The sequence below is a fragment of the Phacochoerus africanus genome, chromosome 8 (genome assembly GCF_016906955.1).
Source record: "Phacochoerus africanus isolate WHEZ1 chromosome 8, ROS_Pafr_v1, whole genome shotgun sequence".
Lineage (NCBI taxonomy): Eukaryota > Metazoa > Chordata > Mammalia > Artiodactyla > Suidae > Phacochoerus > Phacochoerus africanus.
The window spans coordinates 53,907,287-54,013,365 of NC_062551.1; the positions used below are offsets into that span (position 1 = coordinate 53,907,287).

The window sequence follows — 106,079 nt, forward strand, 5'->3', positions numbered from 1 at the left end:
ATCTCTGACCCTCCATGTCTCTCTCACTCCCTGGGTCTCTCTGTCTCTCCTGCTGTCTCTGACCGTCTCTCAGTCTCCCTCTCCTGGGCTGCCTCTCTTCTGTCACTGCGTCTGTTTCCACATGTGCTTCTTGCCAGTTTCTGTCTGTCCGGTTCCCAGTGTCTCGGTCCTTAAAACAGCGCCCGGCAGACAGGAGGCGCTCAATAAATATTTCTTGAATGAATAAAGGCGTGAATGAATGAAGAAATGAACGAACTTTCTGAGACGAGACTAGCTCCCAAGTCAGATGAGCCAACCGAGGCTCCAGGTGGGCACAGACCTGGTCTCAGCCGTCAGCCTGGAAGGTTCCCCTGTGGGATTGGCCCTAACCCCCTGAACTCTGTCCCTAGACACTGGCGAGATGCCCAGGAGGTGCCCATCACCCCTCTCCCCACCCTCCGAGAAGGGTGGCCCTTGGCCTCTCCCCGCTGTTGGAGGCGTGGGTAGCAGCTGGGAGAACCGGCTGGAAGCGGCCCCTCCCCTTGGGCGTGGAGGTAGACACCTGGCCCGCTCCCCCAGGTGGCAGACGCCACTGCTGCTCATACCTGGTCCCAGCACCGCCGGCTCCCAGCACCTTCTCCTCTCCCCACCTTCGCCCTCCTGCCATGGATGGGCCTGCCGAGCCCGGGAACCAGGCCGAATGGGATCCCTACGAGAAAAACATCTCGGAAATCAGGTGAGGTCCAGACACCGGCATGGGTCTGAGCCCCCTCGGGGTGGGGGAGGTGGCCTGGGGAAAGAGCCCGGGGCCTCTGGCTCGTCTCCCACCCCTGGGCTGCAGATCCCTCCAGCGAAGGGATTTGTGGACCCGGGCTGTGCTAAGTCACCAGTCTGGATGCCTGGTGTCCCTGTCCTTCAGGGCCTTGGTTTCTCTGTCTGTCCAAGGGGCCCAGAAGCAGTTGGCCTCCCTGCCACGGGACTGGATGAGAGCAAGGGCTTGGTGCATGCTTGTTGTTTGGGAAACAGGGGGGCCTGTTGCCCCCCCTTCCTCCTAGACCTCCCCCAAAGCCCTTCAAATGGGGGTGCCTTCTCACAAGGGAGATCTGAGTGTGCCACCTGCTGTGGGGGGAGGATGGGAGAGGTGGGCGGGGTCTGGGATGCAGCTGAGTCCGAGTCAGAGGTTGCGTCCATGGGGTGGGGGGACTTGGGGACCGGGAGGATGGGCCTCAGACTCCCCCATCCTCACAGGAGTGGTTAGGACAGCCTTCTCCCCAGCTCCGAAGTGCGACTCTTTATTCCTAGGAACGAGTCAGCCACTTATAGCACCGGCTTTCCAGATGGGGATACTGAGGTTGAGAGGGAAAGTGATGGGTCCGTGATTACGCAGCCAGAAGCAAACCCAAACCCCATCTGTCTGACCCCAGAGTCTGTGGTTTCTCCTCTCTGTGAGAGCCTCGGGGAAGCCACCTCCCCACAGCCCCATTTTTCAGAGGAGCAATCGGAGGCTCAGAGAGAGCAGGCAGCCTGCCCAAGGCCACATAGCAAGCTATTTAGGGGATCTCTAACCCCTAGTATCTTGCAGTCTGCCAGGCGAGTCTCTCCTGGCTGTACTATCTCAGGCTCTCCCCTCCCCTCCCTCACCCTCATGCTCTGGACTCCAGAGACTGGAGCAGTTGAATTCTGATTGCTATGTGACATAGACAAGACTCATAGCGTCTCTGGGCCTCCCAGGCTAATCCCAGGTCGGCTTGAGGAAGCTCCCAGCATGCTCGCTCTCCTCCACGTTCTTTTCTCCGGGGTCTCTGAGTTCCCCAATCTCTCCCTCCAGAGATAAACTAGTTTCCTTCCTGGGTGCCCATCTCTAGGAAGCCTCCTCCTGCCAGTCCCCAGGAGTCTTCTCGCTGCTCCTGTACAGGCAGCTGGCCATACAATCCCCAGCCCTTGCTCCCTGAGTGAATTGGAACCAGTCATTTGTCCTCTCCTGGCCTCAGTTTCCTCATCTGAGAAATGGGGATTAATACCCCTCACCTGGGAGTTCCCGCTGGGGCGCAGTGGGTTAAGACCCCAACAGCAGCAGCTCAGGTCGCGGCGGAGACACAGGTTCGATCCCCAGCCAGGGAAATTCCATAGGCCGTGGGTGTGGCCATTAAAATACATAAATGAACCCTCACCTGTGAGACATTTCTGGACCTGAATTCTGCAGTCCCTGGGGAAGTGCCCTTGGGATTTAAAATCCTCTTTTCCATGAGCTTCTGGAATCCCCCGGGTCCCTAGGGATGCCTCTCATGAGGGCCTTTAACCTCAGGTCCCCTCTGACACACGACATCCCCAGCATTGTTGGGGACCTCAGTGGCTCCCCCAGAATCACTCTTCCACCCAGGCTGCTGTCAGTCACCAGGTCAGACCCTCCACCCCCGGCCATCGCCCTTGTCTCTCCCTTTCTCTTCCTCCCATGACCTGTCACTCCCCAACCCCACTCTCCTGTCCTCTGATGCTCTCTGTCCCCAGGGCCCCAGCTCAGACCTCATCTTGGCCCCTGGAGCCTTGCCCCAGCCTCCCGCCCCCTGCTCCCAGTCCCTAGGCCCTCCAGGCCCTGGCACCCGGGCCTCTCCAGGTCAGCCTCCTGCCTCACCTGCATTCTATCCAGCCCATCACTTCAAACTCCCTGCCCACGCCTCACTGTCCCTCCCCCAGCGCCCTTGCCTGTAGAAATTTTCTCTGCAGGAATTCCCAGAGAGTGCTTTTCTAATCTCTAAATGTACCCCTGGAGTTCCCGTTGTGGCTCAGCAATAATGAACCCACCTCGTATCTATGAGGACGCCAGTTCAATCCCTGGCCTTGCTCAGTGGGTTAAGGATCCAGCGTTGCCATAAGCTGTGTTGTAGGTTGCAGGTGTGGCTTGGATCTCGCGTTGCTGTGGCTGGCATAGCCCAGCAGCTATAGCTCCAATTCAACTCCTAGCCTGGGAACTTCCATATGCTGCAGGTGCGGCCCAAAAAAAAGCAAAAATAGGAATTCCCATTGTGGCACAGCAGGAACGAATCTGACTAGGAATCACGAGGTTTTGGGTTCGATCCCTGGCCTCGCTCAGTGGGTTAAGGATCCGGTGTTGCCATGAGCTGTGGTGTAGATCACAGACCCGGCTCTGATTCAACCCCTAGCCTGGGAATCTCCATATGCTTCGGGTGGGGCAAAAAAAAAAGGCAAAAATAAATAAATAAATAAAAATAAAAACATAAATAAATCTACCCCTGGCCAGCCCCCGCTCAAGTCCCTTCCATGACTTCCCAGCACCCACAGCCATGGTTTCCAAAACGCTTTTAAGACACAGATTCCTTTGGCCAAGAGAAATCTTACATCCAAGGAGAAATACATACTAGAGATCCAAAGGGAGATGGGAGTTCCCTGGTGGCTCAGGGGGTTACGGATCTGGCATTGTCACTACCGTGGCTCAGGTTCGATCCCTGGCCCAGGAACTTTCACATGCCAGCTCTCATTGAAAATGGGGCAGCAGGGCTGGGGTCCTGCCACTGGCCCTGCTCCCTCTGTGGGAGCATCTCTCTGCTCTCCGACCCCACCCTCCCCACCTTCCTTGCTGCCTGGGCCCCACCTGGCTGCTTCCACTGCTCCCCACCCCCACCCCCGGATCTCACACCTTCAGTCCTTTGCACCAGAAGTTTCCTGGCCTGGGGTGTCCTCTCCCCTCCACATGGCAAACTCCTCGCACAGTTTAAGACTCTTGGCCATGACCGGTAGTAGGTCCTTGATCAGACTTCTGGCTTCAAACCGCTGCTTTGGCACCAAAAGGCGGACCTGTTCACAGACAGGGTCAGAGTCGGGCCCTGAGATTGTCGGCAAAGGCCCTGAGATTGTCGGCAAGGGATGCATGGAGGGAGATTAGGCAGGCTTTGAGCTGGCCCTTGCAGGATGAGCCAGGGTTAGAAGACACTTGAGGAGAGGCTGAGGGGGATGAGACTTTGGAGGAAAAGGACAGCTGCTTGTTGGAAGTGATGTGCCCTTCACGTCAAGGGCAAGCCGCTGTTTCCAGGACACTATCCGCAGTTTGATTTCTTTTCTTTTCTTTTTTTTAATGGCCAAACCCACAGCATATGGAAGTGCCCTGGCAGGGTACTGAATCTGAGCCGCAGCTGCAAGCTACGCTGCAAGCTACCGGCTCCTTTAACCCACTGCGCCAGGCTGTGGATCGATTCCCAGCGTCTGCAGGGAACCGAGCTGTCGAATGGGAGTCTTAACTCAGTGTGCCAGAACGGGAACTCCTGATTCCATTTTTTAAAAAACACCACCCCCAACCAAACGAGAAAAGCAAAGCACTATATCGTTTTTTGAATAGAGGCATATATGATAAAACCGTCTTAAAAAAACAAAACAAGGGAATTCCCACAGCAGCTTACAAGCCCGACGAGGATCCATTCGGGTTTGATCCCTGGCCTCGCTCAGTGGGTTCAGGATCTGGTGTTGCCGTGAGCTGTGGTGTAGGCCAACAGCTGCAGCTGCAATTTGACCCCTAGCCTGGGAACTTCCTTATGCCACAGGTGCGGCCCTGAAAAGCGAAGCAAACCAAACCAAAACAAAACAGAAGACTGTCAGGAATTTAATTCAGGTTAGTGAATGAGGGGGAGGAGGCCCACAGGCCATGGAGGAGCCCAGAGATACCGCAGGATTTGTTGCTTGGAAGGTTCTAGTTCACGGGGTTTGTTACAAATTATGGTTTTGAAATTTGATGTATGTTTCATGTAGGTCTGTATGTATCCAACAGATTAAAAATTGATCGTCAGGGCAAAACCAAAACTTTCAGAGGAAAAAGAAGCAGGAAGAATGCAGGACCCAGGCAGTTACGATCAGTTTACAGGTGGCAGAGCCAAGGCAGAGCCAAGCCCAGAGCACGTTAATCCCTGCGGAATTTTTAAAGTGCTCCCCTTGCAGAGAACCTTCTGAGTATTGCCTCATTTAATCCTCACGACAACCATTTGAGATTAAGCCAATGAATGAGTAACTATTATCAGCCTATTTATGATGAAAGCAATTGAGGCCCAGAGAGGTTGAGTGACTTGTCCAAGGTCACACAGCTGTCAAGGGAGATGTAGTCAGGATGTGACCCAGGACAGCCTGACTCTATCACACCCTGGAAGGGATGGGCAGGTGTGAAAGGAATTTGGGGATGAGCAATACGAGGAAAAGAGATGTCAGGAGTGTCCAGCATGGCTCAGCCGGTTAAGAATCTGCCTAGTATCCATGAGGATGCGGCTCTATCCTGAGTCACCATGAGCTGTGGTGTAGGTCTGTGGCTCGGAGCTGGCATTGCTATGGCTGTGGCATAGGCCGGCAGCTGCAGCTTGGACTTGACCCCTAGCCCAGGAACTTCCATATGCTACAGGTGTGGCCTCCCTGCCAAAAAGAGAGAGAGACCTCCGATAGGAGGCTTCAGTATGTACTCTGTGCTCTGCTGTATTTCCCGGAATAGCCTGTGTACTGGGCTGCACTTTGACCAGCTCCTTCTCAAGAAAGTCAAGGCCAGGAGGAGCCTAGTAGGCATTTGTACCTGCAGGTGCTGCTCCCCCCCAAGCAAGGTCCTTTCCGATCTTCCCTCCTTTATGGTCGAGGCGGCCAATCTGTTTCACAGCCCCGTCCCTCCTTTTCCTTGGGGAGAGCGGAGCCACTCAGATGATGTTACGGCTACCGTCTCACCAATCAGAGAGCTGCTTTTCCCAAGAGGAAGGGGGGTGCTAATCAAAAGGCAATTATTTGCAGTATAATTAGACATTGGACCTCCTTGCCTGGGTGGAATTTGGGCAGGTGGAATTTGGGCAGGAAGAGAGGAGTGAGGATTCTGGAGTCCATTAATAAATAAAACACGTTGGTGGGAGTTCCCGTCGTGGCGCAGTGCTTAACGAATCCAACTAGGAACCATGAGGTTGCGGGTTTGATCCCTAGCCTTGCTCAGTGGGTTAAGGATCCGGCGATGCGGTGAGCTGCAGTGTAGGTTGAAGACGCGGCTCAGATCCCACGTTGCTGTGGCTGTGGTGTAAGCTGGAGGCTACAGCTCCAATTAGACCACTTAGCCTGGGAACCGCCATGTGCTGCAGGTGCGGCCCTAGAAAAGGCAAAAAATAAAAGATAAAAAACCACGTTGGTGAGAATTAGAAAAATGTGTGGGAGTTCCCTGGTGGTCTAGTGGATAGGATTCAGTGCTTTCACCACTGCAGCCTATATTCAGGCCCTGGTCTAGGAAACAGATACCACATCAAGATGCTGCACTGCTGCCAAAAAATAAAAAATAAATAAATAAAGAGGAGTTCCCATTGTGGCACCGTGGAAACAAATCTGACTAGTATCCATGAGGTTGCAGGTTCGATCCCTGGCCTTGTTCAGTGGGTTAAGGATCCAGTGTTGCTGTGAACTGCGGTATAGGTTGCAGGCGTGGCTTGGATTTGGCGTGACTGGCTATGACAAAGGCCAGTGGCTACAGCTCAGGCTCAACCCCTAGGGAACCTCCATATACCACCAGTGCAGCCCTAAAAAGCAAAAAAAAAAAAAAAAAGATGCTCACAGCCCCCACCTTCCCCTCTCCCCACACCCCCTGCAAGGGACCCAGGCTTGGAGGGCAAAGGGAAGGAAGTCTTTCTGCTCCCATTTGTTCTCTAGAGGCCTGCAGGGTGGGAGGTGGGACTCGTACCTGTGAATCCTGCGTAAGGAGGGAAGGTGGGAACGCTCAGGACCCACTTGGAAAGAACCAGAGCAGCCCAGCTGACTGAAGGTAGGCTCTGGGGGAAGCAGAGTGGGACTCTGTGGCACCAAGTGCCAAGCCAAGAAGAGAGACCCTGGTTTCGCTGGGAGGGCTGAATCAGAGGTCCCAAGAGAGGTGTGTTGGGCTACTCGCATGGGAGCCTAGACCAGGGCCCCAGAGGCCTCTGCCACTGCAGACAATACCCGCCTGCAGGAAGACCTCCGGAGTTCAAAGCCTGCTCACCTCGCCTGCCAGCATGGACCTGCCGCCGGGCAGACAGGGTCGCGCTGGGAGCCGAGCATCCGTGAGATGGGCGTGGCAGGTGATGATGCTGAGTCAGGCCTCGCGGTTTTCCTCCCCACTGTGACCACTCTTGAGCCAGGAAGGGCGGGGATGGGCTGAAACGAGGATAATTAAGGCCCTCGCGAGCGTTGGCCACACACCAGGCGTGTGCGCGGAGCCGTGTGGGCGAATCCTTTCCATATTCACGGAAGCCCAGTGGCGACGAGGTTGTGGTTCCCACTTGACAGATGGGGAAACTGAGGCCGGAAGAGGCCTACAGCTGGGATTTTGCTCCAGAGACCTCGCTCTTTACCCTCATGCGGGAGAACAGGATCAGACAGGGACTTCGAGCTGCAGGAAGGGTTTGCCTCTCAATGGCCGTAACTTTCACAGAGGGTGGGGAGCAGGGTGCTAGTCGCCCCAAATGGCATCTGTGAGACTGTGGTCTGTCTACCTTCCAGACCAACACTGCCCCATACATGCATGACTCTAGCCCCCTAGACAAACATTTTCTTAACTCCATTAAAAAAAAAAAAAAAAAAGTAAGAGTTTCCATAGAGGCTCAGTAGCAACAAACCCAACTAGTATCCATGAGGTTGCTGGTTCAATCCCTGGCCTCACTCCATGGGTTAAGAATCCGCGTTGCTGTGAGCTGTGGTGTAGGTCACAGACGTGGCTTGGATCTGTGGTTGTGGTGTAGGCTGGTGGCTGTAGCTCTGATTCGACCCCTATGCTGGGACCCTCCATATGCCACAGGTGCAGCCCTAAAAAGAAAGAAAGAGAGAGAAAGAGAGAGAAAGAAAGGAAGAAAGAAAAGTGAAATGAATTTTAATTACATATTTAACTTAACCCAATAGATCTGAAACATTATTATTTCAACCTACAACTGACAGAAAAAATTATCAGTAAGATATTTTAGGAGATCCCTTCGCAGGCTCGGCTCGACTCCTGAGGTGCTGTGGCTGTGGTGTAAGCTGGCAGCTACAGCTCCAATTCGACCCCTAGCCTGGGAACCTCCATATGCCATGGGTGTGGCCCTAAAAAGACAAAAGACAAAAAAAAAAGATATTTTACACTCTTCTTTTCATACTAAGCCTCTGAACCCAGAGTGCTCAGTTTATCAGACCAGACACTAACCTTTCATCAGAAAGATTTGATTTGCATTCAGATCCCATCACCTGTTACAGCTTGAAAATTTGATTCCTAGGCCTGAGCTGTTCCAAACCTGCATTTAAAAAATATTCCAGGAGTTCCCGTCGTGGCTCAGTGGTTAACGAATCTGACTAGGAACCATGAGGTTGCGGGTTCGGTCCCTGCCCTTGCTCAGTGGGTTAACGATCCGGCGTTGCCATGAGCTGTGGTGCAGGTTGCAGATGCGGCTCAGATCACATGTTGCTGTGGCTCTGGTGTAGGCTGGTGGCTACGGCTCCGATTCGACCCCTAGCCTGGGAATCTCCATATGCCGCGGGAGTGGCCCAAGAAATAGCAAAAAGACAAAAAAAAAAAAACCATATTCCAGGAGTTCCCTTTGGGGCTCAGCGGTTAACAAACCCAACTAGGATCCATGAGGATGCAGGTTTGATCCCTGGCTCAGTGGGTTAAGGATCCAGCATTGCCATGAGCTGTGGTGTAGATGGAAGACGTGGCTCGGATCCCACGTGGCTGTGGCTGTGGTGTAGGCCGGCAGCTGCAGCTCTGATTCCACCCCTAGCCTGGGAACCTCCATATACCGCAGGTGCAGCCCTAAAAAGCAAAACTAAAATAAAATCAAATCAACATAAAAAGTATTCCAGTAATTGAATTGTCAGGGTTTCAGTTGACATCAATAATAATTAAATAAAATTAAAAGATGAGACCCTCGGTTGCAAGGGCCACATTTCAAGGGCTCCATAGCTACATGCGGCCAGCAGCTGCCACGATACAGCCATTCCCATCATTCAGTTCTGTTGGCTGGCATGGCTCTAGGCTGCCTGGGCACCAAGGGCAGGAGAGGCATATGGTAGGAGCTTAATAAACATATGTTGGGAGGGAGAGAAAGAAAGAGTTAGAGAGACAGGAAAGTTAGAAAATTCGAGAAGAGCCTTCAGGCTAGAGGCACAGAACATGCCGAGATCCAGCCGTGTAGCGGAGCATGGAGTGTGTGGGGAACAAGTTGAACTTGACAGTGGGAACAGAACAACACTGGCTGCGCTGGTGTCGGGACCCAGGGGAGGTGAGGCAGTGCAGGCCGACATGCCCACAAAGAATCGGCCGGGCTTTGAGAAACAGAGCCAGGGATGCAAGACAAAGAACCCTGATAATTTGAAGAGAGTGAGTAATTTCTTTAGCTAGATTTTTTCTCTATTGATACTGTAAAAGTAATAAGTCAAGGTTATAGATTTCAGCTGTTTTCAAAAATATTATCTTTGCCATGCTTATCCCTTTATTTATTTAGGCCACCAAGGAACTCCTTTATTTTATTTTTTATTCAAGTATAGTTGATTTGCATCGACTGTTAAATATATATATTTTATATATATATATAATATGTGTATAGATTTTAGGAGTCCCCTGGTGGCTTGGTGGGATAAAGATCCAGTGTTATCACCGCTATGGCTCAGGTCACTGCTGAGGCACAGGTTCAATGCTGGCCCAGGAACTTCTTCATGCCACAGGCACGGTCAAAAAACAAAATAAAATAAAAATCTCAGAAGCCTCAAATTGTATGTGGGGAGGGAGGGTAACTGATTGAGAAGAGGCACCAGGGAATTTTCTGGGGCAATGGACTGCTCTGTATTGTGACAGGGGTCTAGATTGTATGGGGCTTTTAAGCATTTGTCAAAATTCACTTGAAATTAGGAGGTTTCAAAAGACGCAAAGTTCTGTCTAGTTATCCATCTATCTGTCTATCATGGTCATTTCTAAGTGGGAGAATTGCAGGTGATATTTATTTTATCCTCTGTTATTTTTCATATCTTGCAAATGGTCTATACATCGGGAGTTCCCTTTGTGGCACAGCAAAATGAATCCTACTAGTATCCATGACGACACAGGTTTGATCCCTGGCCTCACTCAGTGGGTTAAGGATCCAGTGTTGCTGTGAGCTGTGGTGTAGGTCACAGATGGAGCTCGGATCCCTATTTGCTGTGGCTGTGGCATAGGCCAGCAGCTGTAGCTCCAATTCGACCCCTAGCCTGGAAGCTTCAATGTGCCTCGGGGGGGGGGGGGGGTCCTAAAAAGCGAAAAACAAAAACCAAAAAACAAAAAAACCAAATGGTCTATGTATAATTTTTTGTAAGCAGAAAAAATAATGATTCTAAAACTTTAGGTAGTAATAATTTCCATCTGTCATTAAAATAATCAAAAATGTGAAAAAAAAAAACATTAGGAATTTTCCTCAACAGGAAAATAATTTTTAAAAGATTAGCTATTTTTTAATGATTTAAAGATTAGATATATCTTTCAGCTATTTTTTTCCAAAGTTGAATAGAATTTTATTATTTTTCTAATTTATTTTTCATTAAATGAATGATTCCTTAAATTATGTAGTGCTTTACAATTTTCAAAAGTTTCAGAGTTCCATCATGGCTTGGAGTTCCCAGCATGGCTCAGCAGAAACAAATCTGACTAGTATCATGGGGATGCACGTTCGATCTCTGGCTTCGCTCAGTGGATTAAGGATCCGGCGTTGCCGTGAGCTGTGGTGTAGGTCACAGATGCGGCTCGGATCTGGTGTGGCTTTGGTGTAGGCCAGCAGCTATAGCTCTGATTGTACCTCTAGCCTGGGAACCTCCATATGCTGCAGGTGCGGCCCTAAAAAGACAAAAAAAAAAAATTTCATATACATGATTTCGTATAATCTCATAATAACCCTTTTTTAACCCCCTCCTCCTGTGTTGCCCTCCCCACTTCCTTCTCCTCCCTGGTAACTGCTGGTTTGTTCTCTGTATCTGTGAGTCCACTTTTTTTTTTGTTTTATTCACTAGTTTATTGTAGAGTTTTTTGGGTTTTTTTTCCTTCTTTCTTAATGGCTGAACTTGTCTCATATGGAAGTTCCTGGACCAGGGATTGAATCCAAGCTGCAGCCGTGACCTATGCCCAAGCTGCAGAAACACTAGATCATTTGATCCACTGTGCCAGGCTGGGGAATCAATCCTCACCTCTGCAGTGACCTGAGCCACTGCAGGTGGTTTCTTTTTATTGTTATTATTAATGATTTATATTGGCAGTTGGATTCTCAACCCACTGCACCTACAGCAGGAACTCCTGTAGTTTATAGATTCCACATATAAGTGATACCATTTGTCTTTCTCTGTATTTGTCTTTCCCTCTCTGACTCATATCACTTAGCACAATACCTTCTAGGTCCATCCATGTTGCTGCAAATGGCAACAGTTCATTCTTTTTTTCTGACTGCATAATATTCCATTGCATATATATATGTTCCACCGCTTGTTTACCCATTCATCTATTGATGGACACATAGGTTGTTTCCATACTTTGGCAATTGTAAATAATGCTCTTGGAACTATTTTTTTAAAAAATGATGACTGCAGATTTGAAAAGACTGTCATAATAGAGTAACTAAAGAAAAGCAAGATGCAGAGTAAATTGTAAGTTCTGGTATTAGTATTGTTTAGAAGAACTTGGAGGAGCAGAGAAGGAATCTGAATGTTCTTGCTATGGCTATGCTCGCATGTATTTCCATAAGTGCAGTTAAGTTACGAGCCAAACTCGTTGTATGGGGATCCCCAGAGGCTGGCATAGCAGTGTTGGGGGACCATTAAGTTTTTTTTTCATTCTTGGCCACCCCAAGTCATATGGAGCTCCTGGGCCAGATCAGAGCTGAAGTCGCAACCTTAGCCACAGCTGTGGCTGTGCTGGATGCCCAACCCACTGTGCTGGGCCCAGGATGCAGCCTGTGTCCCAGCGGTCCCGAGACATAGCCAATCCTGTTGAGCCACACCGGGAGCTTGGGGGTGGGGGAGGGGAACCATTAACTTATTAACAAACCCAGATGGGAGTCCCTGTTGTGGTACAGTGGAAAGGAATCCTAATAGTATCCAAGAGGATTGGGGTTCAATCCCTGGACTTACTCAGTGGGTCAAGGATCCAGCATTACCAGGAGCTGTGGTATAGGCTACAGATGCAGCTCAGATCTGGTGTTGCTGTGGCTATGGTGTAGGCCAGCAGCTGCAGCTTGGATTCAACCCCCAGCCTGGGAACTTCCATAAGCCGCGGTACAGCCCTAAAAAGTGAGAAAAAAAAAAAAAAAAAGATCAATAGATACCAGGATTTGTTATTTTCCTAATTAGATTCTCTAAAAAGAAAATATGCATGTGTCGTCTCAAGGCAGTTCTAGCCGATGTAACAAACATCCCCACACTTCTGGAGCTTAAGGTGGTAGAAAGTCATTTCAGAGTCACATTCCAGCCCCAGGTGGTGGTGGGGGGGGGGAATCCTCCTGGTCACATGACACCTAGAGGCCCAGCCTCTGCCATCTTCCACCCTCCACTCCCCCAGCTCTCTGGTACCGCCAGCCAAGGGGGCAGAGGGCAAGGACGTGGCAGTCACTGCCTTTACTCTGTGTTCACAATTGAGAATTCAAGAGGTGCAGAAAAGCCTGAAATGGAAAATTCTTGTTCTCACAACCATCCCAGATCCATTCCTTGAGTAACCACTTCTGATGCTTCCCTGCCAGAAAATTTCTCTTTTTTAAGTTTTTTGGCTGTGCCTGTGGCAAGTGGAAGTTTCTGGGCCGGGGATGGAACCCTCACCACAGCAGTAATCAGAGCCTCAGTGGTAACAATGCTGGATCCTTAACACACTGAGCCACCAGGGAACTCCCAGAAAATGTCCCTTGATGTGCATATCTTGTCTTTATTTACTCTGTTTTTTTGGAGGTGGGGTCTTTTTAGGGCCCCACCTGCAGCATATGGAGGTTCCAAGGCTAGGGGGCAAATTGGAGCTACAGCTGCCTGCCCACACCCCAGCTACAGCAACACAGGATCTAAGCCGTGTCTATAACCCACACCACAGCTCACCGCCACGCTGGATCCTTAACCCATTGAGTGAGGCCAGGGATCAAACCTGCATCCTCATGGATACTAGTCAGGTTCATTACCTCTGAGCCACAATGGGAACTCCCTACTTGTTATTATTTATTTATTTTGTTTGTTTTTTAGGGCTGCACCTGAGGTATATGGAAGTTCCCAGGCTAGAGGTCAAATCAGAGCTACACCACAGCCACAGCAATGCAGGATCCAAGCTTCGCCTGTCACCTACACCACAGCTCACGGCAACTCTGGATCCTTAACCCACAGAGCCAGGCCAGGGATCAAACCCGAAACCTCATGGATCCTAGTCACGTTCATTAGTGCTGAGCCGCAACGGGAATGCCCCTACTTATTTTTTAAACATAATTAAGATACTACTTTATATCTGTCGCTTGTCAAACATTACACTTTTTGTAATATCTCAGTCATCTTCCCAAATAAATGCCACTTCTTCACTCCAACATTTTATTATGAGATTTTCAAAACTTATAAAAATGTGGATGGGAATTCTCTTCGTGGCTCAGTGGTTAACGAACCTGACTAGGATCCATGAGGATGTGGGTTCAATCCCTGGCCTCGCTCAGTGGGTTAAGGACCCGATGTTGCCATGAGCTGTGGTGTAGGTCGTAGACGCAGCTCGGATCTGGCGTTGCTGTGGCTGTGGCTAGACTGGCAGCTACAGCTCTGATTCTGCCTCTAGCCTAGGAACTTCCTATGCCATGGGTGAGGCCCTAAAAAGCAAAAAAAAAGAAAAAAAAGAAAAAGTTGGTGGAATGATTTAATGAACTGCTCTCTATACCTGCTATCCCTAACATTTTATTATACTTGCTTTATCTTATGTCTGTGCGTCCTTCTCTCCATCCAGCCATCCTTATTTGTGGTGAGTTTCAAAGCAGTAAGCCACAGACCTCAGAACATTCACCTTAAACTTGCCAGGCTGCGTATACACAGACTTTGATATTGGCTTATGGCTTTTTCCAAATGGAAGCTGTTTCTGTGCGGTACATTGCACGCATGTGAAATGCGCCAGTTTGAGACATATATGCATAACCCAAATCCACAGAAACGCCTCCTTTTGAATGGATGGATTTCAGTGTTTTCCAGCTTTGATTTGTTCATCCAGTTCTGATGTATCTAACCAGTTCTCTGTTGTTCAGTTTCATCTTATAAACGATGCTGCAAGTAGCCTCGCGGTACCTATATCCTGGGCACTTCCTCAAGGGCACCCACCCAGGAAACGCCTGGGGGTCAAGTTCATTGGTGCATCTAACAGATGTAATGGACTGTTGCCTGCCTGTCTGATGCTGGTTCTTGGAGGCAGGAGACGCGAGACGCAGAATTTCGGCTCCGTTGTAACTGCATTACTAGTGGGGAAGATGGATTGAAAGAAGTCACTAGACAAAGAAAATAGTTGCTAAGTATTAAGAGGACTAGTGAAAGAAACAAACAGGATGGATGCTGCGATAGGTAAAAATACACCCTGGACGCGCGCACCCTCTGCTTTGGGGGAGGTGGCCTGTATAATTTACAAGCTGCCAAGTGACCTCGCAGAGAGGTTCCTCTAATCATTCCCCACCCCACCCCCTGGGCCGCCTGCCACCGCAGCCGGGAGTAGGAGGGCGAAAGAACCTGATTCTCCGCGCTGTGGCCAAGGCATGAGTCATTCCGCTGAGGTGGAGGTGGCCGGAGGTGGGGACGCTTGCCCAGATGGGCTCCAAGCACAATTTCGGGAGGCGAGGCAAGACATTCCTGCAAGGGAGACCAGCCCGGGCGAAAGCAGGGCAGCTGACGCCGGGCGTTCTGGCAACGAGGCGCAGTGAACCCAGCCCGGGCTCCAGGAACCTTGGCGCTGCGCTGCCTGCCGAGAAAGTCAAGTGGCCCGCTGTGAGTCATCAAAGTCCTGCTGCAGCTGAATCGCATTCCTGGAGGGCGGGGCCGCTCACAAGGTGGGGGGGGGAGGGGCGGTTCCCGTCCCTACCAGAGCCCTGAACCCTCATGGCCTCTCCCCTCTTTTGCACTCATGGTCCCCTCTGGTCCCCACACAACACTGGTCCCTCCGCTCCTTCAGGTCGGCTCGACCTCCACCGATCTCAGCGATCCCTCGCCTGACTCCATCCGTCTCAAACTGCAAACCCTCCCGACCCCAGACGCACCCCATCCCGCACCGCTTCAGGTTTTCCCACCCCCTTCCGAGGCGCTACATGTAAAACATCCTGCTTTAACGTTATTGTTCATTTAAATGTAAACCGCATTAGGTTTGGTTTTGTTTGGGGGGCGTTTTTTGGCTTTGTTTTGTTTTTTGTTTGTTTTTGGGTTTTGTGGGTCGGTCGCCCTGACTTTTGTATCCCTCCGCTCCTGGCACATAGTAGGCGCTTAGTAAAAATGTGGGGGCTGAGGAGTGCCTGCTGTGGCGCCATGGAATGGCCAGTGTCTCTGCAGCACCAGGATGCAGGCCGGATCCTCTGCCCAGCACAGTGGGTTAGGATCCTGCATTGCCTCAGATGTAGCTTAGGAGGCAACTACCTCTTGAATCTTAATCCCTGGCCAGAGGTTTAAGATCCATATGTCATGGGGCGCCCCCCACCCCTCAAAATATCTCTGGGCTGAATTAATGAATCTGCCTCCCCTCAGGCTAAACGGCCTAAAGGTCCGAGATGGGGAGCTCTCTTTGGACATCAGACTGGATGTCCCCCATCACTGCTCATTCTTCAAATGAGACCAGAGAGGGCTTGAGAGTGATCTCAGGTCACACAGCACATCCAAGCCAGGCCTGGAATGTAGGCAGGAGTTGCTTCTCTGCACAACCTGGGTAGCCAAGAGGGATGCTGTCCAGCGGGATGTCTTGTTATACTAATGGCTAATGGGCATTAAGTATTTATAGGAAGGAGGTTTTTTTAAAAAAATCAATCAGTGAAATTGATTTGTGTGTGAGCGAGTGTATCACTTTATGAATTTTAACACATGTATAGATTTGTGTAACCATCACCACAGTCAGGATACAAAACTGCACCATCCACCCTTCGAGGGCCCACCCTACCCCAGTCCTAGCTGCCCCACCCCCACCGCAGCCCCATTTCTCCCCGCCCCGCTACTGATTTATTTCCTGTTCTTATACTTCTGTGGGTGTGTGTGGGTGTGTGTGGTGTTTCATTGACTGCACCTGCAGCATTTGGAAGTTCATAGGCCAGGGATTGAGCCCATGCCACAGCAGTGACAACGCCAAAATCTTTAACCACTAGGCCACCGAGGAACTTCCTTGTATTTTCAAAAGTGACCTATGCCTTTCCTATTGCTGCTGCAGCAAATGACCACCAACGGAGTGGCTTAAAGCCATACAGATGTACGCACCTGCATTTCTGGAGGTCAGAAGGCCAACGCCAGCATGGCTGGACTCACATCAAAGCATCAGCAGATTGGTGTTCCTCCAGGGTCCTTCTGTGCCTTTTCCAGCTCCTGGAGGTCACCTGCATCCCTTGGCTTGGGGCCCCTTCCTCTATTTTCAAAGCCAGCCACATGGAATTCCCTGGTGGTGCAGCAGGTTAAGGATCCAGTGTTGTCACTGCTGGGGCTTGGGTTCGATCCCTGGCCCAGGAACTTCCCTAGGCTGCAGGAGCAGCCAAAAAGAAAAAGAAAAAAGAGTCAGTTGTATAGGATCTCGCAAACTCCCTTCTCTCTAACCTCTGCTTGTCTTTACATCTTTTCGATCTGATTCTGTGGTTACATTCAGGACTCACCGGCCTCTCTCCCAAGCTCAAAACCCCTAACATAACCACAGCTGCAAAATCCCTTTTATGGTGCAATGGAACGTATTCGCAGGTTCTGGAGATGGGGCCACGGATGTCTGGAGGCCATCATTCTGGCCACTGCAGTCCCATAAATGGAAATAGGCAGGTTGTGACTCCCTGAATCGGCTTCCTTCCTCCACAATGCCTTTGAGACTCATTCATATGGTTGTGGGTATCAGAGTTTTGTTATTAGGAGTTCCCCAGGGGCCTAGCAGTTAAGAATCCAGCACTGTCACTACTGTGGCTCAGGTCACTGCTGTGGTGCAGTTTCGATCCCTGGCCCAGGGAACTTCTGCACGCTGTGAGGGCAGCCAAAAAAAAAAAAAAAAAAAAAGTTTCTTGTCTTTGCTGAGTAGTAATTGCGTGGTATACCTGTACTTCCGTTTATCCACTCACCTGTTGACGAATATTTGGGTCGTTCTCAGTTTTCAGAATTCTAAACAGGGCAGCTATATAGATGTTGGTGAGAATACGAGTTTTTGTTTCTCTCGGGTGGAGCCCAAGGAGGGGGAGAAACTTTGCTTTAAAATCTGTGCGTATATTAAGATGTTTCATTGAGGTCTATGAATAGGAGTTCCCGTTGTGGCTCAGTGGGTAAAGAACTTGACATAGTGTCCACGAGGATGCGGGTTCAATCCCTGGCCTTGCTCAGTGGGTTAAGGATCCAGCGTGGCTGTGGTGGCAGTGTAGGCTGGCAGCTGCAGCTCTGATTCGAACCCTAGCCCAGGAACTTCTATATGCCGTAGGTGCAGCCCTAAAAAGAAAATAATAATAATAATAATAATAATATACCCTTAGGCGTTAAATATTCCTGTGACCAAGGGAAGGGAGGTGGACACAAAGAGTGGTTATGTGAGTTGACTGAGATCAAGTCTGTCTATCCGACTACCCCCCCAGCCCCGAGCCCCCATAACCCTGGCCCAGAATGAACACACCTGGGGAGAACTGTATGAGGATGTAGGAGGGGCTACCCCATGGCTCTGGTAGTTGGGGGTGCAAGGTTGGGGCCTTGCTGCCTGGGTTCAAATCCCAGTTCTGCCCTCTGCAGCTGTGTGATATCCGCCAAGTGCCTTTGCCTCTCTGTGCCTCCGCCTCCTCATTTGTCATGTGGGGATGGTAATATTCCAGCAAGTGGTCTCTAAGGGCTGTTGCCGGAATAAATGAATTAAGGCCCGTAATGTCGTGAGGCATGTGGGGTCAGGGAGCACCGTGAGCATTGCTTTTATTTCTTCAAACCAATATTGACGGAGGGTCTTTGTGTTTGGAAACACTGGCAATCAAGACAGAAACCGCTCCCCCCCCCCAAAAAAAAAAATCCCTGGTCTCATGCAGCTTACAGGCAAGTGGAGAAGAAAGGCAATAAACAAGACATGTAGGAGTTCTCGGCATGGCTCAGCGGTTAACGAATCCGACTAGGAACCATGAGGTTTCAGGTTCGAAACCTCACTCAATGGGTTAAGGATCCAGCGTTGCCATGAGCTGTGGTGTAGGTCACAGGCGCGGCTCGGATCCCGCGTTGCTGTGGCTCTGGTGTAGACAGCTACTGCTCTGATTGGACCACTATTCTGGGAACCTCCATATGCCGTGGGTGTGGCCCTAGAAAAGGCAAACACACACACACACACAGAGGCATGTAAAGCATATGTAAACCGTAACAGTTGGTCTTGGTCAGTGTGATGGGAAAACAGGGCAGGATGAGGGGGTGCAGTGGGTTCGATTGTAAACAGCGTGTCAGGGGAGGCCTGGTCGATAAACAGTGATGTTGGAGCAAAGACCTGCAGGAGGTGAGGGTGCCAGTTATAGGGCTGAATGGAAGATAGAACAGCCAGTGCAAAGGCCCTGAGGCAGGACTCAGCCTGAAGAGTTGAAGGAAGAGCTAAGAGACCTGTGTGGCTGCAGCCCAGTGAGCAAAGGAGAGAGGATGAAGATAAAGGCAGAGGGAGATCAGGGCAGATCTTGAGGGCCCTTGCAATCCCGGTGAGACTTTGGTGTTGCTTGGAATGACACAGAGTGAGGCAAGGTTTTGAGCAGAGGAGGGACAGGAGCTGACTCAGATTCGAATCAGATCCTGCTGGCTGCCAGGTGGGGAGAGTGGACTTTATGGGGAAAGGGTGGAAGCAAGGAGACCAATAAGGAGGTGACTGCAACAGTCCAGGGGAGAGGGGGCAGGGGACAGCAGATTTTAATCTTAGCAAGTTCCCCCAAGGGAAGCCTTCCTATCCGCCTTCTCCAGATGAGGAATCTGAGGCACAGAGGGGTCAAGCTGTGTATTCAAGGTGTCAAATTTAATCATGGAAAGTGAGTTTCTGCAGGAACAGCCAGAAGAAATGCAACCAGAGAAACGCAAGCTTCGGCAGTCTACTAGCAAATCCAGAGAACGAAGGAGGGGAACTTGCTTTTATAGGGAAAAGAGGAGTGGGGTGGGGCTGTGACAACTGAAGAGTCCATTGGAGGAGTCCACAGTAAGAAGGTTTCTCATTGGTTGGGCCGCTACAGTCTCTAATTGGCTGGACCATTGTGGGCGGAGTGAAGCGTTCTTCCTTCTGCTGGACCATAAAGCAGAGGCACCTTCCTGTTGGAGATGGCCTCTAGACTCTCCCAATTTGAGCAAATGAGTGCACGACAGGGCGTGAGTGCCCCCCGCTATAGGCCTGTCCCCACTCCGATTTTATTTGCTTTTTTGGGGGGAGGTTGTTTTTTATTTTTGATTTTTAAAAATGCACCGGTGGCATATGGAAATTCCCAGGCTAGGGGTGGAATCGGAACTGCAGCTTCAGGCCTACACCACAGCCACAGCAACTCGGGATCGAGCCTAGGCTGCAACCTACACCAGAGCTCATGGCAGCGCTGGATCCTTAACCCACTGAATGAGGCCAGGGATGGAACCCACGTCCTCAAGGATACTAGTCAGGTTCCCTACCGCTGAGTCATGACGGGAACTCCCGATCCAATTTTAGATGCGGTTTCTTTTGCTCATTCCACAGAGGTCACACAGCTGGTTAGCCATGGAGCCTGGGTTCAAATCCGAGACTGTCCAACCTCAGCCCATCTCCTTTTGCACCATGGAGGTGGTGACTGAGCTTCCACCACCAGGGAATCCGGACTGGAGATGGGATTGTTTATTGTGCACCTGTTTTCTGCCGGGCACAGGGGATAAAACACAGGAGACAGACACACTGTGTCCTAGTGGCAGAGGAAGGGTGGAGGCTCATTGACAGGTATTTACTGAGAACTCCTATGATGACTACTGTGTGACTTTGAGAAAATATATTAACCTCTCTGGGCCACTATTGCTTCTGGCATGAAGTGGTGCCCTCAATACCCACTTCACGGCGTTCTGGGGAAAGTCTGAGATAATGCATTCCCTTGGTATAGAATTTGCACAAGGGAGGTTCCCCTACCCATTCTCTCAAGCTGGGGCCAGAAGGAAGCCAAACAAGACCTTTGGGGGAGGAGGCCAGAGAAGTGAGCAGGCCCAGGCTATGTAGGGCCTTGAGCTCCAGGCCATGTTGGAAATGGACAGGAAGGAGAGATTGGGGAGCAGACTGGGTTGAGGCTCCAGGGGACAAAGAGGAGACCTGAGCTGGACTGGAACAGTGGGGACCAAGAGGAAGAACCAGGACCTGGAGGACAGAGGGTCGAGGGGCAGGAGGGTCGCCATGTGGGGCCATTCTTAGAGTCTCATGTCCTGGGGTCTCCTTAGCAGGCCAGGCCTCTTCCATGAGGCTAAATGCATCATTGGTCCATTACCCATCCTGTGGGCCATCATCTCTCTGCTGCTCCTCCCGCTGCTGGTCTCCGCCACAGCTCAGTTGTCATCTTCATTCCTCTGCTCCATCCGAGCGATAGCTGCATGCCAGGCCCTGGATGTGGCATGGGAACAAAATAGGCTCAGAACCCAGGGAGAGGAAAGGTCACACCGGGGCCAGATTTAATTATGAGGTGGGGAGAGAGGACGCATAGCACCTGTTTGGGGACATGCAGTAAGATTCGGCTGAGGAGGAATCCAGGTGGGGGCCTCCACGCTCAAGCCCAGAGAATGGCAGGGGTCAGCATTCCTGGCAGAACAAACAGCAGATACAGAGGCCAGAGGTTGGAATAGTGCTCGATGCACTGGGGGGCTTGGGCTGGTGTCGGGGTATGGGGGAAGGAAGGCCTGGAACAGAGCTGCAGGACTTGAGGTTCAAGTCTCAGTTCTGATTGGTACTTGCCACGTGACCTTGGCCATATGACTTCCCCTCCCGCCCCCTCCATCTTCTCATCTGTAGCCTCGTAACATGCAAGGCGGTCTCAGCTCTCCAGCATTCATCCCTTGATTATTTATCAAATACTGATGCCCAGTCATTTACTGAGCATCTGGTTGTTCTGGGCTCAGAAGAAGCCATAGTAAGGTGTGGACACTGTTGACCAGGAATGAGGCTGGGTTTGGGGAGTTTCTAACATGCCCACAGGGGATTCTAACGTGCCGGGGGCTGAGAACCAGGGAGGCAGGTGAAAGGAGATGACAAGCCTCTTTGACTTTCCCTAACTTTTTTACTGGTAACCCCCTTCCTTCATTCACTCATTTGTTAATAACACATTCATTCATCCACACATTCATTCATTCACCCATTTATTTGTTCATCCACATATGCATTCATTCCGGCAAATACCCGCTGAGCCCCAGATGCTAAGTGCTGATGGAGATGGCAGGGCATCCTTGCATTCAGTGAGTATTTCAGGGACTCCTGAAGGGCACAGGATCTTTTCCTTGTTGGCAACTCCGTTTCCCTTTCCTGTAAGCTGGCGGGAGCGGGGGGTGTTTCTCCCTCAAGGAGCTGTTGGTAAAGATCAAAGACTAAAATAGTGCGGGATGCTAACGGGAGCTTCAGTGTCCTGAGCATTTATCAGGAGCCAGGTGTTTAATATATACTATCCTTTTTAATCTTTAGGTAGGATTAAAACCCTGAGGTAGAGATTACTGTTATCTTCATGCGACAAATGAGGAAACTGAAGCACAAAGAGGCCAGATCTGCTGCCCAGGGCACCAGAGAGCGCGTGTGACCCATCAGAGCTAAGGCCCAGGCACTTAGCAGTTAATCTGCCTGGTAACTGGTGACCTCACAGCTCCGCTCCCTGGACTAAATCTGCCTGGCAACTAGTGACATCACGAATTCCCTGCCCATGCTCAGTCTATGGGCTAACCAATGACATCACGGAACAATAAAGTAACGCCTGTGTGCTGAGGGCCTACTATGTGCCAAAGGCTGTGCGGAGCAGCCCCACCTCTTGGCTCGCACAATGCCCGGTGTTGCTTCTGTTACTGGGTATAATAACAACAGTAATTTTAGTCCAGATGTATTGAATTTGTACTACAAGCCAAACTCTATTTTAAACATTTTTATTTCTAATGGTGCATTAAACCTTCCCACTAGCTCTATTTTTAAAAAATCAACAAATATTTATATAGTGCAAACTCCTGTGCCAGACCCAGTTCTCAGCACTTTTGACAGGCTCACAACAACCCTATAAGGTAATGTTTATAATCTCCCTTGTATGAATGGAAGAACTGAGGCACAGAGAGGTTGAACGACTTGTCCACAGCCACACAGCTGGTGGGAGGTAGAATTCAAACTCTTGTATTCTGGCTCCAGGGTTTATGCTGTTAACCAAGACACGAAGCTATTTATATCCTTGTTTTTAGAGTTAAGGAAACGGGAGTTCCCGTCATGGCGCAGTGGTTAACGAATCCGACTAGGAACCATGAGGTTGCAGGTTCGATCCCTGCCCTTGCTCAGTGGGTTAACGATCCGGTGTTGCCGTGAGCTGTGGTGGTGGAGGTCGCAGACTTGGCTTGGATCCTGCGTTGCTGTGGCTCTGGCGTAGGCTGGTGGCTACAGCTCCGATTCGACGCCTAGCCTGGGAACCTCCATATGCCGTGGGAGCGGCCCAGGAAATGGCAAAAAGACCAAAAAAAAAAAAAATTAGAGTTAAGGAAACGGAGGCCAAGAAGGATTAAGCAGATGAGGAAGAATTAACAGAAAAAGCCTATTTGTGCAAGCCATCTGGGGTTTCAACCTCATGGGGCCCAACACCTCGCCTCCTTTTTATTAAAAACAATTGATTTTTGTTTTCGTTTTTTTTTTTTTTTTTTTTTTTTTTTGCTTTTCAGGGCCGCACCCATGGCCTCCGTTAGGATGCGTGTCGAATCCCTGGCCTTGCTCAGTGGGTTAAAGATCTGGCCTTGCCACATGAGTCGCAGGTGCAGCTTGGATCCCGTGTTGCCATGGCTGTGGTTTAGGCCTGTAGCTGCTGCTCCAATTCGACCCCTAGCTCTATTCAACCCCTAGCCTGGGACCCTCCATGTGCCACAGATGCAGCCATAAAAACAGAAAAAAACATTAAGTTTCTGAGCTTCATCTATGTGGTCAGACCCAAGCCCTCATTTTTTTTTCCTTTTTTTTTTTTTTTGCCTTGCCTGCAGCATTCAGAAGTTCCCAGGCTAGGGATGGAACCCATCATGCCACAGCAGTGACTTGAGCCACTGCAGGGATAACGCCAGATCCTTAACTCAGGGAACTCCCTAGCCTTTTTTTTTTTTTTTTTTAAGTTTTATTGAAGTATAATTAATTTACAAGGTTGTGGGTTTTTTGCCTTTTTTTTTTTTTTTTTTTTAGGGCCACACCCACAGCATATGGAAGTTCCTAGGCTCAGGGTTGAATCAGAGCTGTAGCTGCCGGCCTCCACCACAGCCACAGCCACAGCCACACCAGGTCTAAGCCATGTCTGGGACATACAACACAGCTCACAGCAACACTGGATCCTTAATGCACTGAGCGAGGCCAGGGATCTAACCCACATCCTCGTGGATACTCATTGGGTTCATTAACTGCTGAGCCAAGATGGGAACGCCTAATTTTTTATTTAAAAAAAAATATTTTTAAAGGAGGTGTTTCATTTTTTTAACCTGGCCCGCTTTATATAACAGAATATTTGTAAATCCTCTTCACTACCCTGAAATGAAATCCACAAACATGCATAACCCATTTACATACACAATCCCCCCCCCCCAGTTCAATGTATACTAGAAATGACCACAGATGGAAAGCAGCAGCTATAACTAGGCAGATACAGGCTTCATGGTGCCTGAAGCTTATACTATTTTGAGGGGATTCTCCTTAAGAAAAAAAAAATCGGGGAGTTTCTGTTGTGGCTCAGAGATAAAGAACCCAAGTAGTATACATGAGGACGAGGGTTCGATTCCTGGCCCTGGTCAGTGGGTTAATGATCCGGTGTTGCCTTGAGCTGTGGTGTAGGTCACAGACATGGCTCTGATCTGGCATTGCTACGGCTATGGCCAGCAGCTGCAGCTCTGATTTGACCCCCAGCCTGGGAACCTCCATATGCTGAAGGTGTAGTCCTAAAAAAAAATAACTAAATACATAAAATAAAACAAAATCAGTACATGTGTGTGCAACATTAGGCAAAAAGAATATTTGCTGAGAAGAAGAAAAGAAATGACAATGAGTTGTTTCATCTTGAAAGCTGGCACATACACCTCGGACATTCTAGAAAAGTAACACACCAACTTGTGGCTTCAAACCTGAGTCTTCTCTTCCATCCCGTGCTTTCGGTGCCAAGCACCCTTGGACATGTGGTGTCTTGATCTCACTTCGGTCCCCAGCCTTCCTGTCGTTATGTCCAGCAGGTGTTCTGGAAGCAGTTCCTGCACCAGCCAACTTGCCACCCTGTGATGGTACAGAGATGTGACGGCAAACCTTGTAAATATCCCACCAACGTCCAGTGCAAGTCAACCTCACTTTAGCCAGGTCCCCAAAATACCTACCCCTCTCCCACACCAGGGATAGGAGGCGCCGGGGACGTTACAAGAGTCATTGGATTAAATGCATTGCTCCTCAAACAGGTCACTTTGGAAATTCTAACCTCCGCTCTGCAAATATATTGCAGGATTTTCGGAAAAACAGCTTGAGTGAGGGGCTTAAAGCTTAAGATGTTTCTAGCTTCCTGGCGACTCCACATCTGGGTTTCACGGGTGGTCTCTGCCACTCTGTGGCCACCTAGGAGTGGGCAGGGGGCCTGGCCCCTTTGGCCGCTGTTTGTACAATGAGGTGTGACTTGGCGTCTTCCTCGAGGGCTGGAGCGAAGAGGAAATGTGTGGAAAGCGCTTCAGCCCACTTGGCAGGTGTGAAGTGATGCATGTCCCGCCAGCTGTGTGGCTTGGGGCAAGTCCCTCAACCTCTCTGTGCCTCTTCAAAGCGGGAGAGTAATTGCTGTCGCCTCATAGGATCATGATGGGGGGGGGGGTCGGTGAATTAGCCTCACTTTGCCGATGAGGGTACGAGACCCAGAGAAGATTCCTTGCCTCCCTCAGCCCCTTGCTTGACCTCCCCCACCTGGCCTGAGAGTCCGCGGCCACTTTCTGCTGCCGAGTGTCCTGGAGGCCTCAGCCGTGAAGCTGGACCCCTGTGCAGGCTCCTAGGACCTTGAAGGATGCTCAAAGGCAGGCCCCCGCCCCCCCCCCGGGGAGGTTGACCCCCGCCTGGCCTCCTCCGCAGTCCTCCGCGTTCCTCACGGTGTCTCCCCCACCCTCCTACAGCCAGAATTTGTCAGGCGAATACTTCCGGTACAAAGGCATCCCCTTCCCCGTGGGCGTCTACTCCCCAGAAAGCATCAGCATCGCAGAGAACGCCAAGGTGCAGGATGACGACATCTTCATCATCACCTACCCCAAGTCAGGTATCTGCTGGGCGGATGCGGGGGTGGGGTGGGGGCGGGGCCAGGGAGAAGGGGCGGGGCCAGGAGGGGCGGGCGGGGCCAGGGAGAGGGTTGGGGGCGGGGCCAGGGAGAGGGCTGGGGCGGGGCCAGGGAGAGGGATGGGGGCGGGGCCAGGGAGAGGGTTGGGGGCGGGCAGAAGATGAGAAGGGCAGACGGGGAGTCAGAGTCGCATCGTGGCTCAGAGGTAATGAACCTGACTAGTATCCATGAAGGCATGGGTTCTGTCTTTTCTAGAAAGTCGCGGAAATGGAGTCAGACCCTATGTAGCTTTAGAGACTGACTTCTCTCATTCAGCTTCATTCAAGATGTATTTTTTATTGCTGAGGAATATTCCATCAGCTGGATGGACCATGGTGGGTCTATCCATTCATCTGTGGAAGGACACTGGGTGTTTAGTTTTATTTTGTTTCCAGTTCGGAGTGAGTATGGATAAGTTGCTATGAAGCTTTGCATGGGAGTCTCTGCATGGAAATATGTTTTCATTTATCTTGGATAATTACTTAGAGGATGGCTGAGTTTATGGGACGTCTGTACGCTTCACTATATGAGAAACTGCCAAACTGGTTTCCTAAGTGGGAACCATCTTGGAGTTTCTGTTGTTGCTCAGCGAGTTAAGAACCCTACAAGTGTCTGTGAGGACAAGGGTTCGACTCCTGGTCTCACTTGGGGGGTTAAGGATTTGGTGTTGCTGTGGCTGTGATATAAGCTGGCAGCTGCAGCTCCAATTCAGCCCCTAGCCTGGGAACTTCCAGATGCCGCGGGTACAGCCCTAAAAAGACAGAAAAATATATATATAGTGGGAACCATCTTGAATTATCTGGGCAAGCTAGTTTACCATCGTGCATTCTCGCCGGCAACGTAGGTGGGTTCCAGTTGCTACACTTCCTTGTTAGCACTTGATATTGTCAGGGTTTTTTTTTAAGCCATTCTAACAGATGTGTTCTGGTATCGCAATTGTCATTTGAATTTGTGTGTCTCTAGTGGCTAATGAAGTTGAGCATGTTTTCATGGGCTTATTAGCCATTGTATATCTTCTTCAGTGATGTGTTCAAATTTTTTTTGCCCTTTTTAATTGGATTGTTTTCTAATTACTGAGTTTGGAGAGTTCTGTATATAATCCGAGTATACATCCTTAATCAGATATGCCTCTTGCGAATATTTTCTCTGAGTCCATGGCTTGTCTTTTCACTTTCTTTTCAGTGTCTTCTTAAAGAAAAAGTTTACTTTTTTTTTTTTTTTTTGCTTTTTAGGGCCACACCCATGGCATATGGAGGTTCCCAGGCTAAGGGTCTAATAGGAGCTACAGCTGCTGGCCTGCACCACAGCTGCAGCAACACAAGATCCGAGCCATGCCTGTGACCTACACCACAGCTCACGGCAACGGTGGACCCTTAACCCACTGAGCGAGGCCAGGGATTGAACCCTCAACCTCCAGGCACCTAGTCGTATTCTTTTCCTCTGCACCACAACGGGAACTCCCAAAACTGTACTCTTAAAAATGGTTAAATTGGTCAATTTTATGTTAAGTATCTTTTACCACACACCCGGAAAAAAAAAAAAAATATATATATATATATATAGACTGGTAACGGAATTACCAAAGGGTATAGAGGACCTAACGGATACAGAAAGAGCTGATACAAGGAGCCTCCCTTCCCTTTAAGGCTGAAGCAGGTCACCTAAGGAAATTTTCTGGGGCGTCTGCTGGGGGCGAGGGGTATCACTAGTGTCAAGCCATTGCACCGCTGGTCGCTGTCCATCACTAGAGCCTGCGGAGAAGCAGAACGAGGAAGCGAAACCTCATCGTTCTGCAGGGTTCCTCCAGCGCCCTCTACTGACAGATTTTAGCATTGCGCTAGCTGGCAAAGGGTATGTTCATAGGGTCCTGCTCCGGTGTCATAAACCAGGGCAACCAAGCGGGGATTTGGGGCTGAGAGGCAGTACGTTGGGATGTGGCACAGAGTCGTTGTCAGAATTCAAGACAATATAATACTAATGCCAAGTGATTGTTAGCATAATTATTATTATTTCTCATCTGACCTGCCTGTAGTCTCCTGGATTCCAGACCTATGAACTGAGTCATTGATGAGATTCCAACTGATGTTTGTGGCTCCCCAAAGAAATCAAGGGCTTATCCCCAAGAAGGGGCAGTGAGAAGAGCTGAGGGTTTTTAGTTTGTTTGTTTGTTTGTTGTCTTTTTAGGGCCGCACCCGCGGCATATAGAGGTTCCCAGGCTAGGGGTCTAATCAGAGCTGTAGCCACCGGCCTACACCATAGCCACAGCAACTCAGAATCCAAGCCGCGTCTGGGACCTACACCACAGCTCACAGGGAGGCCTGATCCTTAACCCACTAAGTGAGGCCGAGGGATCAAACCCTTGTCTTCATTGATGCTAGTCGGGTTTGCTAACCGCTGAGCCATGATGGAAACTCCCAAAAGCTGAGATTTTAAGACTAGACACCTGGCTTCAATTCCAGCTTCCTCTGTATTAGCAGAGTCCTTCATAAGCCTCAGAATCTCAGAAGCTGAACTCAATGGAAGTTTATTTCTCATTTCTATAAACTCTCACTGGTGCGTGAGGGAGGGGGGACGTGGGGGGACTCCAGCATCCCAGCTCCTTCCGTCTTATGGCTCTGCCCTCCCCGGGGCCCCCAGTTTCCACTGGCATCCATGGCTCGAGCCAGCAGAGAGAGGAGGGGGATGTCACATGGCAGGTGTTTACAGGACAGGCCTGGAAATGTCTGCAGATGGCTGCCACCTGCACTTCCTTGGCTGGAACTCAGTCACATGGCCCCACACGTAGCTGCAGGGGAGGCTAGAAAAATGTAGTCCTGTCATGTTCATGGCAGGGAATTGAAATGGGGTTAGGTGGACACTAGCCAGTCCCAGCCACATGCCACTGCCTAGCCTTATCACCTTGGCTAGCAACTTAGTTTCTTTGAGCTTCAGCTTCCTGCTTTAAAAATAAAGATAACCAGTGTTCCCATTGTGGCTCAGCAGGTTAAGAACATACCCATGAATTTGCAGGTTTGAACCCTGGCCTCGCTCAGTGGGTTAAGGATCCAGGTGTGGCCCTGAGCTGTGGTGTAGGTCTCAGATATGGCTCAGATCCCGCACTGCCATGGCTGTGGCATAGGCCGGCAGCTGCAGCTCTGAAGCTCCGATTCAACCCCAGCCAGGGAACTTCCATATGTCGCAGGTTTAGCCCTAAAAAGCAAAAAAAAAAAAAAAAAAAATCAACTTTAACCTCTTTCCTGGTTGTGAGGGATCTGAAATAAAACATGTAGCAAATTGTGCCATAAAGGCAGCCATTATGAATTTGATCATATCCCCCCTTCACCCCTCCCCACCTCTAATCAACTCACCCAATTTCTCCCGACAGGCACCAACTGGATGATCGAGATCATCAGCTTAATCCTCAAGGACGGGGACCCCTCCTGGATCCAATCGGTGCCCATCTGGAAGCGGTCGCCCTGGTGCGAGGCCATCATGGGTGCCTTCAGCCTCCCCGACCAGCCCAGCCCCCGCCTCATGAGTTCCCACCTCCCCATCCAGCTCTTCACCAAGGCCTTCTTCAACTCCAAGGCCAAGGTGCGGGAGGAGGGAGGGGAGTGTGTGTTGGGGAGGAGTGCCAAGCCAGTCGATGATTTATTGTGCTCCTACTCTGTGCCTGGCCCTGATCTAGAACAGCAGCAAATCCAGCAGCGCAACACCTGCCCTGTGAACCCACGCTCTAAAGGGGAACAGGCAGAGAAGAGATGGGGTAAATGAGGACCATACTGAACGCAGCCAAGGAGATCAATTTCTGTTCTGGAGGAGAGGGGCGGGGTTAGAGTCAAACAAGGAAGAGGGGGCGTGGTTAGAGTTAAGCAAGGAGGAGGGGGCGTGGTTAGAGTTAAGCTAGGAGGAGGGGGCGTGGTTAGAGTTAGGCAAGGAGGAGAGGGGCGGGGTTAGAGTTAGGGATGCGGTTGCAGTTGTAAACAGGGTGGTCAAGGGAGGGCTCAGTAAGAAGGTGCCATTTGAGCAAAGACCTGGGAGGTGAGGAAGAAGCCAATGGGGAGTCTGGGGGAAGAACATTCCAGGCAGAGGCAAGAGCAGGTGCAAAATAACTGACCCTGGAGTTCCAGGAATTCCCGTCGTGGAGCAGTGGAAAACGAATCCATGGGGTGGCGGATTCGATCCTTGGCCCGGTTCAATGCGTTAAGGATCCTGTGTGGCTGTGGCTGTGGTATAGGCCGGCAGCTGTAGCTCCAATTCGACCCCTAGCCTGGGAACTTTATATGCCGCCAGTTGGCCCTAAAAAGCCAAAACAAAAACAAAAACAAAAACAAAAACAAACCAACCAACAAACAACTGTTCCTGCACTTGGTCTGGAAACAGCCCCTCCCTCTTCCTAGAATGTGGTTGGAGAGGAGAGCTCACCCTCCTGTGGATTGAAGTGACCGGGTCTGAGCTCCCGTTAGCTAGGAAGTCCCCTGAGACGTCTACCCTGAGTCCTTCCTGCTGCAGGATCAGAAGGCTGGAGGGGACGCAGCCTCAGAGGCTGACACCTTCTCCCAACACTCGTGCACAGGTCATCTACTTGGGCCGAAACCCCCGGGATGTGCTGGTTTCGCTCTATCATTACTCCAAGATCGCCAGGCAGCTGAAGGACCCGGGCACGCCTGACCAGTTCCTGCAGAACTTTCTCAAAGGCGAAGGTGAGGACTGGGGAGGCGCCCCTAGTGGACCCGATGGGAAGGACAGGGGAGGGAAAAGAACGAGTGGGGGGAGGCCTCCAGCTCTGAGGGGCCAAGCCTGGGGCCATGTGGGGCTAGCGGGGGCCCCCTCTGAGCCCCCCAGTGGGCGTGGCCCGGCTGCCCACCCACCCCTCACCCCCCTTCCCCTCTGTCCGCAGTGCAGTTTGGCTCCTGGTTCGACCACATTAAGGGCTGGATTCGGATGCGGGGCAAAGAGAACTTCCTGTTTATCACCTACGAGGAGCTGCAGCAGGTGACTCCCCCTCCCCCACCTCAGCCCACCCCGCCCCCGCCGCGCACCTGCCAGCCTCCCTTCCCGGAAGGCAAAGAGCTCAGGAAAAGAGGCCAGCGGGGAAGGAAGGTCTGGAGTGGGTGTGGGCACGATTTTCAGAAAGGTGGTTGGGGGATGGAGTTCCCGCTGTGGTGCAGGGGGTGAATGATCCCGCTTGTCTCGGTGGCATTGCTGGTTCGATCCCCAGCCGGGCTTAGGGGTTAAGAATCCGGTGTTGTCGAAGGTCCGGTGTAGGTCCCAGATGCGCCTGGGATTTGATCCCCGGCCCAGGAACATTCATATGCCACAGGTGTGGCCGAAAAAGAAAAAAAGGGATGATCGGGGAGAGCCATGGCACTATCTGGGGAAAAGTGTCCTGGGCCCAGGGAACAGCCATTGCCAAGGCCGTGGGTGACAGTGTCCAGGCAACCAAAGAGGCTTGTCGTGGCCAAAACCAAGAGAGGGAGTAGGGCGGGACAGAGAGGGGGCAGGACTCTAGTGAGGCTCGGGCTTTTCTTGGAGCAGGTGGGAGCCACAGGGGGGGCTCTGAGCAGGGGAGGTGACAGGTTGAATGGAGATCATGCAAAACTGTGACACAGGGGGAAGTGAGGACAGTTTCCTGATGGTTGGGACCTGAAGGGCAGAAGGAAGCAGGGAAGGAAACCGCCTTTGAAGGGAGATGGGAGCCCGTCTGGACCCCTTCGCACATCCCTGGGGCAGACACCTGGGAGAGAGAGGCCTTCTAGCTGGGGCAGTCAGGGAGGGCTGCCTGGAAGACGGGGCCACGAAGAATGTCGCAGCTTTGCCCCGCTGCAGGGAGGCTGTCGGGCTTCTAGATGGACCACTCGGCAGTGAACAGGTCAGCTGTTCTAAGTTCTTAACAAAGATCTACCCTGAGAGGCTGGGAAACTAAGATGCTCCCAGTCATGTGCCTTCATCAACAGCCCCAAACACGTTGTCTTCCTGTTTGTGCAGTTCATGTATTTTTTGTATCTCCTTTCTGTCCGTACTTGGTGTGGCAGAAAGAGCCCGGATCTGGGTGTTCCCAAAGCTGTTAAAATCTTCTTCAAAATCTCGCAGAGCCTCGGAAGTCTATCCTGAAAACGGGTGACAAACTAGAGATGCACAAGGACCTCAATACCTGGCAGTGGCATGTTATAAGCATCTGACAGCAAAAGTACAGCAAAGTGTTAGTACAGTGTGCAAAGGCAGAGGGATTGGGTTCTGAGCGAGGGCCCCTCTGAATAGTAAGAACCATAATAACAGATGCTTCAGCCTCCTGAGGGCTGACAACTGCCAGCCACCGAATACTGCCCACGGATGATCCCATCCAACCCTCACAAGAAGCAGACAGGGGAGGTACAGACAAGATCAAACCACAAGAAATTGCTGACATTTAACCCATTTTGAGCTGCAAAAAAAAAAAAAAAAATGGTCCTGTTTAATGGTTCATCCCCAAATCGTCATTGCCCCCATTTTTTTTTTTCCCTTTTCTGGGGCCGCTCCCGCGGCATATGGAGGTTCCCAGGCTACGGGTCTAATTGGAGCTGTAGCTGCCGGCCTACACCACAGCCACAGCAACTCGGGATCCCAGCCGTGTCTGTGACCTACATCACAGCTCATGGCAACGCTGGATCTGTAACCCACTGAGCAAGGCCAGGGATCAAACCCGCAACCTCATGGTTCCTAGTTGGATTCGCTAACCGCAGAGCCATGGCAGGAACTCCTGCCCCCATTTTATAGAGGAGGAAACTGAGGGTTTATAACCCAAAGAGGGCTGAGGACTTGTCTGAGGCAAGCACCTCTTCACTGCAGACCCCATGGGTTTGATTTTTTTTTTTTCCTACCTTGGTAAATCTCTTTTGATGGAAAGATCCAGAAAAGATTTTGGCATTACCCCTCCTCTCTCTTTTCCATCAAGCTTTATTCTCCAAACCCAAAACTGGGCCACATAGCCTGACAGAGTTTCTGGGCCGCCCCTGGGTGTGAGGAGCTGCCAACATGTTAGAATTTCTAGGCCACATCAGTGATTCAAGAGGATAAAGGGATGGAGGCTTATGAAACCAAGAATGACCTGGAAAATTGGGGCCGTGGGGTCAGCAGAGCTGACCAGAAGGCTGGCTATGCCAGGCGCTGCAAATCACAGAGGGCAGGGAGATAGAACGGAAGACAGGGGCTTTGGGGACTCAGTTGTGAGCTCTTCCTTGGCTGTGTGACCCTGGACAGGTGTCCTCCCCTCTCTGGGCCTCCATTTACCTATTGGGACAATGACACCTCTGTGCCAGGCTATTGAGAGAATCGGCACAAATACACATGAGAGGCTTGGTCCAGAGATTGGTACACAGTAGGCACTCAAGGGGAGTTCCCTGGTGGCTCAGCGGGTTAAGGATCTGGCACTGTCACTGCTGTGGCTCAGATGCGATCCCTGACTCAGGAACTTCTGCATGACGTGATGGCGGCCAAAAAAATAAAGAAGTGGCGGCCTATGTTGTGTGTCACAGGAGATGCTCAATTCATAGTGACTTTTTAATATGAAGGGGATCCTGCATAAGATGCTGGATGGACATCTGTCCCCTACTGTGACCTCTGACCTTGCCCCTTCCCTCCCTCCCACAAAACTCTCCAAAACCCCAAACTGAAAAAACCCTCAGAGGCCACAGCCCAACCCCTTGGCTGGGAGGTGGGGAAACTGAGGCAAAGATTCCAGGTCTGGGCTGGGATTCAGGCATCCAAATACTGGGTTTGGTGTCCCTTTCTCACCCGCAGTCCCCTCTCTCTGCCAACCCATCCCCTGAACCCTGTCCCCTGCCCCCAGGATCTCCACAGCTCCGTGCAGCGCGTCTGCCAGTTCCTGGGCCGGCCACTGGGCAAGGAGGCGCTGGACTCCGTTGTGGCTCACTCGGCCTTCAATGCCATGAAGGCCAACGCCATGTCTAACTTCACGCTGCTGCCCACCAGCCTGCTGGACCAGCGCCGTGGTGCCTTCCTCCGGAAAGGTGAGGGGATTCTGGGGTTCCAAGCCCCCTGAGGCCACTGCTTGGCTGTGTGGCTTGGGCAAGTTACTTAACCTCTCTGGGCCTGTTTCGCCAGCTGTTACATGGGAGTGCTCCGAAGAGAACTGCCTTCGTGGGGTCACTGTGGACCCAGGACTGACACCCTCCTGCAACAGGGCTTAGTATGGGGCCTGGCACACAGCAGGTGCTGAGGCCCTGTCTGCCGTTCCCGGCCCAGCACACTCCCAGAGAGTTCCAGATGGGAAGAAAAGGCTGGCCAAAGCCAGCCCTGAACCACAGTGAGGCTACTGAGAATCTTTGTGAACGCTTCTTAGTTTTAATGTTCACCCAGAAATATTCAAGTGTTGGGTTTCGGGGTGAGGGTAGGAGTGTCAGTTTTCTAGTCCTGCTGTAACCAAATACCCCAAACTTAGTGGATTAAAACAACACACATGCAGAGTTCCCCTTGTGGCTCAGCAGTGACTAACCCGACTACTATCCCTGAGGATGTGGATTCGATCCCTGGCCTCACTCAGTGGGTTAAAGATTTGGCGTTGCCGTGAGCTGTGGTGTGGGTCGCAGAAGCGGCTTGGATCTGGCATTGCTGTGGCTGTGGTATAGGCCAGCAGAGGTAGCTCCGATTTGACCCCCAGCCTGAGAACCTCCATATGCTGCAGGTGTGGCCCTAAAAAAACAACACACACACAAGCAATGCCAAGGTCAGAAGTCCAAAATCAGTCTCACTGGGCAAAATTAAAGTGTCAACCAAAATTAATACGTGCATAACCTAAAGAAATAAATAACCTAGGGAAGGAAGAAGGAAAGAAAGAAAAGGAAAGAGAAGGAAAGAAAGGCAGGAAGGAAGGAGGGAGGAAGGAGTTCCCTGGTGGCCAAACAGTTAAGGATTTGATACTGTCACCACCGTGGTTCAGTTCACTGCTGTAGCACTGGTTCAATCCCTGGCCCAGGAACTTCTGCACATGGTGGGCGTGGCCAAAAAATAAATGAAGCGGCAGGGCCGAGTTCTTCCCCGGGGCTCCAGGGGAGCCCCATGTGCATCTCTTGGTTTACCACGCCTTCCTCCATCTTCAGAGCATCTTCTGCTCTCTGACTCTGACCCTCCGGACCCTCTTAGAAGGATGTTTGCAATTAAATGGGGTCCACCCAAATAATCCGGGCTCTCCTCCCCATCGCACGATCTTTAACTTAATCACATTTTCAGCGCGATGCCTGGCACCCACCCACCGAGGGCAGGGAAAACACTGATTCCCAGTCTCAGAGCAATCGTGGAGGTAGCGCGGGCGGGGGTGGGGGGGGGGCGTTGCAGGAGCAGTAGAGGGAGGAAACGCTGGTGCAGCCGGGGAAGTGAGGGACAGGTCACAGAGGAGGTGACACAGGGGCTGGGAAGGGTGTGAAGGATGCTAGATGGGGCGGCGGATGTTCTTGGTAGGATTTAAGAGGCCGGTGGAGGGAGGTCAGAGGTCGTCTGGAGGGGTAAGGAGGGCGGTGGGAGCTGAGGGAGGGAGGGACGGAGCGGGAGAGTAAAGTGCCCAGGGGTCTGGCCAGTGTGTCACCCATCATCGTAGGAGGTTAAGGGGCAAAGTGGAGACGGAGGGGGTGGCAGGGGAAGATCTGTGCGCTGGCACAGGGAACACCACGGGCAAAGGCGGCCACGTGGGAGCCAGAGTGTTGCGGGCGGGGAACGAGGTTCCGAATGCTCCTCACCTCTGCTGTCCCTCCCTGCCCTGCAGGGGTCTGCGGTGACTGGAAGAACCACTTCACGGTGGCGCAGAGCGAAGCCTTCGACCGCGTCTACCGCGAGCAGATGCGGGGGCTGCCGACCTTCCCCTGGGACAAGACCCCCGAGGACGCCCGCCCGGACCCCGACCCCAGCCCCGATCCTAACCCCAGCCCGGGCCAGGCCTCCGAGGTCCCCCACCCGTGACCCTAGGAATAAAATTATTCGTGCCCCGGCTCCTCGATGCGCTGTGGAGGTGGCGTGCCGCAGGAGGGCGGCAGGGGGCGCGCGAGGGCGGGCGGGGCGCCACTGAGAACCACGGAGGCGGGGGTGGGGACCCGCGCGGGGCACCCAAGACCTGGGCAGGGCAAGGTCCTCTAACCCACCTGGCACGCCAGTGGGGTCAGTGACTCAGAAGCCTCACCCAGAGGCAAAGGCGGAGCAGGGAGGCCAGCGCTGGGCACCTGACTCCGCCTGGACGAGAGTGCTGTGGCCAGGACTCCTGCGTCCTTCGGAAGAAGGGTGATGAGACCAGGACTCCTGGCTTCTTGGTGAGGAGCCCGCTGGGGGCCCAGACTCCTGCATCTGAGGGAGGAGGGGCCAGGTCTGGATTCCCCGGTCTCCCATGATGTTCTGGAAATGCAATTTTCTGGCAAGAAGCATCTTTATTCTGAGCAGAGGTAAAAGGCAGCTCCCCAAAGCTCACCTGTGAGCACCTGCTGGGTCCCCGTCCACGGCCCTGACCTGTTCCCCAGAGTGTGTCCTCACCAGTTTCCTGTCCCTCAGGATTCAGGTCCGCTCCCCTGGTGGGGTTCTCTCCGCCCAGCTCAGGTTACCCTCGGCTCCTGAGCTCAGCGGCTGCGGGACGTTTCCCCTTTGCTTCACCCCACACAGTTCCAGCCTGGGGGCCGCTCAGCCAGGCCTCTCCTCAAGAAAGGTTCTGACCCCGCGGGGACAGGGTGCGTGCTCTTCTAGGATCCCCGCTAATGGAGACTTGCTGCCCATTTTCTAGGCTGTGACACTGAGGTCTAGAGTCGGCTTGTCCAGTTCTAGAACAAGGCAGTGGGGGAGGGGGCCTTCCACTTCCTAGACTCTGAGGCCGGAAGCTTTGTGCAAGGCACGACAGCAAGGCAAGGGGCTGGGAGGTGACAGTTTTCCGACTGTCCTGGGACAGGCCGGCCCCATGTGGCTTCTGTCAAGGCTGCCCCTGGAGTCCTGGCTGGGCGGCCCAGTCTGGCTGCCGGACGCCTCTGGGTTCTGGGAGTTTGGATGCAGCATCTTTGCCAAACCTCTTCCGGGTCGGGGACAGATAGCGGAGGCAGCGGGCATGGGTGAGGGGCAGGGGGCCGCCCCGGGGCTGGGACCGGGCCAGCGGACGGGAGTCCGCCTCACCCCAGGGGGCCCCTCCCGTGCCCCGCTGCCTCATCAGGGCCTTGGCTGGGGTGTCCTTGGTGCCCCAGGACTTCTTGAGCTGCGGAGGGAAAGAGAAGGAGGTGAGAGGAGGCTGGGAGAGAGGAGGGCAAAGGAGGATGGAGAGAGAGCTCAGGAAGGAAGGATGAGAGAGGAGGGAGGCGAGGGGGGGTGAGAGGCCCCTGTGTCTCCAGAACCAGGAGGGAGGTGAGCAGTGAGGCTGGGGACCCCCAGACCTAGAGATGGGGCGAGGAGCTCTGTCCCCACGTGCCACTTTGCAGCTGCGGAGGAACAGGAAGCAGCCAGCAGCTGCATGGGGGAGCAAATATTTGCCAAGGGAGGGATGCCCATTGAGGGTGGCTCAGGACCAGGTAGGGTGAGGACCTTGCCCCTGCCCATCCCTCTTCTCCCCTTGACGCTGGAGGAGGTGATTCCTGAGACTCCGGAGAGGCCCCGAGCTCTCGCTTAGCAGATGGAGAAACTAAGGCCAAGAAGGGGCCCAGCTCAGAGACCCCAGGTCAGCCTGCATCCCTGCAGAATCCACCCATCTCTCCCACGTGGCTCCACTTTTCTCCTCTCAACAGCCCACTTCAGAGGTGGGGATGCTGAGGCCCTGCCCAGGGTCCCCCGGAGAACTGGGGCAGGCTCTGCTGGACCCCAGTCTCCAAGCAGCTATGAGAAGGAAGGGGGGACCCCCTCAGCTCTCCTAATCCCCTCCCCAACACCCCCCCAGGACACTTAAAAGCCCTGCCTGGGAGTTCTCCTGTGGCGCAGTGGGTTAAGGACCTGGCGTTGTCACTGCAGAGGCTCTGGGTGCTATGGTGGCATGGGTTCGATCCCTGGCCCAGGAACTTCTGCATGCTGTGGGGAGTGGCCAAAAAATTAAAAATAAATAAATACATACATACATACATACTCTGCATGGGAGGAAACCAGGGCTAAGATCTGATTCCTCCCTGGTGCCTCAGTTTCCCCATCTGTGAAAGGGGCAGGCGGAGAGCCGTAATCCCATCCACCACATAGCATTGTGGCAAAGGTTACACTGAACTGCCTCTGCGAAAGCACCTGGCAGGGGGCCTGGCATGTGCCAGGGTGCCCGCCCAAGATGGTTGCTTTGACCTTGGGCTCAACCTTCGGCGTTGAGCCTCGGCGTTCCCATCCGGAAAACTGAGCATAATAAGAGCGTTGCCTCACTGCCCTTGGGATGAGGAGGGCATGAAATCACAATAAATTCCATTTGGGGGATTTATGGTAACGACAGTGATTTCATTTCATTCGATCTCATTGACTCCTCCTGCCCACCCCACCCCCCCCGCAAGCAAACTGAGGATGGGGATGGTGGCTCAGCCCATTACCCTGATAAGAACACTGAGGGTCAGAGAAGGCAAGTCTCTGCCCCTACCCCCACCCCCAGCTCTCACGGTTGGGATTATCATGCTGGGTTTCACACCCAGGGTTCTGGGGGTCTCTGCACCATGTCACATGGCGCCCCCCTGCCCAGCACACAGTAGGGATACAGGAAGTGGGTGATGCAGTTATTACCGCGGGGGAGCAGTTTTGCTTTCCTCACCCCCCACCCCCAGCCCAGGGCCAGGCACGCGGACGCTTTCACATGCTTCCATCCTCCTCCGGCCATTCTCTCTCAGACCAGCCACCAGGTCTCACCTCATTGTCACCGTCACTAGAGCCTGACAGCTGGGACAGGTGGCTCAGGTCCCACAGGGAGCGGCTGGGCCGGGCCAGGGGGCCACTGGGGGTCAGGGTGCACTGTACACTCCTCAGGATGTCGCTATGAGCTGGCCCTGGCATGGCTGGGGTCTCCTGCTTGTCCCCTTGGAAGACTTGGCAGGCGGCCAGGCGCTGGGCCAACGAGCCATCAGGCGATGGTGCTGGTGGTGGCAGTGGTGACACGGGGACCACAGAGCAGCGGCCGGCCACACGGTGTGGGCTGTGAGCCAGCTGAAGCCCCCCCGGGGCTCTGACATAGGGCCCCAGGGTGGGGGCGGGCAGGAGTGGCCAGGAGGCTGCGTACAGGGTCCGGAACTCTCGGCTGAAGGCGTCGGCAATCTCACCGGTCAGCAGAGTCACCAGGCCACGGTGAAGGCGTGAGTCACTCCATGTGAAGCTGGGGGGGTGGGGAGAGCATGGAGGCGGGGGGTCAGGATCTCCCAGCCTAGTCCCAGAACAGGCCGTGTGACCTCCGGCAAGTCCTGCCACCCCTCCAGCCTCAACATGAACCTACCCTTCATGGGTTGGTTGTGAGGGCAACAGAAGTTAACACACTTAAATGATCATCTGGGAGTTCCCGTTGTCACTTGGCGAAAACAAATCTGACTAGGAACCATGAGGCTGCGGGTTTGACCCCTGGCCTCGCTCAGTGGTGTAAGAATCCAGCGTTGCCGTGAGCTGCGGTGTAGGTCGCAGACGCGGCTCGGATCTGGTGTTGCTGTGGCCGTGGCGTAGCCAGTGGCTGTAGCTCTGATTCAACCCCTACTCTGGGAACGTCCATATGCCGCAGGTGCCACCCTAAAAAGCAAAAAAAAAAAGATCATCTGGAGTCAGATGCAGGTTTAAACCTGAGCACTGCCTCCCTTTTCCCTTCTGGAAAGAGAAAGAATTCTGACACCCTCGGGGACTGTTTTAAGACCCAGATGCTTCTTGTAATGATTGCCATTTATTAAGTGCTGGCTGTGTGCCAGGCTCTGGGTGCACCTGCTCCCTGCCTCAGTTTGCTCATCTGTGATATGGAGCTAAAACACAGGAAGATTAGAATCAGAGAACCAACATGGGTCGAGCCGCCAGCCCAGTGGCCATTCGGTACCGAGCACTAACATCCTGCGAACCCTGCGAGCGGGGCCCTCGCCTTGCTACCCCCGTGATCACATTGGCTGTGACCTAAAGCCTCTAGGACAGGTCTTGACACACAGTCGTTTCTCAGTAAATGCCGTCTTTGTTGTTTGGGGGGGGGGCCCTTTTTGCTTTTTAGGGCTGTACCTGTGGCATATGGAAGTTCCCAGGCTAGGCCTAAGCCACAGCCACAGCCACGTGGGATCTGAGCCGAGTCTGCAACCTACACCACAGCTCACAGCAACGCCAGATCCTTAACCCACTCAGTGAGGCCAGGGATCGAACCCGCATCCTCCATAGATACTCGTTGCGTTCTTAGCCACTGAGCCACAACAGGAACTCCAAAATGCCCTCTTTGGAACTAAATGAACCTGGGCTCTCGTCCTGCCTCAGAGGACCTTGGACATGTGACTTTCCCTTCCTGAGCTTCAGTCTGTCCATCAGAAAAATGGGCTCACCCAGGGCCATGTATCTTGCACCTCGGCAGGCACAGCACCCAGCTCAGCAGAGCAGACAAGTTCAGGGCCGGGATGGTGAAAGCTGGTCTGAGCATCATTACCTTAGCAGGGTGGCAGTGTCCTTGCTCTCTGGCAAGTCATGCGGGCCAGCCTGCCCCTGAGATTGTGACACCCCTCCCCCGCCGATGACCTCACCCCGGAGCGGCCAGTGGGAACCCTGGGACAGGTCTGTGAGGTCACCCCATTCCACTCCACAAAGACTCTTGTTGGGCAGCAGCCACTGGCTTGTCTCCATCCCTGGGGGAGTTTCTGGGACTCAAGGATTCAAGAGCTCTGGAGAGCGACGTGGGGCGTTGGGGACTGAGGACCCGCCAGGTGCTGACCCTGGGAGACCAGGAGCAGGGGTACAGGTCTTGTGGGTGGGAGCAGTGTCACCCAGCAGTTCCGGGAGGCCCAGGAAGCCCACGGCCTGGCTCGGGCACCGTCACCGCCGCCAGGCCACCATGGTCCTCGGCTGGCTGCTGCTTCTGATGATGGCTCTGCCCCCGGGCACGACGGGCGTCAAGGACTGCGTCTTCTGTGAGCTGACCGACTCTGCGACCTGCCCCAGTATCCCCATGCGCTGTGGCGATGACGAGGACTGCTTCACGGGCCATGGTGTGGCCCCAGACATTGGTCCCATCATCAACAAGGGCTGTGTGCAGAGCACTTTGTGTGGCCGCGAGGAGCCCGTCAGCTACAAGGGCGTCACCTACAGCCTCATCACCACCTGCTGCACGGGCCACCTGTGTAACGGGGCCCTTGACCCCCCAGGTGGCCGGATGGCCGGGGCCACCACCGGCCTGGCGCTGGGTGTGCTGCTGTTGCTCCAACACGTGCTGTGACCACCCTGGAGGGCGGGGCCCGGGACTGGTCTCTGAGCTCCGCTGCTCCCCGTGCCCCCTGCCTCTACCCCCTTCCCGTATTAAATGGCCAGAGGCCCTGGACAACCTCTTGTGGCCCTGGCCTCATCCATTCTAGGGCTGTCCAGCAGAGCCCAGGGCTCAGGGAAGCATTCTCAGGCCTGATTTAGTGGTGGGGAGCCACGCCCGATGGGTTTGACGGTACGACTGTATTTCATTGGTTCTAAGACGCGTATCTTTGCACATTTTGATCTGCATGCTTCTTTTCTTTGGTGGCACCTTAGAGTCGATGAAATATGGTAAAAATGGAATAAGAATCATAATAAACGAGAGCTGATGCTTATGGAGCACTTCTTATGTTACCTGCCAGGCACCCTGATCTCCGCGAATCCCTGAGGAACCGTGCTTCTTTTCAGAACCTCCCAGTCTCATGCTAGTGGTTCTCAAAGTGTGTCCCCTGGGGCCCGCTGCCTCGGTATCAACCGGGAGCTTGCAAGAAATCCCAGTTCTCGGGCCCCCGTCCCAGGGCCAGCTGAATAGGGCTGGGCCCAGAAATCTGGGTTTTAATACATGTCATCTGGGTTTTAACATGTCGTCCGGGTGATTCTGAGGCCCACTCAAGGTTCAAAGCCATGAGGCTAGGAGTTCTCGTTGTGACTCAGTGGTAATGAACCAGATGAGTATGCATGAGGACACGGGTTCGACCCCTGGCCTCACTTAATGGGTTAAGGATCCGGTGTTGCCAAGAGCTGCAGCGTGGGTCACAGACAAGGCTCAGATCCCATGTTGCTGTGGCTGTGGTGTAGGCTAGCAGCTACAGTTCCAATTAGACCCCTAGCCTGGGAACCTCCATATGCTGTGGGTGCAGCCCTAAAAAGACAAAAAAAAAAAAAAAAGCTAGAACAATGGTACTCAATGGGGGCACTTGGGATTGTCTGTTTTTGGTTTTGGGTTTTTTTTTTTTTTTTTTGTCTTTTTAGGGCTGCACCTGAGGCATATGGAGGTTCCCAGGCTAGGGGTCCAATCGGAGTTGTAGCTGCCAGCCTTCGCCACAGCCACAGCAACGTGGGATCCAAGCCACGTCTGCGACCTACACCACAGCTCACAGCAATGCCAGATCCTGAACCCACGGAGCGAGGCCAGGGATCTGAACTCATGTCCTCATGCATACCAGTCGGTTTGTTAACACTGAGCAACCACGGGAACTCCCAGGTCCCCCTGTTTTTTAAAACTCCCACACACCAACTGTGGGTCTAGTTTTCCGGATAAGAAAACAGAGGGTTAAGGAGATGAAAACTTAGCCTTAAGCCACTAAACAGCCCAGCGGCTGGGCCAGTGCCAGCCTGTTCTGCCACATGATGCCGCTTCTCCTGGGCAGGGGGTTAGATCCATTTTACAGACAAGGAAAGCGCCTGCTGCAGGAGAGGTGGGGATGGGTGAGCAGGGGTGTGGGGGCAGCCGCACCTGTAGGATCCTGTGATGACCCTCTCACCGTCCAGCAGCACAAACTTTTCCCGCACGTTGCCGATCACCTGCCGACGCCAGCGGCTCTGGAAACTGCAGCCTCTCACCACTCGGATGTCCAGGTTCTGGGGTGGGAGAGGTGCACCCCTGCTCAGGCCGACCCCATAGACCCCCCACCCACTGCTACAGGCTCAGGATCCCTCCAGGCTTGTGCTGCCTGGGGGACCCGTGACTCTCTGGAAGGCTCTGTCCCAGCTTCCCCGGAGCCAGTATCCAGCCCCAGGGGTCTCTTGGAAATATCCCTAACTCAGAGGGACCCCATGGAAAGGCTCCCCCGCTTCCGCCTACGCCTTGGGCATCACGGCTCGGGGGACCCTCCAAGCTGACCCAGGACTGCATGGGAGGGTCTGCCCCAGCTGCCCCCAGTGCCAGGCAATTAGGGACTCAGGGGTCCCTCCGGCGAGGCCCCTACCTCAGTGGCCCCAGGGTTCACCCCCAGCTGCTGGGCCAGCGTCAGGAAGGCAGGCAGCTGCTGATGATCCAGGAGAAGGTAGACGGGCACCCAGCGGCGTGTGGCAGCGTCCACCAGGTCCAAAAGCAGGTCTGGGTCAGTGAAGATGTCCATGACGACAGCCACGAGCTGAGGGGTGGGGAGAGGGGCTGTGGGTGGAGCCTGGGGTTGGGGGGACATTTGGAGGGTGAGGGGCTCTGGGTGGGGGGTGGGAGTTTAAGGGCCCAGCCTCCCTGGGATGTTCAAGATGCCTGAGGGGAGACACGGCCCCCAGATAGGCACCGCTGTTCATGCAAAACCTATGTGTGAATGAAAAGAAAAAAGCCCTTCCTGGAACCCTCCCCTCGCTCCCGCCACCTCTAACTGCTGGAAACTGTCATCATACATCACATGTCTGGAGTTCCCTGTGGCTCAGCAGGTTAAGAGCCCAACTAGTATCCATAAGGATGTGGGTTTGATCCCTGGCCTGGCTCAGTGGGCTAAGGATCTGGCCTCACTGTGAGCTGTGGTGTAGGCTGCAGATGCAGCTCGGCTCTGCTGGTGCTGTGGCTGTGGTGTAGGCCAGTGGCTAGAGTGTTGATTCAGCCCCTAGCCTGGGAACCTCCATATACCGAGGGTTGAGCCCTCAAAAGACCAAAAAAAAAAAAAAAAGACTGGTGGCCTAGTAGTTAAGGATCTGGCATTGTCACTGCTATGTCTTGGGTCACTGCTGTGATGGCTCGGATTCGATTCCTGGCCTGGGAATTTCTGCATGCTGTGAGTGTGGCCCCCCAAAAGAGATGTTAAAAAAAAAAATTAACAGGCCTGCAGGGGGCTGCAGGGCAGACATCTGGGAAGAGGGTGGAGCATGTGTCTGAGACCGGGGGGTCCTAATTAGGGGTCAGGGGCATGAATGCCTATGGCACCCTGGCCTTGGGGAGAGGGTAGGAACCCCCTTATCTAAGAGGGTGAGGGTGAGATCTTGGGGGGTGGTGAGGATGCCCCGATCCTGGGGGCTTGGAGGCATGGACTCCTGGGTTCCCGGGACGTGGACGCACAAGTTCCAGGAGGGCCTGGCTCAGGATGCCCGGGTCCCAGGGGATGTGTACACAGTCCCAGGTCTGGGGAAGGAATGCCAGACCCTCCCAGCGCCCCACCTTGTGAGCGGCCTGGATTTCCTGGCGCACGAGCTCCTTGAGGGATGGCTGGCCCTCGCCAGGTGGCTGGGTGTAAAGCTGCGCCCGGGTGATCCCCTTCCAGGCTGAGTCCTCTGGCCAGCCCAGCCGCAGCACGGGCACCTGCTCCTCCGACTGCCCAGGCCAGTAGGTCAGGCTACCTGAGTCCCCGTCGGCGGTGGTGGCTCCCTCTGCGGCCCTGCCGGGTTTCTGCTTCACCGCTGTCCAGTCTTCAGCGGCCGCTGCCAGGCCCCGGAGCTCATCTCCACTCAGGAAGGGCCGCAGGCCCTCGCGCTGCACGCAGGCCTCAAAGGCCTCTGCGCCTTTGCTCAGCAGAGCCTCCAGCGCCAGCCGCTGGCCCTCAGAGTACAGAAAGCTAGGGCTGGCCTCGGTCAGGGGCAGCCCCCCGGTCCCCCATTCCATCCCTTCCAGCGCATCCAGCTGGGAGGCCGCCATCGGGCTGTTCAGGTGGGACGACGGTGAGGCTGCATGTCCAGGGTCTGAGCATCTGCGGGGATCTCCTGACAGGCAGATTCTGCGCGGCTGTGCAAGGCTTCCAGGACAGTCCCGAGAAAGTCCAAAGGGTTCACAGTTCCGACAATCAGGCTGCCCAAGTGACTGACCGCTGGATGCACGGCGCGGCTCAGACCAAGAGCCCACGAGCCGTCTGAGCTCCCTGCCGGCCTCTAATGGTCTGACCCTGCATGGCAGTCAGCTGCCCATTTCTGCTCCACGGCATGACAATCTCCAGCCTCACGGAGGGTTCAACAGGGCCCCTCATGGACCCTTCAGCCAGCTCAGGGTGACTCTGCCACCACGTTCAGGCCACAGGCTGCCTGCCCGTCTCTGAGCACCCAAACGTCCCTCGCTAAAGGCAGAGCCGGCTGCCTGTTTGCCCCTGCCCCCCTCCCGGGGACAGCACCTCCAGCTGACAATTTCAATACCCGAGGGCCCAGTGGAGCACCTAGCTGGCTCCCTTGGAATGTTCCTCCCGACACCCAGCTGGCTGGCTCACCAGCTCTCACTGGCTGACCATCCCGGAAGCCTTCTGTCTGGGTCTCCTCTCTGAGCCTTGGAGGAAGGCACCCCGGCCCTAAATCTGGGCATCACCCCCTCCCCACCTGGGAGCTAGGCCAGGCTGCCCTGTGGGTTGAGGGCTCTGCTCCCTGAGCCTTCACACCTGCTCAGGCTGCAGCAGTGTCCGATGCCCTCCGCAAGGGGTTTTCTCACTATTGAGCAGGTCTAGGTTGAGCCACACGCGGTTCCTCAGACCGCTGGCCCTGCCTGTCCTCTGGGCTGCCCGGTGGTCTCCGGCTGCCCTCTGAGCAGTGCTGATTCCAGCCTGGATTTCTGCCTTAATCCCACTATGCCATGCAGTCAGATCACGCACTGATTCCTGGGCAACGACCACTTGCATAACCTCCCAAGCTGCCCCTTTGAGGCTTTCCACCCAACCTCTGTCTGGCCTGTAGACCCCTGATCCCTGCAAACCAGCAGCCCCTCCTAACTCCAGCACCCCTCCTCCAGACCACAGCGACCAGCCCTGCAAAGAGAAGGAAGAGGAATAAAGCCAGGCTACCCTTTCTCCCTCCTTCCCAGCCCCTTCAGCACGTCCAGGTCTCCACACCCTCTCCTCCTCTTGCCTTTGCCGGGAACAGTCAGATCAGGGGGCTGGAGACCTCCTGCTTTTATTTCTGCGGTTCTTCCGGGCGACCGGCCTTATTCATCAGGTTTCTGCCTGGGATCCGGGGAACCCAGCCCCTTGTGCAAACACAGGGGGAGGGCTGATCCCTTGCGATCTGGGGTTGGGAGACCCGAGGGAAGGGAGGTCCCAGCTCCAGGAACACACTCACCGGGCCAGCGGCCCGCCAGACTGGAGCTTTGGAGGGGGAGCACCTCACCTGTTCCCACGCATTCCCTCCCCCAGAGGCCTGCCCCACCCGTACTTCCCGGTGCGCGCCCCGCCTGCCACCCCTAGCTGACCCAGATCCCAGCCAAGGAAGGCCGCGGGTCCTTTAAGAGTAGGTGTGGCTAACCATAAAAGGGAGCAGGTGCGCTAAAGCCCCACACCTGGCTCTTGGGAAGGAGGTGGGGCTCCGAGGGCCAAAGGCCCGCGGGAGGGCGCGGGGCAGGATTAGGGCGCACCCTGGGGGAAGACACCGGAGACCCGCAGACTCCACCCTCAGCACAGCGGAAGGGGCTCATCCCAGATGCAGGACTGCAGAAAGGGGCGTGCCCCCCCCCCACAAAGACTTCCCACCCAAGGCTCAGAGCCTCCCCCACTCTCCCCAACCCATGTTGCCAAAAACCACACGAAGGACCACCAGCATCCAAAATCTTTTTAATAACAAGACAGGCTCTGGGGTTAGTTTTTGTAGCCGCGGCTGGCACGTCGGCCTCTGGCGCGTTCGAACTTCCGGCCCTTGGAGCGAACATAGGGTCTGCAGGGAGAGAAAGGAGGGTGAGAGCCGGCCCACATCAGGGATGGTTGGGCTGGCCTGTGAGCTGGTGGCTTAGAGCAGTGATGCTTGTTCTATCAGAGCAGAACAGGGACACCAGGAGGCCCCATTCAACCCAAGGAGGACCAACCAGCAATGCAGAAAGCCAAGATGCCAGGAGGGGCTGCTGAAGCTCCCTCACTAGGCATCAACCTGGGTGCCCTAGAGCTGGACAAAACACAGGCCCCACCTGAACCTAAAAGAACCTGTGCATCTGTGATGCTGCCTGCGGAGGGAGCTCAAAGCCCAGGAGCAGGCTAGGTTTACAGCCTCAAGCCAAGTCTTGAAGAAAAAGCGGGTAAAATGGGGTGGGGGACTCCAGAGCGGCCTGAGGCTGGACCAGTGGGAGGAAAAGCAGCTGGAAGCATGGCAAAGCCTAGAGCTGCAGCGTGGGGTCCAGGGGAGAGGCAGAACTAGGTATACTCACTTGGTGTGGCTGTGCGGGGTCCCTGGGGCCTTGCCGAAATGCCTGTACACCTCGCGGCCCTTGCGAGGCCCTGGGGAAGGGAAGCAAGGGGTGGCTCAGGCTGATCTGGGGTGAGGGCGTCCCTGACCTCCCAGGCCAGGGAAGGTAAAGGCTGCCAGCAGTCACACAGCTCCCATCAGACCACTCCCACCCCCGGGCCCCCTGCCAGCCACTCAGCACCACTCACCAGAGAGGAGAACAGTGCCACAGCCTTTGGGGGAGTCCAAGGCCAACTGATCGAAGGTGAGGATTTTGCCCCCGGCCTTGAGAATGCGGCTCCGGGCACGGCTGCTCACGCGCAGAGCGCACACCTGGAGGACATAGGACAGGTGTGGTCAGAGCCCCCTGGACAGTGACAGGGCCTGCTGGGATGGACTACCAACTGCCCAGACCCAGCACAAGAGTCTCGGCTGCTTCCTCAGCCCGAGAGCCAACGCCAACTACTCAGAGAGAGCTTCCTGAGTTGACAACAGCCATTCTTCTATTTTTGCGTCTAGAAATGGCTTTAACACCATAACCCTAAACTGTTACAGAAGGAAATTGTGGTTCTTTAACACTGTGGTTTAGTGATACTGAACCGAACCAGTATCCATGAGGACACGGGTTTGATTCCTGGCCTCGCTTACTGGGTTGAGTGTCTGGCGTTGCTGCGACTGTGGTGTAGGCCGGCAGCTGTAGCTCCCATTGGACCCCTGGGAACCTCCATATGCCATTGGTGCGGCCCTAAAAAGCAAAAAAGAAGGAAACTGAGGCACAAAGAGATCCAGGGCTGTCCAAAGATGATAAAGTGGCAGACACATCTAGATCTGAACCCTGGCTGTCTGGATCAAGAGCCAGCATCGTCAGCAAGGCCCCAAAAGGGGTTTGCCCAGGGATGCCACCAGCAATGCTCAGGACGCCCCCCTTCAATCCAGGCCTCGTCCAGAGAAGGAAGACTGAGGATGAGCCTGATGGCATGACAGTAGGACAAGGACTTGAGGTGCGTCTGTGGGACCTCACCTTGACCCTTGCACCGCGCTGTGCCCCATTCCCACACACCTTCAGTTTGGGCACCTCCTGGACACGCACGTCATCGGTTATAGTCCCTACGACCACAGCGGTCTTGCCTTCCCGGCCAGGAAGCTTCATCTTCCGGATCTGGAGGTGGGGGTGTTACGCACATTCAGCACATCCCTTCTGACAGTTAAATCCAACCCCACTGCTTCAAGCACCCCAAGAACCAACAGTCATGCCCACCCACACCACAGCTCTCAAACCAGCACAATCCTAATCTCAGGTTCAGCCTGAGAAAAACATCTCCAAAGGAAATGCAAAGACAGGAGTTTCCATCATGGTGCAGCAGAAACGAATCCGACTAGGAACCATGAGATTTTGGGTTCGATCCCTGGCCTCGATCAGCAGGTTAAGGATCTGGTGTTGCCATGACCTGTGGGGAGGCTGGCAGCTACAGCTCCGATTCAACCCCTAGCCTGGGAACCTCCTTATGCTGCAGGTGCGGCCCCAAAAACCCAAAAACAAAAACCAGACCCGTTCAAGAGATGTCACCTACAGAGAGCTCTTGACACACGGGGCTTGCTCTATGACTTGGCCTCAGGAAGGCCTCCTAAGGTCGCTGTAACCAGCACCCAGCACCAACCAATGAGAAAGAAAATGAGACCAAGCCAGTCCAAAGCCCCTGCTGTTTAGCTACAACCAGAGGTTTAGAGCTCTGTGCCCACCACCAGAGCTGCAAGCCCGCCCTTCCCCCTGAAGTCCAGCAGACACCATCCAGCTGCCCCCCAGGTTGAGGATGCTCCCAGCATCAGTCCCTCACCATCCGGGAAAGCGACAGGGGTGGCCGGTTGGTGCGACTCATGAACAACCTCTTCAGCACAACTTGATTGAAGGTGGAGTTGGTTCGTCTGGCCAGAAACCTGTACAGCTGGAGAAGGAAAGAGGAAGAATGAGGCCCCAGGGCAGCCGACTCCCCCATGGCTTTCTAACAAAGGGGCAAATGACTGAGGGCTTCCCCCATCCTGCTGAGCCCAAGGGAGGAGCTGGCCCAGATCCCTCCTGGCTGGAGACCCAGAAAACCTCCCTCCCCATCCAAGGCCAGAGGATGAAAAACACTGGACTCCCGAAAAGCTTGGAGAAAGAACCAGTGATTCGAGCATGGACCAGTACTGGCACAGAGGCTCTGGAATCTATAGTTCGGGGTGGCCTTGTCTAAGGGTCTCAGGCCCAACCTCACCTTGACCAGCAGCCTCAGGTAGATGTCCTGGCTCTTGGGCTCCTTGCGTCGAACCTTTCGGTCCTTGTTGTGGCGGATGTCAACTCCCTGCAGGGGTGAAGGGAAGACCATGATCCCAGCCCTGACTCGATCCTCACCTCACAAACATTCTCAATGAGCCCTTACCTCTGAGCAAGAACTAATGCAGTCTCTGGAGACAACGAACCCCAACCTGACACTCGGAGAGCTCTGGGAAAAACCACTTAACCCCCTACCCAATGACCCCTTTGTAGAAAAAAACTAATTCAACAGAAGCCTTCAGCACATGACACACAGCACACACCCTGAAAGACCTTAACAAATTTTTAGTTCCAAAGAACTAAACTGTGTTTTCAGGGATGTATTATTTAAGCACCCCAAACTCACTCCGAAAGAGCAGAACCAAAATCATTTAAACCAAAGGCAGACTTAAAAAGGTATTACGATATCAATGAACTTTTTTTTTTCAGTAATCCGTACAAAACCACTTCTAGGACTTTTCTTACACTATCTCCTTGAATCCAACAATCTTTTATGAAATTAGTTTCCCACTTTAGCGCTAAAAAAAACCTGAAAACAGCCTACGATTTCCACTACAGCCCCTGCCTACTTGCCCGAAAGAGGTTTTTTTTTTACTATGTTATTAACTGGAAAGAGCTATTTGACCACTGATACCTCCAGCACTTAATATACGCAAAAGCCTGCAGCGAGCACACTTCCCGGGACTTATTTCTTCCCAAACTCACATCTGTGAGACCTAATTACTGGGCCCCCAATAATTAAGTCAAAATGCTTTTCCCGCACAGAAATGACACGGTGGGCAGGGAATTGAGATTCGAATCGAAATCTGCCTGGCCCCCACACCCAAGCACCAGACACTCAGCAACCCCCCAGAACCCAGCTTTCCAGGCCGGGGAGTGACAGGTCCGAGGGCAGCACAGGCAAGAGTGGCTGTGGGATCAGCACCTGGGTCCGAATTCTGACTCCGCTCTTTACTGGCATTATGATACCGGTCATATTTAACTCCCTTGCCCCTCAAGTTGGTCACGTACTCAATGGGAACCATAAAAAAATACGGGAGAGCGAGAAATTGATGACTCCCATTTCTGCTCTTCAAGCCCCCAAAATAGCCCCCCAGCGCGGGAGTCGCCTCCTTCGGACACCCTGGGACCCCTGCCTCCCTCTGGAACATCCTCGGTCCCAGACCGCAGCGGATGGCAACGGATGATCAATGCCCAAACTTCGCAAAGCGCACTCACCATGATGGCGCCTCCTCCTCAGCCAGGTCCGGAAAGAGAGACACGGAGCTAGGGTGGGCGGGGAAAGCCTTCAGTGAATGGCTCGTACGTGACGTCACATGGACGCGACGCGGCACTCTACCGCGACGCCTGCCCTCTCTATGGTGATCGGAGGACCGGCTAGATAGACGACTCCGGAATTGGGCGTCGGTTCCCTGGTCCCTAGGAGGGAAGGGTCTGTACGTCGGGGCCTCTCTGGCCATATCCAGTCTCTGTTCTCGATAGTCTTCCGGAAGAAAGGGCGCTGGGAACGAGGGAGATGTCACGCAGAGGTAGGAAGACGCGTCGTGCGTTGACGCTCTGGCCCGACGCCGACGGCCTCTCGGTGGCTCCCGGAGGACCCAGCGGGCCGAGTCTTGGAGGTGAGGAGGCGGGGCTGGCGGGACCAGTCCGGACGTAGGGAATCGTCTGACCCCAATCTTTGAGCGTTTCCTTATCGGGTTCACCTCTGCCTTGTCTCGTGCCGCGCTTGCCAGGCGCGGCCGCAGCTTGAGAAGTCTTGCTTGAGGTCTAACCCGAGATCTTCTTGCTGCAGTCCTGTCTGTGGCATCCGGTGTTTCCACCTTTTAGGTTCAGCTTCACCCTCTTCTCCCAGATGGCCCTTCCTTAACCCCTCCTCAGCCTCTGCCACCCGGAGGCTGCTTCTCCCAGCCAGACAGTTTCAAGTGGCCCAGCGGGTTCGGTATGAGGGATGTGCACGGTACTGGAGCGCAGAGGAGGCAAGCTGAGGCTGCGGGCTGGGGCGACGCGGTGGAGAGAAAAAAAATTCCTGAAAAAGAGAAGTGGAGAGAATTAGAGAGAGGGAGACCGAGATTCAGAGGAGGGGAGGAATGGAGACCCAGAGGGGAGTGGACAGAGACGGAGGGTGGGGGAAATAATGACGGGAGGTGGGAGGATGTTAGAAAGAGAGGGAAGATGGAGGCCTAGGGAGAAGCAGAGACAAATTCAGTTCCTTACTAAGCATAAGACCTTGGGCAAAACCTTTTTTTGTGTATTACTTTCCTTATTTGCAAGAAGGGGATGATAATAGGCCTGGCACATGGAGTGTTTTCTAGCATTATATAAGTTAGTTTAAATGCTTGGGACAATGCTTTGTACTTCTAAGCGCTGAGTTAACAATTAGCCTCTAATCCTGTTGGCTCTCACTGGGGAGGTGGAGAGGACCAGATGGACTGGTTGGGGCAATGAGGAAGCTGACTTGTCCATTCTTGTCTTCCTCTTCTGGGAAGCCCTGCCCCTTGGGCCCCCAGCACTTGGGGCTTGGCCTCCTCTACTCTGCCCTTAATACTCCTACTTATTCATCTCTCCTCCCCAGAGCCACAGGCCAAGCCTGGACCATGATGCCTGACTCCTTGCCCATACCACCCTCCCATGGCCTCCCATCCAGGGCCACGTTGATGTTGTAACACAGCAGGGGGCCTGCAGATGAATGGATTCCTTAAAGCAGAAGAGGAGCATGATCAGGTAAGGGTCTATCTGCAAGTCAAGATCACCATACCTTGGGACAGTTTTCTTCTCCCCATCCTTGTCCCTGTTCCCTGGTCTCTGAGTCCCAACCTCTTCGATCAATGCATCTGTCTTTGTTTCCCCTGGAGCCCTAAGCTCACACACTGTTTCCCTGTCTCTCCATCTTACTGGGTTTCTCTTCCCCATCTCTCTCTGGGTCACTCTTTGGTACATATTGTCTGGTGCTGGTGCTGCTCTGGATTGAACACTAGGTACATTGGCAATAAATCAACTTCTTCCTCTATTTATCTCTTTCTAGCAAGCTCAGTCGCTGTCTCCTTCAGCCTGTGTCTTTCTTCCTTCAATTGTCTCCTTCTAGGTCACCTGATGCTATTCTTGCCTTGGTTTCTTTCAGTCTCACCATGTCTTTGCCTCTCTATGTCAACATCTTTGCTTCCTGGCTCTTAGTCTCAGTTCTCCTCAGCCTCTGTGCCTCCAACATTCTCTCCCTCCCTCACCCCTGATCTAGAGGTCTTTCTCAGATACTTTCTCTCCTGATCTCTCTCCTGCACCTGTCTTGCCATGTAACTGGGTCATTCACTTGGCAAATATTTATGTTGTGCTGCCTCCCGTATGGTTTGGGCCCAAAGTAAATACTTTGTGAATTAATAAGCCTCTCTTCCCTGGTTTTCGTTCCAAAAGTGTTTGTCCCCATCTGTCTCTGTCCGTTGTTTTCTGGGTTTTCTTGAGTCCTTACCTTGCACGTTCTTAATTCTACTGTCTCTCTCTCTCCTTGTTTATATCTCTGCTTTTCTTCTATATCTGTCTCTCTGACACCCGTAGCTCTGAAAAAGAGAGGACACTCCCTTTCCAGGTCTCTTATTGCCTCAGACTCTGCTTCTCTGGATCTCTTTTATTAACTGTTTTTGCCTATCTCTGAGTCTTCGTTAGCCTGTGTTAGGGTCATTCTTTATCTGCAGTTCAAGACTTCCTCCACCATATCCTTTTTTTTCCTATGAACTCAAATGATGGGTCAGGCTCACTTGCCCTCAGTAAAGATGGCGACAGAGGAGCTGGCTCTGGGACCATGAAACCACCTCTGCTGCGCGTGTGCCCTCACCTACGATGGCGGCTGATCTCTCGAGGTGCGATACTCCGCCCAGGTCTCTGGCTCTCTAGCCGCCGACTCCTGCACCAAGCTCGCGATTCGGCTGGCTCCGCCCTCACACGCTCTCATTGGTGCGACTCAGGCCGGCGGTGCGGCCATTGGCTGAGCGGATGCACACCCTCCCCCCACCCCTGGGTCTGATGGGGGCGGTTGGTGCTGACTCGAGGGGCCACGGGGAGGAGGACCCGGCGGCTTGAGAGGAGGGTCGGGGGATCTGGGAAGGGATTCGAGTCAGGAGACTGAGAGACTAAGAGGGACGGATACGCAGGCCCGGGACCAGGGGTGTGGGATGGTGATGACGAACCAGAACCAGGACTGAGGGAATCCAGGAATGAAAACCCAGGTCTGGAACTGGGTTCTGGAAATGGGGTGGGGATGGAGGCCCGGGATCAGCTAAACCGGAGACACGGAGACTCAGACCTCTGGGACCTCTGGATGGAGACCCAGGCCCTCGTCTGAGGGATCTAGAGGCTGGAGAGGATGGAGACTGGTCCAGAGATCTGAGGACCTAGGGACAGAGACTCAGGCCCAGGACTGGGGGAGATTAGGGGCTCTGTGCCTAAGGGGCGGAGGTCAACGCAAGTTTAAAGGGGCCCGAGGAGCTGCTCAGGGCAGGGGGCAGAGATGACTCCTGAGTGAGTCCACAGATGGGGGTGTGTCTGGGGCGGTTCAGAGCCTTGGGAAGCTGAGGGGCAGGACTGATAGGAGACAGGCGGGTGGAGCAGTGAGGAACAAAGGTGAGCAGGAAGGAGAAGGCAGAAACTGGGCAGAGGGCAGGGGGAGGGGACCTCGGGGCCAGCTCCCAATCTCTCCCTGGAGAGCAGGCGGCTAGACACCCAGGTCAGTGCTTGGGGTCCAGCTCTTGGCCCTTGTTCCTTGCAGGTGCTTGCATGTGGCTCCCCTCCCTCTGACCCCTTAGTCCCTCTGTGTCACACCCCTTTCTTAGTCTCTCCAGCGACCGCATCCCCTACCTCCTGCCTCTCCTGTCTGCTCTTTCTCTACCTCTGTTGTCTCTCTGACCCTCAGAGTGCCTCCTGGGGCCCCTAAACTCATACTCTGCTCCCCAAGTAACTCTCATCAGACTAGGTTTTTTGTCTCACTGAAGCTGTTTGTCTCCTCTCAGTGTTTTTCTGGCTCTCAGACCTTCATGTGTCTGAGTGTCTCTTGTTACTTTTCTCCATCTGGAGTTGACTGTGTGTGTGTATGTGTGGTGTTTTTCTGTCATTACATGTCTGTTCGTATCTATCCACCTTCCTGATCTCCTCTGCATTATTTTTCCCCGAAGCCATTAGCATCATCCAGCATGATAGGTATTTTCTTTATCTTGTTTGTCTGTCTTTGGATTAGAATATAAACCCCACGAAAGCAGGGGGTTTTGTCTGTTTTATTCCCTGCTGTCTTTGCTGGGTGTGGCACCATGACTGATACATAGAGGGTACTGAATAATTGGTGGGGAATAAATGAACGAAAGTTTGCATGGCTGAGTGTGGGCCCTCCAGGGTGCTGGCCTTCTCCTCCAGCTGACCTCTGCCCCGCAGCCTTGGCGTCTTCCCACACTTGCCCAGGCCGGTCTGTCTCTGGTGCGCCCATCTTGCCTGTGAGCACCCCTCTATCTCCTGCCCACAGGCCCTGCCCCTGCTTCCCTCTGCCCACCGTGAGGGTCCTGGACTCTGACTCCTGCTCGCCTTCCTCCCCACAGAGGCCAGACCAGGAGCTGACCTGGAGCTGGGGCCACAGGCCTAGGAGCACCCTGGACAGAGCCAAGGCCATGGCCCCCCCACCGCCACCGCCCCTGACCGCCAGCACCCCACTCCTGCATGGCGAATTTGGTTCCTACCCAGCCCGAGGCCCACGCTTTGCCCTCACTCTCACACCACAAGCCCTGCACATCCAGCGGCTGCGCCCGAAGCCTGAAGCCCGGCCACGGGGTGGCCTGGTCCTGCTGGCTGAGGTCTCAGGCTGCTGCACCCTGCGGAGCCGGAGCCCCTCGGACTCGGCAGCCTACTTCTGCATCTATACCTACCCGAGGGGCCGGCGCGGGGGCCGGCGCAGAGCTGCACGTACCTTCCGAGCCGACGAGGCAGCCACCTATGAGGAGAACCGTGCTGAGGCCCAGCGCTGGGCCACTGCCCTCACGTGTCTGCTCCGCGGGCTGCCGCTGCCTGGGGACGGGGGTGAGGCCCTGGGCAGCCTTACTGTCCTAAGGCCCTTGGTGTCTCTGCAGATCTCCCTCTGTGGGCATCTCTGTCTCTACTTTTCCATGTGTCTGGTTGTGTGATGTCTCTCTCTGGGTTCGTATTTCAAGAGCGACACACAGACAGGGATGGGCTACAGAAGGAACAGAATCACAGGCAGAGAAAAAGGGTTCCTGTCTGCTGCACCTTCTGTCTCTGTGCCCTGCTCCCTGCCATGGGTCCTGACCATGATGAGTCAGAGGCTCCCGGGCTGGTGAGAATAGCCGACTGAGACATGCTTGGTCACCACCCAGTGACAGGCACAGAGGTCCCCTGGGGAATCTCAGGAGCCCAGAGATGGCATCTGATCCATCTGTAGGGGATCAGAGACACAGGGACCCCCAGTCAGGTATGCAGTTGGAACAAGGTAAAGGTTTGAGGGTCCCCACCTGGTGGGCCTTCCTTGGTCCCAGCTGCCTGGGGGCCTAAGGGCTGGTGACAGGGAGTCAACCCGATCCTGGGTTCCAGGTGTTTGGCGGTGAGGAAAGTGGAAACCTCAGCTCTCCTGCCTCCTCCCAAAAGTGCATCCAAAGCGCAGTGGGATTAGGCACCCAAGCGCTGCCTTTGTCTTAGCACCTGGGAGAAGGGGCGGGGCTGCACACCTGGGCCTAAGCGGGTAAGCCGGAGAGAAGAAATCCTCTAACTCCCAGCAGGTTCTGATGCCAGCCCTCCCCCAGTTCTCCTGGGGGCTGTTCGCAGTTACTGTTGCCAGGGTGGGGTGCCTGGGTCCCTGACCCCTTAGACCCCTTTTCTTCTCTCTGCAGACATCACCCCTGACCTTCTGCCACGGCCGCCCCGATTGCTCCTACTGGTCAATCCCTTTGGGGGGCGGGGCCTGGCCTGGCAGTGGTGTAAGAACCACGTGCTGCCCATGATCTCTGAAGCTGGGCTGTCCTTCAACCTCATCCAGACAGGTGAGGGTGGTGGGAGGATGGAGGCGGGAGCTGGGGGCTAGGAGTCCCCAGCCCTGGGGAGGGGTGGTGGCCTAGGGGTGGGACAGCCTGCCTCACTTCCTGGTTCCCCACGTTAGAACGACAGAACCACGCCCGGGAGCTGGTCCAGGGGCTGAGCCTGAGCGAGTGGGACGGCATCGTCACAGTCTCGGGAGATGGGCTGCTGTACGAGGTAGGGCAGGAGCACCCTGCTTCAAGCCCGAGCCCCGGGGGACTGCAGAGGCCAGGACCAACACCTAGGTGCCCCGTCTCCCGCCCTCCAGGTGCTGAATGGACTGCTAGATCGCCCCGACTGGAAAGAGGCTGTGAAGACCCCAGTGGGCATCCTGCCCTGTGGCTCTGGCAACGCACTGGCAGGAGCTGTGAACCAGCATGGGGGGTAGGTGGGAGGGGCCCTCCGGGGACAACAGGGGCCACCTCCCATCTTCCCCTCAGCCAGTCCAGTCAAGTCCATCACGCTGGCTGGGTGCTCCCCACATCCCTCCCCGACATTTTGACCTGTCTTGTTCCCAGCTGTCTCTCTAATGCCTAGAACTGTGCCTGGCACACAGGAGGCACTCAGTGGATGCTTAGGGAATGAAAGAACTGACAGGGAACCTGGCCCAGTAAGAAGAGTCTGCCCAGAGTGGGCCAGAGGGCTGTGGGTGGGCGGGCCCTGGAACTCAGCCTCCTGATGTCTCCCCCCAGTGTCTGCTGCCCCGCCGATCTCTGTTTCTCCTCCACCTGGCACTGTGTCTCACCCAGACCCTTTGACTCTTTCCCACTGTGTCTGTCCATGTCTGACTGTGAAGGTTTGAGCCGGCCCTGGGCATTGACCTGCTGCTCAACTGCTCTTTGCTGCTCTGCCGGGGTGGCGGCCGCCCACTGGACCTGCTCTCGGTGACGCTGGCCTCTGGCTCCCGCTGTTTCTCCTTCCTGTCTGTGGCATGGGGCTTCGTATCAGACGTGGATATCCAGAGCGAGCGCTTCAGAGCCCTGGGCAGTGCTCGCTTCACACTGGGCACAGTGCTGGGCCTGGCTACACTGCACACCTACCGCGGCCGCCTCTCCTACCTCCCTGCCACCGTGGAACCTGCCTCACCCACTCCTGCCCATGGTCTGCCACGTGCCAAGTCAGAGTTGACCCTGGCCCCAGCCCCAGCCCCACCCGTGGCCCACTCACCCCTGCATCGCTCTGTGTCTGACCTGCCCCTGCCCCTGCCTACCCTAACCTCTCCTGGCTCACCTGAACCCCTACCTGTCCTGTCCCTCAATGGTGGGTGCCCAGAGCAGGTTGGTGACTGGGGTGGGGCTGGTGATGCCCCACTATCCCCAGATCCACTGCTGCCCTCGCCCCCTGGCTCCCCCAAGGCAGCTCAACTCTCACCCATCACCGAGGGGGCCCCAGAAATGCCAGCATCCTCTGAGCTCCTGCCTCCCACCCCTGATATCCCAGTAGCCATCTCCACTGGGGGCCCACCCGACCACCTGCTCCCTCCTCTGGGCACTCCACTACCCCCAGACTGGGTGACATTGGAGGGGGACTTTGTGCTTATGTTGGCCATCTCACCCAGTCACCTAGGGGCTGACCTGGTGGCAGCCCCCCACGCACGCTTTGACGACGGCTTGGTGCACCTGTGTTGGGTGCGCAGCGGCATCTCGCGGGCAGCACTGCTGCGCCTTTTTCTGGCCATGGAGCACGGCAGCCACTTCAGCCTGGGCTGTCCGCAGCTGGGCTATGCCGCGGCTCGTGCCTTCCGCCTCGAGCCTCTCACGCCCCGCGGCGTGCTGACAGTGGACGGGGAGCAGGTGGAGTATGGGCCATTGCAGGCGCAGATGCATCCGGGCCTTGGTACACTGCTCACTGGTCCTCCGGGGTGCCTTGGGCGGGAGCCCTGAACCCAACCAAGCCTGGAGTCCGCCAGGGGCGGGGCCTGAGTTGGGGGTGCGGCGTGGCTGCTACAGTCAGGGCGGAGGCCGAACGGGTCCTGGCCCAGTCTCAGGATTGCGCCCTCCCCTAGGTGATAGTGGAGGGTGTCCCGAATTCCTGGGGGAGAGGATCCTAAAAAATAGGCTCGCCCCAAGGGTAGTGCCTGATCGAGGGCGGAGCTCCTCGCGCGCTCTTAGGAGGCTAGGTCGGCTGAGGGCGGAGCCTGTCCTAAAAGTCGTCCAATGACGCGACCTGGAATGTATGGGCGGGAGGGTCTCGCCCTATCCACTGCGGTGCCTCCACTAAGCTGGCCAATCAGCCGAGGAGGGGCAGGTTCCCCGGGGCCGGCGCACCGACTTGCACTTATGTTCCTCTCCCCGCGGGTGGGGCGGGGAAGTTCGTGTCCCCCGTCTTCTGTCTCTTGTGCGTCCCCTGCTCCCAGTTGTCAAAGCAATTGAAAAGGTCTATGCAATAAAGGCAGTGGCTTCATCACTCTCAGGCCCTCGGCCTTTCCTCAATCTGGCAGCCCGTGGGATGGTTCAGACTCAGGGCACTTCCAGCAGCTCCTGCCTTTTATGGACAGAAGCCCAGACCTGCCCATGAACTGCAGCCAGTGTGACCTGCTGGCCTTGAACTGAGGCCAGGGAGTTGCCTCCTCCCCCACGACAGCTGGCTCTAGGGTTCTCAAGATTTATTCAGGATCGTGTTAACGGAGGCGGTGGGAGGATGGGGTCCCCAACGTGCCAGGAGCACACACAGAGGACCCTCCCCGCCCCCGCGAGGGAGGGGGGAGGCTCGCTTTTTCTTAAAAATATAAATGTATTTATCTGCATCATTACGTCCCTGGGGCACCCAGCTGGCCAGCCCGTGGGCCACAGGGCGGGGAGGGAAGAGGGCGTCAGGGCGCAAGTCTGAGCAACAGGGAGGAGAGCTCCACCTGGTGGGAGTGGAGGCGGCCTCACAGGGCTCCGTGCTGGGCCTGGTAGCGGGACAGCACGGCGCGGTAGTGGGACAGCTCCTGGCGCACGGCCACCACCTCCTGCCGCAGCAGGGCATTCTCCTTTTCCAGGAAGGCCGCCCGCACAGATATCTGGTTCTCCTTGAGCCTCCGGGCATCGCGAGACCGCTTGGCTGCCTCGTTGTTCTTGTACCGCCGGCTCCAATATTTCTCATCCTGGGAGGGTGGGAAAGCACTGAGGTCCGGAGGGGGGCCCAGCCCCGGCGGGGGAAATGAAGAACAGCTTTGCTCGTTTCTCCAAAGACCCGAACGCATCCAAGAGACCCCTGGGGCTGCTTCTCACCCAGCAATGGGCCTAAAGGATACCAGGTCTCCCCAAGATGGTACCCAAGGGTCTGGTCTTTTAGGGCCTTGTTGCAAAGGAGAGCAGGAGGCCCCCTAGCAATAGCTAAGGCATGAGATGGCCTCTCACCCCAGGCAACTGAGCTTCCGGTGCCCACGGAGCAAAGCAGTCCTAAGCTCTGTTCACTTGACAAATGGCCTGCAATTAGCTCCTGGTTTGCTAAGGGTGCTTGTTCCCTAGCAACAAGGCCTTCAGGGTCTGCGGGCTTCCCCCAACAAAAAGCACTGCCCTATACACCACCTTTCCAGATCCTGGTTGCTAAGGAAAGCCTAGGCTTCCTAGTGATGGGGTCCGGTGTCCCCAAAAATCCTTCCAGGGCTGGGACTCTTTGACCGAGTTGCCACGGCAACCTCATCCTTCCTCAGCACACAAAAGTGAGGTCTAAGTGGTCCCAACCGTCACAGCCAGTCTCTGACTTTGAAGAGAGGCCAGGCAGCTGCCCAACAGTCCCTGGCTGCAAAGGGGTCTATCCTGAGAGCTCCCCACATCATTCTGTAGAGAGTTCTCCAGTCCTTCAATAACAAGGCCCATCTAGAGCTCCAAAAGATGCCCGTCCAACCCCGTTTCATTAAAGCCTAGTCCCCGCTCACTAAGGTAAATCCAGTCCCTAGCAACAGGGCCCCGTGGCAGGAGAAGCTGCTAGTCTAGATTTGGTTTATAGGCCAGTACTCACTGCTTCAAGTAGTTGTCTTACATAAAAACATGGCAAAGTCTATGAAACAAGCCCAGGCACCTCTTGTTAGAGAAGAGAAGATCCCAGAAGTGGCAAAGGCAGAATGCTAGAGAGATATGGCCACTGAGAATGTGGCCCTGGCTGCTACTGAGAACCTGAGGCCTCTGACCAGTGAGTATTTCAGGCCCAGGAAACTAGCCCTAGAAGGCTGACAAAGTCTTCATCCTAGGCAGATGTAATTGCCCTGAAGGATGTCCCGAATCACAGATTAAACCCACAGGTCAATTCCAGCCTGCGCAGAAGACGGCTCAGAAGAAACAGGCCGACTGCTCAGAGGAAACAGGCCGATACCAGACTCCTAAAGGATGCTGTCCTTAGTAACTGACGCTGGTAGACTCTGAAGCCTGCCCCACTGACAGTTTTTGGTCCATCTGATAGGGGAAGCTCCAAGCCTGTACAGTCCTTACTCCAAGCAGGGCTGGCTGCATCTGGGTCCTACACAAATACATTTTCACAAATCTCAAGCCCAAACCTCTGCCCTTGTGCAGCCTATGGCCAAAGAGGACTGGTCCTTGGCTGTAGGTTAGAAGAACATGAGACCTAACCCCAGTGAGAAATCCAGGTCTGACTGCAAGGAAGTTGCCATCCCTGGCTGTTGGGCTCACCCTTGCCAAGCCTGGGTCCCACACCCAACCCAGCTCACCTTCTGCTCCTCTGGTACCTGGATCTTCCGTGCCTTCTTCATGATTGGCTGGGGCTTAAGTTCCTCCTCTGAGAAGCGATGTCTCCGAGGGTCAAAGGTCTCATGGCCGGGAATGCTTGACAGGGCTAAATCAGCTGGGTCGGGTTCAAAGGTCATCAGCACCTCCACGGTGTCTGGATCCACAGGGCTGGGTGTGTCCCGAGAGGTCAGGCCTTGGAGAAATAGAATGTGCCAACTGAGTGGGTGCATATTCACTACAAGGAAGGCTAGCATATTCACTACAAGGAAGGCTCTTGTGAGGTCCAACAAAAAAGCCTGCCAGAGATCAACCTTCCCTAAGCCATGAAGATGCTCATAAATCAGGGAACCGGTGTTGTCTTCGTGGCTCAACAGTTAATGAAACCGACCAGGACCCTTGAAGATGCGGGTTCGATCCCCGGACCCCTCAGGGGGTTAAGGATCCCGCGTTGCTGTGGCTGTGGTGTAGCCCAGGAGCTACAGCTCCCATTTGACCCCTAGCCTGGGAACTTCCAATATGCCATGGGTGTGGCCCTAAAAAGCAAAAAAAAAGAAAAACGAAAAAAATAAATCAGGGAACCAACTCCACTTTTACACACAGAAACAGGCACAATCATGCATGGCTTGGCCTAAGTGACGCGGGAACCTGAACTATTGCTTCTAAAACTTCAGGGTCACAGTGGTAGATTCCTATAGGTTAACCCCTTTTAACTGAATATCCAACCAAAGCCTAGATCCCAGGCTGTTCAGGGAAAGGAAATTAAATGCACCGACAAGTTCAAGGTAGCTTCTTAAGAGCTATAGCTGCAAAGTTAGGGACGAGCAGGATAAACTGCTCTAAAGTGCCAGGACGGTGCTTTAAACAGAAGGGCGGTCTGTACCTTTAAGAGCGAGCCAGCCGGGGACAACTGAGGACACGGGTTCAGGGCCCAGTCACGTGCCAGCGCCTGCTTTCCCGCCCCGCCCCCCTTCCGTCCCCCCCCAACCCCGCCTCCACTAGCGCCCTCACGTTCCCCAGTCCCCGCCCCCTCCTGCGTGACCGCGCGTGCGCGAAGCGCGAAGCAAGCAGGCGGGAGGAAAGGACTCACGTGGAGCGGGAATGTGCGGCTGGGAAAGGGAGGGCCCTGGTTGTGCCTGGAGGTCTAGCCAAGAGCAGGTGTGTCCAGGAACCCCCGACCCGAAGTCCGCCCCCGGCAACCCCTTGGTGCCCGAGGGATCACACTTTTCCTTTTGCTCCCTGGGGTCTCTCAGCTCGAACTTCTCAACCTCCAACGATCCAGACCCCTTTGCTCGCCAGGAACACTCGAGAATCGGCTCCCTAGATCTGCTCAGGCACCCAAAGCCTTTGCCACTAGGGTACAGACCCCAAGCCCTTCCTTTCCCAGGAATATAGAAAGCTCGGTCCTTGCCCCAATGGGAGTCTTAGAATGAAGATCTCTTCTGAAGGATTCCGGGAACCGGGGCGCGAGCCCTTCTCCACAGGGGGGAACCAGGAGCCAGGGCGGCCAGTCCCTTGCGCCCAGCCCTCACCCTCTCCCTCTCCATGGTAGGGAGCCTAGGAGTTCCGGTCCTACTCCAGCTCCGACGTTTCCGGGCCCAGATTCTGGGGCGCAGTCCACTCCCCAATAAATAACTCCAGTGTTCCGGGGTCCCAGTCTCGACTCCTCGAGTGTCCAGACCCTTTGTCCTTACGTCCCGCGTAAAAGTCTACACACAACCTCACCACTGGGCAGACTTTCTGGAATTTGGGATCCTAAGTCCCTCACCTCCTAGGGGTTCAGGAGACCCATTCCCTGATCTATGAGGGAACACAGGATCCGGACTCCTCTCTCGGCATCCCCCGAATAGGGGACCCCAGCAATGGGGCGTGCAACCTCAGTCCCACCTTCCCGACCCCCAGTGTAGCACAGCCCCGCCCCCTGGAGTCCAAGCCCCGCCCAACTAGGGCCCCGCCCCGTCCCCGACGTCGCACCTGCGCGGTGGCCGCCGGCGGCCCCGAGGGCAGCCCGGGCGGGGGCGTGCCCCGGCGAGGAGCGAGGGGAAGCCGACCCGCAGGAACCGGGCCCCGGGGAGGGTGTGGGCGTGCGCACGGGCGAGGGCGCTGGCGACGGGCCGCCGGGGGGCGGCGGGCTGGGAGGGAGCCCGTGCTCCAGCAGGAAGGCGTCCAGGTCCACGTACTCCACGTCGCCGAACGGCAGCGTCCGCTCCCATAGTAGCGGCGCCAACAGACCCGGGCCGGGCACAGCCCCCGGGCGTCCCCGCGGGGACCCGCCGCCCACCACCGCCCCAGCTGAGGCATCCGCCGGACCCGCGGGCTCCAGGCCCGGCCCCGGGACCGTGGCCGCCGGAGGGGCCGCTTTGCGCTCCTTTTCCTTCAGGAGACCTTCGGGGCCAGGGAAAGAGTGGGCAGGGTGGGCAGGAAGAGGGAGATGGAGATGAAGAAGAGTCTCCGAGTGGAGAAAGACAGGAGAAACGAGGGGATAGAGAGCCACACCGCCGAGGTGAAGAGAAAGAGGGGACAGAAGAGAAGTGGAGGAGAGATCAGAGAGGGAGGGCAAGGGCCCAGAGATAGGAGGGGACAGAGGCTCAGAGAGGGAGAGAGACCCAGAGAGAAAAGACAAGAGACGGGGCGACAGACAGAGAGAGGGACAGAGAGCCAGAAAGAGGGGAGGACATGGATGCAAAGAGAGAGATGGGGACAGAGACCCAAGAAGAGATAGGGACATAGAAGGGGGACAGAAGTTCAAAGAGAGGTAGGTGGAGGGTTGGGCAGGTAAGAGAAAAAATGACAGCTCTGTAATTCTTCTGTAATTACCCCCCTACGCCCCGCGCACTGTACCCCTTTCTCCTCGATCTCCCCCCCCCCGTAAGGGTCAGGAAGGGTTCTATTTCTGGGGCACATTCCTCGTCCCTAGACTCCATGTGACCCCAGGAGGCTCCGCCCAAGCCCGTGTAACTACCGTGTGAGCATCCGACACACCCCCCTCCCTTCTCCCTCGACCCCAAGAGTCCAAGACTCTCGGAACCACAAGAAACAGGGGGCTGGGGCCTAGAGTCTCGAGTCCTCGGGGTGGACGGGCTTGAAAGCCGGTACTTTTGGGTCCTGGGTGCTGAGGGATCTAGGGGCTTAAACACCTAAGTATTGGGGTAGATAAAGGTTGGAAGGGTGGACTCTGGGCACGTAGGAGGTATCTGTGGACCCTCCCGGCACTGGAGTCCCTAAGAGCTGGGGAGGTGGGGGCTAGAACTCACAGCTGGTTGGCTCTTTGGGCTTGCTGGTCCCCTGCAGAAGGCTCCGCAACCCAAGCAGCGCTCCCCCGCCAGGGGGGGCCCCGGCCGGGCCGCCCAGCAGCAGGGGGGCCGGGGTCCTGTCGCTCACGGGCCGCGCCATCGCCCGGCACCTGCCCGCAGGCTCACGGGCTCATGGAGAGGCGAAGAGCTGGCTTGCCAGTCAGCGGCACACTCCTGTGGTTCAGGCGGGTGTCTGCCCAGGGGCGGGCGAAAGTAGCTTGCAAGCCTCCAGTCTCCAGTCTCCAGAACACTGCAAGTCCTAGGAGCGATGGGGATTTGCAGTCCTCGGTGCAGAAATGTGCAACTCAAGAGGGTCCCAGGAGACCATACAGTCTGGGTGAGGGGGTGATCAAATCAGGCGGCCAGCTCTTTGCAACCGAGGGCTCAAGGGGACACAAGGCGCTCCTACAAGGTGGGCGAGCCTGGCTCTTGCAAAATCTGCAGCTCTCTCTAAGGAAGGAGCTTTGCAATCTGCACCAAGAGGTGTGCGCGGAGGGGCGGGGGAGAGGGCAGGAGGAGGCGGCTGCCTTGAGGCGTGGCCAAAGCAAACTTCTTTCGCGGAAAAAAAAAAAAAGCCAAACCAAAACACCCGACGCCACAGCGCGCATCCCCCCTCTTGGCCCCGCCGGACTCTCAGGCCTTGCACCCCAGCCGCGTGCCTCCCTCCCGCTGAAAGCGCAGGCCAATCGCGTCTCGACCACTCGAGACCCACAGCCAATGGGACTCCTGGATCTGCTGAGGCCTGGAGTGCGCGAGCAAGGGGCTCAGTGAGTGAAGTTACCTTGCCATTTGGAGGGAGGCGGGACCCTGACCTACATTTGCCCAATGGGAAACGGCGCTGGGGGCGGGACCGTGACCCAGTTCAGGCCAATGAGGCAGGCGGGAGGGGGAAGCACATGGCTCTGCGCGTGCTGCCTGACTGGGAGGGTGGGTGAGAGGGTGGGGGGCGCGGGAGAAGAGCCACTTAAAGGAGCCACAAATCCGAATGATTGTTTTGGAAAAAGGAAGCCAAAAACCCTAGTAGTGGGGTTTAGGAAGTGGGAGATTGGTTTCTAGAAGAAGGCTGCTATTCTTTAATATCCAAATGCTTCCCCGCCACGCCTAGAATCAGACCACTGAGATACAGGAAGTATTCTGTCCCTTTAATAGCTTTGTTTTGGGGTGACTTCCCTCCCTCTGTGGGGAGGCTTGGGCAAGGCAGGCGCAATCCTCGATGGGGAGTCTCAGCGACCGTGGGGGGCACCATCCACTGTAAGACGAAACCGGTGGGGGGCGTTAGTTTAGGGCCTGATAGGAGGCACCGTGCAGGGGGCGTGCAGGGGCGTGCAGGAGGCGGGGTAGCGGTGCCGGGCTGCGCCGGGCCATACCACAGGCAGGCTGCGAAGGGGAAACTGGAATGTACCAGCTTGAGAAGCTAGGGGAAAAGGACAGATTGCGAACTGGCAGTGGGCTGAACCATAGGGAGGCAGCAGGAGGGTGGCACAGGGACATCCAGTTTCAGCATCAGGCTGAACTACGCGACGGTATTCACGGGGAGGCCTAGGCTATACCATGTTGGGAAGCCAGAGAGGTGGATGTCAGATCACTGGACTGAACCAAGAGGAGGAAGTAGAAGGGGAAGGGGATTGTACCATGTTGTTTTTCAGTGAAGGGGGTGTCAGACTTTGGACCAGCGTAGGGTTGTACCACATGGAAAGAGCGGAAAGGATTCGGGCGATACCATTTCGGAAAGCCTTAACAGGAGCCACGGTCCAGTAGTTGATCGTACCCCCATGGAAGCCAGGGGGTTCGGGTTATACACCAAGTTGCAAGTCGCAAGCAGTGAGGAGGAAAGACAAATCATGGACCAGCAATGGTCTATGACGGAGAGGTGGGCTGTACCACGTTGACACAAATGGAGAAGGGAGAAAGAGCGAGTGAGAGCTCAGGAGGCTGGATCACACGAAGCAGCAAAGAAGGGTAGGACTGTATCATATTGAGACACCAAGGGGAGACAGACACATAGGCGGGTTAGACCAAGACGTGGAGGGGGTGCATACTGGATCATACCATGCAGGCGGTAGTTGGGGCCTCGGCAGCGCCTCTCGGGGTGCCTGGGGTCCCTGTTGCCCCTCAAGGCCCTGTGGGCCAAGGGCTGCAGGGGCCGGCCGTTCCCACTGAGGCTCTGGAAGATCTGGGACGGAGGATTCTGGCTCAGGAGTCTCAGGGAGTGCATCTGCCGAGGAGGGCGAGGGGGGGTGGGAACCTGGAAGTGACTAATGAATGGCCCTGCTGGCATCACAGAAAACCCCCGCTCCTGGGAGCAGGTGGGCAGGGTCTTGCTCAGCCCCACCCCACCCCCCACCAAGGATTGCCAGACCCTCAGTCCCCTCCAGTTCTCTGTCCCCGAGGGGAGGTGAAGCGAGGGGACACCCAGGCCAAGGAAGGGGCTGGGGGTGGCAGGGAGGGGGAATGAGCTGACAGGGTCACCTGGAGGGAGGTGATATTGAGGGCCCTGTCAATGAGGATCCAGGTAACAGTCTCAGAGCAGGGAGGGGTGCTGAGAGAGCCCTGATAGGTGATGAAGCCAAAGGATTCGGGGAATAGGAGCTCCAGGCTCAGGTCTTGAAGAAAGTAGGCATCATCTGCAGGAATATGAGGCGGGTGTGAAGAGCGGTGCCCCTGGAGAACGGCCCCATGTGCACCCCCGCCCGCACCCCCCACCCCCCAGTGCCCAGGGACTTACTCTTGTAGGAGATGCGGGTGATGGTGTCACGGTTAAGGAGGCGGCTGAGGAATGGGTTTGAGTTACCAGCCACCTGTGCGGAGGTAAGAGGTGAAGCGACAGGCACCCAGAATCCCTTCCTCCCCCAGGGACCCCAGCTCCCCTCTTCAGAGACCCCAGGTTCCAGCCCCTCCCTCCCTCCAGAGTCTTGCCTGGGCTCACATTGACAAAGAGGCTGAGAATGGCCAGGCCATTGGGGCCCCGGGAGGCGGCACTGAGGTTCCCGTAGAGCTCTTGGTTGAAGTGGATGAGCTGCACCTGGGAGGGGAGCACAGAGAGTGGGGTCCCCCAGCAGAAGGGGAGGAGAGAGCGGGTACAGCTCTGGTCCTTTGGGGTCCCAAGTCTGGTTCAGGATGAGTGCCCCGGGGGTGGGGGGGAATGCGGGGGGGAATGCTGTGGAGGAGGATGGGGTGAGGCAGGAAGAGGAAGGGGGAGGGGAGAAGAACTGGGTTGACTCAGGGCGAAGGTCGGGGGTCAGAGGTTAGCGGCTACCACCTCAGCAGAGAACCCCTGGTGGTTGATCTGGTGTTCCGAGCCACCTCCGTCACGTGCTCCAAATAGCAGCCGCAGTTCGCTGAGCCGGTGGCTATAAAGGAGGGGCCCCCCTGACACATTGACCACGGGCCGGGGTGCAGGCAGGAAGGAGACGTGTCGACCAGTATTGTACAGGGTGCCCCGGAGCTGTGGGAGAGGTGGAGGCGTCATGGGGCTGCAGAGAGAAGTCCTTTTCCCTACACCTCCTCTCCCCTCTGCCAGCAACCCATTCGTCCTTCAGCATAGTTGGAACACCAGCCACTTTCCAGGCTCGGTGCTGGTCCATGGTAGGTGCCCAATATCAGCGACCTTATTTCATTAACAAATATTTATGGAGCTGCCGTTAGGTACCATGGATGTCAGGAACAGAGCAATGAACAAGAAAACAAAAGTCCTGGGCCTCATGGAACTGTTGCAATGGAGGGAGAGAGACAAAAAATATTGAATCATAGGGAGTTCCCTGGTGGCCTAGCAGGTTAAGCATCTGGGGTTTTCACTGCTATAGCTCTGATTCGATCCCTGGCCTGGGAACTTCCACATGTTGGGGGTGTGGCCAAAAAAATACTGAATCATATGCTTAATTAATTACCTCCCCTGCTCCTGCTGGGGAGAGCATTCTAGATTGGGGTGGGGGTAGGATGTCAGGAAAGATTTCCAAGAGAAAGTGACATTTGAACAGAGACCTGAAGGATAAGGAGGAGTTCATTGCAAGGAGCAGGGAGAAGGGCATTCCAGAGGAGGGAACAGCAAGTGCAAAGGCCCTGAGGTAGCCTATTTTAGAAGCCAGTGGGAGGCGTTCCCGTCATGGCGCAGCAGAAACAAATCCGACTAGGAACCATGAGGTTGCAGGTTCCGTCCCTGGCCTTGCTCAGTGGGTTAAGGATCAGCGTTGCCGTGAGCTGTGGTGTAGGTAATGGATGAGGCTTGGATCTGGTGTTGCTGTGGCTGTGCTGTAGGTTGGCAGCTGTAGCTCCGATTAGACCCCTAGCCTGGCAACCTCCATATGCCGCGAGTGCGGCCCCAAAAAGCCAAAAAAAAAAAGAAGAAGAAGAAGAAGAAGCCAGTGGGACCAGAGCCTAGTGAGCAAAGGAGAGAGTGGTGATGGGAGCCAGATGGTGCAGGGCCTTGTGAGCAACAATGGGGCACTTTGTATTTTTATTTCAATAATTGAATATATATGTAACACATTTGGCACAGTGCGGGGCACACGGTAAATACTGTATAAGTGTTTGCTGTTACGACATCCTAATAGAAGGATTTTGAGCCCGAGAGTGGTATGATCCAGTTTGTGTTTTTAAACATCTCTCTAGCTGTGGGATGGAGAATGGATTGCAGGAGGCAGAGAAGCAGGCCAGCAGGGATTCTATGGCACCAATCCAGGTGCAAGATGATGGCAGTGGAGAGACCAGAAGTGAAATGCTATTTAGCAGGTAGGCTAGAAAGGGCACCGGTAGCAAGAGGGAGTGAGGGAGGAAATGGGAGGGGGAAGAGCTGGAGACTTGGCTGGGGCCACTGAGTGAAGGGTGGTGCCAGCTCTTATAAGAAACAGTATTGCAGTGGAGGGAAGAGCATGGATTCTGGGACCACACTGCCTAGGTCTGAATCCCAGCCCTGGCACTCTCTAGCTGTGTGACCTCAGGCAAGTGACTTCACCTCTCTGTGCCTCAGTTTCTGCATCCCTAAAATAAGGATAACAATAGCATCTATTTCATGGAGTTGTTGTGAAGATGAGACGATTTATCAGGTTCGAAAACAGTGCCTGGCACGGGAGATGGTCTGTTTTACCATTGCTTCCAAGAGATGGAAAGACTAGGAGGCCATGTTTGGAGAGGGAAGAATCAGGGATCCATTTAAGAGTGGACAGCGCCTCCTCTCTGCTCAGTGTAGGGCTCCTTACCCCAGGCTAGCCTCCCAGCTCATGCCCCACCCCCGACCCCAACTCAAGCCCAGTGGGGTTTGGTAACCCCTCCCACCAAGCCACTTACCTTCTCTCCCCCAGTGCTGAGTCTCAGCGGGGGCAGAAAGGGGTCGTAAAGGACCCTCTTCAGCTCCACATCCACAGGGCTCTGCCGCTTCCCCACAGCACACAGACTCCAGGCTGCATTCACCAGGCCCCAGAAGGGAGGCCCTGGGAGCAGAGGTGGGGTAGGGAGGAAAGGGAGTCAGAAGTAGGGACTAGATCTCAGTGCTGGGATCTGCTGGGAAGGCTGTGGTCGGGGAGATGAAGGGCCGGGAATCTGGACTCCTGACTTTGAGGGAGGAGGTGGCTGAAATGCAGAGTCCTGGGTCCTAGAAGACTCTTAGAGGAGTTTCCTAAACCGCCCCCCTACCCCCAACACCTCCAAGCCTCTCTTTGATCAAACCTATCGTCAATTGTCTTTGGGGAAGAAACTACAACTCCCAGCAGTCTGTGGGGGTGGCCAGCCTACCCATCCCCTGCCTGCTTGCCCCAGAGCCCATGGGAGTTGTAGTTCTTCAGTCTCCCTTATCCCACAGCTGGTTGATGAATGTACTGGGGAGAAGGAGTTACAAGAGAGGGCTGGACCAGGCGGAGAACCGGGCCGCCGAACCTCTGGTTCTCAGTATGAGCCAGGACCTACCTGGTCTTTCCCAGCAAGCACACGCACACTCTTCCACCCCCACACTCCCTTGCCTTCCACTCACTCCCACTCCCTACTCGAAATGCGCATGTATAATGTCCCATGCTGAGCCACCCGGGGGTCAGAGGCTGGGCCTCCTGAGGGAGGAAGGAAGGGGCTAGGACTCCTGGGTCCTGGGGACGGGGGCGTGGGGGGGGGGGCGGGCAGGGGAGGAGCGGACTCCGGGGTCTCAGGAGGAAAGCCTGGCTGCCCAGACGCCTGGGTCCCCGCCCTGGCTGCACCTGGCACGAAGTTTCCCTGGAGATTATCCTTGTAGCTCCACCAGTCCTCTGGGTCAGGTGCGGGTCCGATGTGAGCTGGGGAGACAGCGGCTTGAAACCCTCTCCTGGACACCCCACCTCCACCCCTCCCTCAGGGGCTCCTGCCCCGACCCCCCCAGGCCTTACCTGCCGCCCCCAGTACTGCCCAGAGTACCAGCGCTCGAGGGGCGCTCAGACGAGCTGCACCCCCCATCCCGGGGAAGCCTCGGGGCGACCCCTATCCCAATGCCCTGACCCCCCACCCCCCAGCTCCTTCCCTTCTCTGTGGAACCCCGACCCCCCCGAGGACTTGCAGCCTTCCTCTCCTCCACACGGGGAGCCCCAGTTCCTAATTTCTGAGGCAGCCGGGGACTGAGACCCCCCTACCCCACCCACTCCCCTGCTCCTTCTCGGCGGCGTGTCTCCTTCCTCGCCTCTCTTCCCAAGCCCTCGAGTCTCCCTCTGTCTCCCGGTCTTCCTACTCCTCTCCTCTGCCTTCCGCTTTTCCCTCGGGTTACCCCTGGGCTTCTAACCCACACCCCCCTCTTCGCTCTCTTTTCATTAAGCTCTCCCCAGCCTCCTAACTCCATGTCTCCATCCTGCTTCTCTCACCTCCTCCTCCTCCCTCTCTCCCTCCTCTGCTCCTGCCTCTTCCTTCTCCCCTTCTTCTCCTCCTCACTCTCTCCCTCTCGGCCTCCCGCTCCCCTCTCTCTCTCTCCCCCCACCTCCTCCTCTCCTGCCTCTTCTGTTTCTCTGTCTCGCTCTTCTCCCTCCCCCCCTTCTCTCTCTTGCTGTTATTTAATTTTTCTGTTGGGGGGGGCTCTCACAGCAGCGAGCACCCCTCCCTGGGCTGGTGTGTGTGGGTGGTGGTGGAGGGAGTACTCCCGGGGGCAGGTAGAGGGGTCGTTGGGGGGGGGGGGGGGACTCGTCCCCAGATCCCAGCCGCGCTGGGGCCACGGGGGCGGGGGTGGCCCGGACACCTGGGGCCCAAGAGCTGGCAGTTTCCATCCTCCGCAGAAGGGGGAAGGGGGGGGGCCTTAAGGTGGAGCTGGGAGAGTCCTCGGGTGTCTCCACGCTCAGGGCCACTGGCCCTGGAGGATCCGGGATCCCCCAGCTCGCAGGGACCCAGGTGCGAGCCTGCACAGCGCCTGCAGCCCCCCGCCCGATGCATCACCCAAGCCTCCACCAGGGGCTCCCTTAACCCGGCTAGGGGATCCCCTGGGAGACCGGAGTGCGGTGTGGGCCGCTGACCAGGAGGGGGAGGCAGAGACTTGGAGAGAGAGTGGGGGAGCGGGAGGAGGCAGGAGGAGGAGCCGGGGAGGCTGAGGCAAGAGAGCAGAGGTGAGGTCAGGGAGCTGCGGAGGCTTGAGGAGGAAGAGGAGCCTGAGATCGAGAGATTTGGCAGAAGGAGACGCAGGGTAGAAAATAAACAGGCAGGGAGGTGGGTGCAGCCTCGGGAGACCAGAGAGAGGGGGAAAGAGAGAAAGAGAGAGAGAGACCTGGGACATACAGTGAATGCAAGAGATGCAGAAACTGATAAGATACACAGAGACAGAGACCCCCAGAATGACAGGGAGAAAAAAAAATACAGAATGAGACAGATAACAGGTGGAGGCAGAGAAAGAGATACAGACACACACACTTAGAGATAGAAGCAGAGAGATGCACACTGCAGGTTAGAGATGGATGAGCAAGATGCCAGGCCCGAGGTGGGTGGGGAGGGGCAGAAACAGAAAAAGATCTCAAGACAGAGAGACACAGACAGAATTACTGCTGTGACACAGTGGGTTAAAAATCTGACTGCAGGAGTTCTGGTCATGCCTCAGTGGTTAACGCACCCGACTAGTATCCATGAGGACATAGGTTCAATCCCTGGCCTCGCTCCATGGGTTAAGGATCCATTGTTGTCTGAGCTGTGGTGTAGGTTGCACACGTGGCTCAGATCCCGTGTTGCTGTGGCTGTGGTGTAGTCCAGTGGCTATATCTCTGATTAGACCCTTCGCCTGGGAACTTCCAAATGCTGCAGGTGTGGCTGCAAAAAGACAAAAAAAAAAAAAAAAGAAAAAAAAAAGAAAAAAAAGAATCCGTCTGCAGGAGTGCCCTTGCGGCTCATCGGGTTAGGGACCCAGCATTGTCACTGGCAGCTCAGGTCACTGTTGTGGTGCAGTTTCAATCCCTGGCCCAAGAACTTTCATATGTTGCAGATGCAGCTAAAAAAAAAAAAAAAAAAAAAAAAAAGGCAGAAGAAGAATCTGACTACAGTGGCTCGAGTCACCTGCTGTGGAGTTTCAGGTTTGATCCTGGCCCAGCACAGTGGGATAAGGATGTGGCATTGTTGCAGTGGAGACATACATAAGTCACAGCTCCAGCTGAGATTTAATCCCTGGCCTGGAAACTTCCATACACTGTGAGTCAGCCATAAAAAAAGAGAGAGATTGACGCAGAAACACTCACCTAGAGCAAGAGGCAGAGAGAGTGAGTTCATGTTGTGGCTCAGTGGTTAACAAGCCTGACTAGTATCCATGGAGATGCAGGTTCGATCCCTGGTCTCGATTAGTGGGTTAAGGATCCAGTATTGCTGTGAGCAGCTGCGGCGTAGGTCGCAGACGCAGCTCTGATCCCGCATTGCTGTGGCTGTAGCGTAGACGGGTGGCTACAGCTCCTATTCCACCCCTAGGCTGGGAACCTCCATTTACCGTGGGTGCGGCCCTAAAAAGACCAAAAAAAAAAAAAAAAGAAAAGAAAAGAAAAGAAAGAAAGAGGCAGAGAGAGGAGGAGACAGAGAAAGAAGCTGGCATGTGCCCACAGAGGCACTCATAAAGGAAGAGGTATCAACAGAGACCAACTAATGGACAGAGACAGACCCAGATGGGGGAGAGAGACCCAGAGATAGATCTGCCGACATAAAGGGAGAGACTAAAGCATCAGAAAGCAGAGCCTTCAGAGACAGAGAGGTGGCAGTGCACGTTCAAGCACCCGTGATGGAAGGAGACAGAGACGCTCAGGAGACTCAAAACTGGAGCGACACGGGAGTTCCCACTGTGGCGCAGCAGAAAGGAATCCACCTAGTAACCACGAGGTTGTGGGTTCAATCCCTGGCCTCGCTCAGTGGGTTCAGGATCCAGGTTGGCGTGAGCTGTGGTGTAGGTTGCAGACACGGCTCAGATCTGGTGTGGCTGTGGCTGTGGTGTAGGCCGGCAGCTGTAGCTCCGATGCAACCGGTAGCCTGGGAACCTCCACATGCTGCAGATGTGGCCCTAAAAAGAAAAAAAAAAAAAAAAAAAAAACAGAAAACACAAGAAAGGTAGTATTCAGGAGTTCCCGTAGTGGTGCAGTGGTTAATGAATCCAATGAGGAACCATGAGGTTTCTGATTCAATCCCTGGCCTTGTTCAGTGGGTTAAGGATCCAGGCGTTGCCGTGAGCTGTGGTGTAGGTTGCAGACACAGCTCGGATCCCGCATTGCTGTGACTCTGGTGTAGGCTGGCGGCTACAGCTCCGATTCTACCCCTAGCCTGGGAACCTCCATATGCCGCGGGAAGCAGCCCTAGAAAAGGCAAAAAGACAAAAAAAAAAAGAAAAGAAAAAAGAAAAGAAAGGTATGTATTCATTACCCATTGTCACAAAACAAATTACCCTAAAACTTAGTGGTTTCAAACAACGCTTATCGTCTCACAGTTTCTGAGGGGTAAGTCTTTTGGAGCTGTTTAGGTGGTCGGCTCTGGCTCAGATTATAACAGAAAACTCAGAGTCTCTCATGCAGGTGCAGTAAGCTATTGGCCAGGGCTGCAGTCATCTGAAGGCTTGACTGGGGCTGGAAGACTGCTTCCAAGCTCACCTGCATGGCACTTGGCCAGAGGCCTCAGCTCTTACTGGCTGAGCCTCTCCATACGACAGCTTGGGTGTCCTCACAGCATGGCTTCTGGCTTCCCTCTCAGAGCAAGTGACTGGGGGGTCCGGAGGGGGAGAGGAAATTAGGAGACTCAGTCTATGTCTTTGTTTTGTTTTGGGGTTTGGGGGGGAGCTTTTTTTAGGGCTGCACCTTTGGCTAGGGGTCGAATTCCCAGGCTAGGGGTCGAATCAGAGCTGCAGCTGCCAGCCTACGCCACAGCCACAGCCAGCAACGCGGGATCAAAGCTGCATCTGTGACCTATACCGCATCTTGCGGCAACACTGGGATCCTTAACCCACTGAGCGAGGCTAGGTAACGAACTGCATCTTCATGGATACTAGTCGGGTTCCTAACCCGCTGAGCCACAGCAGGAGCTCCAAGAACAGTGTCTTTTTTTACCTAATCTCTAAAGTCACACACCATCACTTCCACTTTATTCTGTTTATTGGAGGTGAGTCGCTAAGCCTAGCCCACACTCAAAGGGAAAGACATTAGGCTCCTCCTCTTGAACAGAAGAGAATCAAAGCATAGGGCTGTTTTTTTTGTTCTTTGTTTTTTTGTTTTTTGGGGTTTTTTTTGGGCATATGGAGTTCCTGGGCTAGGAATCAGATCTGAGCCAAAGTTGTGACTTAATCTACAACTGCCTCAATGCCAGATCCTTAACCCACTGTGCCCAGCCAGATCAAACCTGCATCTCAGCGCTTCCAAGACACCACTGATCCTGTTGTGCCACAGCGGGAACTCCAATGTGGACATACTATTTTTGGCTGTGCCCACGGCATTTGGAATGTCCCATGCCAGAGATTGAACCCATACCACAGCAGTGACAATGCCTGATCTTTAACCCACTAGGGCCCCCAGGGGACTCCGAGTGGTATTTTTTTGTTTTTTCCTTTTTAGGGCTGCACCTGCAGCATATGGAAGTTCCCAGACTCAGGGTCGAATCTGAGCTGCAGCTGCCAGTCTGAGCCACAGCCACAGCAATGCCAGATCTGAGCAGAGGCAGAGCCTATGCCTCAGCTTGTGACAATGCCGAGGCTAGGGATCTTCGAACCCAAATCCTTATGGATACTAGTCGGGTTCTTAACCCACTGAGCCACAGTGGTAATTTTTTACAGCAGCTGCCGCAGGGGTGGGGGGAGACAATGAAAAAAACATGGAACTCTCCAGAGGGAGAGCCGGTGAAGGAGCCAGAGATCCACGGAGGGAGAGAAGCCAGACCAACACTGCAGGCAGAGTGGGCTCTACCTACGCTTTGGCTCTCCTTGTTCCGGAATCCCACCCTCACCTTTAGGCTGGGTTTGTGCCTGCTGTGGACCTTCCCAATGCCTGTGCCACCTCCAGTAGAGCACAGATCTCCTTAGGAGAAGGACTATGTCCCTGTGTGCCCTCCCTCAAGGGCCCAGGCCTGATCCACCTCTGGGTCCCCAGCATCACCCTGCGTAAAGGACATGGGTGGTCCTCAGGAGAGAAATTGGTCGTGCTTGAATGAGCCGATGCTCCTGATGTCTCTCCCTAGATATTTCAGCCCCTCCTGTCTGCCTGGGAGATACTTGGATTTCCTTCAAGGCCCAGGGTGGGCCTCACCTCCTCCAGGAAGTCTTCCCTGACCTCCCAGGCTGGGCCCCTGCTGCCTCCACGATACACATCACAGCAATGTGACTGTTCCCTCCCCTACCCCACCGTCCCAGACTGGGAGCACCCCCCCAACCGCCGGGCACGTCCAGGGAGTGACTGAGGTCTTGGACCCAGCATTTCCCAGGGGGAACTCAGGAGACAGGGCTGTGTGAAAGCTTAAGTGGGGCAATTCCCTGGTGGTCCCTGGGCATTCAGTGCTTTCAACACCACGGCCCAGGTTCAGGGTTCAATCCTGAATGCAATTGTATTCATTCACGTAAGAAACAAAGAATAGGTGAATGAATGAAGTCATTCAGAAATGGGTATGAAAAAGGTTTTCTTTGCTTTGCTTTTTAGGGCTGCACCTGCAGCATATGAAGATTCCCAGGCCGGGGGGCGAATCAGAGCTGCAGCTAGCCAGTCTGTGCCACAGGCGCAGCAACACAGGATCCGAACTGTGTCTGCACTCTACACCACAGCTCATGGCAACCGTGGATCCTTAACCCACTGAGCAAGGCCAGGGATCAAACCCACATCCTCATGGATACTAATCGGGTTTGTTACTGCTGCACTACCATGGGACTTCCCTAACTGGGCCTTTCTTTCTTTCTTTCTTTCTTTCTTTTTTTAATGCTGCAGAAGTTCCCTGGCCAGGGATTGAACCCGCACTGCAGCAGTGACAACACCAGATCCTTAACTGCTAGGCCACCAAGGAACTCCTAACTGGGTGGCAACGCCATATCCTTAACACATGGGGCCAGGTCAGGGACTGAACCTGCCTCCTCCCAGAGACAACATCAAGTCCTTAAACCGCGGAGCCACAAGGGAACTTCCTAACTGGGCCTTTCTTTCTGCCTCCTCTGCTGGGCAAATTCCTAGTCCTTATGCACATCAGGAGCCTGCTTTTCCAGGAAGCTGTCGGCGACGCTGAGTTGGGCAGGGGCCTCTCACGAGTTCTGGAAGCCACCTGTGCTGGCTGCATTATAGCACAAAGACAGCCTGGGCTCGATGCCCACGGGCGGGAGGGAATGGCCAGGCCGGAGGTGGGTCCCAGATGTGGATTTCATGCCTATTCGTCACGGGCGCTGGGAACAAAGTTTGGGTCATAAGGAACATATGGGGCTTGCCCTCCTCCTCACTTTCATCTCCCACCTCCCCGGCCCCCGGGTGGGAGGCAGCCGGGCCAGGACTCTCCAGGTCTGGGTGGTTCCCACAGCCCCGCTTGGCTGCCTCACCCCTCCCTCCCTGCTCTCAACTCCCACTCCCCCAGGGAGCCCAGCCACATCCTTCAGGTCTGTGTTGTTGCCACCTTCTCGGTTTGCCTCTCCTGGGGGATATGTGGCCGCCAGGCATTTAAATAATAAAACAGACCCCAAGGGCTCTTACTCTGTGCCAGGCACTGTCCTGAGCCCATTACATACACGAACTAATTCATCTCATCCTCCTAATATGCCCTGTGAGTTACTTCCTCTTATCATGTCACTATCTCCATTTACAGATGGGAAAACAGGGACAGAGAGGAATTTGAACTCAGGAGGTCTGGCTTCATGAAACTGACCCCTAGAGTGGCGCCATCCGATAGAAGTTTCTGCGATGATGGATATGTTCTTTATCTGCTCTGCCTGATACACTAACCACCCATGTGGCTACTGGTTGGATAAGCTCAGCTGGGGAGAACTAAGTTTGAGTGCCAGCTACCTGCTGTGTGACGGTTGCTAAGTCTCTCACCTCTGTTAGTTCCTTTATGGAAGAAGTGATTAAAAAGATTCCAACCAAAGCATATGTCGGTTTGAATCCCTACCCCCATCTCAAGGTGAAGTCCTCTTAGGAACCTCAATTTCTTCATCTGTATAATGGATACAATGATAGCCCACTTATTCAGCATTTTTATTTTTTTACTTTTTTTTTGTTTGTCTTTTGTCCTTTTAGGGCTGCACCCACGGCATGTGGAGGTTCCCAGGCTAGGGGTCGAATCGGAGCTACAGGTGCTGGCCTACACCACAGCCACAGCAACTCAGGATCACAGCTGCATCTGCAACCTACACCACAGCTCACGGCAACGCCCGGATCCTTTACCCACTGAGCGAGGCCAGGGATCGAACCCGAAACTTCATGATTCCTAGTCGGACTCGTTGCCACTGCACCACAACAGGAACTCCTCATACACCTTTCTAAATGCAGGGGAAACAAAAATCTCTGCTTCCATGGAGCTCACATTCCAGTGGAAGAGACAGACATAGTAAACAAATAGATGAATATATAATATATCAGGTGCTAAAAAGCTATGTGCCAAAAAGAAAAAGCAGGGAGTTCCTGTCGTGGTGCAGCAGAAATTAATCTGACTAGCATCCATGAGGACACGATCCCTGGCCTCGATCGGTGGGTTAAGTATCTGGTGTTGCTGTGAGCTGTGTTGTAGGTTGCAGAGAAGGCTCAGATCCTGTGTTGCTGTGGCAACACACTCAAAGTCCCATTATTCTTTTCTGAGGGTCTCAGAGAGTCCATCAAGAACCCAAAGTTCCTCAATCTGGAACTTTCTGGAAATCTATCACTGCTGACCTATCCTTGGGTGTATTTCCCACCTTTTCTAGCCATTCTCCCCCGCCACTGGCTTTGACCAGTCATCAGGCATCAGAGATCTGACCAGCGCCCAGTGAAGGCCCACCATCTCCTTCAATGGTTTGGCCATTTGGTCAGAGATCTGTACCATCCTTGGGTTCCACAGATTTCCTCAACGCCTTCTTCATTTGCCCCTGAGACCCTCCCAGTACAGATCGGGGTCTAAAGCCGAGAATCTCCAAGATTTGAAGCTTTATTGAGGAGGCCCTTATAGATCATAGGTCACGTGTCCTAGCCAGAGACCAAGGGTCCTGCTTGCAGTGTGTCGCCTTTGACTAAACGTCCCTCACGCCTGGTTAGAGCCTGTGACGTCGGGTGCTCTGCGGAGTCTGATTGGCTCGCTGAGGGATCCGCCATTGAGGTAGAAAGCTTCACGCGGTCCTTGCTTCTAGTGCTTTCCTTGGCGTTCGAGGCCACCTGGTCGGGCTCTAGATCCCGGGTTCGGGGCTCGGGGTCGGGAGCCCCAGTCCGCGGCAGCCCCCAGCGCGTTCCCCCTGCTGCAGCCGCCGCAGCGGCCGGGCCCAGTGCGGCCTCCAAGGTAACGCGAGGCCGTGGCGATCGAGGACCAGGCGCGTGGGGTCGGGGCCGCCAGCCGCGCTGCCCAGCAGCAGGTAGTGGGTGGCGGGCTGTAGGCGCAGGCAGCCGCAGGCCAGGTCGGCGCGGGGCACCCAGGCGTCCTGGCTGCCGCGGCGCACAGGCCGGGCCCGCTGCTTGTACGCAGCCAGCACGCGAACAGCCAATCGCTGCCACACGGGGCCAGCCGCCTCGGACGCCAGCACCTGCGCGTGGAGAACTGCGGGGAGAGGAGCTGTCAGGCCTCGGCGGTGGAGAGCCTCTGGCCTGGGAGAGGGTGGGCTCGTCAGGGGCCGCATTAGGGAGAAGACCTTGAACCTTAGAGGGTGAGAGGTTTGGGAGTCTGGCCGCCGGCTGTCAGGAGTGAGGCCTTTCTGAGATGGGTCGCAGGAGGGGCGGGGCTTACGGAGCGTGAGGTTGGGTCACTGCAGTGTAATTAGAATCTAGAGGGGGGGTTCCGGGTGGAGGGGTGAGTCCCTCCAGAACTGCGGCAAGACGAGGTGCCCACCAGAGATGTGCCAAGTGAAGCCCTCTGGGTGGGTCACCTTAGAAACAGCGGATACGGGAATTACTTAAAGGTTGGAGGTACCGGAGTTCCCGTAATTGGCTCTGCGGTTAACGAATCTGACTAGCATCCATGAGGGCTCAGGTTTGATCCCTGGCGTTGCTCAGTGGGTCGAGGATCTGGCATTGCCGTGAGCCGTGGCATAGGTCACAGATGCGGTTTGGATCCTGCATGTAAGCCAGCAGCTACAGCTCCAATTGGACTCCTAGCCTGGGAACCTCCATATGCCGCGAGTGCAGCCCTAGAAAGCAAATAAATAAAGAAATAAAGGTTGGAGGTACCAGGAAGACCCTCCAGTGAGTGGGGCTGGGAACAAAGCAGAGGAGGCAGCTCCAGGGTCTCTGATGCCACTGGGTCGGTCAGAAGGTGTTAGGAGCAAAGAGAGATCGCTGGGGCATGGGATCTGGATCCAGGATTAATTTGGGGGTCAGAAGGAGGTCATTCTCCAGAAATTGAGGGTTGAGGTCCTACTAGTGGTAGTTTGGAGGCTTGTCCAGTGGGTAAGGTGAGATTTTGTTGGGACAGGACTCTGGTGGACAAGCTGGGTCTGTGAAGCAGAAGATCCTTGAGGGAGGTGGCAGAGAAGGCGCCACCTTTGAAGTTCAAGGACACTAGTGGCCAGTTGATGAGCCTTAGGAAGGAGGGGTCTGGAAACCCTTGAGGAAAGTAACTGGGGCTGGGCTGAACCACCAAGTGTGCACAAGGGCCGGATTACCTGAGGTGTTGGGGTCAAGGGGCTGGTGTGGATGGACGAGGTAGGGAACTGCATGTGAGTGGGATACGTCTCAGATTTTTGGGACCCCGAACGGCGTCAGAGAGGGTCTGAAAAAGGAGAGCCAGGCAAGGGTCCCTTCCATTCAGCCAGTTCCCCTTTCTCCTTCCATCCTCAGGAGGCCACCTCCCTCCCTCCGAGATGTCAGGCTGAAGGAGGTGGTGAAACACTGCAAGGCTAAGAACATGGGGAAGGAGAGACCACGCTGCCGCGTCTGTCTGTTGTCTGCAGACCCGTTAGGAAAGGCCCTTTGGAGTCCAACAGCCTTGCCTTTTTAAGATGAGAACACCACAGGCCAGAGGAGGGGGTGGTTTGGAGGCAGATGGGAATACCCTTGCAGCCGCTGGCCCTTTTCCTCCCTGGCACTCACCGTAGTCCTGCTGGCAGTACCTCCGAAGGCTCATGTGTACCTTGGTGTCCGAGGTATTGCAGTAGTTTTGACACTGAGGGTCTGGGGAGGGTCAGGCCATCTGCAGCGGGCTCCTGAGCCTGGACTGCAGCATTCTGCCCTGCCCATCCCCCACATCCCAACTTGCCAGACAGCTGGGGTGCCCGAACCCTTGGGACTGGGCTCAGTGGGCCACCCCTTGATCCCACCTGGGGGCCCACTCAGCCCCTACCCGAAGATCCCTCTCACCGCCAGCGATTTTCAGGCCAACCTGTCTTACCAGCGCTGTAAGCCCGAGGGGTCGTAGCCAGCATGGTTGTTGCCTCTGGAATTCCTGTGAGAGACCGAAGAGAAGATAGGGCTTCTTAGTGCCCCCCAATCTGCACCCCACCTCCCCTGAGAAATCCAGGTTTCCAGACCCTGAAGGTCTCTTCCCCTGAGGCCCAAGAGCGCAAGTCCCCTTGGCCCTCCACCCCCTGGACCGGTGGTCCTGGCCCAAAGCCCTCTTCTTCCTCGAGACCCGGGGGTAGGCCCCCATTGCCCTCCTCCCTCAGACCCAGGAGTCCAGGCTCACAGGCTCTTCCTCCCCAAGACTGAGGAGACCAGAATTTCAGTCTCCACCTCCCCAGGGGCTCAGAGTTCAGCCTGCAGCCTTTAGGATCTCCCCACACCTGCCCGCTGGAGATCTGGGGGTCTCCTTGCCGCCCCACTTAGGCCTGTGGCCTGTCCCCCAGGACTCACGCTGGCAGGGCATCCTGGGGGAGTGGCTCTGCTGGTAGCCAGGACCACAGCGGTTGCATGTCAGGCCGGTGACCCCTATCTTGCAGGAGCACTGCCCACTGGTCTGATTGCAGGTACCACCTGTTGCCCCAATAGGATGGCACTGGCAGGCTGCATGAGGAGAGGAGCTGGGGGCGTGGGGTGCAGGCTTCCAGCCTCTTCCTCCCCAAAACTGAGGAGACCGCAGTGCCCTGGCCAGCCCTCCCTCAGACCTGGGAGTCCCGGGCCCAGCTCCTCCTCCCTCAGACCCGGAGGTCCCAGTCCCCCGTCCCCTCCTCCCCCAGACGCGCCTGCCTCCTTTCCCTCTAGGCCCAGTTTCAGGCTGCACTCACCCCTGCAGGCCTTGCGGCTGGTGATAGGCTGGCTGGGGTCCCTCCAGAACCCCGGCTGGCAGTAGTGGCAATGCCGCCCGGCAGTGTGGTGGCGGCAGCGCTCGCAGACACCCCCGCTCTGGCCGCCCGACAGCCTGAACAGCTCGGAGTTGAACCTGCAGCGTCGGGCGTGCTGGTTGCAGGAGCAGGCTAGCAGCGGGATGGAGGCGTCAGCTCCAGGTCCTCTGTGTCCCTTTCCCAGCCTTCTCCCCCCTGCCCTCCGGAAAGAGACTGCCCGGAAGTGAGGGCGGGTCCTTGAACCTTTCCGTTCTCGTGTTTGAAATGGAGGCCCCGGAGGACCACTTAGCTCGCTGGGTTGGAGTGGGGTACTGTAAGAAGGAGGCCCTGGCCTGGAGCTGGGTAAGCCCCAGGGGACTGATGAACCTGCCGGATGTCTGGGTGAGACCAGGGGGCACACAGAGGAGCTCCGGAGTCAGACCCCCACGAGAACGGGCCTCACTGCGCTCCTCGGGCAAGGGACATCTCCTCTCTGTAGCTCACTTTCCTTGCTGCAAGATGACACGTATAGTGTCTGCTGCTTGAGGTTGAAGTGAAACCGACTCGCTCTAAAGTGCTGGCTTAACTCAGCGGCTGGCCCAGAGCACACCCTTGCCCATTTAGAGGGTCCTCGGGCCCGGGGCCAGGGGCCAAGTGCTGGGTGTGTTTCCTTCTCATGGAAGCTCTGTGAGGCTGGTGCTCTCATCATCCCCATTTCACAGATGTGAACGACGAGGTGGAGAGTGAGCGCACCCGCCCACCCAGCTGAGGGAGGGTCAGAGGCAGGAATGGGATGCAGGCTCATTCCACTGCTTCCCTCTCAGCTCGCACCAGGGCCCTTTCCGTGTACATTTGCCCAGGGAGCGATGATGGAATTGCCTAAGGCAGTGGCTCGCTGACCTTACCACTTATCCACTGCAGGGTGGGGTGTAAAAGAGCAACACAGATCCCAGGGCTCATCCCGGGGCTTCTGTGGGTCCAGGCGTCTATGTCGAGCAAGCACCCCAATGTGAGATGCTGATTCAGGGGGTTCCTGAATCACCCTTTGGAGACTCCTCCTCCAAGAGGTTTGAGGGGCCTGGACTGGCAGGGCCCGAGGCCTGAGGAGTAGTGGGAAGGCCAGGGAGCCGAGACTGCTGGGTGTTCTTAGGAAAATGACTCCCCATCTCTGAACCTTGGTTTCCTCCCATCCAGTGGGGATCTCAGTTCCTCTCTCCAGGGTTTTCGTGGGCATCAGGGATGGCTGTGCTCTTGAGATTAACAGCGAGTAGCGTTGGGCTTTGGATTCTTTCTGCCCTGAGAGTGATCACTTCACCTCACTTCCCTCTAGAAAACTCGGTTGGGGGGAGGGGTTCCGGCCACCCCGTGTGAAAAGCCCACAGCTCTGCCACCGGAGTTAGTCTCACCCTGTCCAACCAGACCCTTCTCCATCACAACACTGTTGGTCTCCTAGGCAGGTCCAGAGGGCTGTGCCCAGTGCAGTCTGGGGGATGTGGTGACCCTCTGAGGGAGAGCCTCCCAGCGTCCAGGCCCACGATGAACCCCACCCCTAACTCAGGCCACGTGAGTCTCCCCATCCTCGCTTCCCCGTAGGGGCGTCACATCTCACTGGTGGGAATGGGCCAACCCAGCCAGAGGGCTGAGGTGGTGGGGATAGAAGGTCAAGGAATCGCCCAGTGGGGATGAGGCCTGAGCATGGAGCTGAGGCTGCGCAATGGTCTTTAAGTTATGCACTTGACATTGGGGAAGAGTAGAGGGGGAGGGGGCAAAGAATGTGGGAAGGGGAGAGGGGGCGATGCAGAGAATGAGAGAGTCTGTGTGTGTGTGTGTGTGTTTATCTGGCGGTGGAGTGGCGTGACCTCCCAGGGTCTGGTGACCCACTCAGCCAGGCTGCAGGCAGGAGGTGGGAGGCGAGGGGGCTGTCTCTGACCAGAGCTGCTGGAGGACAGGGAAGGAAGGGCCTGGACACCAGGCCGGTCCAGAAGCACTGTGGACGGGGAGGGCCCTGAGTGCTGCCTGGGGAGCACTGGTCCAGCCGGACAGCCAGTGCCTGGCCGCGTCTGGTCTCTGACCCCAATCCCAGCGCTGTCTCTTGCTGGCAATGAGACCTGGGGCAAGTGACATAACTGCCCCCTCCCCCTCCCCAGCCGGGCAGTGGGAACAACGGTGGGCGCTCAGGAAGCTCTTCCTCTGTGCCAGGTCCTGTGTCAGGCTTCATTCTAAGGACTTTATGCATGTTTATGTATTACATTTTCTCAAAAGCCTGTAAAGGAAGTGCTGCTGCCAGCCTCATTTTCCAGGTGAGGAAATGGAGGCACAGAGAGGTTAGGTCACTTGCCTGGGGTCACACAGCCAGGAAGCAGAAGACCTGGGATTTGAGCCCAGGCAGTCTGGCTGGCTGGCTGCCGAGGCCATGCTCCTGTCTGCCACCCTAGAACATCTAATGTGACAGGATCTGCCAGGAGCCTGGCAAGGACAAGCAAAGACCCTTGGGCTCAGTGCCCTGAGCTCAGATTCCAGCGCTGCCCCTTACTGGCTTCTGTCCTTGTACAAGGGACAGTCCAGCTCTAGCCTCAGTTTCCTCATCTAGAAAATGGGTTTGAGGGAGTTCCCGTCATGGCGCAGTGGTTAACGAATCCGACTAGGAACCATGAGGTTGCGGGTTCAATCCCTGGCCTTGCTCAGTGGGTTAACGATCCGGCGTTGCCGTGAGCTGTGGTGTAGGTTGCAGACGCGGCTCGGATCCCGCGTTGCTGTGGCTCTGGCGTAGGCTGGTGGCTACAGCTCCGATTGGACCCCTAGCCTGGGAACCTCCATATGCCGCAGGAGCGGCCCAAGAAATAGCAAAAAAGACAAAAAAAAAATGGGTTCGAGGCAATACCTGCCTGGCCCATAGGAGATATTGGATAAATAGGTGTCTAATGAATGAACACATTTCCCCTGCGGGCGATTTGAGGAGCCGGGAAAGGTCCAGCTGCCCTCTTTTCCTACAGCTACTCAGTAGGCCCCGGGCTGGGTGATGAGAAGTGTTATCCACATCACTGTGGTGCTCCGGTGTCAGGGAGATACTGGAGCCCCCTAACGGGGGCATGTAAGCAGCTGGAAGTCGGGACAGCAGAGATGGGGGCAGATGGGCCATGGGAGGAGGAGAAGGTGGGGCAGGCGAGGAGGGCGCCTGGCTGGAGGGCGCCATGGGGAGAAGCAAGCAGCTCTGGGAAGGGAGAGTGCATCCCACCCTTTAGGGACATGGGAACAGCTGCGGGGTGGGGCAGAACTCACGCAGGCAAGGGTGAGGATGCTGGGGTGTGGCGGGTCGCCAAGGCCAGTCTCGGTGGGATGGGCGGCAGCTCTCACACCCTGGGCCGGTGGTGTGGTGGCGACAGTGGCAGCGGGGTGGCTGGGCGCGGGCAGCACAGCGGGCTGCGTGGCCGTGGCACTGGCAGCGGCCTCTCACTCCTGCTGCTGCCAGCCCTGCCCGACCCCCAAGCTCCACGCGAAGGTGACTGGCCAACACGCTGGTCCTGAGGCCCGGTGGGGCTCGGAAGGTCACCCTCTCAGGGCCTCCCAAGGCCCCCGGCCAGGCAGGTCTGCGCCACAGTGATCTCCAGGGACCTCCGCTGGTCCAGGCGGCAGACAGGACCAGGGCTGGGGGTCCTGGGGTGCAGAAGCGCAGGCTGACAGACGTCAGGAGGAAGGGGCCACCTAGCCCCAGGGTCATACTGCCATTGCAGGTGGCCCGGGGGCCAAGGTCCACCCCTGGGGCAAGGATGCAGGCCCGGGGACAGGAGGCGGCCATGGCAGCCAGCTGGGTCACTGGCGGGAGGCAGAAGCGAGGGCGGCCCCCTGGATGGTAGCATGGGTCTGCGCTGGCCTGGCTCAGGAGGAGCAAGAGGGCAAGGGTCACAGGCATGGTTCCAGCAGAGGCAAGTACCTGAGGGGAGAGGATGGCCCGGCTGGGGGATGGGGCTGCGCTCAGGGCTCAGCCTCCACCCCGCTCCCCAGCTTCCCTGAGGGGCCCTGGCATTCCGCCCCACCCTGCCCAGGACCCCTCCTGGCTGCTTCTGAGCGAGGAAAATAGTTCCATCTGGGGAGAATTACTGTTTACATAAGCCAAAGGGAAAAGAACGCAAGAAAAATCGAGAATTTTGCCTGAACTAATCCGTAGCTTAACACCCCAGAGCTATCCGTCAGTGTTGAAGGGCAGGCGGCCCTGGGGAGAGGGCGGTGGGGGACAGATGGGGAACCTAGGGGGCGAGGGGAGCAGGGTGGGGCAGGGAGGGGAGCGAGAGGCAGACAAGACCAGAGACAAAGGAACAGAGAGGGCCGGGCAGAGACAGGGAGGGCAAAGCCTGGGGGACGTGGGTGCGCCAGGCTCGGACAGGGAACCAAGGGGAGAGAGGACAGACCCAAGGGAGACAGGAGGCCCAGGCACATGGCGGCCAGGCACCCAGAGTCCACAGGGAGTTGGGGGGACCTGGTCCCAGGGAGCCTGGAGGTTTGGACAGGCAGGCAGGTGGGCAGGTGGCCTCAGAGACAGGAGGAGGGCCGGCAGCAGGCCTGCTGGGCAGCACGGGGATGAGGCCGAGAGGGGAAGGGCTGGGTGCTGGGCAGGGAATCAGAAGCCAGAGGCCAGACCTCAGCCCACGGGGGGATCGGGGATCAGAGCAGAGACCCTTTCCCACGTGGGGCCCTAACCTTGTTCTCCACACCCAGGGCACGGAGGGGGATTATTGCCAAACAACTGGGCCTCCCTGCCACCCCCCAAACCCTGCCTGCGCCTGCCCTTAACCCTTTCCCACCCAGGCACAAAGCCCGGAGAGCTATGCTGAGGAGCAGAATGGGGATGCCTCCAGGGCTGGGACACGGGCGTAGAATCCCTGTGGGGCTGGGAAGCCCGATGCCTGGGTTCCCCTTGGGTCTCCAGACGGGAGGACCCTGTGCTCGCGTTTCTGAGAACTTTCTCATAGTCTCAGGCCCTGCCTGCCATCTAGGCCTCAGGCGCTGGGAGTTAGTGGCCCCGTGTTGTCCACTGGTTCTGCGGTCCCCACAGCAGATGGAGGAACAGATGTTGGGGGTGATGGGTGCTGAAGGAGGAGCAAGGGAGGCAGGGCAGGGCCCAATGCCAGGGCGAGCGCAGGACCAGAACCCGGATGGCAAGAGCGAGGGCGGGCTTGTATTGAAGTGCCCCCTTCCCCGCCCAGGCCGCAGCCCCTGGGGAGCTCACTCAGGTTCCGAGGTCTCGGAGCCTTTCTGGGCCCCACTGTCCAGGCCCCTGGCTCTCATCTGGACCCTGGTTTGTTCCTGGGAGTCTGTGAGGCACCTGGGGGGGTAGGTGGGGTCACCTCCTTCCCCAGCCTGACTTGCCGTCGCCCCGTGCGGAGGCCGCCTCTGCTGATCACAGGCACAGCCTTCCGCTCTCGGCAGGAGCTGGCGCCATTTTGAGCTCTCGTGCCCGGCGTTTGCCCCAGTCCCCCGGCACCCGTGCCCCCCTCCCCTGCTTGCCTTCACAGGGTGCTCCTTTCTGGCCCTGGCCCTTAACACCCCGGTTCCCCGGGCTGGATCCCCCCGTGCTCCTGGGGAGGGGATCCTGAAGCCAGTCCCTACCCACTGAGGAGCCCAAAGCTCCCAGTCCCTGCCCCGCCTGGGACCTGCAGCCCACCCTGACCCCCACCTCCCTTTGAGGAGCAGAGTCTAGCTGTGCTCCCACTAGAGCCAGAGTCAGGCCCGGTCGCTGCCCGCTAAGAAGGTCCATTGGGACCCCGGCTCCTCTCCTCTGGCTCTCTGCGCACGCACCCTGCCCTTCACCCCTGACACGGTCCAAACCTGGGCCCAGGAAGAGAGCGTCCTCTGCGGCCAGCTTGTCCCGTGTGCTTCCCTCCTGCAGGAGCGGGGCGGCCGGCGTGGGTGCTCAGGAGTGAGTGCTGAGTGGCTGTCCTCAGGCCCCGGGCTCGTGGGGCTCTGGGCGGGAGCTAGGAGCAGAGCCGCAGAATCCAACACCACTCCCGCCCCCCCACCCCTCCCCATCTCCCTCGCCAAGGCGGCCCCGCTCTCCCCACAGGGACCCCTGGCAGCCACGCCACCCAGGACTGCGTGGGACAAGAGAGCCGTCGCCCCGCAGGGGCCAGCAGCAGGACAGCCCCGAGCAGCCTGGCCCAGGAGGCTCAAGGCAGGTAGGATGGGACTTCCTGGAGCTGCGCTCAGCTCGGCCTCCTGCCCCACCGGCTCCTCAGGGCAGGCAGACGCCGCTCAGCCCTCCATGTGGTGCTGTGATCAGGAAGGCGCTGACCTGCCGGGCAGGGGTCAGGGCTGCTCACACTGAGGAGGGGTGTTGGCCTTTGGCTGCGTGACCCCAAGCCAGACCCTAATGCTCCCTTGAACCTTCTGTTAGCTGTGGGTTAACCGAGCTTGAAGGTCATTCGCTTTCAAGCCCTAAAAATTGGTGCTCTTGGAAGGGTCACACCAACCACCTGGAAACCCAGAGATGGGGCTGTGTCTGAGGCGGTGGGGGAGGGGTGGGGAGCTCTGACTGCCTCGGACCTGGTTCTAGCAGCCAGAGGGACACACCGGGGACTCTGAGGGGGACAGACCTCAAAGCTGGCCTCCCCCATGGCCAGCTTCCTGCAGGGTCTCAACACTTCAGTCCTGAAATTTTCGTGCAAATGTTGCTGTCAGCTGTACTACATGTTCAAATGGCTTCACTGGAAAAATAGCATTTTCTCTCCCTTCCCAGAAAAGCCAGGGCCTCGGGAGAAGGGGCTGCATGTTTGCTGCTGTGGCCTCCAGTGCATTGACTGTGGCACAGCGTGGGCGCGACCCTGGCGGGGATTTGGGGACCCACTGTCCAGGGATGAAGGGCACAGCTAAGGCCATGCTGATTCTGGTTCCCGGTGACCCCTGTGCCCTGCAGTGGAGGGGCCAGCCCCGGGGGGCCGGGGCCACCAGGACAGGACATTGGAAAGTACACAGTGAGGAGGAGTTAGCGCCCAAGACAGAGACATTCCCAGATCAGAGGCGGCCCAGGCAGAGAGAGTGGCCAGTGCAGAGGAAACGCGGAAAGGTTTAGGTCTCTGTTATCCCCTCTGCTCCCCCCACCAGAGAACAGAAGATTCTTAGGCTAATTTCCCTGGAGAGAAGCTGGCTTCTGCTGAGGCGATGAGTACCCACTGAGGGCCTGGGCGGGCCTGGGAGGGCGGGCTGGCCGCTGAGGCGAAGCAACTCCCGACTCCTCCAAGCGGCCAAGCTGTCAGGAGTCGCTTCTTCGCCTGAGTGTTGCTCCCTCAGGACGCAGTGATCAATCCAGGACAGTAATTAGGAGCACCGATTCCTGAACTACACTTGGCCAAATCCAGGCTCCGCCGCCTTCCTAGCTGTGTGGCCCAAAGCACGTTTCTCAACCTCTCTGTGCTCAGTTTCCTCATCTGTTTTGTGGCCTCACCTGTGGGAGATGTGAGAACCGAATGAGCAAAGACAGCTCTACATTCTATTATCTGGAACTTTGTGGACCAGACACTTGCCAGAACCTGTGTTTTGACATCGTCGTGGGTGCACAGGTCACACATGATGCAGCTGCAGGCCCTCGGCAGGGTCTGGGCACCCTCCTGTGATCAAACAGGATTGGTTCTGCAAGCCACACGAGTCACGTCTGTGAATAGCTGTATGTGGGTCAGGCCAGATTTTGTCCCCAAGTGAATGTGGCTCAGGTTAGGGTTTGCCCACCTTCCTCATGAAAATGGCTGATCAGGGCTTGTGGCCCGAGACATCCAAGACACAGTGCTGAATCCGGTGCCCGGCGAGACTGAGGCAGAAAGCACGGAAGCATCAGCCTTGATCAGTCCCCTCGGCTTTTCTGTTGTGTAGGCCAGTGACAGGCCAGGTGAGGGAGCACTTGAGACTCAAGGACAGAGGTGGCAGCCAGGCCAGTGTTCTTGTTTGCAGAGCCCAGTGCAAACTGAGAGCCCGGGTCACCTTGCTCACGTCTCTGGAGAATTTCTAGCTGATGACTGGAGCAGTGCAGGGCCTTGCGGCCGCGTGAGTCACACACCGTGGAGGGGTCCTGAGCTGGTTTCTCCTTCCCTGTAGCCCTGGCTCCAGTCCCTGCTCAGCTTGCCTGCTGGCTTTGGGACCTGCCCGGGGCTCTGGCTGAACTGACCTGAGGCCGAAGCTTGAGTCCTTCTCCAAGTAGGACCCCAGGAAGGACCTGAGCTGGGCAGGTGGTGCGATAAAGATTGGGACGGAGTTGTCACCAGCCAGTGAGAAGGAGGCTCAGGGGAAGATTTAATTCGCTTTTGGGGGAACTAAAGCAGTGAGCAAGGTGCTTCATATAAACCGGGTGAGGGGAGCATAGTATGTACTCAGTCCTCATGTGCTAAGAGCCAGGGAACCCACACTGAACCCGAGACTTCCAAGCAAGGCCCAAGAGTGTTCGGGTTTCCCAGAGGGGGGTCAGATTAATAAAGTAAGGAGGCCTGGCGTACAGGAAGAGGAGGAGAGCTGAGGCGAGGCTCACAGAGCCCTGATGTTTAAGGGGTCCAGTGGAGGGAGAGATGGGGAGCCTGGAAGGGGGAGAGAAGTAAGCTGGATGAGAAAGAGTAGGGGCTACGCAGTCCAGGGCTTTGGTGGGGGGCCTGGGGTGGGAGGAGTCCCCCTGAACCACAGCCACTGCGATGGCTCCAGGGAAACCACGGGTGGCTGGTCAGGAGGGGAGGAGACAGCGTGGGTCAGGACACTGGAGACCCGGCAGCAGGAAAAGAGCATTCCCCGGAGCCCAGGGGAGAGCTGGAGGCGAGACAGACTCAAGAAGAAGCAACCCCCGAAGAAGAGGCTACCCCGTCCCATTTCAGGGATGGAGAAACCAAGCTGCCCGGAGCCCAGCCAGAGCACAGTGGCGTCGAGGGGGGAGCCGGAGGGGCTCTGGGCCAGTTCCCTGAGCCAGCCTGCGTGCACACCAGGGTCAGAAGGCCAGTCGCGAGTGTTGGGGGGGGGACGTGGAGTAGTCAGAGCCTTGTAGCTGCTGGCGGGAATGGAAAACAGGGCAGCTGTGTGGGAAACGGTGCGCAGTGGCTGACCTCAACACCGGGTCCCTCACACCTGACCAGCAGCTCCACTCCTAGGTGATCACCCGAGGGAAGTGAACTTAGATCCACCCAGGGGTTCGGACGTGCGTGTTCATGGTGGCATCATCCATCATAGCCCAGAGCGGAAGGAACCCAGACATCTAGCAACCAGTGAACTGATGAATAAAACAAGGCACATCCGTATAGCAGAATATTAGTTGGCTGTAAAAAGACATCAACAACGTGCTAACACATGCAACATTGGATGAACCATGAAAACATGACACTAAGCAAAAGAAGCCAGTCACAGAGAGTCACTTACTGTAGGATTCATTTATACGCAGCTTGCAGAGTAGCCACGTCCATGAGACAACGTAGATTAGTTGGACGTTCCCCTTGTGGCGCAGTGGAAAACAATCTGACTGGTATTCTTGAGGATGTGGGTTTGATCCCTGGCTTCGCTCAGTGGGTCAGGGATCCAGCGTTGCTGTGAGCTGGTGTGGCCCTAAAAAAATAAAGGCAAGGAAAGATTAGTCGAAGGGAGGAGGCAGGGACGATTGGGGTGGGGATGACCTTCAGTAAGGGCTGCTTTTTGGGGTGATAACGTTTTTCTAAAAGTAGGAGTTCCCAGAGTTCCCATTGTGGCTCAGCAGTAACAAACCCAAGTAGTATCCATGAGGACGCAGGTTTGATCCCTGGCCTCACTCAGTGGGTTAAGGATCTGGCATTGTCATGAACTGTGGTGTAGGTCACAGACGTGGCTCCGACCTAGCATGGTGTAGGCTGGCGGCTACAGCTCTGGTTCGACCTCTAACCTGGGAACCTCCATGTACCACAGGTGCGACCCTGAAAAGACAAATAATCATGATAATAAAATTAGGGGTTCCTGTTGTGGCTCAGTGGGTTAAGAATCCGACTGGTATCTGTGGGGATGCGGGTTTGATCCCTGGCCTTGCTCAGTGGGTTAAGGAGCCGGTGTTGCCATGAGCTTCAGTGAAGGTCACGGATATGGCTCAGATCTGGTATTGCTGTGGCAGTGGTGTAGGCTGGTGGCTGCAGCTCCTTTTCGACCCCTCGCCTGGGAACCTCCATATGCCACGGGTGTGGCCATAAAAAGCAAAAAAAAAAACCCCAAAAAACATAAAATTAGTTCTGGTTGCTATGACAACTATGTAAACATACTAAAAGCTATGGTACACTTTAAATGGGTGAATTATATGTTTTTTTAAAATATCATCTCAATAAATTGATTACCAACAAACAAGGAAGGGCTCATCAGAGACCTAAATATAAATGCTGAATCTAGGCAGCTTGAGGTGGCGGCAGCACAGAGAGAATGTTACAGAAGCAGGAGACGGGAACTGGTGGACCCTTAGGTCCTGGTCCAAAAATGGCACGTTGTCACTTCTGCCATATTTTATCTGCCAAGGCAGTCACAGGGCTGCCCAGATTCAGGGGCAGGGCATCAAGAGACTCTGCAGCCAGCTCGAATCTGCCACATCCACTGGCAGTCTCAGTGGATTAGCACTTTCCATGGCTGAGGCCCTTCCAGGTAGAAATCTGTGTTTTATTATTTTTATTAAAAAAAGTTTTGGCTATCCCCACAGCATGCAGAAGTCCCTGTATCAGGTATTGAACCTGTGCCACAGCAGTGACAGTACCAGGTCCTGAACCCACTGTGCTACCAGGGAGCTCCTGGAAGTCTTTATTTTCCGAGACTAGTAGAGTGCTTTCTGTGCGCCAGACACTGTTCTGAACATGTTACAGGCCAACCAGTGCTATTAAGTTGGACCATATGAAATAGATGTTTGTGTAAGGAAAATACAGTGGCACTTTCAAATAGTTTGACCTAGTCAGCCCTGGAAATTAGGGTTCAGATGGAGTAACTTGAAAGTAAAATTGCACAGCCGGTAGGGGGTGGGGTGGGATCCAGACCCGGGCCCAAAATGTCCATGGTCTGTGCTCTTGGACACCACAATGGAGGCCACTAGACACGCCTGCCGGGCTGAGTGAGCAAAGGAATAAAAGATTAGGGGTGAGCACATGAGACCTACCCGCGCAGCCATCCCTCCTAACGCGAGCTGTCTCTCCTCTCTGTAGCCACCAGGACATTCTGGGCCACCTGCCCTTCCTTGTCCACCGTCTTCTTCCTTTTCGTCATCTTCATGGTGTCCATCATCTTCCACTGCTGCCAGCGCCTGGCTCTAGTGCCCAACCCCTGGGCCTCCCCAGGCCGCTTGGTCCTGGTCCCTGGACACCTGCCCCCTGGGGGCATGTTCACCATCAACGCCAAAGGCCGCCTGGGGAACCAGATGGGGGAGTATGCCACCCTGTACGCGCTGGCCAGGATGAACGGGCGGCCAGCCTTCATCCCGCCCGAGATGCACAGCACGCTGGCCCCCATCTTCAGGATCACCCTCCCGGTCCTGCACGCCAGCACAGCCCGCAGGATCCCCTGGCAGAACTACCACCTGAACGACTGGATGGAGGAGCGGTACCGCCACATCCCGGGGGAGTACGTGCGCCTCACGGGCTACCCCTGCTCCTGGACCTTCTACCACCACCTGCACGCCGAGATCCTCCAGGAGTTCACCCTGCACAACCACGTGCGCGAGGAGGCCCAGGATTTCCTGCGAGGTCTGCGGGTGAACGGGAGCCGGCCGAGCACCTACGTGGGGGTGCACGTGCGCCGGGGGGACTACGTGCACGTGATGCCCAACGTGTGGAAGGGCGTGGTGGCCGACCGGCGGTACCTGGAGCAGGCCCTGGACTGGTTCCGGGCTCGCTACCGCTCCCCCGTCTTTGTGGTCTCCAGCAACGGCATGGCCTGGTGTCGGGAAAACATCGATGCCTCCCGCGGCGATGTGGTGTTTGCCGGCAATGGCATCGAGGGCTCCCCCGCCAAAGACTTCGCGCTGCTCACGCAGTGTAACCACACTGTCATGACCATTGGCACGTTCGGGATCTGGGCCGCCTACCTCGCTGGTGGAGAGACCATCTACCTGGCCAACTTCACCCTGCCCACCTCCCCCTTCCGGATGGTGTTTAAGCCCGAGGCAGCCTTCCTGCCAGAGTGGGTGGGCATTGCAGCCGACCTGTGGCAGGCCAGAGACAATGGCCCCTAGCCCCGTGTCCCTGCCTCACCCTCGGCTCTGCACACCGTGTGGGGTGCAGCACGCAGGCTCGGATGCCTGCATTTAAATCCAGGCTGCTCTGCTTCCCGGCTGGGTGACTTTGGATGAGTGACTTAATCTCTCTGTGCCTTAGTATGCCACCTGAGAAACAAATGGGACGCAGCTCCTCCTAAGAACACGATGAATTCATGTAGGGCCTCGGAAACAGGTGGTAAAGTGTTGGCTGTTAACACGTCTCTGGGTGTCGTGCCCTGGACATTGGGACTGCGTTAAGGTGGGTGGAAATGTATTTTTGCCCTCTCCTTCTTTATAGCCCTGGGAGCATAGGTCCAGATGTTTTGTACTTGTCTCCTGGAAGGGCTTGGCGATGAAACTGTTCTTGCCCTCAAGTAAAGGGGAGCTGGCTGGTGGCTAAGAATTCAGGCGTTGGGTCCAAGGGGGCCTTGTGATGAGAGAATGTGAGGGAAAACAGGCCGTGAGAGGCTGACTCAGGGAGAGACCCTCTCGCGGAGGGGCAGGGGGAGGGCCTCACAGCGACAGCGGGACTCAGCAGCAGGCCTTGGCCTGCAGCAGCGAAGATGCCCAGAGTCCGCAGGTCATGGAGCAGCAGGCTGACCCCACAGGGGCAGGGGCCACGGAGACTTGCCATGGCCATGTCCACCCGTGTGGACAGGTGATCTGACACCTTGGCACTGCCTGTGCCCCAGGGCCTAATGCCACTGTGAGAAACCCCAGTATGGACAAAAGTCGGATTAGGTGATCATGATACTGGTTTTCTTGTGTTTGACGCATCTTAAAGCATGAAGATAACCAGTATTTTTATTGGATCCTTTTTGGATATGAAAAAAATGTAAAGTTACTTATGCTCATTTAAAATTTCCACCAAACATGGGTGAACTGGTTTAGAAAACGTTTCAGCCACATTTCGTTCCCATTTTAAAACCTGTTCCAAGTGTCTTACTTATTTGCTTCCCGTGTCTTGGCATACGGTGCGGTCGAGTGCCCTTCCTCTCCTGTGGGAGCAATACTGTCTTCCCAGAGCCCTAAGTCCTCGGTGGTTAAGAGGGGGTGTTGAAGAAAGCAGGGGAGGGGCTCAAGGGGAGGGGGCCAGGGAGGGAGGCTCTGTATCAGCCATCTACCGCTTTGTAACAAAACTTACAAACCCCAACGCCTAGTAGCTTAAAGCAGCAATAATTTACCATTGCTTATAGTTGCCCTGGGCCAGGAATTCGGGAGTGACTTGGCCGAGTGGTTCTGCGTGGGACATCCAGGGAGGTGGCTGTCGGGTGTTAGCGAAGGCTGCAGTCATCAGAAGGCTTGACAGGCTGGGCATCCGCTTCAGTGGCTGGCGAGTTGGTGCTGGCTTTTGGCTCTTGGTTAGCTCCTCGCCCTCCTTTTTTTCTTTTTTGGCTGTACCCGGGCACATGGAAGTTCAGCTGGAGCTGATGACACAGTTGTGGCAATGCTGTTACGGCAGCTACCCAGCAGCCCTGCGCTGCAGCGTATCAGCTCTGGCGACAGCCCTGTGGCTGTAGGGTACCAGCTCCAGCAGCTCTGTGGCTGCAGTGGATCAGCTCTTTTACCCGGCGAGAAACCAAGCGAGCACTCGGAGAGGCGGAGAACTCAGGTTTATGATGCCGGCGTGCTCAGAGGAGATCGCTCTCCAGAGTCTGAGCCTGGAAGAAGGGTTTCCCAAGGCTTTTATGGGCTGCGTCTTCTGGGTCCAAGCTTGGCTGGTTGGACCGGAGTGACGTCAGGCAAGGTAGTGGATGCGGAAACAAATTGACAGAAGCAGATGCATGGGGGAGGAGTGGTTGGGACAGTTGGCTGGACTTTGCTCAGTCATTGTGGCCGGGGTCTCTCCTTTCTACGTTTTTATTGGGACATTTTCTCCTACAATGCTGGAATCCTTTAACCCACTGTGATGGGCTAGGGATTGAACCGGCACCACTGCGTGAACTGGGAGGGGACTACTCAAGAGTATGATGCCGGGAGGATTATCTCGGGCCGTGTTGGAGGCTGCTGTGTTAACTTGCTAGAGCTGCTGTAATAAAGTACCCCAGACAGGGGTGCCTTGATTAAACCACAGACATTTATCGTCTCACAGATCTGGAGGATCGGAGTCTGAGATCGAGGTGTCGGCAGGGTTGCTGGTTCCTTCTGAGGGCTTTGAGGGGACCATCTGCTCTGAGCCTCTCTCCTTGGCTTGCGGATGACCGATTCTCCCTATGACGTCTTCCTTTGTGTGCGTGCGCACACACACGTGTGTGTGTGTGTGTGTGTGTGTGTGTGTGTGTGTGTGCGCGCGCGCGCGTCCCAAATTCCTCTTCTTGGAGTTCCCTTTGTGGCTCAGCTGGTTACCAACCCAACTAAGTATCCATGAGGACGCGGGTTCGATCCCTGGCCTCGCTCAGTGGGTTAAGGAGCTGGTGTTGCTGTGGCTGTGGTGTAGGCCGGCAGCTACGGCTCCAATTAGACCTGGCCTGGGAACCTCCATATGTTGCAGGTGCGGCCCTGGAAAAGACGAAAAGACAAAAAGACCAAAAAAAAAAAATGCTTCTTCTTGTGAAGACACCAGTCATGAGAAGTTAGGCCCCTAATCTCATCTTAATTTAATGAATCCGTAAACATCCAGTCTCCAAACACACCCCCCTTCTCAGGTTCTGGAGGTTAAGATCTCAACACAAGAGGTCTGTGGAGATAAATGCCGCCCACAGCAAGGCCCAGCCTCCATTCCCAGCCCTCCCGCTGAAGTCGGAAGGGTTTTACTCCTCTTCCGTTTTTCTTGCAGGGCCAGCCCCTCCGCCTCATTTAATTACTTGAGCCAGGAGCTCATCCCACATTCTCTCCTTGGAAGAGACTCAAGCCGGAAGGATCGAGACCCTCCGAGCCGACCCCTGGCTCTCTGTCAGGTGCAACATCAGAGCACAGGAGCAGCCGGCCGCCCTCTCTCTCTCCCATGTCAATAAGAAGTGCCAGGGTCCTTCCTGTTTCTTGTCCGGATCTCATCCCCAGCTTTCTCCACCCTGCTCTGTGCCCTGGAGGCTGTCTCATGTGATCTGCTACGGCCCAAGTGTTTGTGATCCCCTCAGATTCATATGTGGAACCCCCAGTCTACTGCGTGATGGTGCTTGGAGCTGGCGCCTCTGGGGTCATTAAGTTATGAGGGTGGGTGTGTCGCAATGGGATTGGTGCCCTTATAGGAGCCGTAAGAGGGATGTGGTGCTCTGCCAGCTTCCATTGTAGGAGGGCCACAGCAGGAGTTGCCAGCTGCCAAAGTAAATTTCACCGATTCATTTAACAAAAACCAGGAAGTGGACTCTCAGCAGGAACCAAATTAGCAGGTCATGGACTTATCAGCCTTCAGAACTGGGAGGAGGAAATTCCTGTTGCTTAAGCCACCCAGGCTGTGGCATTTTCGCTGTGGCAGCCTGAACTGACCAACATGGCATCTGTGGGCACCCCTGCCTTATGCCTTCCTGTTGGCTTTGGTCAGTGGGATTATAGTCCAAAAATCAAAGGAGGAATAAGAGTGAAGCTGGGTATTTCTCCTCCCAGATCCATCCCGGCGACCTAGAGAGGGTAACAGCTCCCCACATTCCCCACTCCTGGGAGCTGTACCGTCTTGAGTTGTTTTCCTATATACCCTACCCATATCTTTGTCAGCGATCCTGGTAAACTCCTCTCACGTTGCCCCCTGTGCGTGTTCTACTTCCTGCTGAGGGGTGCCCTGGAGGGCTTGGTATTATACCACTTTGTAGTGAACCTGCCAGCTGAAATTCTGGCCAGCTTAGTGGAATGAGGACTCATTCTCAAAGTCCTCAAAATCAAGTTGATTCAAGAAGTTCCCTTGCAGCACAGCATGTTAAGGATCTGGCATTGCTGCCACTGTGGTGCGGGTTCGATTCCTGGCCTGGGAACTTCCACATGCCGTGGGTGCGGCCAAAAAAAAAAGCAAGTTAACAGACAAGAATGAAGAGATGTGATGTTTCTGGCAGACCTGACTTGGAGGCCGAAGCAGAAATCTGTGGAGCTATTATAACACCCACAGGTGGAGAGCTGAGCGCCAGTTTCCTGCATGTCCTTTCTTGCACATCCTGGGGGCTTTTAGGTGCTGGGGGAAGATTTAGAAGATCCATACTCACAGCCACCCTCTCCCGTTACCTCCCAGGAGGTCTCCACCCAGAAAGGGCCCTGCTGGCTTCCAGGAAGCGAGTGCAGTAGCGGGATAGACTGTTCTGAGTTCGGCTGAATCTAGATGCTCTGGGGACCCGGCTCCGCTCCCTGTGTTTAGAATTCCTTGCTTGGGGGGAGCGAACACCTTTTATTTGATCAGCGTTAAAGCAGGAGCTGACCAGATGCCAGCAGTAAATTACACTAATTCATTCCCTAAATATTTACTAATCTCTTTTCTGGGTTTGCAAGTCCAAAGCAGAAGGGAACGAGCCCTTCCTTCCTCCTCCTCTTCAGAGGAGACACAAGGATGCCCAGAAGGCCAGGGACCACTTCTGGTCTCCAAAGACAGAGATCTCGCAGCCCAGCGCTGCAGGCAATATTAGCATATCGTGTGTGTGTGTGAGTTGAAGTGTGTCCCCCAGAAAGAGCTCCTGAAATCCTAATTTCCAGTACCTCAGAATGTGGAATTGGTTTCGACAAGGTCCCACTGGAGGAGGGCGGGCCCTTCCTGCAGCCTGACAGGTGGCACAGGGACGCATGAGGGGAGAATGCCCTGTGGTGACGGAGGCAGAAGTTGGCTTTGGGCCTCCAGAGCCGCGGAAGTGGGATTCGCTCTCGCCCTGCATCACTCAGGTCGTGGCAGGCTCTTAGAGGCCGTGTTCAAGGCACGTTTACTGAGTGGGCTGAACAAGCACGGGGGCGGTGCCGAGCTCTGGGCTTAGCACGCAAGCAGGTTACAGCCAGTCTCCCGATGCCTTGGCCCAGGATCTGTGTTCCTGGTCAGAGCCTGGAACCCAGGGGCCATTAAGATAGCAGTGGGGCTGAGTCAAGCAGGGTGGGGCCTGGTTGAACTTGGGAAGTGGCCAGAAGCGACACAGGTGTGGCACCGAGTGACTTAGAGTGACATCCTGGCTTTGGATTCGTAAGGCCTTGAAATGCTCAGAGGCCATTAAGATCACATGAGCATCGTTTTTCCAGAAGAGACTCAAGCTTGTCAGCCAGATGCCGGAACCCAAACCGAACCAACCCAGCTGAGGATCTGGCCCCTTCAGTCATCTCCAGGTGTTAATTTTAGCCCAACCAGAAATAGAGACCCGTGTGGACCAACCAGTCCTTCAGTGGTTGGAGTCAGGGAGGCGGGGTATGCTGCATAAGGTTCACTGCACAGCTCAGCTGCCCTTCTGGAGAGTCTCAGTCTTGCTGCCTTGCAGAGAAGGCCCCTTCCCTGTGCCGCTGAAAGAAAAGCCTCCCCGTTGCCTCTTAGGGGCCCCAGCCGGAGGCAGCCGCCAGTCTGCTTCCTGTCTCTATGGATTCAACTTTTCTGGACACTTCCTACAACATGTGGTTCTTCGGTCAGTTTTAACCCTCAGAGAGGTGAAGCCACTTGCCCGGGATCACACAGCTGCCGAGTGTGGGGCAGCCAGAGGGTGTGCCCTTACCCGGAGTCCCGTGTCCTCGGAGTCATTGCATGACTGCATTCCTCAGGGCTGAGCCAACCGAGGCCTCCCCTTCAGTAACTGCCTGGTGGGGGGCCATGAGGAGGTTCTGAGGTGAAGGCGAAGATGGGTGCATAGCTCTGCATCCATTCTGATCAGCAAGCCACTGAAAGGCACTGCATGTACTTTCTTTTTCTCCCACTTTTACTGAGATGTAATTGATAGCACTGTGTACTGAGAACGATGGGATTCACACACATCATGAGGTGACGATCACAATGAGTTTAGTAAACATCTGTCATCTCATGGAGAGAGGAAACTAAATAGAAAAAAATGTTTTCCGCTGATGGGATTTTACTCTTTTTTTTTTCTTGCTTTTTTTTTTCGACCTACACCCTTGGCTTATGGAGGTTCCCGGGCTAGGGGTTGAATAGGAGCTACAGCTGCGGGCCTAGGCCACAGCCACAGCCGCACCAGGTGCAAGCCGCATCTTCGACCTACACCACAGCTCACAGCAACGCCAGATCCTTAACCCACTGATCAAGCAAGGCCAGGGATCAAACCCGCAGCCTCATGGTTCCTGGTCGGATTTGTTAACCACTGAGCCACGACGGGAACTCCAATACGGTTTTTAAAAATTCACCAAGGTCCCCCTTTTGTGCCAGGGGACAAAGTTAGGAGTGGCCTGGCCCCAATTCCCACCCTGTAGTGCTCTGCCATCTCTCTTAGTCTGATGGCAGAGGCCACGGGTATCTTGGGGATGGAGGCTGGAAAGATGTTGGAAGTGGTCCGTTAGTCTACGCGGAGCATCTCCTGCCCAGTGCCGAGCCTGTGGATGGTGGGGCGTTGAGTGGGTTTCCAGTGTTTCATTCTCAGCCCTAGACCCCACACGCCTTCCTTGTGGTCACCAGGAAGCTCCGTCCATGTACCCACCTGCAGCCCTGGACCCCTCCCACCCTGTGGTTAACAAATAAAACATGGCCCAGGCGCTGATGCTTATAAACTAGTTTTACACCTACATGCACGTCTGGCAAAATATTCAAAAGTCATAGGGATGTGAGACAATCCTTCATCGAGAAACGTCTGGCATCTCCAGCCCAGGTTATGAAATGAGATAGTAGCCTCTACAGATAGGCCTTTCATTTATTTTTTCCTGGCTTTTTGGGGTTGTGCCTGCAACATATGGAAGTTCCCAGGCTAGGGGCTGAATTGGAGCTACAGCCACAGCCACAGCCATGCGGGATCCGAGCCACACCTGTGACCTACACCACAGCTCACGGCAATGCCGGATCCTTGACCCAATGAGCAAGGCCAGGGATGGAACCTACATCTTCATGGATCCTAGTTGGGTTTGTTACTGCTGAGCCACAACAGGAACTCCGAGGCAGATCTCATTTTATTGTCCTTGCTTCACTGCATTTTGCAGATACTGTAGGGTTTTGTTTTTTTAGAAGTTGAAAGGCTGTGGCTCCGCTGTGTCCAGCATTCTTTTGGCACTGTTTTTCCGGTAGCATTTGTTCACTTTGTGTCTCTGTGTCACATATTTCAAACTTTTAAATTATTATTGTATTTGTTATTGGTGTTCTATGATCGGTGATCTTTGATGTTATTATTGCAAAAAGATTGTAACTTGCTGAAGACTCAGATGATGGTTAGCATCTTTTAGCGCTGAGGTTTTGTTTTGTTGTTTTTTTTAGGGCCACCCCTGCAGCATATGGAGGTTCCCAGACTAGGGGTCTAATTGGAGCTGTAGCTGCCAGCCTAGAGCACAGCCACAGCAACGTCAGATCCAAGCCACCTACACCATAGCTCACGGCAACACTGGATCCTTAACTCACTGAGCAAGACCAGGGATCGAACCCGCGTCCTCATGGATGCTAATCAGATTCGTTTCTGCTGAACCACCATGGGAACTCCCCCACACTGAGGTGTTTTTAATTAAGACGTATGTTATTTTTTTAGCCATAATGCTATTGCACATTTAATAGACTACAGTGTCATTTCAACATAACTTTTTTATATGCACTGGGAAACCAAAGAACTTGCGACTTGGTTTATTGCAGTATTCACTTGACTGCAGTGGTCTGGAACCAGACCCACCCTGTCTCCAAGCGATGTCAGTATACACATGTAGACCCTCCAGCTCCACACACTCTAGCTACTTGCCCAGAGGCTGGTGGGCAGCTGCTAGCCCCACCCACACATCATGGACATCAGCTCAGGACACGGAGCTCTGCAAATCCTTGCCTTCCTTCCTTCCACAAATGTGCATGTAGCACCTCCTCTCTGCCAGGAAGTGTCCTAGGCTGTGAGAACACAGTAGAGGGCAAGACAGATACACGTCCTGCCCTCAGGGAAGCCCCGCCTTAGTGGGAGGTGTCTCAGGTAGCTAATGCTGTGTAACAAGCCACCCCCAAACAGGATGGGTTCACCTGCATTATTTCCCCCAGTTCCATGGATTGACTGGGTGGCTCTTCTCTCCCTGTGATGCTGTCTGAGGCTTTGCAGCTGCAGGCAGTGGGGCGCTTGGTCGGGACACTTGGTCTCCTCCATGTGGCCTCTCTCCTGAAGGATAGGTGGGCTTCCTCACCGTGTGGCAGCTGCATTCCAAGAGAACAGGTACCAGGGTTTGAGGCAATGCAGGTGGTGCTTGTGCCGGACCAGGTTTATGGCCAGTACCCATTACCAGGGGGTTAGCATCACAGCCCCTGCTTGCTACTAGTGTCTGCTTCCTGGTGCCTCCCCCAGGGGGCCTTCCTGCTTCTCCCCAGCCGGCTTCCAAAGCAGGTACCGGGCTCTTTCACAGGCTGGGGACGTTCAGTCTTTCACCCCGAGCTCCTCAGCTTACATGTGGCACAGGCAGGATTCCAGCCCGGACCCATGCCGCCCCCTTCTCTGCAGCGTGCTCCATGTGGATGGTGGCCAGTTTCAGGTTTGTTAAGTCGGGGTTGGATGGAAGGATGGCAGGGAGCCAGGGTCCCCAAAGGGCACGTGCTGGGTTCTAGTCCTAGCTCTGCCCACCTCAGCCGTGGGCTTCCGGGAAGGGCGTGACTTCTCCATCTGCAAGGGGAGGAGGGCCACAGGAGCCCTTGCAGTGTAGGCATTGGGCACCCCTGTATTTATTCCACATACACTTCTGAGCATCTGTTATCAGCAAAAATGGTTCCATGTGCTGCAGGTGCAGTGAGTGTTGCTTTTCAAAACACGGGCAAACCCATGTTCACAGCCACACTATTCATAGGCGCCAGAAGAGGGGAGCGCCCCAGGTGCCCGCCAGTGGATGACTGCAGAGACACGGCATGGTCTCCTCGTGCAGCGGGGTGTCATTCAGCTTGAAGGAGGAAGGAGATTCTGACCCATGGTCGCAGCTGGAGGACACTGTGCTAAGTGAAGTGAACCAGCCACAAAAAGCCAAGTACGGTACGATTCCCCTTCTAAGAGGTGCTGAGAATAATCAAAACCATAGAGACAGAAAGCAGGACGATGGTTGCCGGGGCGAGGCGGGCCGGGGGAGTGTGGGAATCGTGGTGTAACAGGGACAGAGTGTTTGTTTCTCTGAGATGAAGGAGCTCTGGAGCTTGGCTGCACAACCCCGCGAGTGTACTTAACATGTCCAGACTGTACACCTAAAAACGGTGACGCTGGCACATTTTATGGTGTGTGGATTTTACTACAACTTAAAAGACTTCCAGCAGCTTTGGGTTCAGGGTTCAAGTCCCAGCTCTGCCACTTGCAGGCTCTGTGACTCTGGCCAAGTGACTGTACCTCTCTGTGCCTTAATTGGTAGTGATCACTTCCTGAAGTGGGGAGGTTTAAGTTGTTGATATTGTGCAGCAATAAATAACATCAATAGGACTGTCCTCTGTGGTGCCATGGGATCCAGGATGCCTTGGGAGCGCTGGGACACGGGTTCGAACCCTGGCCTGGCATGGTGGGTTAAGAATCTGGTATTGCCACAGCTTCTGCTTAGGTGGCAATTGCAGCTCGGATCTGATCCTTGGCTCAGGAACTCCATATGCCACAGGGCGGCCAAAAAAAAGACAAAAAAAATTTATAAATGAATACCATTGATAGAGCTCCTGCCCTCTGAGGGCCTAGAGTCACTGCAGATATTATGATGGCTTTAGGATTGTTTTATTATCTTGCAAGGTGCAATATGAATATAAAACAGAGGGTTATTGGTGGCCCAAGAAGTCAGACTAACCTTGACCCCCAGATTGCAAGGGGCTAGCCAGGCAAGGAGGAGCAGGGATTTGGGAATGAGTGACTTGGGTTGACACTTGCCCCTCTGTCACCTTCTCTGTGTGACCTTGGGCTTTCTCCTTGGCCTTCTGAGCCAGGGTGTCCAAAGGGAGCAAAGCAGAAGTCAGAGCAAGACAAGAGGCTGAGGAGGCCTGGGGAGTGTGGGGATCTTAGATCGAAGCTCCTGAAGAGGCTAGGCTGGGCGGGGGAGGGTCAGGCCAGGGAGAACTCTCCCCGGGGGCGGGGGCAGAGGTTGGGGGAGGACGGCTCAGACCTGCCTGAGACGAGGTCCCGTCACAGACAGATGTGGCAGTAATCAATCTGCCACTTTAAAGTGTATGCTGCGCTGGTTTTTAGCCCACTCACAACATTGTGCAACCTTTCCCACGATTGAATTCCAGAACATTTTCATTCCCTAAAAAGAAACCCACACCTAGAGCAGTCACTCCCCACTCCCCTCCCTCCAGCCCCGGGCAACCACTCCGGTCCTCTCTGTCTCTCTTGATTTGTGGGTTCTGGATGTTTCAGATAAATAATCATACAATATGAAGCCATTGGCCAGTGGCCGTTTTTATACCATGGAAATTAGCAAATGCTACCAAGCAGGATTTTCTTCTCCAGAGAGCTGGTTGCTAAGCATTTACCTGTGCAGCCCTGGTCCTGAGAGAGCAGAAGGTTAGGGCAAGAGGTCTCAAATCAAGGGAGTGCTGTCCCCTGGGGGGTATTCTGGGAATCCATGAGGTCCTTTCTCCTTAGCACAGTGGTTGTCCAGCCCTAGCCCGGCGCTTAGTGACCGAGGGCCAGGGCTGTTAAAAGCTACGCAGTGAAGAATCCCCATGACTCTGGAACAGCCTGTTAGACGTTCGTACAGGTGAAAACACTGCTTACATGTGTCTAAGCTCTGACTCTGCTTTCCATGTGTTATAAGCTTCCCCGGAGTGTCTGTTGTGGCACAGAGGAAACGAAACCAACTAGGAACCGTGAGGTTGCAGGTTCGACCCCTGGCCTCGCTCGGTGGGTTGTGGATCCGGTGTTGATGTGAGATGGTGTAGATCACAGACATGGCTCCGATCTGGTGTTGCTGTGGCTGTGGTGTAGACCAGCAGCTGTAACTCCGATTAGATCTCTAACCCGGGAACTGGGAATCTCCATATGCCCTGGGTGCAGCTCTAAAAAAGAGGAAAAAAAAAAAAAAGCTTCTCCTCCGGGCTGCTCTTCTTTGTCAGGGACTCGCTGGGGAAACCAGCAGCCCTTCGTCTGGTAGGCCGGCTCCCACGTTCTGGACTTGGCTGCTGTGTCTTCATGGTGTTGCTTCCCTGGCAACTTTTCCCTCCCGTTTTCTGAAAACTGGTGATAGCAGGGAGAGGCCTTTCTTTTTTCTTTTTGGCGGTGCTGGGGCTGAAGTAGGCATTTCTAGATGGTGCAGGGACCTCCTGTCGCCTCTCTGGAGGGGGTGCAGCGGGGCTGCTCGTCTCTCTTTCAGTGTTAGGACTGCCGGGTGCTCTGGAGATGCCCACTTCATCCCTCCCCAGTAAAGCTCCCCCTCAGTCTCCCTTCTGATTTTGGCAGCTGTAGATAAGCATTTCCCGGACCCATAATTACCATTAAGAGATACAACCAGCAGAATGGTCATTTCCTAAGAGAATCTTTTTTATTATTATTATTTTTATGGCTGCACCTGCCAGCCTACACCACAGCTGTGGCAAGGCCAGGGATCGAACCCGCATCTTCATGGGCACTCTTTTGGGTTTTTAACCCCCTAAGCCACAACAGGGGCAGCTGAGAACCGTTTGTGAAGTGAGAGCAGCTGAGAAGAGTGGCTACCTGCCAGGTGTTTTCCAAGATTCTGGCCTGCCTGGTTTTGTATTCCAGCTTCTCTCACTTTCTGGCCATGTGACCTTGGGCAAGTCTCTT

The 106,079-nt window shown here is 55.2% G+C and overlaps 9 protein-coding genes and 1 long non-coding RNA gene across 16 annotated transcripts; 5 read left to right on the forward strand and 5 right to left on the reverse strand.

Annotated features, from left to right (window-relative positions):
* The first annotated feature begins 537 nt into the window (after positions 1-537).
* Positions 538-35,579, forward strand: SULT2B1 (sulfotransferase family 2B member 1). Its single transcript, XM_047792470.1, has 7 exons — positions 538-715; positions 25,423-25,562; positions 28,984-29,192; positions 30,175-30,301; positions 30,499-30,593; positions 33,427-33,607; positions 35,356-35,579. Exons 1-7 carry the CDS (start codon positions 645-647, stop codon positions 35,547-35,549), a joined length of 1,017 nt encoding a protein of 338 aa, XP_047648426.1. The 5' UTR covers positions 538-644; the 3' UTR covers positions 35,550-35,579.
* A 408-nt stretch (positions 35,580-35,987) lies between these two features.
* On the reverse strand, positions 35,988-46,011 carry FAM83E (family with sequence similarity 83 member E). Its single transcript, XM_047793180.1, has 5 exons — positions 44,071-46,011; positions 42,896-43,063; positions 42,424-42,548; positions 38,418-38,877; positions 35,988-36,813 (listed from the first exon to the last, which is right to left on the reverse strand). The coding sequence occupies exons 1-5, from the start codon at positions 44,542-44,544 to the stop codon at positions 36,538-36,540; spliced, it is 1,503 nt and encodes a 500-aa protein (XP_047649136.1). The 5' UTR covers positions 44,545-46,011; the 3' UTR covers positions 35,988-36,537.
* On the forward strand, positions 40,025-41,014 carry SPACA4 (sperm acrosome associated 4). The gene has a single exon (XM_047793181.1). It carries the CDS (start codon positions 40,243-40,245, stop codon positions 40,939-40,941), a length of 699 nt encoding a protein of 232 aa, XP_047649137.1. The 5' UTR covers positions 40,025-40,242; the 3' UTR covers positions 40,942-41,014.
* Positions 46,012-46,409: 398 nt separating the features above from the next.
* On the reverse strand, positions 46,410-50,651 carry RPL18 (ribosomal protein L18). The gene is made up of 7 exons (XM_047789901.1): positions 50,560-50,651; positions 49,283-49,369; positions 48,866-48,973; positions 48,091-48,189; positions 47,240-47,363; positions 47,014-47,083; positions 46,410-46,529 (listed from the first exon to the last, which is right to left on the reverse strand). Exons 1-7 carry the CDS (start codon positions 50,560-50,562, stop codon positions 46,454-46,456), a joined length of 567 nt encoding a protein of 188 aa, XP_047645857.1. The 5' UTR covers positions 50,563-50,651; the 3' UTR covers positions 46,410-46,453.
* An 89-nt stretch (positions 50,652-50,740) lies between these two features.
* SPHK2 (sphingosine kinase 2) lies at positions 50,741-58,800 on the forward strand. Of its 5 annotated transcripts, none has more exons than XM_047789894.1 (7): positions 50,741-50,960; positions 51,914-52,062; positions 54,912-55,386; positions 56,211-56,360; positions 56,477-56,571; positions 56,663-56,778; positions 57,191-58,800. In XM_047789894.1, the coding sequence occupies exons 2-7, from the start codon at positions 52,024-52,026 to the stop codon at positions 58,275-58,277; spliced, it is 1,962 nt and encodes a 653-aa protein (XP_047645850.1). In that variant the 5' UTR covers positions 50,741-50,960; positions 51,914-52,023; the 3' UTR covers positions 58,278-58,800. The 5 variants fall into 5 exon arrangements, with proteins under 5 accessions (XP_047645850.1, XP_047645849.1, XP_047645851.1 ...); XM_047789893.1 differs by lacking the exon at positions 50,741-50,960 and adding an exon at positions 50,968-51,317; XM_047789895.1 differs by lacking the exon at positions 50,741-50,960 and adding an exon at positions 50,968-51,168.
* A 184-nt stretch (positions 58,801-58,984) lies between these two features.
* On the reverse strand, positions 58,985-64,466 carry DBP (D-box binding PAR bZIP transcription factor). Its single transcript, XM_047789900.1, has 4 exons — positions 64,316-64,466; positions 63,036-63,446; positions 61,046-61,257; positions 58,985-59,482 (listed from the first exon to the last, which is right to left on the reverse strand). The coding sequence occupies exons 1-4, from the start codon at positions 64,452-64,454 to the stop codon at positions 59,267-59,269; spliced, it is 978 nt and encodes a 325-aa protein (XP_047645856.1). The 5' UTR covers positions 64,455-64,466; the 3' UTR covers positions 58,985-59,266.
* A 518-nt stretch (positions 64,467-64,984) lies between these two features.
* Positions 64,985-77,839, forward strand: LOC125132540 (uncharacterized). Its single transcript, XR_007136272.1, has 2 exons — positions 64,985-65,121; positions 77,558-77,839. It is a non-coding gene; the product is annotated as an uncharacterized LOC125132540 (long non-coding RNA).
* CA11 (carbonic anhydrase 11) lies at positions 65,404-71,323 on the reverse strand. Of its 2 annotated transcripts, none has more exons than XM_047789898.1 (9): positions 70,699-70,816; positions 70,534-70,608; positions 69,638-69,780; positions 67,614-67,799; positions 67,281-67,376; positions 67,080-67,152; positions 66,824-66,978; positions 66,404-66,609; positions 65,404-65,603 (listed from the first exon to the last, which is right to left on the reverse strand). In XM_047789898.1, exons 1-9 carry the CDS (start codon positions 70,763-70,765, stop codon positions 65,462-65,464), a joined length of 1,143 nt encoding a protein of 380 aa, XP_047645854.1. In that variant the 5' UTR covers positions 70,766-70,816; the 3' UTR covers positions 65,404-65,461. The 2 variants fall into 2 exon arrangements, with proteins under 2 accessions (XP_047645854.1, XP_047645855.1); XM_047789899.1 differs by having other exon boundaries at positions 65,476-65,603; positions 66,404-66,569; positions 70,699-71,323.
* A 1,016-nt stretch (positions 77,840-78,855) lies between the features above and the next one.
* On the reverse strand, positions 78,856-86,034 carry NTN5 (netrin 5). 2 transcript variants are annotated; one of them, XM_047792111.1, is made up of 6 exons: positions 85,404-86,034; positions 82,089-82,277; positions 81,718-81,867; positions 81,257-81,310; positions 80,959-81,039; positions 78,856-79,471 (listed from the first exon to the last, which is right to left on the reverse strand). In XM_047792111.1, the coding sequence occupies exons 1-6, from the start codon at positions 86,032-86,034 to the stop codon at positions 79,107-79,109; spliced, it is 1,470 nt and encodes a 489-aa protein (XP_047648067.1). In that variant the 3' UTR covers positions 78,856-79,106. The 2 variants fall into 2 exon arrangements, 1 of the variants encoding a protein (XP_047648067.1); XR_007136496.1 differs by lacking the exons at positions 81,718-81,867; positions 82,089-82,277; positions 85,404-86,034 and having other exon boundaries at positions 79,414-79,471; positions 80,532-81,307.
* LOC125133684 (galactoside 2-alpha-L-fucosyltransferase SEC1-like) lies at positions 82,380-95,373 on the forward strand. Its single transcript, XM_047792110.1, has 4 exons — positions 82,380-82,487; positions 83,578-83,687; positions 88,183-88,294; positions 93,278-95,373. The coding sequence occupies exons 2-4, from the start codon at positions 83,661-83,663 to the stop codon at positions 94,300-94,302; spliced, it is 1,164 nt and encodes a 387-aa protein (XP_047648066.1). The 5' UTR covers positions 82,380-82,487; positions 83,578-83,660; the 3' UTR covers positions 94,303-95,373.
* The last annotated feature ends 10,706 nt before the right edge of the window (positions 95,374-106,079 follow it).

Bases quoted from the DNA above. Each gene is read 5' to 3' on its own strand.
- CA11 (XM_047789898.1), bottom strand. From the start codon at position 70,765: ATGGGGGGTGCAGCTCGTCTGAGCGCCCCTCGAGCGCTGGTACTCTGG. The intron at 70,609-70,698 runs GTAAGGCCTGGG...CTGTCTCCCCAG, and splicing joins GGCAGTACTGGGGGCGGCAG to CTCACATCGGACCCGCACCT. The intron at 66,979-67,079 runs GTAAGTCCCTGG...ATATTCCTGCAG, and splicing joins CACCCGCATCTCCTACAAGA to ATGATGCCTACTTTCTTCAA.
- LOC125133684 (XM_047792110.1), top strand. From the start codon at position 83,661: ATGAACCCCACCCCTAACTCAGGCCAC. The intron at 83,688-88,182 runs GTGAGTCTCCCC...CTCTCCCCACAG, and splicing joins CCACCCCTAACTCAGGCCAC to GGACCCCTGGCAGCCACGCC. The intron at 88,295-93,277 runs GTAGGATGGGAC...TCCTCTCTGTAG, and splicing joins GCCCAGGAGGCTCAAGGCAG to CCACCAGGACATTCTGGGCC.
- DBP (XM_047789900.1), bottom strand. From the start codon at position 64,454: ATGGCGCGGCCCGTGAGCGACAGGACCCCGGCCCCCCTGCTGCTGGGC. The intron at 61,258-63,035 runs GTGCGACGTCGG...TATTTCTCCAAG, and splicing joins CGCCGGCGGCCACCGCGCAG to GCCTGACCTCTCGGGACACA. The intron at 59,483-61,045 runs GTGAGCTGGGTT...CCACCCTCCCAG, and splicing joins AGGTACCAGAGGAGCAGAAG to GATGAGAAATATTGGAGCCG.
- SPACA4 (XM_047793181.1), top strand. From the start codon at position 40,243: ATGACCTCACCCCGGAGCGGCCAGTGGGAACCCTGGGACAGGTCTGTG.
- RPL18 (XM_047789901.1), bottom strand. The intron at 48,974-49,282 runs GTGAGGTTGGGC...TTCCTTCTCCAG, and splicing joins ACCTGAGGCTGCTGGTCAAG to CTGTACAGGTTTCTGGCCAG. The intron at 48,190-48,865 runs GTGAGGGACTGA...CCCCACCTCCAG, and splicing joins CCCTGTCGCTTTCCCGGATG to ATCCGGAAGATGAAGCTTCC.
- SULT2B1 (XM_047792470.1), top strand. From the start codon at position 645: ATGGATGGGCCTGCCGAGCCCGGGAACCAGGCCGAATGGGATCCCTAC. The intron at 716-25,422 runs GTGAGGTCCAGA...ACCCTCCTACAG, and splicing joins AAAAACATCTCGGAAATCAG to CCAGAATTTGTCAGGCGAAT. The intron at 33,608-35,355 runs GTGAGGGGATTC...CCTGCCCTGCAG, and splicing joins TGGTGCCTTCCTCCGGAAAG to GGGTCTGCGGTGACTGGAAG.
- FAM83E (XM_047793180.1), bottom strand. From the start codon at position 44,544: ATGGCGGCCTCCCAGCTGGATGCGCTGGAAGGGATGGAATGGGGGACC. The intron at 43,064-44,070 runs GTGGGGCGCTGG...CCCACCCCTCAG, and splicing joins AAATCCAGGCCGCTCACAAG to CTCGTGGCTGTCGTCATGGA. The intron at 42,549-42,895 runs GTAGGGGCCTCG...CTCCCACCCCAG, and splicing joins TGAACCCTGGGGCCACTGAG to AACCTGGACATCCGAGTGGT.
- SPHK2 (XM_047789894.1), top strand. From the start codon at position 52,024: ATGAATGGATTCCTTAAAGCAGAAGAGGAGCATGATCAG. The intron at 55,387-56,210 runs GTGAGGCCCTGG...TTCTCTCTGCAG, and splicing joins GCCGCTGCCTGGGGACGGGG to ACATCACCCCTGACCTTCTG. The intron at 56,572-56,662 runs GTAGGGCAGGAG...CCCGCCCTCCAG, and splicing joins GAGATGGGCTGCTGTACGAG to GTGCTGAATGGACTGCTAGA.
- NTN5 (XM_047792111.1), bottom strand. From the start codon at position 86,034: ATGCCTGTGACCCTTGCCCTCTTGCTCCTCCTGAGCCAGGCCAGCGCA. The intron at 82,278-85,403 runs GTGAGTTCTGCC...TCCCGCTGCTAG, and splicing joins GCATCCTCACCCTTGCCTGC to CCTGCTCCTGCAACCAGCAC. The intron at 81,040-81,256 runs GTAAGACAGGTT...GACCCTCCCCAG, and splicing joins CCCTCGGGCTTACAGCGCTG to ACCCTCAGTGTCAAAACTAC.